General features: G+C 43.4%; 3 protein-coding genes and 1 pseudogene across 3 annotated transcripts; all 4 read left to right on the forward strand.

The window, feature by feature from the left end:
* The first annotated feature begins 14,212 nt into the window (after positions 1–14,212).
* On the forward strand, positions 14,213–19,250 carry LOC116520809 (annotated as a pseudogene).
* Positions 19,251–47,235: 27,985 nt separating this feature from the next.
* On the forward strand, positions 47,236–69,668 carry MAPK7 (mitogen-activated protein kinase 7). Its single transcript, XM_032237221.1, has 7 exons — positions 47,236–47,360; positions 52,837–53,059; positions 57,249–57,414; positions 61,509–62,644; positions 63,897–64,819; positions 66,058–66,185; positions 68,904–69,668. Exons 2-7 carry the CDS (start codon positions 52,840–52,842, stop codon positions 69,055–69,057), a joined length of 2,727 nt encoding a protein of 908 aa, XP_032093112.1. The 5' UTR covers positions 47,236–47,360; positions 52,837–52,839; the 3' UTR covers positions 69,058–69,668.
* A 15,564-nt stretch (positions 69,669–85,232) lies between these two features.
* On the forward strand, positions 85,233–99,497 carry LOC116522344 (zinc-binding protein A33-like). Its single transcript, XM_032237222.1, has 6 exons — positions 85,233–85,673; positions 91,590–91,685; positions 92,946–93,182; positions 95,083–95,105; positions 97,581–97,705; positions 98,947–99,497. Exons 1-6 carry the CDS (start codon positions 85,233–85,235, stop codon positions 99,495–99,497), a joined length of 1,473 nt encoding a protein of 490 aa, XP_032093113.1.
* Positions 99,498–102,175: 2,678 nt separating this feature from the next.
* On the forward strand, positions 102,176–104,159 carry LOC116522346 (olfactory receptor 10AG1-like; the record flags this gene model as incomplete). The annotated part of the gene is made up of 2 exons (XM_032237223.1): positions 102,176–103,091; positions 104,149–104,159. Coding segments are annotated over exons 1-2 (927 nt in total), but the record flags the coding sequence as incomplete, so codon positions are not given.
* Between the last annotated feature and the right edge of the window lie 7,132 nt (positions 104,160–111,291).

A 111,291-nucleotide genomic window follows, 5' to 3' on the forward strand; every position in this document is an offset into this window, starting at 1 on the left:
TGGATGATCTAGTTCAGGGGTCTGCAACCTTAAGCACTCAAAGAGGCATTTGGACTTGTTTCCCACAGAAAAGAAAATGCCGAGAGGCAATAATTTAACAGCTGGTGTGACTAGGTGTACGTGGCCAACTCAGCGTCACTTATTCCCACCCAGTTGCATGATCTGCCCCCTGCCACACCTACCCAGCCGGTCATTAGGACAGAGAACTGGTTGTTAAATTGTTTGTTCTGCCCAGGCCCACCTTATCCCTCCCAGTTTCTCTGTCTCTCTGTGTCTTTGCCTCTCTCTGTGTATCCCTGTCTCTGTCTGTCTCTATCTATGTCTCTCTCTGTCTCGTGTCTCTCTGTGTATGTTTCTCTCTGTGTGTCTGTCTGTATCTGTCTCTGTCTCTGTCTCCCTGTGTCTCTGTTTCTCTCTCTGTGTGTATCTGTCTCTGTGTGATTGTCTCTGTCTCTCTCAGTCTCTCATCTCTGTCTCACTAACTCTATCTCTGTCATTCTCTTTCTCTGTCTTACTCTGTCTCTTCTCTCTCTCTGACTCTGTCTGTCTCTGTGTGTGTCTCTGTCTGTCTGTGTCTCAATCATTCTCTCTCTGTCTCTCTCTCTTTCTGTAGCTCTCTCTCTGTCTCTGCCTCTCTCTTTGTCCTGTCCCTCCTCTTTCTCTCTGATTCTGATTCTCTGGCACCTCATCTCTAGCTGGGTCTTTAGCTGCTTGACAGACTGCAGCAGGAAACAGTGGGTTGCTGCTTCTGACCTTTGTTGGTGCTGGACGTGCCTTGGTTGCACGAGGAGACGTGCAGCCTCCTCTCTGCCCTGAGAGACTGGCCCAACCCGAGCCATAGCTAATCCTGCTGCTGTTGCCCAGGGCTGCATTGTGGCTTCAGTTCATAATGGGCTGCAAGAAGAGAAGGGGACCCATCTCCCCCATTGTGAAACGCACTAAATTTCACTCTTACACTGCAAGAGCAGCGGGCAGGTCATGGAGGTGGCATCAGCAGCGGCTGTGGCAGGGTCGGGCAGTGTCTCAGGGTGGAGAGCAGGTTGCTTGTTTCCCCAAGTGACCGAGGTGCGCCCAGCACCAACAAGGGCCAGAAGAAACGCTCACGAGTCCCAGCAAGGGATGAGGCGCTGGAGAATCGGCCATCGCCATTTCTCTTTGCAGCAGAGGGATGAAAGGAGGGAGCCGCAGCAGAGGGATGAAAGCTAAATGTGGCTCTTGATCTATGGGTTGCTGACCCCTGGTCTAGGTTGACCCACACTGATTTTGATTTGTGGGTTGATGGCAAATTTTTAAAAATTGCTGCTGTGAAAATATTTATCTTTAGACTTGAGAAACCATTGCTTCAGTAGCGGCAGAATGGAAAAAGGAGACAGATAGCTTAAAAATCTAGGTGCCCCCACTTGTAATAATCTGTATATAGTTTCCTAGTCCAAAGATTTATTCAGGTTCATCCTCAGATATTCAAGGAACAGGCAGTGGTCCCAGATCTTGTGATTTTGTTTTTGGTTCATGCTTTGCTTCCATGACCCGACAAAAGGGCGAACGACAAAACCGCGCCGACTAAAATGCATCGCTAAAAATGCGACGTCATCAACGCGCCGACAGCTGCGCGGAGACAACAGTGCGGAGACAGAAGGGCGATTTCAGTCAACAGAGGAGCGATTTAAGTTAAGGGTTAGGGTTAGGGTTAGCGTTACGTTTAGGGTTAGGGTTAGGTTTAGGGTTAGATTTAGGGTTAGGTTTAGGGTTAGGTTTAGGGTTAGGTTTAGGGTTGGGGTTAGGTTTAGTTTTACAGCGCGCTCTGTCGTCGCGCTGTTGTCGCCATGATTCAGCGCTCATTTGTCGGAGCGCTTTAGAACACACGGTTTTGTCACTGCGGTTTAGTCGAGCGCAGTTTTGTCGTTCGCCCTTTTGTCGGTGAACCCTTTGCTTCACGTTTAGATGACAGTGGGAGATCCCTGATTAGACAACCTGTAATACCCAGGTGACTTCCATCACTTGTTTTACTGTTATTTTCTCCCATCAGAATTGGAGGAAGATTGTCATAAGTCACCTCTGGAGCTTGGTTGACAGTCCTATAAAATGGGGAAAAGAATCAAGATCCTTTAGGCCACGGATGTCTTCAGTTAGACTATTCATAACGCCATAGACTTCAGACACCCAGTATTGAATAAATATAGACTAAGCTTTACATGGATGTGAGGTCAACATTTCATAACTGGACTGTAACATCCACATGGCCACTAGGTGGCAGCAAGGGTTTTCTATATCTCCTTGTTGCCCTCTACTGATTGTGTAGGTTTTGGCAGATTGAATAAGTCAGGAGTCCACAACCCTCGGTCTGTGACTCAGTGCTGGGCTGTAGCCCATTTGGTACCGGACTACAGAATGGTGGGCGAGTCCGTGTGTGCATACACGAAGTTGCATTTGTGAAAGTGATGAGCGCAGACACACGAAGCCAGCCCTTTCCACGTTGCTGCTACCTCTCTGGTCCGCCAAGTTGAAAAGCTTGGAGACCGCTGGAATAAATGATATGAACAGGGATAAGTGCCACATAATACTTCCTGTGTCAGGGGTCCTAATACAGAATGCATATTGAGGAAGGCCCTTTTCTTTCCTGTTTGCACAGACTGTATAACCATGCTATTACTGTTACTGTTCTCTCAAAGGTTGGGAAAATTGCAGGGTTTTTAAAAATGTGCATAGAAAAGGTAATGAAAAGTGGTCAATTGTCTATGCAGCGCTACCCTTCCCCAGCCACTTCCTGGTCTTTATGCAAATGAGGAGTTTTTGAGAACTATAAAAAAATACTGGAGGAGTATATTGCAGTAATATTTCTGTATTGCATACTGTTTCTCTCCAGCTTGCTTTCTGTATTAGTGGAGCCAGAGGTCATCAATGAAAAGGCCCCAAGTACTCTCAGACTGGGCTTTATGTACTGTAAATTATATCCAGTTTTAGCCAAATGGAGAAGAATTGACATTTTGTATTTTTGGAATAATGATGTTTCTAGGCTAGTTAATAATATACAAGAAAAATAAAAAAAAACTTTTTGGGTTCACTTCCATGAGTTTTCTGGAAGAAGCAGGAGGGCTAAGGCTGACCTGTAACATAAATGGATGAATTGTGTGACACAATTCACGACGCAGTGTGCAATCGCAGCCTCTAACCAGAAAGCTTATAATAGCAATAGCACTTAGACATATACTGCATTACAGTGCTTCACAGAGCTCTCTAAGCGGTTTAGAGTCACCAATTTGGGTCTTCATTTTACCCATTTTGGGAAAATGGAAAGCTGAATCCAGCTTGAGCGTGGTGAGATTTGTGCTGGCATACAGCAGAAGTAGCCTGCAAGTACTTCACTGCACCACCCTAGTTCTTGCAAAACCTTTGGATTCGGTTATGCCTAATGGCTATGCCATGGTCTTTCATGATAGCTCCATTTCAAAATCTTTGGGGTTGGTTCACCTATTTTGCAACCTCAGACCTGTGCAAGTGAGCATCTGTTTCAGCACCCGGATGGTAGGCATTGTCTATCAGGAGGTTACACTTGGTGCTACATCAGAAAATCCACTAAAGCAGGGTGACATCACAGCCCTCTCCACCAACTCCTATTTGCAATAGCAATAGCAGTAGACTTATATACCGCTTCATAGGGCTTTCAGCCCTCTCTAAGCGGTTTACAGAGAGTCAGCATATTGCCCCCAACAATCTGGGTCCTCATTTTACCCACCTCGGAAGGATGGAAGGCTGAGTCAACCCTGAGCCGGTGAGATTTGAACCGCTGAACTGCTGATCTAGCAGTAGCCTGCAGTGCTGCATTTAACCACTGCACCACCTTGGCTCTTACATGCAATGGCTGTTGGAAGAACGTCAAGCAGAGGTCCATCTAGTGATGATACTCAAGGCGATACAGGAAGTCCTCAACTTACAACCACAACTGAGCCCACATTTATGTTGTTGTTAAGTGAGAAATTTGATAGTGAGTTTGCTCCATTTTATGGCTTTTCTTGCCACATTTGTTAAGCGAATCACTGCATTTAGGAAAATGTTTGGGGTGGAGTCAAACAGGTATTTTCGCAAAACATTGGGGTTTGGAAATCCTTGGCATTGGTGTAAAGCAAACTGCTTATCAAGTAAAAAATATAATTAAATGCTCTTGGAGAGTGCTTATAGATGTGATTGTGTAATTACAATTAGTTTCTACACACACACACACACACACACACACACACACACACAAAGAGCCCTGGGGATACATATTTAAAGTACAGCAGTTTTTAACACTCAAAATGGAAACATGTAAATGATGCTATATCACGTTGATCAACTGATAAAAATAGGTTTTGCCCACGGGTAAACTATAGGAGAGCAGGCTGAAAGGCTAATCCCACCCTTAGGTTCAAATATGGTTTAATTTGATGTGATTATTCCTTCCAACAAACTGCAGTTAAATTATGGCTCAGCTTGGTTCATGAACCCAGTCCAAACAAGGGAGATTCAGCAGATCCTCTCTCCCGGAAAGCATCTCTGCTTCTCCATCTCTGACATATGTGATAATAGCCAGAAATCCAACAGGGGTATCTGTTTCCAGACTGATTCCATTGATCTGCTTCAAAAAGTCTGGTCTATAAATTGCTTCTGGTAGTTAGGCAACTGTAAATAACAAGAATAGTCAGTTGCAAAGAGTACTTTTTCTTGGAACAGCTTAGATCCTGCAATAGCTCATATTATTAAGATCTGCTTATCTTAGAGCATTGAGAAGGACTCGACTGATGGACAAAAATGCCACATCCAGTCAAATATGGCTCTATAACCAACCGTAAGGCCTACACAAGATGCAACCTTATAGTCACAGAGCAGAATTTGATGATATCCAGAAGTCATATTTATTAGTCAATTTATATACCAACAGTTGTGAAAATATGGGCCCAAGATCCTTTATGCTTCTGCTAAATAACAATCACACATCTCAACATAAGTATGATTCTACAAAACAATGACAACACCAACCTTCCAATTTTTTAAAGTTTGGCAACTTTTAAGATGTGTGGACTTCCACTCCCAGAATTCCACCACTCTAAAGTAGAATGGAATAAGGAGTGGGAATGGAATAGAAGGACCCTGGAGCAGGGGTGAAGTTCAGGTTTTTTTGCCACTACTGGTTCTGTGGGCATGGCAGGGAAAGGATACTGCAAAATCTCCATTCCACTCCACCCTAGGGCCTGCCAGAGGTGGTATTTGCCGGTTCTCTGAACTATTCAAATTTCTGCTACCGGTTCTCCAAAACCTGTCAGAACCGGCTGAATTTTACCCCTGCCTTGGAGGTCTTCTAGTCCAACCCCCTGCTCAGTCAGGAAACCCCTATATCATTTCAGACAAGTGGTCTGAATCTCTTCTTAAAACTTCCAGTGTTGGGGCATTCACAACTTCTGGAGGCAAATTGTTCATTGATTAATTGTTCTAACTGTCAGGAATTTTCTCCTTAGTTCTAGGTTGCTTCTCTCCTTCACTAGCTTCCATCCATTGCTTCTTATCCTGCCTTCAGATGCTTTGAAAATAGCTTGGGCGTTTCAGAGAACAGCTCATACGGTACTTCCCAGGATCTCCTGGTGATGTTCCATCCAGATAATAACTTGATCTGACTTTGCTTAGCTTGTGTTGAGAACTGCCAAGGTCAAGTGATATCGTGCCACCTGTGGAAGCATGGAATAGAGACAGGCAGACTTTCCAATTTGGATTTGGATAGGAATGACAAAAAGCGTCGGCACTGAATCTTTGAGATCTCAAAGCCATCCATCCACAAAGCCTCACTCCTGGATCAGTTTCTCTCCGTCGGCATCGCAGTGCCTCTTCCCACGATGCTTTCGCTGCCTTTAAGAGAGTTGGAAGGACCTTGTAGGCCATCTAGTCCAACTCCAAGCAGGAGACCCAACTACACCATTTCTGACAGATGGCAGTCCAGTCTCTTCTTCCAGTGATGAAGCTCCCACAAAGGCAAGCTACTCATTTGATGGATAGTTCTCGCGGCCAGGAAATTTCTTTTATTTCTAGGTTGAATCTTCCCATGATCATTTCCATGCATTATTTATTTATTTTTATTTAGTTAGTTTGTCACTCATGTACAAGATAACAGGAATAAGAATAAACATGAATACGAACAGAGGGAATGGATACAAATAATGGGGACAGTAGGACAGGGACCTTAGGTAAGCTGGTGCTTGTATGCATACCCCCTTACAGATCTCTTGGGAATAGGATGAGGTCAACAGTTGAAGGTTAAGCTGTGAGGGTTTGAGGCTGTAACGAAGGAGTCAGGTAGAGCATTCCAGGCATTAACCACTCTGTTGCTGAAGTCGTATTTCTGCAATCGAGCTGGAGTGGTTTACCTTGAGTTTGAGTTTGCCCGGGTATTATTGTGGTTGAAAGCTGAAAGTAGTAGGACACTGTAGCAGACAATTTTGTGTACTACGCTTAGGTCAGACCGTAGGTATGATGATACACCATTATTCCTTATGAAGCATCCCTTATGATTCGCGATCCGTGCATTCGAGGCACCACCCGAGCGGTGAGTCACGCACAGGCCGCCCCAGGAGCCTGGCGAGCACCCCCCCCCCACACACAATTCGGCTTCGGTGGCGCTCGGAGCGTCGCGTCCTGCAGCCCCGTCCGCTGCCTCTTTAAGGGGAAATGGTTAAACACCATAGAGAAGGGCTCCTTCCCCCTCGCAGTCGGCAGCGGCGGAAGAGGGGAGCTCCGCTGCCAAAAGCACTTCCTTCGCTCCCTCCCCGTCACCCTGAGCCTGCTTGCTGGTGAGCGGAGATCGGTGTCTGCATCGAGCGGTGCTTTGGGGAGGGCTGGTCGGCGGGTAGAGGAAGAAAAGAGGAGAGGGCTAGTTTTGCAGAAATGCGGGGAATATCCTCTGGTTGCATCTCTGCAAAAGCGGTGCAAATCCTTGGGCCACAGCATCCGCGAGGGTCAGATTAGAGCCTTTTGCAAGAGCTGCGAAATGGGTACACGGTTTTTTATTTGCAACGGGGGTTTGGCCTAGAAGGCTGTCTCGTCGGGGCGGCGCTCCCCTTGGTAAATTGCAGAGGAAGCGAAGAAAACAATAGGTTGGTTTCTCGGTTGCGACGTTGTAAGAAAAGTTGGCAGGAAGGAGATTGGAAGCGTTCTCTTAGCAAGGATTAAGGAGCCTTCTTCCCTTCCCCCCGTTGCGTGCCTTGCCGAAGGGATTTATAATCTGTGGTTTTTGCCCTTGACTTCAGTGCCATGGCATAGTTAAGGGACAGGACGGCATGACCCAACAGACGGACAGAGGAAAATTTGGGGGCAGCTTCTGAAGTTGCTGGAATCTGCGAGGTCGCCTAGTGTGAGATGTTTGTTCCTGGTGAACAGGGACCAGTGGGGGTGGGTGGGAGTGAAGACACTTGACCACTCTTTTTGGCACTTTTTTTTTGCAAGATTTCTGACTACTGCTTAAGAAAATTTGTATTTCATAGTAACTGATAGTATGTGTCTAAGGCTATTTTGTTTCTCTCTCCTGTACGGATTCTGAAGTTTTACAAATTTTAGAGGGCTTTTGTTGTTTGTAAAGTATGTTGCTTTAATTTTAACTGAAATGGGGATTGCACACCAACAATTATATAAACCCTTCGGGATTATAAGCATTTGTAAGGATCTGCTTGGCGGATCCCCTAAACATTCTTGCTTCTTCAACCCCCCCCCCCCCTTCTTTCTCTGGGGTTTTTCTTTGCTGTTAAAATTTATACATTTACATGAATATAAAATTTAAAAGAACAACAAATCTTAAGACACTTAAAATGTAGGACAGTGCCTTCAGTGGCACTGCCTTCTTTGCTCAATGATCAGTGAAGTTCTTGCAATTAGTGCAATCCAGCTTTTTTTTTTTGGACATTTACCTTGCTGTCTTGATTGTTTGGAGAGGCTGAAAGAACCCTGTTTTCCTTCCAGAAAGTCCAATTGCAAATATTTTGGATACCAGGGCTTGAGAAATCTTCAGTCTGAGGCCCTGCTTTCCAGAGGGGCTTGTTGTCTTCAAGACTCCTTTCCTTTAAGACCTGCTGCATGGGGTTCAGGGGTCCCATAGCCAAAATTCAGGGAAGGGCTGACTCTTGGTCTGTTTGCCTATATCCCTTCTAATCTTTTTATGATTGCTGTTCTTCCCTGGACAGCTTGATTCATTTTTGTTTCCCTCTGCTTGCAAAGTGGGGCTAGAGCCTAAGAGTGCAAACCCTTCGTGCTTTAAGTTCCACAGAGGCTGTGGGTTGGATAATTTGCATCCCCCATCATAAGAGGAACCCTCTTCATCCACTAAAGATTACAGGCATCCTGTTATTTTTAATCCGCTTAAGGATTTAACTAAACTTTCTGTAACTGCCCTTGTTGTCTCCTCAGACCAGTGTCTCCTTAAGAGGTATGGACTTCAACTCCCAGAATTCCCTAGGAGCAGCCAGACAAAACTGCTTGCATACATAGTGGGGGAATTCTGGAGTTGGATCTGCAGATCTTAAAAGTTCCCAACTTGAAAAATCATTCCAATCTGCTTCTACATTCATTCATGGCACTATTGAGAATCATTTCTGTAACTCTTAAGGAGGGTATTAACTGAATTTGTCAGCAATTACTTCCAGTGTTAAAAATTGGGTATTGGCTCTTCTACAGAGGAAATTTCCAACAGATCTCGCTTGCAGCAATTCCTTTTAAGGAATAACCTCCTACACAGAAGCAGGAAAGAGGACAATCTTGTTAACTGTAATCCTTTGAAGAGTAGCTGACATGACTTTGTGCATCTATTTTGCTGAGACTTTTTTTGCTATTTTGAGTTGCTTAAGCTGAGGCAATTGGATTATTTAAGGAAGATTTATTTATTACTAGTTGATAACCCGGCGTTGCCTGGGTATTTATTTATAGGGGGAAAATGTCCGGACCAAACATAATTTATAATGTTGGATTTTCCCATGAAGCTGTTACCATGGCAACTCTACTGCGCTGTACAGTAGAAGCCATTTTACGGCAGTACAGTAGAAGCCATTTTAAAGCACAACAGGCTTTATCTTAAGAGAACACACACTCCGAGAGCATTAAGGATTCTTATCCCCAGAGTATTTGTTTCCAGAGAGTAAATCATCTGTGTACCAAGTTTGGTTGAAATTGCTTGAGGCATTCCAGAATTATGCTGGAACATACATCCACACAGCCATTACATATATATAGATTTAAGGCCAGTTTGGTCTAGTGGTTAAGGCAGCAGGCTAAAAACTAGGAGACACTGAGTTCTAATCTTGCCTCAGGCATAAAAAAGCAGTTGGGTGACATTGGGCCAATCATTCCTCTCAGTCCAATTCACCTCACAGGGTGGTTTTTGTGGAGAAAATAGGCAGAGGAAGGAGTATAGGTAGCTTTCAACTTACAACCATTTGTTTTAGTGACCGTTCCAAGTTACAACAGCATTGAAAAAACTGACTTATGACCGTTGCAGCGTCCCCCATGGTCACATGATCAAATTCGAATGCTTGGAATTAGCTCATATTTATGATGCTTGCAAGCGTCCCGGGGTCATATCGCCTTTTGCGACCTTCGCACAAGCAAAGTTAAATGGGGAAGCCTGATTCACTTAGCAACCGAATTTCTAACTTAATAAGTGCAGTGATTTCTCTTAACAACTGTGGCACAAAAGGTTGTAAAATGGAGCAAACCCAACAGCTGTCTTGCTTAGCAAAGAAATTTGGGGCTCAAGTATGGTCGCAAGTCAAGGACAACCTATATTAGGTATGTTCGCTACTTTGAGTTATTTATAAAAAAATATGGGATTAAAAAAAGTCTAATAAAAGATGGAATGGAATATGCAAGTATTTCTGGCTTAGACTGAATAGATGGAAAATGCTGTGTATCTTGGCTCATCTTAAAAGCTAAGCAGGCTGGATGGGAGACCACTAGGGGGGAAAACCCCCAATTAGACTGCAGAATTAAACAAATTTCTGGGAAATAGGCAGTTGAAAAGTCACACCCAAAACTGCTGACTAAGATACCTACATGGTATCTTTCTTACTTTACCTTACTTTCGCTAGATACATATATCCTAAAAATAAATGCCTGTTCCCAATGTTGTCATATTTAATACTAGACTTTATTAGTACTTGTATATTACAGGTAGTCCTTGATTTACGGCCACAATTGGGTCCAACATTTCTCTTCCTAAGCGAGACAGTTAAGTGAATTTTGCTCCATTTTAGGACTATTCTTGCCACAGATGTTAAGTGAATCACTGCAGTTGTTAAGTTAGTAACATGGTTGTAAACTGAATCTAGCTTTCCCACTGGGCTTTGTAAAAAGGTTGCAAAAAGTGATCACATGACGCTGGGATACTGCAGCCGTCATAATATGAGTCAGTTGCCAAGGGTCTGAATTTTGATCACATGACCATGGGGTTCTGTAACGGTCAAATGTGAAAAACCAATTATAAGTCATTGCTACACAGCACTGACTTATAATTGTTTTTTACACTTGAACTTTGAATCATCACTAAATGAACTGTTGTAAGTTGAGGACTACCTGTATTATTTTTATGCTTTGAGCTACTCTGAACATAACTTCATGGTGGAAAGCTAGTATCTGAAAATGAAGAAGAAACCTAGGGAGGTTTTTTTAAAACAAAGGATTTCTTTAATGTCACCCTAATTGAAATGACATCCTTTAATTATTTTCTAAGATTTCTTGTGATGGGAAATAAAGTGCTCTGCTGAATTGCACCATGGCAGGGAGATAAAAACTTCCCATGTCACTAGCATTTGGCCTCCCATCTGTCATGTTTTCCTGGGCTTCCTGTGGATTGTGTGCATGTATTCACCTCCAGTAGTTTATTATATTTAAGTACTTACCTTGCAACAAAGGGAGGCCAAGGGGCACAGAGGTCAGCTATGTTGGCTTCTGTCAAAAATGTTTAGAAGAGTTTAGGACAGTTGACAAAACCTTTTTGGTACCATGCCGTAACGGGAGTGCGCATGTGTGCATTTTCCAGAAACTAAAAGAGCACCCGCCCGTTATAACATGTGCGTGCTGGGAAGATGATCTGATTTCTGGTACGTGCATGTGCACCGGCCACTTGGGTTTCCGGTTCTGGCATGCATGCTCATGCGAAGACCACTGGCCAGTATGCATGCACACGTAGGAAATCAGAAGATTATTTTCCCAGTGTGCGCATGCGCATCGGGATGCTAGTTTTCTGGTTTGTGATGCTCCTGCGCATGTGAAGACTAGCTGGCCGGCACACTGGAATCCGGAAGAACAACAGGTGACAGCTCACGTACCCAGAGAGATGGCTCTGCGTGCCACTTCTGGCCCACGTGCCATAGGTTTGCTATCATGGGGTTTAGGATGACCATACCTGCAAAAAATCCATCCAACCACTGGGGGCAGCAAGGACATTGTTTTCTATATCTCATGGATGTTGGTGATTGGATTTTTTTTTTTTTTTGCAAGGCAGATCTGGTAGTTCCAGGATTGTGATCGTAGGGAATTTAAGACTACTGTCCCAAAGGTGCTTTTTCAAAAAGCAACTGGACGTTTCTTTGTTTTTTTCCCTCGAGACATTTCGCTTCTCATCCAAGAAAACAAAGAAAGTCCAATTGCCTTTTGAAAAAGCACCTTTGGACAGCCGTAAGCCGGATGACTGAGAATCTCCATAAAGAATTAAGACCTACTGATCATTCAATCTACAAAATAAAAATGAAAAAAAAAAAAAGACCCATGGGATGATTTCTATTTGTCTTTCAAAAGGTTCTCTATTTATTGGTACGATTTATATCCTGCCCTTTGTAAAGGAATTAAATCAATGTGCGTAGAACTACTTCAGAGGTGGTATCCAGCCTAGTTTGGACTGGTTCAGGCGAACCGGTAGCAGAAATTCGAGTCGTTTGGAGAACCGGCAAATACCACCTCTAGCTGGCCCATCCCACCCCGCCCTATATATTTTGCTTTTGCCACACAGCCCAGCTAATCCCCACGCCTTGCCTCCGTGCCTTGCCCGCTCAGCTCAGCAAAGGTAAGAATGCTGCCTGCTCTCCTTTCCTCTTGGGTCAGGGGCCAGGATGCTCCATTAATCGGCTTGGGTCTTGCTCCAGGCTCCACCTGCACGCCGCCACTCCCCTCTGGCCTCAAACTATGCCCCTCCCCGGGCAGAAGAAATTTATTTGGCCTGCGGCCTGCTGCGCTAGGCTAGGGCCGCGGGGGGTGGGGGTGGGGAAACAGCTGAGGCCTGCCGCAGTTTTTGTGACTCTAAACACAATGAGCAAAATCTTCAGAAATACGAACTGTTGTCTCCTATGACAACCACTCCTCTTTCCTTCTATTTATTCCCCAGCCAGGGAAGGGCCATTCAGCATCCACGTGTGCTTTGCTTCCTGAGTCGATTCTTTTGTTTTCCGTTGCTCACCTCTTCTAACTGCTCTGCTCTGCGCATATGGCCTCTGGAACAGGCCCCAGCTGTTCTTCCTCCTCACATATCAGCCTCCAAAGACAGCTGCCTCTCCGGCCCTGGCTCTGCGTCCGATGCAGAACATTCATCAGAGCCTTCCCCAGAATGGGTCCAAGTTCCTCCCCAACCTCCTCATTGTCCGAGTCTGCCGCTAGCTCCGCTAGCAGCTGGCGGTCCACAACAAAGGGAAAGAGAAGAGAAGTAGATTAAGAAAATGCAGGTAACTAAGTGTCATGACCATAGGGATTCTGCAAGGGTCGTTAGATTGAAAAAGGGTCACGGTCATTTTTTTAGTGAATGCACTCACATTTGCAAACCGGTAGTGAGGTAAGTGAATCCCACCACTGGTTACAACTTTTGCAACATTTCCAAGATCATGGGATCAACATTCAGACGCTTGGCAACTAGTTCATATTATGACTTTTGTTGTGTCCCTGGGACATTATTTGGGATCTTCTGACAATCAAATCAAACCTTTATTGTCAATGCACAACATGTGTACAATGAAAATTGAATAAGCCTCCCTTGGTGCAGCCCCCACCCCCTCCCGAAAACACAAAGTCAATGGGGTAGCGAGGTTCACTTACACACTGGGTTAGTAACTTATCAAGTGGGTTGATTCACTTAACAACCATGGCAAGAGAAGTTATTAAAATGTGGGGGAAACTCACTAATAAATGTCTCACTTAACAAACAGAAAATTTGGGGCTAAATTGTGGTCGTAGGTTCGAGGATTACCTGTATGTACACTGCAAGCTTATGCACCAGAGAGAAGTTGTGTGTCCAATCACACTTGCCAATAAAGAATTTCTATGATTCTATGAAGACCATATCCCATTGATGAATATTAGATGAATGGCTCTCATCTGCACCTTTTTAATTGAGTGATTTTGTATTGTTTGGGTACAGCAATATATTATTTTTTACTAGCTGATTTATCCTAATCTTGTATTAGACAGGAAAAGCCCTGATTTTGTTGAAATGTCTAGACCAAACGTAATTCTAATGTTGACTTTTCCCCCTTTCCAGAAGGAGCCCCCTTATGGAGTACTATGAAACTGTTACCATGACAACTCCATGGCGCTGTACAGTAGAACCCGTTTTATGGCAGTACGGTAGAAGCCATTTTAAGGCCCAGCAGGCTCTATTTTAACAGAATACACATCCCAAGCGATGTTAGGGGTGTCTTACCCCCACAATATTTTTTTTCCCAGAGAGTAAGTCATCTGTGTACCAAGTTTGGTTGAAATTGCTCGAGGCGTTCCAGAGTTATGCTGAAACACACACACACATACAGACAGACAGACAGATAGACAGACAGACAACCATATATATATATGGAGGGAGGGAGAGTGAGTGAGTTTTGGAAAGTGCTTGGAAATTATGTTTTTCAAGGAAGTATTATGGAAATGCATTAAATAATAATAAAACCAAGCCCCTCATCCTTCCTGCACCCGCCCAGATTTCCTTGCAGCTGTATAGTAGGAAGAAAACCCACAAGGGACTTTGTTTCTATTCTTGCTGATGTCTATGGAGATTCTCAGTCATCCTGGTCATTGCCCCAAAGGTCCTTTTTCAAGAGGCAACTGAACTTTCTGGTTTTTCTTTGAAGACATTTCGCTTCTCATCCATCTCCCCACCATCCATCCAGTCAGAGCTGAAGAAGCTTCTTGGATGAGAAGCGAAATGTCTTCAAAGAAAGACCAGAAAGTCCATCTGCCTCCTGAAAAAGCACCTTTGGGATATTCTTGCTGGTCTCTTCTCAGGGCACAATGTAGCCCTGACCAACTGTTAAGAGTATTGGTCAGTCTCCTGGTTAAGCTTCAAGTTTACCATTTTGCTTGTGTATTCCAGTTCCTCTAGAAATTGCTTCTTGCACAGGATCCCAGAAGGTAGACTTGACTGATCCTAGAAGTTTGGAAACAGAGGAATCCCTAAGAATCCCCTATGCAGGTGAGAAAGAAAGAGATGGTGGGGTGGGGAAATAGATAGATAGATAGATAGATAGATAGATAGATAGATAGATAGATAGATAGATAGATAGATAGATAGATAGATAGATAAACACCGTATTTTAGGTACTATAAGATGCACTGGTGTACAAGACGCAACAAGATTTTGAAGAGGTGAGTAGGAATAAAAAGGTTTTGTCCTTCCCGGTCCCCAGGAGCACTCTGCAGGCTTCAGCAGGGCTGGGGGAGAAGGCAAAACTGTTCCCATTTTTGCAGAAAATGGCCCGTTTTTCACAAAAACATGTGCATTTTTGCCTCGCCCCAGCCCTGCTGAAGCCTGCAGAGTGCTTCTGGGGCCTGGGGGAAGGCAAAACCCCCTCTGTTTTTGCAAAAACAAAAAAAAACAAAAACAAAAACCGACTGATTTTTGCAAAAATGGGATGTGGGGGTGGGGCTTCAGGAGGCCAAAAATGGCTGTATTCGTTGTATAAGATGCATCAATATTTCCACATTCTTTTAGGGGGGGGGGAAGGTGTGTCTTACACTCTGAAAAATACGGTAGATAGATATCTCTCCTATCTATATATATAGCTATAGCTATATCTATTTATCTATATCTATCTTAGAATGAAGCTGGAAGAGGTTCCACCAGAAGATGAGTAAGAGCTAAATCTGAGATGAGAGAGCAGCTGCAGCCAATCAGAATGAGACACAATCGCTGAGTTGAGTGTTTATGTGGCCTTGGACGCCTGGTACTTCAAGAACAGTGGATCAAAACACAATTGGGGTTTCAAATGTCTAGTTAGGAGGCATTTTGACACAGGGCTGCCAACCTTGGCAACATTAAAACTTGTGGATTTCAACTCCCAGAATTCTGCAGCCAGCCAGCCATGTTGGCTGAGGAATTCTCGGAGTTGAAGTCCACAAGTCTTATATTGTCAAACTGGCATCTTCTTTAACACAATAACACAATACAGAGGCAACTTTGAGGAGTCAGCATGTTTGGAATTTTAACTGGTGGCTACTGAAAGACAACAGTTGCTGTGGAAGTTTTATTTGTTCATAAAATGGCCGCCATGGTCATCACTGTAAGGTGTAAGATTTCCGTTTACCAAAAGTTGGAGTAATCCTGAATATTTTCCATCCTATAATGGACCATTTCTGTAAATGAATCTGATGGTCGAGCATGGTGATTTATCTGGCAGCATACCAGTTTCATGTTTTGTTTTCTAAAAATTAAAATAGTAAATGCAGGAGAGATGACCAGGAATCTTACGGGTACTAAGGAAGGGTTTGGATACCAACTGTCTCTACCAGTGGTGGGTTTCAAAAATTTTGGAACCTCTTCTGTAGGTGTGGCCTGCTTCCGGGTCCACTAGTGGAACCTCTTCTACTGGGTTCAGTAGATTTGACGAACCGGTTCTACCGAATAGGGTGCGAACTGGTAGGAACCCACCTCTGGTCTCTACCTTTCTCCTACCCTGCCTTATAAGTGTTCAGACCAATGTTTCTCAAATTGGGTGACATGAAGATAATGTGAGGTTCAACTCCCACATCTTGGGAATTCTGGGAGTTGAAGTCCACATCTTTTCAAGGTGCCAAGATTGTGAAACGCTGATTCAGAAGAATCTTAGAGTCTTAGAACCATGAGCCCTCTATGATTTATGGACTTTTATGACTTATGATTTTAATGACATGTGGACTTCAACTCCTAGAATTCCCAGTCGGCCACAGTCTAGAACAGGGGTCCTCAAACTTTTTAAACGGGGGGACAATTCATGGTCCCTCAGACACTTAGCGGGGTTGGACTGACTGGGTGGGCATGGCTAGGTGGCCATGTGACTTGGTGGGCGTGGCCACTGTAGTAGTCCATTAAACAATATACCCAAATTAAACTTTAATTTGTTATGCTCCTGGGGGTGGGAAGCAGGGATGTGGCTGCCTTGGGGTGTGTGTGAGGGACTTAATTAACAGAGTTAATCCCTTGTGGGTTGGATTAACTCTGTTAATCCAGCCCACATAGGACCATGTGGCTGCCTCACCCACATTGCCCCATCTACCCGCCGGCCCCCACCCACCATGTGGAGGCCTCCAGAACCACTCTGCCACCCAAAAGCAGGCCTGTGTTTGGCCCCCTGACACCTCCATGCATCCCATTTTTGGCCTCCTCGGCAGGGGTAGTATACATTTACCTTCTGTATCAGTTCGCAAATGTGAGCGTGGACTCACATGTGCTTTAGGGCAAAATTAAATGGCCTAAATAGGCCGCAGAGCATCTGCGATTTCTGCTACCGGTCCAAACAAGTAGAATACCAATATTCGGTACCAGAAGGTGGGTGGGGGCCAGTGGGTAGATGGGGAGATGTGGGCAGGACAGCCTCGAGGTCCTGTGCGGGCTGAATTAATGGCTTTGGCGGGCTATATTCGGCCTGTTCACCATAGTTTGGGGACCCCTGGTATAGAAAGACCATACCCAATACCTGGGAATCTAGATTACTTGAGCAAATTATGACTGAGTCATGATGTCATCTTGCAAAGGACTATGCAAGATAAGCTATGTACTAGCTTTATCATGACACAGTTTGAAATTCTATGTCCTTTGTGGAATGACACGATGGCACCAGTCGCTGTTCTGCTATCATTATGGCTTTTAGCAGATAGTGCTGAGCCTGACTGTTCAAGGCAACTTCTGCTCCAGAATGTCCTCACCCTAGTGGGAGAGCCGAGTCAGTTTGGTCTTCTGGATGACACACAGTTGGATGTGGAAAACTTAAATTTGCCGAGACTGCTGTTTTTTCTGATTTTTAATCCGGTCTTGTCTTTCATTTCCCCAGGCCGTGGATTATAGCATTGCCCCTGAATGAAGAGGAAGGGGAGATTGTCCTGAGCATTGAGCCCAGCAGCCACATGGAACAGGACGACGTGCCTGCAGTCAATGTAGCCCCTGTGTCCCGAGGGAAGGGAGAGCGCCCTTACCCCTGCAGCGAATGTGGGAAGGCATTCAGCCAGTGGTCCAAGCTAGTGCGCCACCGGCGTATCCACACAGGCGAGCGTCCCAACACCTGCACAGACTGTGGAAAGTCTTTTACTCAGAGCTCCCACCTAGTTCAGCACCGGCGGACGCACACGGGCGAAAAGCCTTACGTCTGCCAGGACTGTGGCAAGGCCTTTTCTTGGAGCTCCAACCTGGCCCAGCATCAGCGCACCCACACTGGGGAGAAGCCGTATGTCTGCCGGGAGTGCGGCAAGGCCTTCTCGCAGAGCACCAACCTCATCAAGCACCAACGTAGCCACACCGGCGAGAAGCCCTACCGTTGTCCCGAGTGTCCCAAAAGCTTCTACCGCTCTTCCGATCTCATTCAACACCAGATCACACACACCGGCGAACGCCCTTTCAAGTGTGAAGAGTGCGGTAAAGGCTTTACACAGAGCGCCACTTGGTCAAACACCGTAAGATCCACGCTGGAGAGAAACCCTTCCGTTGCAATGACTGTGGCAAGACCTTCATCCAGAGCTCGGAGCTCATCCAGCACCAGCGGACTCACTCGGGGGAGAAGCCCTACCAGTGCCAGGAATGCGGCAAACGCTTTGGCCATGGTGCCACCCTGGTCAAGCACCAGCGGCTTCACATGGGGGTGGAGCCCTACCGCTGTGCAGACTGTGGCAAGACTTTTGACTCAGCTCTGCACTAGAGCGCCACCCGGCGGTGCCACAGCGAAAGCCGCCCGTACGCTTGCGGGGAATGTGGTCAGAGTTTCTCCTTAGCCTCCAACCTCACTTTTGCACGCTCGTATCCACCGCGGCGAGAAACCGTACCGATGTGCCGATTGCGGCAAGTGCTTGGCATGAGCTCCACCCTCATCCGCCACCAGCGCATCCACACGGGTGAGAAGCCTTACGCATGTTTGGACTGCGGGAAGGCCTTTGTCCGAAGCTCGCACCTCACCCAGCACCGCCGAACGCAACACTGGTGAACGGCCGTACCATTGCGAGGAATGCGGCCGGCGTTTCTCCCAAAGCTCCAACCTCATCACTCACCAGCGCATCCACATGGAGGAACGGCCCCACGTCTGCCATGGCTGCGGGCAGCGCTTTGCCCTGGAGGAGGAACTGCAGTGCCACCAACAGGAAGAGAATGGGAAGTGCAAGGAGAAAAGAAAGGCCAAAGAACCAGACAGAAGTGTTTCCTCTGTAGAGGACCTATATGGCAGCAGCCCTGAGGATGATGTCCCCATGCAGGAACATTCGGAAAACAGCAGCGTAACATGTGCCATGTGTCGTCTGGACGGCAAAGATGCTGGAGGAGTGGAGCAGCTTCAGAGCCGCCATGCTGTTCACCTTTGTAATATTTGTGAGCAGAGCTTCCAAGATGCTGAACGTTAGCACAGCACGAGGAGAGCCACACTTCTTATATCTGCACGGAGTGTGGGAGGAGCTTCGATGATGCCGGAACCTTGGCTTGCCATCAGGAGGATCATGAATCTTGGATATGTGGCACATGTGGACAGATGTGCAGGGATAGTGTGGCTCTGGTTGAGCATGAAGAAACCCATTCACTGCCCATTAGTAGGCCATGTAGGGTGAAACTGATTGACCGCAAAAGAGAGGGGCAGCATGAGAGAAGCAGGAAGGGCAAGGAAAATATGAAGCATTCGTTGGTCCAAGAACCCCCCAAGGTCCTGCCATGCATCAATTCCAAGGTTGCGGAGAGAGACCTCATGGAGCCAGAGGAAGCCCAGGGAGCTTGGGTTCGTCTTGAATGTGGGAAAAGCTGCAAGGATTCTCAATCCTAGGGAGTCATCAGCAGAGTCACAGGGAGATCTCTTGTCTGCTCTGACAAGGGCAACGGTGAGGTCAATTTCAGGCAAGAGAAATTGTACCAATGTTCTGAATGCGAACAGGATTTTGGAGATGTGTTGGCCCTGACTTGCCACCAGAGGGAACAGAAGTGTGGGAATCTGGATCAGTGTTGGAGTGTGGTCAGCCTGTGGTGGACACCTCAGCCCTTAACGCTCCGCCAGGAGAGGCAGCTGGGGGACAAAGTTCATGAACGTCTTCAACCCAAAGAAGCTTCCAGTCCTGAGTTAGACATTGCTGTACATCAGAAGAATCGGACCCAGGAGCCTTCTGATACAGCTTTCATTGACCCTCAAGAAGTCTTCGCAGAAGAAGAGACTTCCAGTGAAAGTGCTTTCTCTAGCTTCAATCAGGGAAAACCATTGGAAGGTCAGCCGTTCTGTTGCTCCTCAGGTCTTTCTGCCCACCAAGGAACCATCACGGATGACAACACTTCCAACAAGAAACCTCAGAGAATCCCCGTGGGACCCTCTGGTGGGCTTCCACAGAGCCATTCATCTCCTTCCTTACAAGAAGATGAGTCCTGCTTGCACCCACAGGATGGCTGTAGAGTCAAGAGTCCCTTAGATGTTTCTTCTTTCAAGAAGCCTCTGTCCGTGCTCGGATCTCTCCAAAGAGTTGCATCCTAGACAAGTCTTCTCCGGTATCAACAGTAATGACTGCCCTCATCCAACAGTCGAGCACCAAGCCCTACAAGTGTCACGAGTGCGAGCAGAGTTTTGCCGCTGCGTCCGCTTGTCTCATCACCAGATCGGCCACACAAGGAACGTTTGCTGAAGTGCCCTGAATGTGGGCAGGGCTTTCCCGGAAAGGTGGGCTCTGATCCAGCACCAGATGGACCACAGGGTGGAGAAACACAGAGGGGCCCATGACCCATCATCATCCCCAAAAGAGAATTGTAGCAAAGACAGGGGGAGCCCAGAACTTGGGGAGAACTTCACAGGGTTCTCAGCCATCCTTCTGCACAGAGAGAACCATATCTCTGAAAGGAGCATGTTGCTGCGGCCCAAGGACCATGAGCTGATGGAAAGCAGACCTTGGCTGATGCCTTGGAGACCTCAGAGTCCTATTTCAATCTTGACTTGGGTAAATCTCCCTGCTCTGGTGGTCTGTTGACCCAGCACCACATACGACCAGATAAAGGCAGATATTTTGTGCGTTCTGAGCCCAGGAAGATTTCCAGAAACAGTTCACATTTCTGCTGCACCATCTCCAGAACCACACGGTGGAGAAGTCTTGATGCCCTGAAATTGCAGGTCATGTCAGTATGACTTGTAGCAGTGGCCATGTTCATGCTTTCCCCTCCTGGCACACAGGCCTATTGAGCTGTGGGGCCCTTCGATGCAATTGTGGTTTTTGAAGTCTGCCAATCAGAGGACAGTTGTCAGCTAGGAATTATGGGAACCATAGTCCCAGAGAGCACCAGGTTGGGGAAAGTTGCTTCTGATGGAGATAAGACACAGACATTACTCTATGGATGGGATGTAGAGATAAAACAGAACTGAATGTGTTGTTTGGCAGATATGCAAGATGAGAAACCCTTATAATACTTCTCTATCCATAAAATAAAGCAAATTTCCTTTCCTTTCCTTCCTCTTTACCCTTTAGTTTCCCCTTCCTTTCCCTTTCCCCTTCCCTTTTTCTTTCCCTTCCATTTCATTCCCTTCCCCCTTTTATTTTCTCCCTCCCACTCTCCTTCCTTTCTTCCCTTCCTTCCTATCTTCGTTCCCTCCCTCCCTTTCCTTCGTCCCTTCCCTTCCTCCCTTTCCCTCCTTCCTTTCTATCTTCTTCCTTCCTTCCTCCCTCCCTCCCTCGCTCCCTCCAACCTTCCTTGCTTCCTTGCTTGCTTGCTTCCTTCCTTCCTTCCTTCCTTCCTTCCTTCCTTCCTTCCTTCCTTCCTTCCTTCTATCTTTTTCTTCCTATCTTCCTCCCTCCCTCCTTCCCAACAGGCAAAAAACTCAAGATGATGTGAACTCAAATTTCTGTCATCTGTAATGGATGAACGGAAGTGGAAATGACTTGAACTGGGATTCATGATCAGTTTAGAGCAGTGGTTTTTCGAATTTGGCAACTTTAAGATCTGTGGGTTTTAACTCCCAGAATTGAATCCTGGGAATTGAAGTCCATGAAAACCCTGGGTGTGAAAAAAATTGATAGAAAAAGAAAATGATTTTTTTCCCCCAAGAATCCATTTCTTTCTCTGGCATATTTTAGTGCTTCTCAGAAAAACCTACCCCACTGCAAACAGATTTCTTGAAAATCATGAAGAGAGACCTTTTGATCAAATGAAAATTGCCCTTTCTCGCCAAATGATGGCTTCCTGTCATTGGCAATTTTGCATTCTATATTGATCGGGTTTGTTTTATTGTACATTTGATGGCAAGTTGGAGGTTTTGACAAAGATTATGTTGCTACTTCCATGCCACCAGATGGTATCTATAAATCAGAATACTCAGATGCGCGCATCTTCTATCCAGATGGGCAGCATATATACATTTAATAAATAAACACATCTCCCACACCATAGATTTCTGCTCCTTGGAATAAAACCTTATATAGCAAAGAATGTTGATTGTTTGCTGAAAGGGGTAGGTCTAGGCAGCATTTACGATTTATCTCCTTGATAAAGTTCTGAATATTCCAATCTTTCTATATTGCCAGTCTCATATTGTAGAGATGGTAAATAAATGATGGTTGGCTTATTCCAGACAGTTTCAGAGATATAATGGATGTCTCATTTGGATCCAGGTCAGGGGTAAAATCAACTTACCTTTGTTACTGGTTCGGTAGCAATGTGAGCACATGTGCGCACGCTCACATTGCTTGGATGGGGCACCTCCACGCATATGCAGGACCTTCCATGCATATGTGCAGAGTGTCAAAAATGGAAGTGATGACATCCAGGCAGGTGGGCGGAGCCTGCTACCGAGCGTATTTGCAAATGTAAGCGGACAGCAAGGGGGCAGGAAATCCGCTGTGCCACACAATTTAGATTAAGTAGAAATCAGGAAATGCTGCTTTCTAGCTAATATAAATATTATTAGCTGATCGTCAGAAATACCGGTTCGCTGGAACCAGTAACATTTTTTTACTACCAGTTTGGGTAAACCAGTAGCATTTTTACTACCATTTCGGGCGAATCAGTCCAAACTGGTAGCATTTCACCCTTGATCCAAGTGTACAGCAGTCAGAATTTATAATTAAAAGTTGATGAATATAGTGGGTCTTTAAAATAATAATATACTGGAACAGGTCAATCTAATCACAGGAAGCAATGTCAATGTTATGATTTAAATTCCCCCCTCCCCCCCAGAAATGGATGAGTGGTCTTGGACAAAAATTGATTTCGGCCCAAGACAACTTGATAATCTCTATACGATTTCAGGCTGCTACAAAGTCAGCTTGGCTTTTATTTTTTAAAGCAGTATAATCTCACCCTTTATAAGGGACGGGGTGGCTCAGTGGGTAAGATGCTGAGCTTGTTGTTCAGAAAGGTCAGCAGTTCAGTGGTTCGAATCCCTAGTGCCGTATAACATCGTGAGCTCCCATTACTTGTCCCAGCTTCTGCCAACCTAGCAGTTCGAAAGCACGTTAAAATGCAAGTAGAAAAAATAGGGACCACCTTTGGTGGGAAGGTAACAGCGTTTGCCTTCGGCATTTAGTCATGCCAGCCACATGACCATGGAGACGTCTTTGGACAGCGCTGGCTCTTCGGCTTTGAAACAGAGATGAGCACGGCCCCCTAGAGTCGGGAACGACTAGCACATATGTGCGAGGGGAACCTTTAATCTCACCCTTGGTAACTTCAAGATGTGTGGACTTCAACTCCTGGAATTCCCCAGTCACTTTGCTGCCTGGAGGATGGGAGTTGAGTACACCTCTTCAAGCTGCCAAGATTGAAAAACACTTTTAAAGAAGAAATAAATCTAGAATTAAAATAGATGGGCTGAAATTTCAGGATAGATGTCCGTTATGTAGGTTGTTTCCCCCTGTAGCTGAGGAAATGTTTTGCTTATGAGATCGGATGACTAGTTTTTAGTTTTTCAAGTCATATGTTCATATTTCTTTCTCCATCCTCTGGATTCTTGTACTTATTGATTCTTGTTAAATTTATAATATAATTTTATGGTCTACTGAAAACATTTTAGATTAAACAGCTACTGGTTCTTCTTTAATTTACCATCTTAAGTTAGATCATATAATACCTGTTGCCACAGCAGAAGCAGTAGAACACAGAAAGAACTGTAATCAGTCTATTCATAGAGAAAGCATTTGAAACAGAATAATTGTTAACAAGGGCTTAAATTGTTCAATTTAGACTAATACAGAATTTCTAACCTTCCAATTATTATTTTTTCATGATGGTGAATCCTCTTCATAACATCTGATCACACATAATTATTATTTTAAATTAATGATCTCAAATTATGGGACTGCTTCCATTTCATACCTCTTAACTGGTTCAGCTGGTTTGGCTTTGGCTGGTTTGGTAGTTTTGAAAAAACTGCTAAATTGGCTGGTTGCTTCTGTTGGTGACACTCTAACCACAGGATTAATGTTTTAAACCCATACCATAGTATCAGTGCTTCTTTTTTGGCTATAGCAATTTGTTTTTTAAAAAAATGTTATTTATGGTTTTGATATGCCATGTTACCTCTAGGAACTCAAGTGGTCTGAATGTTCCTTTATTTTATCTTCACAAAAATCACCCTATGAAATTGGCTGGAGCAAAAGAATTATTGGATCAAAATTTGGGGCTGGATGTGAAACTGGCTTTTCCTGGTCCTATCCAAGGCTGGGGCATGCCAGAAATCCAGGAACATTCCTTTATCCATCACGGGAACATTAAATCTAATTTGCTTGGTTAAGGGTGGATAAAAATATACAGGTGAACTGAGAAGGTATCTCGGATACCGAAGTGCTTCAAGAAAGTGTCCAAAACTTTGTGGCCTCCATGTGAAACATTGTACGAAGGAGGTCAAGAAAACCAAAGAGCCAGTGTGGTCTAGTGGTTAGGTGTAGGCCTAGAAATATACCGAGTTCTAATCCTGCCTTAGGCACGAAGTCTGGCAGGGTGACTTTAGGCCAATCGGCAGGAGATTTGAGTTCTAGCCCCGCCTTAAGCATGAAAGCTAGCTGACAGATTTTGGGCCAATCGGCAGGAGACTGAGTTCTAGTCCCGCCTTAGGCATGAAAGCTAGCTGAGAGACTTTAGGCCAATCAGCAGGAGACTGTGAGTTCTAATCCTGCTTTAGGCATGAAAATCAACTTGGTGACTGGGCCAGTTATTCTCTCTTAGTCCTACTCACCTCATAGAGTTGTTATGGGGAAAATGGGAGGAGGAAGGAGTACTAAATATGTTTTCCAGTTTAAGTTATTTATAAAGTAATAAAGGCAGGATAAAAATCAATAAACTAAACCTCAGCCATTCTTGTTTCGAACACAACTCCCCTTCCCCCGGGAAGCCAAATAATAGATAATAATAAAAAAGGGAAAACTTCAGTGTTACCTTATCTGACTATCTGGAACATCTATGCAGTTTTATTGAAGCAATGGGGAACTGGTCCATCATGGAAACTTCAAAGGTGCTTTTTGGGTGTATGTCCCTGCTTATATTTCTGGATATCTGGATCTATGTTCCATCTATGTTCTTCCATCTATGTTCCAGATACTTCTGTTCAGCCTAGTTTCTCCTGATGTGCCTGGTGCTGCTGTAATGATGTTCTAATATTCAATTTGAATTTTATCTACCTTTCCATTCCCTTTTCTTCCTCTCTATTGTTTTTTTTCCAGGTCTCTGCTTCACTGAAAACTGGATTTCTGACCTTAAATTTGAAAAAAAAATCTGTATGTTTACTCAGAAGCAAGATTCATTGTAGTCAGCAAGTTTCCTCTTTATAAGCATTGCAAAATGATTATTTTTAGCACTTGTCTTTTGTAACTCAGGGCTAACATATGATTTTCCTCAAATCTCCACTTATCCAATATCTATAAATTAAAAAAACCCCTTTCTTCAGCATCCAAGTGGTAACAGTTGGAGTTTTTTCCGATATAAATATGATTTTAGTTATTGGAGGAGCTATAATATTATTTTTCTTTTCACAATCCTCTGGTTTCTGTTTAATGAATTGATTTCCTATCAAATTTCATTGTAAAACTAAGAATGATCAACCTGGAACTAATACAAACTGAAAACTGATTTATTCAATTGTTTGTGTTATTATTATATAGCCAACAATGTGAAATCATGGCTGTCAGTTCTTTAGCTGGTATTTGCCTTCACACGCATTGAATTCTTCCCCCATTGTCATAATATATGTTCTTATCTAAGCAGTGTTGCATTTTGCAATTTACAGATGTAAATTTTGTCAATGATCAATTTTTCTAAATTTTATCCAAGGTATTTTGGTTTGGCACCCTGGTGTCGATAACCACTGGACTGCCTCAGCTGGTTTATTCCATAATCTTTCAACTTTGATATATTTGGGATATTATTATGGTTGATTGCACAATCGATCAGATGTTTAGATTGTTTTTGGCATTTTTATCCATCTATCCTTCCTTCCCAATTATAATTGTTCCCATGTAAGAAAAAATCTATTGAAATCAATGAAACTTAGGTCACTGGGCATTTCATCATATGTTTTTAAACTGTAGATGGCTGCCAAAGAAATTGATAGATAAAATAATAATGTAGCATTATAAGCAAGAACAATGAGTTTACACTTTAAAAATCATTAATACACGTGAGTCAATCAAATATTTATCCTTAAGGTGTAAGGAATATTCAGGTATATCTCTTACAAATTGAGGATAAGATGGTGCCTATCTTGCATTCCGAACACACAAGTGATTTCTTTGTGGAATTATAAAGCTTGAGGTCATCCAGTCCAACCCTCTATTCAAAAAGGAATCCTAACTAAAGCAACCTGGGCATGACTTTCCAACTTCCACTGGACTCATGCAATAAATAGAAGGCCACCATTTCTCCAGAGGATTGGTTCTATTACTATATTATTGTTTTCTGACATTTAGCTGGAATCTACCTTCCTATAACTTAATCCAATATTCCATATCGTATACTCTGAAAAAATGCACAATAAGCCTTGATTATCTCCAGTATAACATTGTCAGCCATAGAAAATAATTCCTTTAAAAGCACTGCTCAGTGGGTGAAAATTGTTAATTCCTGGATGGTTTCCCCCTCTTGTTGTATGTGTCACAAAGAGGAATACATGCATAGTGGTGGAAAACAACTGCCAGCCAGAAGATTTCGAGACAAAGGGACATACTTAACAAGAGGAAAAGGTAGATTTTATTTGTGACTTGCCAAAGTGAGCTGCCTAGGCCTGGCATTCAGTTCTAAAATTTGCGGGTGAATCTTAGCAGATTTATATATTTATATAAGTTAGGCATTCTAAGACTATGGAATGAGTGCTGCCCAGAGACATTTATTGAAATAGAAGGGCATATAGAAATTGTCTAAAAGAACTCTCTTACAACAGCTATTTACAAAACAGTCATCTAGCTTTTCTCATATAAAAGGACAGGGGTATCCATTCTTGGCAACTTTTAAGACATCTGGACTCCAACTTTCAAAATTTCAAATATGACAGTGTGGGAGAAAATTTTTTAAGTTTTCCTGAAAGGGATAAAGTACTAAATAATCCTTGATTTACAAACAATTTGCTTAGCGACTAGTTGAAGTTAACTCACTGAAAAAAGTGGATTATGACTGGTCAATGGGGGATCTTGAATTTTTTTTTTTAGTTAGACTTATATACCGCTTCATAGGGCTTTCAGCCCTCTCTAAGCGTTTTACAAGTCAGCATATTGCCCCCAACAACAATCTGGGTCCTCATTTTACCCACCTCGGAAGGATGGAAGGCTGAGTCAACCCTGAGCCAGTTAGATTAGAACCGCTGAACTGCAGATAACAGTCAGCTGAAGTGGCCTGCAGTACTGCACCCTAACCACTGCGCCACCTCGGCTCTTTGCTTAATGGCTACCTATTCTCTTAACAATTGCAGTGATTCACTTAACTAGCAAAAAAGTCATAAAACTTGGGTGATTCTTCAACAACTCCTTGCTTAGAAACAGAAATTACAGTCGTGTCAAGGTACTGAGGATTTAATAGCTGCCAGCTAATGAAAGGTTGTAATCGTAATCTGTAGGTGATGCAATGAGGCTGATGCAATAAGGCTACGTTTATAACCCTTTTAAAACTGTGGGAGGTCTACACAATTTATATATAGGTAGTCAGTAGAGGGCATTTCTCTCATCGTATATTCTCATTTTCTCTCCTTGTGTTCATAGCTGGTAGGGATTTATCTCTGCGTGTATATGTCTGTATAATATTTTGTTTATAAACCACTATTAATTGTATTAAGGCGCTGTGTGCTGTGTTTAGTCCTCCGTGAAGTTGATCTCATAATACTAGTCACACTGCCAAACTCTGACAGATTATGGGCCCAGTCCAGAGGGAGGGCCAGAGTGACCTAGAGAGCTTAGAGAGTAACCCCGGGTGAGCTTGGCACCAGAGTAAATGGTTTAAATAGTGATTAGCAGGCAGCATGACCTCCATCGGCATAATGGGAGGAGGTTTCCTGTGTCTCTGTTGACATGAGGCAAATTACCTCTCCTGGAATTGAAGATGGAGATGTACCCGCAGAGGGAGATTGTGGACAATTGTCACTATCCACTAGCAGCCCTGGATGATGGTGGACCAGAGAAGAAATGAAAAAGCATTATCCAGCATTAATTCTTGCTTTAGAAGACAGTTAGCTGGTACATGTGAAAGGGCTCCAGTCTGCGGAAGATTGCTGGGAGGCCTTGCACAGTGTGTATGTGAGAGATTGTTGGCAGTAAAGAGGTTGCGGACTCTATAAGCACAGCTGAAGCCAGGCGAGTATGTCCACATATTTGCAGATATGAGAAGGACATTCCTTGAGTTGGAAGAAAGGAGGATGACATTTACTGAAGCACACAAGGTGTATGTGGTGCTTAGTTCCTTGGAGATTCATGGGATGTTTTTGTGACTAGTCTAGAGTCCATGCAAGAACAGAATTTAACCATGGCAAATTTAACTGGTCAGTTGGAGGAGGAGCAGAAACGGCTGGAGAGAGACCAAAAGGAGGAGAGAGCGTTCAGCACAGACCAGCATCTGCAACAGTCCAGTATGCCAGCAGAGCAACTGAAAGAGTAATTTTGGGAAGAGATGCTACACGTGTGGTTCTACTGAGCATCTCCAGAAGACATGTCCTGAGAGGAGAACAGAGGAGCAGCGAGACAAGGGTGCGGATCTAAGCAGCAAATATGGAGTGGTTCTCCAATGTCGTTTTCCCCCCGGCAGCGTCAACAACCGAATGCAACATGAATATGTGGTTGGTGGACAGTGGGGCGAGCCAGCATATTGTTAATGATTCACACGTGTTTTCAGGTTTGAAACCATCTAGGCAAACATGGGTTAGTCTGGGTGATGAACAGAGAGCTGCTGTAAAGGGGAAGGTAATGTGTATGTGCCAGAAATAGATGCTGCATTGTACAACATGTTATATGTACCTGCTTTAGAGCACAATTGTTAAGTATATCTATGTTAGACAGGCAGGGTTATGAAATTGTGTTTGCTGAGGGACTGTATACCATTAAGAAAAGTGGACAGGTATTTGCACAAGGGGTTAAAAAGGATGGTCCGTATGTTCTAGGAAGGCATGATAATTGTGCACGAACTATACAAATGCTCACACACTTAGCAACTGTGTACATCTGTTGCATGGGGGAGGGTGGACCATGTGAGGGTCATAGGGTTGCCAGACCCAGCTAGATGGCATAAGCCACAGCAAGCAGTGTAAGAGGTATTTAGAGTACGCTGTTTGTAAGGAGGCACAATACAGGGTGTATCCTGTGAGTAGGAAAAACGCAAGGCAAGCAACTCTGTTACACCTAGGAGGTCTGAATGGTGCCTGAAAGTTGTACTTCCTGAGCGGTTCACTGCAAGTGGGGTTAAAGTAGGTGGTATTCATAATGATCCCCCTACTCGCCAAGAGTTATGGTCATTGCCTAAGGAGCAACGAGATAAATGGAGGAAGCCGGGGTTAAAGAGAAGACAGGCAGGCAGATAAACCAAACCGAGGAGATTGAGCTAGTAAAAAGAGAAGATAAGATATCCAGCCAAGGGGTGGTAAACAGGATATAATGGAGATTAATGAGACAGAGTATACAGAGTCGGTAGATAATGAACGTAGAAGAGCAATAGTAGTAATGCTACCAGTGGTGCTTGTAGCAGTGAGAGTAGTAATCGAAGCAGGAGGCGAGGACACAATAGAAATAGAAACATACAGTGTTAGGTATGAAACCCAACGGTACCAGGACATATTAGTAATACCCAAGATATGTAAATGTGAAAGATGTAAATGTTAATGTAATGTAAACATGTAGACATACTGTAAGGCGAGAGAAGCTGTCAGGAGAAACTTATATGAAATACGTACAAAACTGTGGGTAAGAAAAGTATAAAGTATATGTGAAAGCATTTGGTTTACCAGCTGTACAGCTTAAATGGGAGGAGTGTCAGGGTACTGAGGATTTAATAGCTGCCAGCTGATGAAAGGTTGTAAAATGTAATCTGTAATATGATGCAAAGTGGCTGATGCAATGAGGCAGATTCATGGCAGCACTAGTATAACCCTTTTAAACTGATGGGAGGCCCACACAAGTCTATATAGATAGGTGGTCATTAGAGGATTTTTCTCTCTCATCGTGTATCTCTTTCTCTCCTTGTGTTCATAGCTGTTAAGGGATTTATCTCTGCATGTATATGTCTGGATATTTTTGTATATAAACTACTACTAATTGTAGTAAGGCTTTGTGTGCTATGTGCTGTGTTATGCTCCTGGGGTTTATCTCATAATACTAGTCACATTGCCAAAATTCTGACAAGTCGTAAGTCGAGGACTATCTGAAATTGAATTAGGTTCCAGTGAACTCTTTCCGCCCCCACTTTACATTTTCTAACAGTGGTAAATTTGGTTTCATTATGCCTTTTGATCTCTGCAAAAAAAAACCAAATTTTAATGCCATTAAATCATTTTGGACATGTTCTATAGGGGAAGGAATTTAAAAGACAAAATGTTTCATTCACATTGTTTTAGGAATCCTCCTGTAGCATGATTGGATTTATCGTCATCTTGATCCTCCAAAGAATATTTCATCTTCCCTAATATGGCTCATTAGGACTGAACCCTGCTCAGATGGAATTGGATCACCACTGATACAGGTTCACGGAATTGCCCTAAAGATTAGTGGAGGGATGATTTGACTTTGATTATTGCTAATTCTAGCTCAACTATCTTAAAATGGCACATGATTCTATCACCTCTTCCACATATACCTGTATTTTTTGGAGTATAAGATGGAACTTTTCCCCTTAAAAAAGGCTGAAAATCTGGGTGCAACTGTCAAGCCGACCTCCCTCAGCAACCAAGAAAGAAACCACTTAACTCCATTTTGCAGAATTAAGAGTACTTTTACTGGTTATGAAAAGATAGCAGCTAAGCAAAGCAAGATCTGAGGCAAAAACGCGCGAAATCATACATATCAATATGTGACCAAACCCCCTCTCCCTGGTAACCTTCATCCTACTGTCCAATCTGCAAATCACTTAGGTGTCTTGTGAGTTCCATCTTCAAGAGCATCATCATGTTGGTATGCAAGACGGTTGGCCTTGACTGACACCAAGCACTAATCTTCAGCATGCACAATAGATGGTGAGACAAAAACTCCCTTTTTACAATCTCTCTTGTACTGAAACTTCCCCTCCCAAATATTAGCCCCCCTCCCCATTTCAATGGCTGTCGAAAGCAAATAGCGAAACAGAGGCTGACATCTGGCCCTCCTTCAGGAAAAGAAGTAATCTCTGCAAGAAAATAAAACAATAGAAAAGACAACATAAGATTGTATATTTCAAATATGATCAAGGCTTATTGGGGTACTTAGCGTAGAATTTCTGTAATAGTCTAGGAGCTCTAACATGAGATATATCAACCCACTCAGCCTGGGAGGGGGGGGAAATGTTTCCAGGATACTAGATATTGAATTCGATTCCTATGTTTCCTGGAGTCCAAGATTTCCTTAACCTCAAAATGTTGTTCTCTCTCAATAAGAAGAGGGGTAGGGGTGCAGATAGGGGCGCACGGAAAGAATAAGTTGATCTGGCTTCAACAGGCTTACATGAAACACAGGATAAATATGCTTGACTCTTCAAAGATTTTATTTCTTTTAAAACACAAATATTTGATCATTCGTCAATCATTAAAACATCGAAATACAATTTTTTTGCCTCCTTCCCTCCACCCCCTACCCCTCCTACCCCCCCGACTTCCCAGAACCCGTACACGGTATGGATTTTTAACAAATACAGTCTAAAATCTATTGAAAAAAAAAAAGAAATAAAGAGATTAATGACATTCTGCATTGAGCTTAGCTTCTTCTAGCTGAACTAACTTTAAACAATTTAAATCATTTCTGATCTTAAGCGTAGGCTAACTGGAATTTCTTGGTCCCGTATTTATTTTGTATATAGTCAATCCATTTTTTCCAGTCTCGTTTATATCTCTCATTTGAGTGATCTTTAAGATATGCCGATATTTTAGCCATCTCGGCTAAGTTTGTGACTTTCAATATCCATTCTTGGATTGTAGGCAAGTCTTCCTTCTTCCAGTATTGCGCCACCAACAGTCTTGCTGCCGTTATTAGGTGCAGAATCAAGTTAGTCTCCACCACTGTAAATTCAGTACATATACCTAGTAAAAATAACTGAGGAATAAACTTTATCCTTCTTTTAAAGATATTTTGCATAACCCACCATATTTTTATCCAGAATGCCTTAACCTTTTGGCAGGTCCACCATATATGATAATATGTAGCATCGAGAGAACCACACCTCCAACATTTAGAGGATAAATATGCTTAAGATGCTTTGATAACTCCAATCGTACAGAAACAGGATTAATGATTTTCACAATAGGGAAAGACCGACATACTTTGGCCCCAGATTCTTTGATTTCTGTTAATCGGATCCACTGTGAGACCACTATCCCGGGAGCCCCTGGACCCTATGGTCATAGGGGGGCAAAACCATTATGAAGTTTAACGAATCCTCGATTCAAGGTGGCACAGGAGACAACTCCAGTACTTAATCAAGTGGAAGGGCTACCCATTATCGGAAGCATCTTGGGTGAAAAGTAGAAATATCCAGGCTGATTACCTCACAGCAAAATTCAATGAGATTATGTGAGAGACCCTTCAAGCAACAAGTGCGGAGAGAAGTCTATAAAAACCTCATAAAGGAGATAAAAAGAAGACTGACACCACAATTGGCAAGAGAGATAAAACTGAAGTTCCCAGAAGGCGACCTAATTAATTTACAAGCCTTCAGACAAAGTTCAAAAGAAATCCAATCATTTATTAGGATCGACATTCTGGCGTAGACTTCTGTGGGGCCAAAACTGCTTTCACTTAATTGGGTTTGAACTTTACCCCCTGTATCTCCTCCCTTCTGTCCTGCTTCATAATTCATATTCTCCAACTAGGCTGTAGACATGAGATCTGACTCCGACCGAAGGCATGCATGGAATTTTCCTTTCCATGCCAGCCTGATAATAGTTATGGCAATGCTTTAGAAGTTGACAACTGTTTTGTTACTAGAAAGATACAGGTTGACAATGAAAGTTGATAATAAAAAATTAGTTGATTTTGGTGATTAATAAGTAGGAATTTTGTAACTCTTAGATTGTTTTAGATTGTTATCAAATGTTTATTTGCTAACAATTAACTATAATAACAATAAGGAAATGATAATGGATACAGCTTAATTATATATATATATATATATATATATATATATATATATATATATATATATATATATATATATATATATATATATATATATATATATATATATATATATATATAGTAATCTAGTAAATTGTGACTTGGGAAAAAGACCTATAAAATTTTATTAACAAATTTTTATTTAGATCTTGTTATAAAGCTGTAAGTTTTTCCTTTTTTGGGGGGGTGTCTCAATGAGAGGAGATGGGAGATAAATAGTAAACGATTTTAGCCAATCATATTAATAACAAGGAAATGTTAATGGCCATTTTTAACAATATATACTGTATTTTCACGACCATAAGGCGCACCGGATTATAAGGCGCAGTATCAGTTAACGGTAAATTTTCAACCTTTTTTCATAAATAAGGCGCACCGGATTATAAGGCGGACGTTTTTTTTGCAACATTCATCCGCGCGGGTTTACTGGCAGGTGCTCAATTTGCAAACATTTTTCACGGATCGGCGTAGCCTTTAAACGCAGCCTAAAAAGAATTAAAACACTAAAAAAATACAGAGAAAAATCAGTCACTTTTATTAAACTTTTAAAGAGTTTTATTTTATAGTCGGCTCTATTCATCTTCCATGAAATCTTCGAACTCTTCGTCCTCCGTATCGGAGATCGGAAACATCCTCCGTATCGGAAACATCTTTCGCTGAATGGTGGCCGAGGGGCATGCTAAAGTGCCGGCATGACTTTGAAGGGCTGGCTTGCCGCTTGCCTTCCACGTCGGCCCGCGTGGAAGGCAATCCAGTCCTTTCAAAGTCATGCCGGCAGTTTAGAACTCACCCGCCATTCAGCGAAAAGAGAAAAAAAAAAAGTAAAAAAAAACCAACAACCGTATATAAGTGCATTCTTGTTCTTATTGAGACTATGTTAACACCCACCCACCCACCCCCCATAAATCCCCATCCCTAATCCTCCCGACTTCCCAGGCCCACACCTGGCACTGCCTTCTATCTAAAGTATATTGTGTTCGTATGGATTAAAAATAAAAGTAATATATTAAAGGAAAGAAAAACAGAAATAAGAAAGAAAAGAAAAAGAAAAAGAAAAAAGAAAAAGGAAAAAAAAGAAAAAGAACTCTTTGTGTTAAGCTCAGCCCCCATCTTATCTATGCTTAATAGTGTAAGTCATTCTATGTTCTGCTCCGGGCAATGAGGTTCTGCTCGGGCAGCCAGTTAACTCCACGCTTGGGAATCTCTTTCAGATCACGTTTATTATCAGGCATCCTTAATAGCAAAACTTACAGTTCAGTGTTAAGATTCTTCTGACTTTCCATGATCTGTCCCATCACGTAGTGTAAAAAGACATTAATTCCTCTAAACCCATGCTGCTGGTGCAAAGCTGCTTCTGGTCGTGCCGATGGCGATTCAGTGAGTGCCCAGTAATAAATCAATTTCCCGGGCAGAGTACCCCACTGTCCAATCAGGGAGCACAGATGTGGTCACATGTTATGGGACTACATTTCCCATGAGGTAGTAACATTTCCCATGAGGTAGTTTCTTAAAGGAGACAGCTCTTAATTCCTAAATTAGCTATATACTGTTGGGACAGCACACTGGGACAGCACACTCCCCACCTGGAATTATAAATTCCACTATCAACTAGCCTTTAACTAAAGATAAACAAAAAAATGGCATAAAATGCAAACTGACTGCCTACCTAACTGAGTTACACAAAGACATAGCATGACTATCTAATCAACTAAGATAAACAAAGGCTTAACATCAAACATGTAATTAACTGACTAATTAACTGAGCATGCAACTCTACCTAACTGATTAACTGGGTTACATAAGTCATAGCATCAAACAGTGCAAACAATCATGTAAACACAAAGCATGCAAAGCTTGAGGTTCAATCTTCTAGTTCAGTCTTTCGTGGCAACTGTTCTGGGTCGCTGATTGATCTGGTGTAGAGTTTCTTGGTGGAAATCCTTTTCGCGACATGAGCCTCCATCTGACGAACTAGTTCATCATTACTGGGTGGGGCTTGGTGCACAAGTCCCATAGGCCATGAGTTCCAGTGGACACAAGTCCCTTAGGCCACAAGTTCCAATACATGTCTTTGGGAATGAAGTTCCCTGCTGGTTCTGGCCAGTCACCTGTCTTCTGGGTCAGTAAGGTGGCTGGAGTAAGGGCAGTTGGTATTTCAGGATCCAAAAACTCTGGAACCAAGGCTTGAGAGTTGATGATGGCTGCACCTTCTACCACGAGGGTGGTGAAGATGATTACTGCTAAGCCCAACATGAGAGGCTTCCGTCTGGAGAGTTGTTTGAAGCGAGGTGGTTCTTGGGACTGGTTGACAGGTAGTTGTGGTGCTAGTTTCACCTTTCCCAAGATGAGACTGATGTGGACGTTGTTCTCCCCACCGTAGACGATGTGAACGTTGTTCTCCCCACCGTAGATCTTGAAGTATCCTACAGCTGTTACCGCCTTCATTGTGGCGATAGGCAAGGTGGGAACGTACTTGCGCTGGACAGGAATGCCTTGGAGACAACTCAGGGATTCTCACCATATTGGCCGGTCTTGCTTCTGTTGGTTGTGCTGTTCGTTGCTGGACCACATGAAACATAGATAACTTTGATGGTTTTCTCTGACGAGGAATAAGTAGAACATCTGCTGGATGTTGTCCATGATGGCTATGGCTTCCTTTCTGGGCTGAATGAGCATGCTGAGTAGACTGTTTGTGAGGTCGGGACTTTGAAGAACACTTTTATTCAGAGAGGGACCTTGGGATTGCACGCTGGTATCAAAAAGTGCTCGAATCTGGTCTGGCTCTTGTGGCTGGCACTTTCTAAAGGATGGTGGGTGCCAACATTCTTCACCAATTCTCAGAGGTGGAGTAAGTTCTGCGTGTCTGTTCTGGACTGTCTTGTTCTCTACTAAATTAGCTATCATTTCGGGCTTCTTGTTCATGATTTGTCTCAGATTGAAGAGGTGAGAGAGGGGTTGCTCATAGTTTTTTGGCAACTGTTGCCTTGGTATGCAAAGGGGTATTGGGGCCATCCAATTCTTTGTGGCCTCCTGTTGGAATTCCTTGACCATGAGCCTAAGAAATTCTTTGTTCTCTATTGACAAGGTCAAATCATTCTCTTCTTTGCTGGTCTGGAACACTGTAGCTCCTAAAACTGGTTTGAGTGTCGAGGTCATGAAGTGTTCTTGGCATGGTTTCAAGTGGGATGTTCTTCCATTACTGAGAGTGGAAGTTGTGAAGACATTTGTCTGGGTTGGGACCTGAGGTCGATCGACATACACCATCCCAAAGATGCCCCTTCCAAGTTCTGTCTCGAGGGCGGATGGGGAGTCCTTTGGACCTTTGACCACTTGTTGAGGGGTGAAAGCTTTGGAGGAGTCTGTTCCAGGCAAGAGCAGGATTTCGGCTTTGGGATCCAGAACAGGAGAGTGATTACTCATGTGCTTCAGGTGAGGTGGGATGCTTGCTACCTCTGGTGTCGTAATCTCACTGCGATCATCTGGTGGGTTGTCCCATTCTAGTAACGGTGGCAGTGGGAGCTGAGCACTCCCATCTAACTCTTCTCTGCAGAATCCATTGACTTCCCTCCCCACCATGCACTGGGACCCGGTGCATGTTGATGGCATGACGTGCGTTTCTTCATTTTGGACATTGATGAGACTGTCGAGAATTGAGTCTCGTGATCCAGATCGAGATTTTCCACCTTGTTCCTGTTGTGGTGGGCTTGGGTCTTCCATGTAGGCCTTAACATGCTTGTGCTGGTTATCTTTTTCCAGCTTCCTAGGACTGTGGCTGAGGGAGGAACAGTTAGCCTTCATCTGTAGAACTTTGGCCCGTATTAGTCTTTCTTTTGCTTCCCGCTTGCGCTGGAGGTATTCCAATTGAGCCTGAGCTTTGGCTTCTGCAGCTGCCTTGTCTGCCTGAGCTTTGGCTACTGCAGCTGCCTCGTCTGCCTGAGCTTTGGCTACTGCAGCTGCCAACTCTTCCTTCAGCAGCTGCTCTTCTCTTGCTGTCTCTAGGTCTACCTCTGCCATCCCAGCTTCCATTAGTACCTCTCCAGCTGTAGCTCTTCGTGAGCTGTGGCTGTAATGGGAAAATTGCTGTGAGACGCTGCTACCTGCCCTTGATTGGAAAGATGAGGCCTTTCTGGAGGTGTGGGAGGAAGCTGCGTGTGACTGTTGAGATGTCGTATGTGAACGATGAGACCTCACTGATGCGGCCTTCTCTCCTTGTGTAACTTTTGGACTGGATGCGGATGTCCTCTTAGAAACGTGAGAGGGGGCTGCATGTGACCCCTGAGATGGTGCTCGCGAACGATGAGACACTTCAGAACTGGCGTTTGTTTCTGATGTGTCTTTAGGGTGGGATGAGGACACTTTACTGGAAGCATGAGAGTGAGCTATGTATGACTGTAGAGATGCTTCAGACTCAGCCTTCTTGTCCTTGGGATTGGATGAGGACGCTTTTCTGGAAGCATGAGAGTGAGCTATATATGACTGTAGAGATGCTTCAGACTCAGCCTTCTCATCTGGGGCTGTCTCCCTCTCCAAGTTGGATTGTATACGGTCTTTGCTGCGTCGGATCTGCTTTTTACGTTCTTTGTATAACATCTGAATGCGCAACGTTTTCCCCTGGAGTTCTTCATCACCATTTAGTAGTAACTGGATAGCAGTGAGGCGGTCTCCGTAAGATCTCCATGGCTTGTAGATTTTGTCCATATCTTTACTTAAAGAACGGAGGCGTTCTGGGGGTAAATCGTCTTCAAGTTTGTTGCAGAGATGCTGCAACTGCTTCCAGGCACTTTCCTGCTTTCGATAAACCCGGTCCCATTCCTCCAAGAGGTTTGACCGCATAGTCTGCGTAGGCTTTCTATGCTGTCTTAGGTCATAGGCTGTTTGACATGTTTCCGCCTTTTCTGATAGTTGGACATCCAATTCTGAGCTTTGGGTGACCAATTCTGAGTCTATGATGGGTTCAGGCATGTCTGACCCTTCTGCCATGTTTAGAAAGGTTCTATAACGAGGATTAATTCAGAAAATGTCTAGAACCCGTTATCAATTTTTGAGTCCAACTCCCTTTTTTGGCCACTAGGTTGCGTTGCAAGACTTGAAGATGTAGCTGCAGTTCACTTGTCGGCCACTAAGGTGCGTTGAGAAACTTTGGAGATGCGGGCGCAGTTCACCTGCCAGCCACTAGGGTGCGTAGAGAAGCTTTGGAGTTGCAGGAACAGTTCACCTGCCAGCCACTAGAGTGCTTTGAGAAGCTTTGAAGATGCAGGCGCAGTTCACCTGCCAGCCACTAGGGTGCGTTGCGAAGCTTTGGAGATGCAAGCACTGTTCACCTGCCAGCCTCTCGAGTGCGTTGAGAAGCTTTGGAGTTGCAGGTGCAGTTCACCTGCCAGCCACTAGAGAGCGTTGCGAAGCTTTGGAGATGCAAGCACTGTTCACCTGCCAGCCTCTCGAGTGCGTTGAGAAGCTTTGGAGTTGCAGGTGCAGTTCACCTGCCAGCCACTAGAGAGCGTTGAGAAACTTTGAAGATGCAGGCGCAGTTCACCTGCCAGCCGCTAGAGTGCGTTGCGAAGCTTTGAAGATGCAGGTGCAGTTCACCTGTCAGCCACTAGAGTGCGTTGAGAAGCTTGGAGATGCAGGCGCAGTTCACCTGCCAGCCACTAGAGTGCGTAGAGAAGCTTTGGAGTTGCAGGTGCAGTTCACCTGCCAGCCTCTCGAGTGCGTTGAGAAGCTTTGGAGTTGCAGGCGCCGTTCACCTGTCAGCCACTAGGGTGCGTTGAGAAGCTTTTGGAGATGCAGGCGCAGTTCACCTGCCAGCCTCTCGAGTGCGTTGAGAAGCTTTGGAGTTGCAGGCGCCGTTCACCTGTCAGCCACTAGGGTGCGTTGAGAAGTTTTGGAGATGCAGGCGCAGTTCACCTGCCAGCCTCTCGAGTGCGTTGCTAGTGTTGGCTTAAGGAACTGGACTGCAGTTCTAGAGTGGTCACTAGATGGCGCTGCTTGTGTCTATCGTTTGGAGTGACGGGGCAATGGTTGCTTCCTGTCGAGATTCTTGCTCAGCTGCCTCTCCAATCTTGGGATTCCTAAGGGACTGGACCCGAACTCGGAACCCCTCTTGGACCTGGCTGGCTTGATACCTCCTAAGGGCTTGCACCTTTTCCCACTTCACAAACAATAACAAATCAGCAAGAACATAACATGCTCTCTCTTTTAATTCATTCAGCTGGCCTGCCTCTGCCTTATGTCCCTTTTAGCTGTCTGCAGGCTTGCATCGGTTGGCCTCTTTATTGCCTCTCGTTGCCAAGACAACTCATCAATAAAGTTCAAAGGAGTTGGGAGGTCTGCACTGGGCTGATGACCTCTTCCTTACTCAAATTTCGTTTGCATGGAGATTTTTCCATGAGGCATCTACTACACAAAGAACTTCTCTTCTTGTTAGTTTTGGGAACGAAAGGGGGGTTGCTTTATCATGCAAATCCTGATTTCCTTTTAACACACTTTCTTAATCACAACAACCTCCTTCATCTCAGGAGAGATAATCAGCCTTTCTCGCTGAAATAGGATGTTTCTCTTTGCTCCAAAAAAGCGGGAGGGGGGGGATCCTGGCAGCTTTTCTCAGTTAAAATGCAAACAAAGTTTGGGATTCCACCTCAACGTCTTATTTACTCAGGAGCTTCTGGATGGGGGCAAATCATTCATCATCTTTTTCTTGAGGGGAATAAACTTCAAAGCCTTTTTACTCTGAGGAGGTAAAGGAATTTCTACTGTCTTCTGCTTCGGAGCTCAGAGAGGAAAACAAAGGAAGCTAAAGGGATGTCTTTTTACTCTGGAGCTCAGAGAAGGTTAAAGGTGCTTTAATGTCTTTTTACTGTTCTGCTCCGGGCAATGAGGTTCTGCTCGGGCAGCCAGTTAACTCCACGCTTGGGAATCTCTTTCAGATCACGTTTATTATCAGGCATCCTTAATAGCAAAACTTACAGTTCAGTGTTAAGATTCTTCTGACTTTCCATGATCTGTCCCATCACGTAGTGTAAAAAGACATTAATTCCTCTAACCCATGCTGCTGGTGCAAAGCTGCTTCTGGTCGTGCCGATGGCGATTCAGTGAGTGCCCAGTAATAAATCAATTTCCCGGGCAGAGTACCCCACTGTCCAATCAGGGAGCACAGATGTGGTCACATGTTATGGGACTACATTTCCCATGAGGTAGTAACATTTCCCATGAGGTAGTTTCTTAAAGGAGACAGCTCTTAATTCCTAAATTAGCTATATACTGTTGGGACAGCACACTGGGACAGCACATTCTATCTATATTTTATTCTCGTCTCTTGCTTCTTTGTTATTTACCCCAACCTCCTGTAGACTCTCCCGTTCCTCTTCCTTAACCTTGTATTCAGATAAACATTTATACAAATTTGTATAGGCATCAATATACAGTCTAGCTCAAAAGTAATCCCTACCAGTAAAATTTAAGCAGCGTGGATCATTCCACATATTCAAATATTACTTTACAGAAGAATAATCAAACTTTCCCTTCTAATAGGATTTAAACAGCGTAAATAATCTTTCTTAACCTTATTTTCAAACAGTAATTCAAAATAATCTAACCAAACCTTCCCTTCTTAGTAAAATTTAAGCAGCGTGGATCAAGTATTACTTTACACAAAAATCAGTTTACATTCTATCTTAAGATGATCCCGACCGGCTTTCCCTTCTAATAGGATTTAAACAACGTAAATCATTCCGCATGCATTTTACCCTCATCCCTTGCTTGTCTGATATTTACCACTATCAAATTTATGCAGACATTAGTTTAAGATCTAGCTCAAATAATTTCACCAAACTTTCCCTTCTAATAAGAATTAAATAGCATGGATCATTCCACATATTCAAATAATACTTTCAACAGAATCAGTTAACCTTCTGTTTAAAAAATAATCTCGTCCAGCTTTCCCTTCTAACAGAATTTAAACAACATAAATCATTTTGCATCCTTTTACATATATACATTCAATATCACCCCACCAATATACGTAAATCATTCCGCATGCATTTTACCCTCATCCCTTGCTTCTCTGATATTTACCACTATCAAATTTATGCAGACATTAATTTAAAATCTAACTCAAAATAATTTCACCAAGCTTTCCCTTCTAATAAAAATTAAGTAGCATGGATCATTCCACATATTCAAATAATACTTTCAACAAGAATCAGTTTACCTTCTGTTTTAAAGTAATCCCTTCTAACAGAATTTAAACAACATAAATCATTCCGCATTCATTTTACATATATACAATCAGTATCACCCCACCAATAAGTTCCGCTTTTTCTACCGGAGAGAGGTCGCAAACCCCCATTCAGTCCACAACTTTGGCAAATATTTTAAAATGTCTAAATCCTCGATCTCCGCTTTTCTGCTTCTCCGAGGGAGGAAAGGCTACCCCCTCCATCTTGCAGCCATGTGGTCTGTTGCTTGCCTTCTCCTTCAGCTTGTCTCTCCTCTTTTCCAAGTGAATCAGGAAGTCCCGCCTTCAAAGTCTTGTAATAGAAATCTCGAGCCTCCGAAACAGAGTTAAGACGAAGTCTTTGATTCTCAAATGTGACCGTAATGCCGGCTGGGGCCTCCCATCTAGATTGAATCTGTTGATTTCTAAGCTCTTTTGTTAAAAATGCATAGTCTCTTCTTGCTCTCAACATCTGGAAAGGTATTTCTTTGAAGACAATCAAGTCCTGGTCATCAACTCGCAGAGTGTTATTATGAAACTTTTGCATAATCGCGTTTCTGGATTCTTTTGTGGAAAAATATATAATTATGTCCCTCGGGAGCTGTCGCTGTTCCGTTACCAACGAGTTCTGGCGATAGATTTTCCGAATCTGCCAATCAAAGTTAAGTCCCGGGCTTCCCACCGCATGGCTGAAGGCTTCAACAAAGGTCTGTTTCAGATTCTCTCGCTCCTTTTCGCGGAATCCTCTGACTCTTATTGCGAATGCCTTCTTATTAAAATTTATCATCACGAGCTGTTCTTGAGTGTCTCTAATTTTTTGTTGTAATATTTGAATATTAGTAGTCAAATTAAAATTAGCCTCCTCCAAGCTTTCCAATTATTCTCTATTTCAGCAGAATAATCTGACAAGGCAGACACGGCTGCAAACGTATTCGCCTTCATTTGGTCAATTTTAGACTTTAAATCATCATATAACTCCAATACAAATTCCTTAATTTCTTGTTAAAATCATTAAGCATTTGAAAAAAAAATTCCTGTGTTAAAAAATTCTCCAGTAGAGGGCGTAGGACAAGGGCTGCGATTCCAGTATAGATTCTTTAGATTCTTTAGGCAGATTTGTAGAGAGACGCTTCGATTTTGACCTGGGTGCCATTATAAATAAACAAATAAACAGCGCTTTCGCTCCCCTCTGTTTCCAAAAAAAAAAAAAATTATTTTGTTAAGGAGCGGTCTGCAGGAAGGTAAAACCGGCTAAGTACATCCCCTATCAGTCACCAACGGAGAGAAATCGCCATTTTGAAGTCCGTTTAAACAAGGAAGCCTCTAAGACAAATGGTGCTGGTATTTAAGATAGTAATAAAAGCATAAATCTCACAGGAGTGGGACCCGCCCGTATTAATCCTAGCTTCAAACAACTTTGCTTTGTCCTGGGGGGGGGGGGCTTGCCTGTCTGGGGCTGCAAAAAAGGCAGCTGAGAAGAACTGGCTGGAGATAAAAGCTCCGCTCACGCTGGGTCTAATCTCTGTCCACAGCCAAAAAAAAAAGAGAAAGGCTGTGGATTACGAATAGACCCTAGCACACAGAGCTACTCCCTGCCCCTTTCTTAGCCAAAAAGGGGTGATATCTATGATCTTATTTAGATATACAGACCAGATCTCTGAGAGGAGCTCGGTTGAGCCCTCCTCGGCAACAGGCTCCGCCCCCCCGGCCCCCGCGGGCAACTTCTGAGACACCGTCGTCCTTGTACGGATAGAGAGCTGCCGTCGTTTCATGAAATGGAAGCACCAAGAAGGCCCTCCTTTAAAGTCATTGATATCCATTTCATTTGCCATCGCTTTGGCTTTTATCCGAATGGCGACAGTTGAGATGCTTCTGCCACCTGCTCTTTGTTCTGAAATCCATAGGTGAAGTCTGTCTTCTAGTTGCGGCCATCTTGCTTTATTGCCGCGGAAACTTTTCTTCGTCTTCTTTGCAAGACGTAGGTCATCTTCTTGCTTTCTCCACTTGCGCACCATGGACTCATTAATGTTGAATTCTCTAGCTGCAGATCTATTTCCATGTTCTTTTGCATGGTTGATTGCTTTCAATTTAAAACCTGCCTCATAAGCAAGTCTCCTTTGTGGAGCCATTTCGAAGTCACTTTGGATTTACAGGATTTCTGATTTCACAGCATATACTAATACCGCGTAAAGTCGGGGTCGAGGTCAACAAGCGCGTAGAATGAAGGAAATGTGTCTGTCTCCCCGTTAACACCCCCCTCAATAACGCCTTCATCCCCGGGTAGGCAAGAGCTTTTCTCTGATTGGTTTATCGTAGTCAAAAACAATAATTGTTGAAGTGAATCCTAAAGGATGAAGAGATAATGAAGAATTGGCTATCAGAAGTTACGTTCGGAGACCGGATGGATTTTTTTGTGCGTCGCCGGCATTGTTGGTGTACGACTTGGTGTATGCCGAGGGGCACGCTAAAGTGCCGGCATGACTTTGAAGGGCTGGCTTGCCGCTTGCCTTCCACGTCGGCCCGCGCGGAAGGCAATCCAGTCCTTTCAAAGTCATGCCGGCAGTTTAGAACTCACCTGCCATTCAGCGAAACATGATTGTTGAAGTGCTGGCTTGCCACGTTTCCCCGGAGCGTTTCCTGGAGCGCTTGGGCTCCTTCTCTGGGCAGAGTTGGAGCCTTTCCTCCTCCTCCTCCCAATGGAGGGGCGCCCTAAAAAAAAAGAAGAAAGGAGCCAAGCCGTTCCAGAGATGTGAAGGGAAGCTCTGGGCGAGAAAGCGGCTTTCAAAGCTCCGTCGAGCCCCGCGTGTGGATTTGTTTATTATTTGCTCGGGGATCCGGATCCGGGCCACCTGTTCCTCCGGGGGCAGCCCAAGCCTTTGAGCGGGGAGCGGAGCTTTCTCCCGAAATGGCGCTTCTGCTCCCCTTTGGCACTTTGCTCTGGGAGAAAAATGGAGCGTGACGGACTTTCCAGCACGTATCAGAAGCTGATCCGGGAGAGCTGGCAGAAAGTGAGCAACAGCCCCCTGGAGCACAGCGTCGTCCTGTTCACCAGGTAGGGCAAGATAGGTTGCCAGACCAGAGGGCGCAGGTGAGAACTCTTGAACGAGAGAGAGGGGTGGGGTGGGGGTAGTGGTCGCCTGGTCAAGTTTGAGGCTGGGCGTTTTAAACATCGGAAGTAGCCCACCATCCTCAGCGAACTTAATTCAAAGCTCCCTCTGCCAGGAATGTACCCTCGTGGATTGACCAGCCGCTGACTTGGGGCTAAAGCCTTGGTTTCCTTCCCATTTCCCTTCTTTAACCTAAACCCTCCCTCCCCCGCCTCTAAATGCCTTTTCAGGGCATCTGCTCCCTGCTCAGTGCCCTCCAGATGTGCTGGATTACAGGCGCAGTATCAGTTAACGGTAAATTTTCAAACTTTTTTCATATATAAGGCACACCGGATTATAAGGCGCACTGCCGGTTTTTGATCAAATTTTAGGATTTTCAGTGCGCCTTATGGTCGTGAAAATACGGTACATGATATGGTATTGGCAAAAGTAACTTGGATATAAATTTTAATCAGTGAGTTGGGGAAAAGGGGGGGGGAGGCTTAGAAACTTTATTAATTAACTTTTACTTAAAAGATGCTATAAAGGTGCAATGTTATTGGAGGATTTTTTGAAATAGCTAATGAATGCCATTATGTGGTTGTGTCTTTAAGTATGAAGGATTTGAGGTAAAAGCATGTTCAAATAATTGTAGTCAAATGAGAATTGTGGTACATTAATAGTAAGCAGTGATGTGTGGTGAGGTTTATGGCTGGTGAGGCAAGCGGGCAAAAGCTGCCCTATGTTGGACACAGCGGCAGGGCTTTCGGACGCCTGGCGCTGTGTCCGCCATAGAGGCGTCCCGCCTCTATGTCGGACACAGCGGCAGGGCAGCTTTTGCTTCTAGCGTTGGGGCGGCAGGGCGGCTTCTGCAAGTACACCTCATACCCAGCTTTCAAATTGCAGTGATTTTGTTCCTGCAGCCAACTAAACAAGATCCCAACAGAACCATGTTATGCTGCAAGATAATGTCTAAAGCCAGCTAGCCATTATGTCCTTTGGATAGCTCAAAAGTGTATTTTGGATACACGGGGAGACTGACACATATTTACTTTCAAGCCAAATATCCAACAATTGGGTGTCCTTTTAATGTATTCAAAGTCCAATAATATCTGGTATCCTATAATATTGATGAGGGTGACGCATCGTGTGGGAAGAAAAATCCATCTGATTCCGGTTCCAAGCCGGGAGAAAGACACTGGAAACATGGAGGCTGGTGGGAAAGGGGATTTATTCATGAAGCATAACAACATAGGTTTGTGGTTCTGGGCAGCTGCCCAAATGGAGTTGAGAATGGAAGGTTTTTATACCTTCTTTGGGCTTTGCACTTGAGCTTCCTGTTCCAGTACAAGGACATGTATCCTATTGGCTGTTGTCAGATTCCTATGTGAATATGTAGGAGTTATAGCTGGCTCTAAAGGCAAAAGAGGAAATGCAAATCCTAGGTGTTTGTGTGAGCTAATTTGGTCAGCCTCTGGCTTATTGTTTATCTGAGCTCCCAGGTGAAGTTTGGATTGCTCTAGGGTAATGCAATGAAGGGGCTTGTGTTCTGAAAGGATGTTGGGCAATTCCTATTAAGGGGCTGCTTCTAATCTTATCCTTCTACCTTTGGACTTTCCTACAGGGTGTTTCAAAATATCCTGTCTTGAATGGATTTCTGCCTGGAGTGTTTGATTTGCTTATGAATAGAGCTATCTCAATACTTGGCTTCTTTCAATAAGCTCTTTGTCTCTTAAGTACTGACATCGACTGTGGGCTATTAAGAAAAGTGCGGGTTGCTTTTTGCCTCTGAAGAAACATGTTCTCAATTTCTCTCTTTGGAGAAATATAATATTCTGCCTTTTTAATATTTCCCAAAATTTTTCTTTCTTCTGAGGGATGGGTGCTAACTTTCTACAATCAGAAAATTGAAAAATAGTGTATGAGCTTTCCTGTCCACGCAGGACATGAGACTTAGCTAAATTGTATGTGAAGTATATGTAATTATACGGGCAGCCATTGATTATATGTAGATTATGTTAGGCACACACATAATTTAAATAAAAATTGACTTTATTTTGCTAAAACAATTGAAACAAAAAAAAAGAACAGCAAAAATTTAAGGATTTTTCCGACGAGCTTTTGTTAAAGAGTTTTAATAAAGCGTATTTCATTGTAAACATCTATCTTTAAGCAACTCATTCATGAATCACTGCATCTATAAAGACAAATTCCTTGTGTGTTCAATCACACTTGGCCAATAAATAAATCTATTCTACTCCATTTTTCTATTCTAGTGTATTCTATTCCATATTTCGCATTCTATTCTATTTATCTGGTCTGTTTTCCATCTGCTGAATAATTGAGGCTATATATTTTTCTTTCCAATTTGGAAAGAGTGGGGTGGTGAATGGTGCCTCCGATATTCGTTTCGCGAGGCGTTCGCTTCGCAGCAACCCACAACAATAGCGGGCTGAAGGGCAACAGGTGAAGCTCCCGCCCTCCACATAAAGCTACAGAACAGCTCCACTCGTATATGTTAATATCATTCCATTCCCTCTCCCATTGGTTCCCTTGCTTTTTTTCCCTCCGCGCTCTCCGATTGGCTCTCCGAAGCGGGCGAGGTGGGGCGTTCCGTTTTGTTCAAGAAAAGGTACCGACGCCGAAGCAATCTCGGGGCGCTTTCGCCCTCGTAGCCACGCCCGCCTGCGTTTTGATTGGCCGAGGAGCAGTCGGAGCCGTAACATCCGGGCACTCTTGTCCAGCCGGGCGAGCCATCATCATCACCACCACCACCAGCGCTAGGGAGTAGCGGACCAGAGTGGGAACCGCCCCTGTTTGTCCACCTCCTGAGACCTTCGGCGCCTCTTCTCGCATCTTGGCAGGTGGGGAACCTTCTTTCTCCCGCGCCTTCCTTCCTATCCTTATTAGGGAGAGACGGTTCCAGCGGGAAGGAGGTTGGGCAGCGGTAGAATTTCCTCTTTGCCTTGCAGCCTCTCCCGCTCATCCTCCAGCCCTCTTCTCCCCCCCCCCTCGCATCCATCGGCAGCCCTTTCCCTTCCTCCTTATTCTCTTCCCCATCCAAGCTTTGCCCCATTGGCCCCATTCAGCTTGGCCGCTCTACCCAGCCCCTCCCCATAAGACACCCCCCCCCCCAATTACTGTCATTGTCTGTCAGAGATCAACGTGGGTGGGGGGGGTCTCCCTTCACTCTTTGTCCTGTTGGGTGGGGGGAGGGAATGTGGCTGATTCGAAGTTGCTCGGGAGAGTTTTTAGAGTGGATTTGAACTTGGGATTCCCCAGTCTTGAGCAAGTGCCTTATCATACCAAACTTGACTCTCTTCCTGTAAAGACATGCTTTTCCTTTTCTTGCTCTATAAAATTGGCTAGTGTCACTTTCTGTTTTTTTCCTCCAAATCCAGCCCCAGCTTGCTTCTTACTTTTTCTTTTTTATACTTTATTGAAAAGAGCGTGCCATGTCAGGGTAACACTTACAAATAAAGCAAAGCCAAAGAAAAATCAATAGCAAATCTTATCATACTTAACAAGCTAATAACTGTAACAGTGATATATTTACAGTCATTATAATAATACAACCAAAGGGGAAAAAAGAAAATGAGCTTTAACTAAATTTCTACTGACATTACCCCATTTTCAATGTTTCCATATTATATCCATAATTCTATAGATCTTTATTTTCCGTGCTGTTATTCGTCAATTTCCCTCTCATTTCTTCCTCTTGTCCCTATCCATTCGTAAAATTTATTCCATGTCCTATAATATTTTGAGTCTTATTTATCTTTAATTTTTAAGGTTAATCTATCCAGTTTGCTTCTTAAGCTCACTCTGTCCTGAGAACTGATTGGGGTGGTGGTGGGGGGAAACTATTTCTTCTCTTCTCTAAGATCTCTGTGATAACTATGTTTTGATTGATAGGAGGACAACTTTTCTATGCTTCCCTCCCCTGCATTCCATCTCATAATAGATTCTTCTTAATTTCAGACTGTCATTCTTCCCTATTTTATTTTCCTAGTCAGAGGGACGTAAGCTGAAGACTACTCTCTGATGAGTTCTTTACTCTGTTGTTAGTTGCAATCTGATCCATCACGACCCCATGGACAATGTTCCTCCAGGCCTTCCTGTCCTCTACCATCCTCTGGAGTCAATAGCAATAGCAATAGCAGTTAGACTTATATACCGCTTCATAGAGCTTTCAGCCCTCTCTAAGCGGTTTACAGAGTCAGCATATTGCCCCCAACAACAATCTGGGTTCTCATTTTACCCACCTCAGAAGGATGGAAGGCTGAGTCAACCCTGAGCCAGTGAGATTTGAACTGCAGAACTGCAGTCAGCTGAAGTAGCCTGCAGTGCAGCATTTAACCACTGTGCCACCTCGGCACCTACTGCTTCAATGACTCCATCCAGCCACCTCATTCTCTGTCGTTCCATTCTTCTTTTGCCCTCAGTATTTCCCAGTATTAGGCTCTTCTCCAGTGAGTCCTTCCTTCTCATTAGGTGGCAAAAGTACTTGAGTTTCATCTTCGGGATCTGGCCTTCTAAAGAGCAGTCAGGGTTGATCTCCTCTAGGACTGACCGCCTAGGTTGGATTGCCTTGCAGTCCAAGTTTACTCTACTGTTCCTAAATTAAAAAGGAACTTTTCTTTCACCTTCTCTCAAGCTTTGTATCCATCTTTCCTTCTACAGTACTTTATACAGTGCAGTACTTCATTACAAGATGCTCAGTGGGTTGAATTATCTTGCAAGTAACTTGAGTTTGCCACAAATAATTTGCACACCCGCTTTTGTGCAAGATTGTTGATGATCTGCTCTTAATTGTATGTTCTCCTTTTGTTCTTTTTTAAAAAAAATTGTAGCTCACCCATTACAATCTGCATAGCTAGCTAATTGAGGTCAATCACAGAGGGGCAGGGGAAAAACAATTGATGGACTACATTCAATTATATGTTTCATCTATTGATATAACACACTCATATTTTGCCTGTCATTCTGCCCATCATTCCAAATTTTGCAACTCTAAAGCCTATAAAATAATATAGTCAGTGAGTATTTCAGGACAAATTAGTTTGAGATTTGAAATGCTGTACTGAATACCAGCACTTTCAGCTTGTGCTTAAATTGTAACAAGGTTGGCACATATTTGACAGCTGGCATGTCTCGAAGCCCATCTACAATCACTGAGGATTCAGAGATGGAGAATAGCATTTTTGGGGTAAAAATGTTTAGTCTCAGATTTTGAAACCACAAGCAAATTAAAATAACAAGTAGAAAGACTTTATCCAAAGAATAGATAAGATTTTTTTTGTATGTGGGCCTTCAAGTCAATCTTGACTTCTGCTGACCCCTGCCTGAGCTAGTTCCTTCAATTTTTTTGGCAAGATCTTTGGAAATGATTTTCCCTTGCCTTCTGCCTGGGACTGAGAGAGAGTGACTGACCTCATTCACTAGCTTTGGGTCTAAGATGGTGCTAGAATTAAAAACTCTTCTGGTTTCTTGTCTTTTGCCTTAACCAGCTTAACTAAAGATGCTTTTTTCAGGAGGCAACTGAACTTTCTTGTTTTTTTTTTTTTTGAAGATGTTTCACTTCTCATCCAAGAAGCTTCTTCAGCTCTGACTGGATGGTGGGGAATGGAAGGATTTATACACCTTGCAGAGAGCTGGTCATTTGCACCCTTTTAGAGAGTCATTGAGGTCATTTGGAAGTTTGTTTGTGTCCTTAGGGTCACTTGACCAGCTGTTTGCAAGGAGTATAAATCCTTCCAATTCCTACCATCCAGTCAGAATCGAAGAAGCTTCTTGAATGAGAAGCGAAAGTCTTCAAAAGAAGAAACAAGAAAGTCCAGTTGCCTCCTGAAAAAAGCATCTTTGGGAAAACCATGATGTGAATTGAATGACTGAGAATCTCCATACAGCTTAATTAAACTGGTTCTCTGGTAAGGCATACATATCTGTAAAAGGTAAAGGTTCCCCTCGCACATATGTGCTACTCATGCCTGATTCTAGGGGGCGGCGCTCATCTCCGTTTCAAAGCCGAAGAGCCAGCACTGCCAGAAGACGTCTCCGTGATCATATGGCTGGCATGACTAAATGCCAAAGGCGCACAGAACGCTGTTACCTTCCCACCAAAGATGGTCCCTATTTTTGTACTTGCATTTTTTACGTGTTTTCGAACTGCTAGGTTGGCAGAAGCTGGGGCAAGCAACAGGAGCTCACCCCGTTATGTGGCACTATGTATTCGAACCGCTGAACTGCCGACCTTTCAATCGACAAGCTCAGTGTCTTAGCCACTGAGCCACTGCGTCTCAATTTCAATTTCCAATTTAATAAAATTTGTATGCCGTCCACTCCCTAGGGACTCTGGGCGGCTTACAGACAGATAAAAAACATTTAAAAATTTAAAAATAAAGGTACATAATTAAAATTGCACATCATCCATTTAGTGTAGGTGGGGCTGGACATTGATCAACAGCCCCAGGCCTGCCGGAACAGCCAGGTCTTGGTGGCTTTACGGAAGGCTGGGAGAGTGGTAAGGGTCCAGATCTCTACGGGTAGATCGTTACACAGGGCCGGCGCAGCTACAGAGAAGGGTCTCCCCCGGGGAGTCGCCAGCCGGCATTGTCCGGTCGATGGCACCCAGAGGAGGCCCAACCTGTGAGATCTAGTTGGTCGTTGGGAGATATGTGGCAGGAGCCGGTCTCTCAGGTAGCCAGCTCCTAAACCATGTAGGGCTTTAAAAGTAACGATTAGCACCTTGAAGCGCGTTCGGAGACCAATAGGGAGCCAGTGCAGCTCGCAGAGGATGGGTGTAACATGGGTGTATCTAGGTACACTTAATATCACTTGCGCGGCTGCATTCTGGACCAACTGCAGTCTTCGAACATTCTTCAGGGGCAGCCCCATGTAGAGCGCGTTACAGTAATCCAGTCTTGAGGTGACGAGGGTGTGAGTGACCATTCGAAGTGCCTCCCGGCCCAGATAGGTCCGCAACTGGTGCATCAGGCGAACCTGGGCAAAAGCCCCCCTGGTCACAGCTGACAGATGGTGTTCTAATGTCAGCTGTGGGTCCAGGAGGACACCCAAATTGCGGGCCCTCTCTGAGGGGTGTATAATTTCACCCCCCAGACTAAGAGGTGGAATGTCTGGACTGTCCTTGGGAGGCAGCATCAATAGTCACTCGGTCTTGTCTGGGTTGAATGCAAGTTTGTTCGCTCCCATCCAGACCCTGACAGCCTCCAAGCACTGGCACATCACTTCCACTGCTTCGCTGTTGGCACGGGGCGGACAGATACAATTGAGTATCGTCCGCATATTGATGATATTTGATCCCGTGCTGGCGTATGATCTCACCAGCGGCTTCATGTAAATATTAAATAGGAGGGGGGACAGAACTGAACCCTGCGGCACCCCATATTTGAGGGGCCTAGGGTTCGATCTCTGTCCTCCAACCAACACCGACTGCGACCTGTCCGAGAGGTAAGAGGAGAACCACTGTAAAACGGTTCCTCCCACTCCCACTTCCCGTAACCGACGCAGAAGGATACCATGGTCGATGGTATCGAAGGCCGCTGAGAGGTCAAGAAGTACTAGGATAGAGGAATGTCCTCTATCCCTGGCCCGCCAGAGATCATCGATCAGCTCGACCAAAGCAGTTTCAGTGCCGTAAACAGGTCTGAACCCCGACTAAAAGGATCCAGATAATCGGTTTCATCCAAGGTCCGCCGGAGTTGAAAGGCCACCACTTTCTCAACAACCTTCCCTACAAACGGGAGGTTGGAGACTGGACGGTAGTTGTTTAAGATGGCTGGATCCAGGGAAGGTTTCTTAAGGAGGGGTCTCACCACCGCATCCTTTAGGGGGCGCGGGAAGGATCCCTCCCGGAGAGAGGTGTTAACAATCCTCTGGATCCAACCACGTGTCACCATCCTGCTGGTCGAGACCACCAGGAGGGACACGGGTCCAGTAAACAAGTGGAGGCACTTACTGCTCCCATGGCCTTGTCCACTTCCTCAGGGGCGACAAGTTGAAACTCACTCCATAAAATCGGGATATGTCCCTATTGTACATATCTTTAGTTGGCCCTAAATCCATTCATTGTTCATCATCTTCTAAATTCTATTGCTACCTTGGGTTACCTTGAACATCTTGGGTGCCACCCAGTGTTTTAAAGGATTGTCTTTTGTGTCCACCTGCTACATTTCCTGTAACAAAGCTGAGAATAGGAAGCTGGGCATTGGACCAGTAACCTCCTGGAACATTTGGGCTGGGCAGAAGGATTTCATAATTCACATTTGTATCTCTGTGTGTCTGTGTGTGTATGTGTATGTGTGTCTGTGTATGTGACAGACCATGGCTGAACCACCAGTGGAAGACGAGGGCGAGGAAGCAGCTCAAAGTCAACCCAAGCAGGAGTCCACCCATCAGGCCACAGTGGCAGCGAAGAATTTAGCCATTTTGAAGGCCCGGTCATTTGACGTCACTTTTGAAGTGGGAGATGAGTATGAAGTCATTGAAACAATTGGCACCGGAGCTTACGGTGTGGTGAGCTCAGCACGGCGCAAAGACACAGGTGTGTAAGTCGGAGTGCTGCTTCACACTGCTCTCTGCTGTTAAGTGGCTGTTAAGAACTTGTGTGGTTTCCCTCCTGCATAGAGACGGGGCGTAGAGGAATTCTCCTTGACTAGCAGTGTGCATCAATAATATATTTCCTGCTGTTCTCTATGTGGTGTTTTCCGCAGCCTGGGTTTAGTACCCTGAAAAATTAATGCATAGGCGTAGTCCTCATTTTAGCCACTGCCTCGTACAGCCACTATTTGCATTGATGATTGTAATGAAAAAGTAACAATGCAGCCAAGCTTCGCACTTACGATCTTAGCAGGCTTGTAAAACTGAAGGGAAACTGAAGTAAAATCGTATCATAACCGCAGTCACGATTTCACTTAGCTGCTTTGTTTATTGATGAATAGTTGATTCCGGGGGCTATCACAATTCTCCGCAGCCAACTTGCCATGGTCAACTTAACCCAGGGCAACTCACTGTGGGATCATTCAACAATTCAATTATTTAAAATAATTTTAAAAAATAATTTAATTTTTATCATTCACATTTCATTTTGTCCCTCCTTTGGCATCCTTTCTTTAATGATTCTGTTCCACCATTTTTTCGATATTAATGTAATTCTTGTCCTGCTTTGAGTTGGCTGTAATGCATTGCCCCATCCCTCTGATTCCAATTATGGCTATTTAGCTAGGTCTACCTATAATTTACTCACAGCAGATATTTTATGTGTTAATATTGAAACACGTAACAAACTATACAGATTAATGAGCTACTATTATTGGACTTTTGTCCCTCTTTTTAAAAACATATATTCTGTATATATATTGGAACAACTCAAGACAGTCAACATACCTAATAATCCTGCTTCCTGTTTTCCCCACCACAACAAACACATGAGGTGGATTTATTCACTTAATGACAGTTGCATTCACATTTTGGCAGTGGCATTCACTTTACTACTGTGCACAAGTGTCTGCACCTGTTGTGACCCACCAGTGGCCAGTGGAGCTGGCAGCAGATTTGGACAGTGAGCGGGTTAGGAAGGAACAAGGGCCAGTCCTGGAGTCTGGGGAAGACTCTGATGTGGGCTCTGTGTCGGAGGCAGAGAGGGGGCCAGAGCCATATGCCAGATATCAGCTGCCTTCAGAGTCAGACATCAGTGACACAGATGAGCAGCTGGAGCCTGTTCCCAGTGTGCGCATGCGCAGAGTTTCCAGACAAAGGGAACAGCTAAAGAACAGGGGTTGTCTTGGGAGTAAGGCCACAGGTGGACAATGAATGGCCCCTCCCAGAGGAAATAAAAGAGGAGCGAAAGGGGAGTGGAGTTTGCAGGAGACAATTAGTTCGTTTAATTAGTTCGTGACTTTCTTAGATTCCTTGCCAGGTTTTGCAGATATCGCCCTGTCAGCTCTCCAAGCCAGATAAGGTCTGTGATTGTAAATCCTACCTTGAAAGTCTTTGCTGGGTGTGAATGAGCAGAATTCACAGAAAATTAATAAAAGGGTTTTTTTTGCCCAGGCCATGCATTTTCTGTTAAGACAAAATCCTTCAGAATGCTTTTCACTGTGCCACGTTCAAACTTGATGCCTGGATCCAGGCCAACCTTCGTGCTGGGTTGGAATTTTAGGAAATATAATTCCAAAGGAACTGATCGATGCCAGCCAGGGAAGGCTTGCCAGAGTCTGGAAAATAAGGAGACTTTGTTTTATATATTACACTGAGATGCAGAGTAGGCCCTTGGCATAAGGGCCCACAGAAATGCCAAGGTCCAAAAAGAAAGGAAGAGAGGAGTAGAGGAGAACAGAGAAAAGGAGAGGGAAGGAAGAAAGAGGAAAGGAGAGGAAGGCGGGAAGGGATAGAAAGAGGATAGAGGGTAGGAAGGGGAAGAGGAAAAGAAGAGTAGGGGTGAGGTAAGGGAAGAAGGAAAGGAGAGGAGGAAGGAAGAAAGTAGGGAAGGGAGGGAGAAAAGAGAGGGAAAGTAGGATGGTGATAATACAAAATAGGTGTATGGGATGGTAAACAGAGCAATCCCGAATGCATATTTTAATTTTTTATATGGAAAAATAAATGTGTAAAAGTGATAAATATAAATAAGTGTTCTGACCCCCCTCCATCCGACACAGGCTTACTGTTAGCCATGCTTTATTCACAGTAATTACTCACAGACAAGACGTTGGCAGCAACCCAGACTCCCACAGATAAGAGATACAATACACACAAGAGCTTCTCCAGCTTGGTATGAACGGTTGTGTCCTACAAAAGGTCTCCTCCCAAAGTCTCATCTTATATACTCTTTTGGGAGGAGCCAAGCCACAACCACCTGGGCTTGATTATCTCTTATGAGTCTGTCTCCGTAACTGCTGCCTCCGTTTCTCCGCCCTCCTTGGCCTGGAGTCAGGGACAAACTCCCTTTGATCTTCACCACTGCTCCATGCCTCAGGTGCCTCCTGGTCCCTGCTTGGAGTCTGAACCCTGCCCAGAGTCCTCCACATTTTTCATAGCAGACTCATAGGGTCCCTCGCTATCGGAGTCCATCGGCAGCTCCAACGGCTCCTGCTGGGCCACAACAAATAAGAATAATAATTAAGTGAATGTGTACCTGAAATTGTATGTAAGAGACTAAAAAAATAAAAAACTTTTTTCGACATTTTTTTTTTTTGCCAATGTCCCAAATCACATAAAATGTTTGTTAGATTCAGAAACTGTCTAAATAAAGGAATAATGTAGTTGTTTACTTTGGTTCATCTTCTTGTACAGCTAGTCCTTGACTCATGACGATAACAGAGGTTGGAATTTCCATTGTAAGCCATGACCATCATAAGTCAAGGCATCCACATGATTGGATCTGATTTCATGGGGTTTTGTGGGCGGGGCGGTGGGGGTGGGGCAGTTAAGCAAATGCCACTGCCGTTATGTGGATGCAACAGGCCATTCAGTTAATCAGTATATTCCTATGAGTGATAAGTCACATGACTATAACTTGTGGTCATGTGACTATGATAGACTGCAGGTGAGCTAGTTGCCAAGTGCCTGATATGCATGTGTGTGTGTGTGTACGCGCATGCACCTGTTGGGACTCCGGAAGCAGGTGCTATACTTTTTGGTTGTCCGTTGTAATTTTGAATGATTGCTAAAGGACCAGGCATAACCTGAGGACTACCTGTATGAATTTGAACCCATGCATGTATGGTTCATATCTAAACAGTGGTTAAGGAAAGGTGTGAGTTAACTGGTTGGATCTGTGAAATAACTTAGTTTGCAAAGTGAATTACCTGTTTTCGGGGTTCATGCAGTACAGTGGAATATGCATTGACTGACTAGACTGAGTTCCCACAAGACAGTGTTACGATGACGTAAATATATTAGAAACAAAAGATGTATCTAACTCTCCTGACAGTCAGAACAATGAATCAGTGGAACTGCTTGCCTCCAGAAGTTGTGAATACTCCCAACACTGGAAGTTTTTAAGAAGAGATTAGACAACCATTTGTCTGAAGTGGTATAGGGGAGGGGTATCAAACTGGTGGCCTGTAGGTTGGATGTGTCACATGCAGGCCATGCCCTTCCAGCTCTGCGAAGGGAAAAAACATTGCAATATGTCATGTGACACAAATGTGACGCTGCGAGTTTGACACTCGTGGTATAGGGTTTCCTGCCTGAGCAAGGGGTTGGACTAGAAGACCTCCAAGGTCCCTTCCAACTCTGTCATTCCATTCTATTCCATTCTATTCCATTCTATTCAATTCCATTCAATTCCATTCCATTCTTGCACTTTAATAATATTCACATTAGATCAATATTTTATTTTTTATTTTTTCTATTGTATTTTTAAATTTTTGCTTCTAAAACACACTGTATTTTCAATGCATTTCCCCCCTCATTCGGGAATGTCTCCATTGTAATTATTTTGGCCTTTTGTTCCTTTTTCTTTTGTTAGTACTTTAAAAGGAAAATAAATAAATATAATTTGCACTAAGGAAACACTCCTCAAGTCCTCTCTCTAATAAAAGCCATTAGATTGAACAGCGTGTAACTAATTAAAAACAAAACCAGCTTTGCTGGCTGATGAATTCTGGGAGTTGAAGTCCACAGGTCGTAAACTTGTCAAGATTGGAGACCCCTGCTTTAGAGTGACGTTCCTGTGAATAGGAACCACATTTCACACACACCTCGTCTTCTTCCTGTTTTCCACTTACCAGGCCAGCAGGTGGCGATCAAGAAGATCCCAAATGCCTTCGACGTTGTGATGAATGCCAAGCGTACCCTCCGGGAACTTAAAATCTTGAAGCATTTCAAGCATGACAACATTATTGCCATCAAGGATATCCTGAAACCTTCCGTGCCTTATGCTGAATTCAAGTCTGTGTAAGTGTCTTGCCTTAATTTTTTTTGTCAGGTTTATATGCCTATGCTCTCAGTGTACATAAAAGAAAAGATACATTCGTTACGAATCATAAGGTACAATACCTAATGACAGTCATAAGGTACAAATCAGCAATCAAGTTATACTAGGGAACAATCAATATAAATCATAAGGATGCAAACAACAAAGTTACAGTCCTGCAGTCATAAGTGGGAGGAGATGGATGATAGGAACGATGGGAAGATTAATAGTAATGCAGACTTAGTAAATAGTTTGACAGTGTTGAGGGAATTATTAATGATTATAATATCAATGATGATGTTTGTAATGTTAACACCTTGGATACCTAGAACACACTGTTCAACGTAGAGATGGAATGTGTGATATAAAGCAATAAAAATATTTAACAAAAAAAGATAGGTAAGTATCTTCCACGTGGTAACAGCAAGCATATTTTTGTGTGTCTTTTGCAGATATGTTTATATATTTAAACCAGACATACGTGGGATTTAAGAAAGTTTGCATCTCATTTGGCAGCCCCATCTAACTTGGAATGTTACTAACAAAATCTTCAAAGGATGCTCACAGCAAGAGGGAATAGCCAGGGGACAAATAGATCCATTTCTGTAGCAAAGAACAATAAAAGTGCAACGATATCTTAAAAAAAAAAAGTTTGCCAGCGTTGAGAAATACTAGCTGGTCCTAGCCATGCCTTCTAGCCCTGTCTGAAATTCCGGTAGCCTTTATGAATTAAAACAGTTTATCTCTTCTTGTAGAAAGCTGATTAAATCAGTGTGAGCTCAGAAGGTTACATGAAGAGTCCCGAGGCCACAAGTTACCCATCTCTACTTTTGAAAGATTAGTTGACATCTTAATTTAATTGTTCGTTCTATGTAGCTGCCCACCTTCAAGTGTATGACTTCGGTAAATGTCTATGGATATTTTCAGTCATCCAGGTCGTGGTTGTCCCAAAGGTGCTTTTTTCAAGAGGCAACTGGACTTCCTTGTTTTTTCTTCGAAGACCTTTTGCTTCTCATCCAAGAAACTGAAGAAGCTTCTCAGATGAGGAGCGAAATGTCTTCAAAGAAAAAAAAGCAGAAAGTCCAGTTGCCTCTTGAAAAAAAGCACCTTTGGGATATATGATTTTGGCTTTCTCACCTTAAATATTAAAAAGAACCCAATTGTTTGTTTTATATAACTGCCCATCTTCAAGTATAGACTGGGTGTCTTACGTATATAATAAATAATGAATATTAAAAACAATTAAAACACCAGTATTAACCTAAAACAAAAATAATAACCTTGCTTTGGCTAATTGACATGAAGGATTCTTGAAATACTGAGTGCTTGGGGAATTGGCTGCTTCTGATGGAGGTGATTCCCCCCGCTCCCCAATCCCCCCGCATCAGGTTCCCAGATCCTTTTGGGACCATGAGTGTTTCCAGTGAAAGATCTGTCCTATTTCTCGAATAAGATGAGATAATGTTAGTGGTTGTCAGGAAATCCAGATTCAAATAATGATAGTTTTGTTGGTTGTCCTTGTGTGAGTTGGTCTTGTCCTTATTTTCCAGTCTTATTGTGGATATTTTATTGACTTGGAAACAGCATGTATGACTTCTAAATTCAAGGAAGTAGAATCAAAATGTACGAAGGGCACTTTTTATTCTTTTATTTAAGAAAATATAGATGGCCATCCGACTCACTCTCTGCGGCTTTGATGGTTTATAAGGATAAAAGCTTAATGCAAGAACAAGTAGATAATCTGATAATATTACTAATCTTGAGTGTAATTTGAACAATGTTGGGAATTCTAAAATATTAGGAAAGGGGAATTCATGAGATTATTTTTTTTTTGAGAAGAAGAGATAAGGTAAACATATGTGAAAATTGTTTTTAAAAAGATGAAATATAGGACATATAGTGATGTTAACTATATTAAAAAATTAAATGAGAAAAGATAAAGAAATATGTAAAGAGAACAATATGATTGAAGTTGGCATAGCAAAACTATGGTTAAAAGTGATTTATTTGTAAAGATTAAGTGCTTAGCAATGATATGTAAGCTTAAATGAATTAATGAGAAAAAAAAGAAAAGATTATATAAAAGAGATTAATATTAATGGAAGTGGGGAAATTAGAATATACTGAAATTATGATTATAAATGAGATGTATAAAATGTGACCCAGTCAACACTCTGTCCATAAAGTATGTATGATGAGGTGGGGAAAAAAGAACAAATGGGGACCAATCTTAGCTCCAGATGGATTATGTTTCTCAGGAGGGAGAAAATAACAGAGAAGGCCTTTCATCTTGGTCCTGCTGGGTGGAGATCCTTAGGAGAGGGAACCCTAACGCTAGCGGAGCTGGTGGCAGATTCAAATAGTGAGGAGGTTGGGGAGGAATGTGGGCCAGTCCTGGAGTCTGGAAAAGGCTGTGATGAGGGCTCTGTGTCGGAGGCAGAGATGGGGCCAGGGCTGTCAGTTATCAGCTGCCTTTGCAGTTGGAGATCAATGGGGCAGAAGAACAGCTGGAGCCTGTTCCCGGTGTGCGCATGCTCAGAGTTGCCAGGAGAAGGGAACAGCTAAGGAACGAGGGTCGACTCGGGAGTAAAGCCACAGGTGAACGGTGAATGGCCCCTCCCATAGGGAATAAAAGAGGAGCGGAAGGGGAGGGGATTTTGCAGGAGACAATTAGTTCATTTAGTTAGTGTGAATATTTGTTCGTGACCCTCAGAGACTCTTTGCCAAGTATTTTCTTGTACAGAGTGGCCTTTGGAAGATATCAGCCTGGCAGCTCTCCAAGCCTGATAAGGTCTGTGATTGTAAATTCACCCTTGAAAGACTGTTTGGCGGGGCTCTACATGGGGCTGCCCTTGAAGAGCATCCGGCGACTTCAGCTAGTCCAGAATGCGGCCGCGAGAGTGATTGTGGGTGCACCTCGGTTCACCCACATAACACCTATCCTCCGCGAGCTGCGCTGGCTACCTGTTGATCTCCGTGTGCGCTTCAAGGTGCTTCTTACCACCTATAAAGCCCTTCATGGTAGTGGATCTGGGTACTTGGGAGACCGCCTCCTGCCGATTACCTCCTCGAGACCGATTAGATCTCATAGATTAGGCCTCCTCCGAGTGCCATCTGCCAGCCAGTGCCGGCTGGCTACTACGCGGAGGAGAGCCTTTTCAGTGGCAGCTCCGACCCTCTGGAACGATCTCCCCGTGGAGATTCGTACCCTCACCACCCTTCAGACCTTCCGCGCAGCCCTCAAGAACTGGCTATCCCGCCAGGCCTGGGGGTAAAGATTTGATCCGCCCCCACCCGAATGTTGAATGAATGTTGTTTACTTTTTAATTATGTGTTATGTTATATGTTACTGTTTGTATCTCCCTCCCTATAAGTTGTGAGCCGCCCTGAGTCCCCTCAGGGAAAAGGGCGGCCTATAAATAAACTTATTCCTATTCCTATTCCTATTCCTTTGCTACAGGAATTCACATTATGGTTTATGGTTTTATGGTTTATGGTTTTATTATTTATAGGCCGCCCTTTTCCCTGAGGGGACTCAGGGCGGCTTACAATATATAGGGAGGGGAGTACAAGACAGTAAGACATAAAACAATACATAGTAAAAATAGTACACAACATTCATCATTCGGGTGGGGACAGATTACGATCTTTATCCCCAGGCCTGACGGGATAGCCAGGTCTTGAGGGCTGTGCGGAAGGTCTGGACGGTGGTGAGGGTACGAATCTCCACGGGGAGATCGTTCCAAAGGGTCGGAGCTACTACTGAAAAGGCTCTCCTCCGTGTAGTTGCCAGTCGACACTGACATTAGCTTAATAAAAAGGGGTTTTGTTGGGATAAGGAATCTACTTCGTATATTTTGTAAAGGCGAGGTCAGAACAATACATGCAGTGCTATCATTTGGCTCTTGAATAGCCCACAGGGTTATTTTTACAACAACCCCCAAAAAGGAAGGTTGCATGCCTGCATACAGGGAGAGAAGAGTCCAAGATTATTCAGTATTGTATGTGACCAGATTCACTCTCTCATTGTTTTATGCCCTTTCTCTCTCTTTCTCTCCCCACCCCGCATTGACAGCTATGTGGTGCTAGACTTAATGGAGAGTGACCTTCACCAGATTATCCATTCATCACAGCCTCTCACCTTGGAGCATGTGCGCTACTTCCTCTACCAGCTCCTCCGAGGCCTTAAGTACATCCACTCGGCAAATGTCATCCACCGAGACCTCAAGCCCAGCAACCTGCTGATCAATGAGAACTGTGAGCTGAAGATCGGTGACTTTGGGATGGCCCGAGGCCTCTGCACCAAGCCGGTTGAATACAAGTATTTCATGACGGAGTACGTGGCTACTCGCTGGTACAGAGCCCCAGAACTGATGTTGTCTCTGCATGAATACACACAGGCTATAGATTTGTGGTCAGTGGGGTGCATTTTTGCAGAGATGCTCGGGCGGAAGCAGCTTTTCCCCGGGAAAAACTATATCCATCAACTGCAGCTGATTATCACTGTCCTGGGCACTCCTCCCGCCAAAGTGGTCCATTCCATTGGTGCTGACCGGGTGCGTGCCTACATCCAGAGCTTGCCGTCGCGCCAGCCAGTGCCGTGGGACAGCCTCTACCAGAATGCCGACCGGAAGGCCTTGTCTTTGCTCTCCAAGATGCTCCGCTTCGACCCACGTGAGCGCATCTCCGTAGTGGAGGCCTTGAACCACCCGTTCCTGTCTAAGTATCACGATCCAGACGACGAGCCGGATTGCGTCCCGGCTTTCGATTTTGACTTCGACAAACAGGTGCTTACCAAGGAACAAATCAAGGAGACCATTGTGGCGGAAATCAAGGACTTCCACGAACGCCGGGAAGGCATCCGGCGGCAGATCAGCTTCAAGCCCGCTCTTAGACCAGCTATGTTGGATGGCGGGGTGGATGATGCCGCTAGCCAGGCGTTGCTACTGCGCTGCAACGATATTGACATGCCCAGTGCTGGTTCTCCACGGGCCGATGATGATTATGCGATGGCCTCTCCCATGCCTTACCCAACGGAGACCATTGACTTCACCTCTCCTCTGGTGGCTTCATCTGTCACGCCGCCAGAAGTAAAGGCTGAGGTGGAGGCCCCAGTGGCGCCACCAAAGCGGGAAGGCGCCATCTCAGATGACACCAAAGCTGCTCTCAAAGCCCTCATCTTGCAATCTGCACTCCGGAATAAAAACAAAGGTGAGGTTTCTCCTGGTTTTGCCCTGGGAAGTGATATGACATGCCTCAAGGTTGGAGGTAACCCAACTCATGGGTCTCCAGCAACTGGCTCGTGAAAATGGCTGACGAGCCCGTGCGCACGCACAGGCCGCCTCACTTGTTTAAGCAGTGGGAGAACATGCGCTCACGCTCTGTTAAAATGAGTGTCAGGCATGTGTGTACGCTGCTTGTGTAAAGGGAGCTGTGTGTACGGGCCTGCTTTCCAGTCATTTGCACAGAACCCTCCCCTTTCCTCCCACCCGCAAATCCAGAAACGTTGAAGAATTCTATATCATTTAATTGCCTCTCTGATATAAAGGTAGTCCTTGATTTATGATCACCATTGCACAGCAATTGTTAGTTTTCCAGGGTTCAGTATCCTGGATATTGTAAGATCATGATAATCTGTTAAAACCTGGTTAGAACCCAGGAAAATGCTTAGAAAGCTTAGGATAATCGCAGTGAAAGTATTTACTGATTAAGTACGGTAATCCTTGACTTACAACCACATTTGAGTCCCAGATTTCTATTGCTAAGCGAGACAGTTATTAAGTGAGTTTTGCCACAATCATAAGGCAAATCACTGCAGTTGTTTAGTTAGCAACGAGGTTGGTATTTGAATCTGGCTTCACTGTCGACTTTGCTTATTGGGAGGTCGCCAAAGGTGATCACATGACTCTGGGACACTGTGACCATCATAAATATGAACCAGTCCATCCAAATTTTGATTATGTGACTATTTGGTTGCTCCAACGGTCATAAGCGTGAAAAACGGCCGTACATCATTTTTTTCAGTGCTGTTGTAACTTTTTACAGTCACTAAATAAATGGTTGTAACTCGAGAACTACCTTTAGTGATGTCCGTGGAGATTCTCAGTCACCCAGATCCTGGCTGTCCCAAAGGTGCTTTTTTCAAGAGGTACCTGGACTTTCCGATTTTTCTTTGAAGATGTTTCACTTCTCATCCAAGAAGCTATTATAAATCTGTTCCTCATCATCCAGTCAAAGCTGAAGAAGCTTCTTGGATGAGAAGCGAAACATCTTCAAAGAAAAACCAGAAAGTCCAGTTGACTCCTGAAAAAGCACCTTTGGGATTACCTGCAGTGATAATAATCTGTGATGCATGTGTGTGTTTTTTTTAAAAAAGTGTGGCCTTGATAATATGCTTGCAGCTGCCATCTTTACTTTTTGGATTCCTTCTTCATGAATACCGCTGGCTCCTTCTGTCCTGCAGATATACCTTCCTCTGTCTCAGAAACTCCCGATATCCGGCGACCGGTAACGGCGAAGGAACGGCAGCGTGAGAGGGAGGAGAAACGGAAGCGGCGCCAGGAGCGGGCCAAGGAGCGAGAGAAGCAGAAGAAGGAGAAGGAACGGGAACACAAGGACATGCTGACCGAGAACGACCGGAACCTTCTGGAAAGGTGGACCAAGATGGTGGACCGCACCCAGAACAAGCCAATCCAAAATGGGTCCACGGTCCCACCTCAGAAAAACACGGCCAGTCATGCCCTGCCTTCGGTTCCCGCTGCCAAGACTTTGCCCCCACAGGCCCACGCATCGACCTGTGTCACTCCCGCCCCTTCTCGTAACACGCCTGCCCCTTCCGAATTCCTTGCTTTCTCCGACAAAGCAGCAACAGGTCTTGCCCCTAAGCTCACCCTTGTCCCGGTGGGGACCGAGCTAGCCTCGGTCCAGGCTTCCAACACTAACGTTATCCGCTTTTTCCCAGCGCAGGCTGCCCCCTTCGTGGTGGCTGCCCCGGCTTGCCCCAAAGCCATCCCTGCCAAGTCCGAGTGCCTCTTGAACGTCAAATATGCCCCGAGCCAGATCTTCCAAGGCCCGTATGGAGTGGCGGCTCTCAACGCTTGGCGTAGCGTCTCTCCTCCTGAGAACTGGGCTGTGTCTGGGCAACTGCCTGTTGGTCAGCCTGAGGTAACACCAGCCGGGCCTTTGTCAGAACCGGTTGTCAATTTTGTGGCAAGAGCTGAGGGGGATCAGCCTCTGTTCCAGTCTGAGACAGGCAAGTCTGAAATTCCGCCCCAGGGACTGTCCACAGAAGAAACTAGAGGGTCAGTTCAGTCCCAGGTGGCATCTGGACTACCTTCGGAGTCTCCTGATATCAACGTGGTAACCCAGCAGCTGTCAAAATCTCAGGTAAAAGCCCTTGAGGACCTAACCCTAAAATCCTTCACTGTAATCCACAGGAGTTGGGAGCCCTTGGCATCTCTTGAAGATGCTCGCGGCAAACTTAAATGCCGTTTCTGTAGGATGTGTACTAGTTGAATTCCTGCAACGTTTTGTGCAGGCTGCAGTGTTTCTCCTACGGAGCACCTAAAGATGAGCAAGGGTCTTTCCGCAGCCTGAGAAAGAAGCACAAAGAAGTCCTCTTTGTTGTGGGCGTCGGTAACACAACGCCTTGACTCTGTTTATTTTGGATCAGATCTGGAGGGCATTAATTTTCTTCCACTCCCACTGAAAGGAATTTAGCAAGTTTACACTTGTTTACTTCTCTCACTTCTGATCGTTGTTCAGTGCAGCTGATTTCTTTGAATCTATCCTTCCCCTCCTTTTATTTGCTAAGTGTTTCCCTTTGGCTGCTGTGCTCCAGATATGCTTTAACACCCGTAATTTTCAAATGGTATATACAAAAAGGACGCTGACTGAGGGGATTTCTCTTTAGGGTATCAGGTTGAGGTGATGGGTTTGCTCAAGGGACAGCTGAGTAACTAGGCCAGAGATGGCTAACCTTTTTGTCATTGCATGCCCAAAGTGTGCGTGCTACAGCACCCATAATGCAATGCGCACGTGGCACCCCCTGCCCCCTGCACATGTGCACACTTTTCCTGTGCATCTGCTTGTGATGCCCTGTGCCTTGTTTTAGGTCTAGTAGGCCTTCCTGCAGCCTCCTGGGAGCAAATACGGGCCGCAGGGCGGGGGGAACACATGCTGCACCTCCCCCTTTTGGGTTTAGTAGGTTTCCCTGCAGCCTCCTGGGAACAAAAACTGGCTGCGGGGGGTGGCGCGCATCCCCCGCATCCCCCTTCCCCCCACGGATGGCGCATAACTCCCCGCTCCACGCATGCATGTGTGACCTCATCCCCATGTATGTGTGCACGTCTCAACCATGCACCCTGCCCCGTGCATGCATGGCAGAGACCCAAAAATCAGCTGGCCGGCGGGAGGCGCATGCACATGCGCAGTGAAGCTGAGCCGGGGTGACAGCTCGCGTGCCTGCAGAGAGAGCTTTGTGTGCCACCTGTAGCACGTGTTCCATGGGTTCGCCATCATGGAAGTAGGCTATTCGTGCAGGAATAAGATTGCACGGAGAGTCCCTTCGTTTTCAAATTGTTGGCAGTCCTTCATTAATCTCCATTGGTTCTTCTTCATTCCAGGTGGAAGATCTTTTGCCTCCTGTTTTCTCTGGAACACCCAAAGGCAGCGGTGCAGGTTACGGGGTTGGATTTGATCTGGAAGAATTCCTGAATCAGTCTTTCGACATGGTGGGAGAGAACAGGGAGAGGTGAGCAGTGTTTCATGTATCCTATTTGTTGGGACTTCGTGGGGAGACCTTTGTGCGTGGAATCGGTGGAGAAAAACCTGCATTCTGGAACAGATGTTTACTTTTTTTGGAACTGCCCTCTTTCCCCGAAAATAAGACCTCACTTGGGCTTTAGCGTGCATGTGCTAAAATAAGCCCTTCCCTCCAAAATAAGCCCTCCCTTAACATATTATAGAGTTGCCGGTCCAGATAATTAAGACTTCTATAGGATTGTCTATTGCTTTGTCTTCATCCCATCTCCTGGTCTCTTTTTCTTTTTTAAGAGTTTTATTATTTTTTAATTACAGAAATAAACACTCCATCTTTTCCTATGCAATGTGTCATCTTGGGGTACAAACATCTCTGTGCAACATTGTTCCTCTTTTGCCACATCTTTCACATTCATATTAACATTATTTCCCTAAGTGCACAGGTACAGTATAGGTGGTACCTTGCTCAACAGTAGTAACTGTGAGAGGGTTCTTGGAGTCCTAGTGGACAACCATTTAAATATGAGCCAGGAGTGTGCAGCAGCTGCCAAAAAAGCCAACACAGTTCTAGGCTACATAAACAGAGGGATAGAATCAAGATCACGTGAAGTGTTAATACCACTTTATAATGCCTTGGTAAGGCCACACTTGGAATACTGCATTCAGTTTTGGTCGCCACAATGTAGAAAAGATGTGGAGACTCTAGAAAGAGTGCAGAGAAGAGCAACAAAGATGATTAGGGGACTGGAGACTAAAACATATGAGGAACGGTTGCAGGAATTGGGTATGTCTAGTTTAATGAAAAGAAGGACTAGGGGAGACACGATAGGAGTGTTCCAATATCTCAGGGGCTGCCACAAAGAAGATGGAGTCAAATTATTCTCCAAGGCACCTGAGTGTAGAACAAGAAGCAATGGGTGGAAACTAATTAAGGAGAGAAGCAACTTAGAATTGAGGAGAAATTTCCTGACAGTTAGAACAATTAATCAGTGGAATAGCTTGCCTCCAGAAGTTGTGAATGCCCCAACATTAGAAGTCTTTAAGAAGATGTTGGGTAGCCATTTGTCTGAAATGGTATAGGGTTTCCTGCCTAGGCAGGGGGTTGGACTAGAAGACCTTCAAGGTCCCTTCCAACTCTGCTATTGTATTGTATTGTATTGTAAATTTAGTATTATAATATATTAGGCATTTTTTATTTTATTTTTTATTAACAAACATGTAAAACACACACACACACACACACACAATACGAACAGGAGCTTCCTGTTCTTTCTAATAGCAATTATCAATTGATATCGCTCACCTTATATTATTTCCCCTTCTATTATATTTCATTTGGATTTCACTATTCTTAACCCTCTTATTTTACTCATAACTATTTTTTTTTAGTTTTGTTGTATTCCTTCATTGATTCTTGTTTCTTTCTTCCATCCACCTATACTGTTTATCCCATATCTGTTAGAATTCTGATTTTCTTTTCCCTGGATTCTTTAGTTAGTTTGTCCATTTCAGCACAATCCATATAACCTTTCTTATTATTTCATCTTCTCTTGGAATTAATTTGTTTTTCCATTTCTGGGCAAAGGCAATCCTTGCCGCCGTAATTATATGTAGTATTAAATACTGGATTTCTTTTTTGTATTTTGCAGACATTATTCCTAATAAAAAAACTTCAGGTTTCCATTCTATTTTAACCCCTGTTATTGGCCTCCAGCCAATATTTGACCCTTTTCCAAAAATTTGTAGCCTCCTCACAGGTCCACCATAAATGGTAATTAATATGTTCCGTGTATTGATTCGCATTTCCAACATTTTGGGGAGGTATTTGTTAAGATTTTAGCTAACCTTGTTGGTGCCAGGTGCCACCTGTAAAATATTTTGTACTGGTTTTCCTTGTATGCAACTGATGGTGTCATTTTTAAGTTTGTTCCCCCAAATTTTTTCCATTTGTCTAATTCAATATTATAGCCAAAGTTCTGTGGCCATTTTATCATTTGTTCTTTCACAATTTCCTCTTCCATTTTATACTTCAGGAGGAATTTATATATTCTCTCTATCATCTTTCTATCTGAGCTTTGAATAATTTTATCCAATTTGTGTGGTTCTGTTTCGATGTCATATAATTTAGTATCATTATTGTATTTAGTTTTGATTTGGAGGTAAGTTAGCCAGTCAACTTTCATGTTCTGATCTGCCAATTCTTCAATTGTTTTTAAATTTCCCTGTCTATCAATTAAGTCTCTGTATCTTAGCATTTTGTTCAAATCTATAAAATTTGGGTGAGTCATCCTTTCTGTCAGCATTTAAACATTATAAAACTCTCCATTGTTTTTCTTACTATCTTCTAGTAATAATATATCAACATTAAACATCATTATCATACACAAACTAACCATTTTATATCTTTATCTAAGTGTATTGTCTCCTTATTTGTAGCCACTTCCAAACTCCTTTTTTATTCTCCAACCATTGGTAAAATACTTCCCAAATCATATAATAATTCAGTTTGCTCTTTCTCCTTAATGGCTAATGTTAGTTCATTGCTGCACATTCTAATATTTTCCTGATTACCTTCTCATCAGTAGGAATCTCTACACTTTTCCAATGTTCTGCAAATACAATTCTAGCTGCGGTTAATACATGAATAATGTATTATTCATGTATTAACCAATACATGGTCTCTTTTTTTTCTTGTACTTCACTTTATTAGCCAAGGTGACTCCGCCCCACTCTCGGCCTCGCTTCTCGCTGATTGGTTGGAAGTCCATCGCATGAACCCTGCTGACATGGAGTCTCTCCAGCAAGAATTGCAATTGGGCTCTCCCATGATCCTCTCTGACATTCCAGACCTGCAAGATGCATGAGAAGCGGAGATCCCGTTGGCCAACGTCTTCCTCTTTGGTCTTTCTTTTTCTTAAAAACAAAAACAAAAACAAAAAAAACCAAAGCTCATTAGAGCGGATGAGTGAAAGATCAAGGCGATTAGCCTTTTCTCAATGACTTGGGTTGGAAATGTCACCACAGTGCCTGTGCATTTCTGTTGTTTTGCTTTACAGCAAAGGTGAATTGGGCTGATGTTTTAGACTGGGTGTCTTTTGCAATAAGAGTTGAAGTGGACTTGGTTCTACGCTGCCTTCTGTGGGCATGTTGAAAGACACACACACACACACACACACACACACACACACACCACTCACTCACTCACTCACTCACTCACTCACTCACTCACTCACTCACTCACTCACTCACCAGGAAAGGACTCTGGCAAAAACACTAAAGGATGCACCATTGCTTTCCTTGGAAATAGTCAATTTCTTGTTTGACCCCACACTGTGCCTCCTTACCTCATGGCCGATAAACACGGATAACATTTTCTGTTTAGAATATTGAAAGCCCTTCGGAAGGGCAGAATTCATGTAAAACATGTTCTCCAGGTTCTTTCAATAAATAAAGATGCACATAAGCATCAAATCCAGCCTTTCTCCCTAGGCAACTGTTTTCAAATTGGTGCCCTCTGTATGTATCGGATTTCAGCTTCCCCAGTCTTCCCTTCAGTCCTCTCTTAGATATAGGTAATCCTCGATTTATGACTAGAGTTCCGTTGCTAAATGAAACATTTGCTAAATGAATTTTGCCCCCCCTTTTTTACAACCTTTCTTGCCACCAGTTGTTAAGTGAGCTGTTGCAGTTGTTCAGTTAGTAACACGGTTGTTAAGTGAATCTGGCTTCCCCATTGATTTTACTTGTAGAAAGATCACACAAGATGACCCCGGGAAGCTGCATTTTTCATAAATATGACTCAGTTGCCAAGCATCCAAATTTTGATCCTATGATGGGTCGGCAATGGTCATAAGCGTGGAAAAACGGCCACGGGTTCTCTTTTTTCACTGCCATTGTAACTTTGAACGGTCGCTAAGTGAACTGTTGTAAATCAAGGATTACCTGTATCCTAAACTTCATGAGATATGAAATCCAATAAATTTCATATTGCTGAGTGACTTGAGGACAGCCGCTCTCTCTCACTCCCGGCCCACATGCTGGGAAAACAGGCAGGAGGCTGATGGATATCACTTTGAGTTGTATAAAATAAAGGCGGATATAAATCTAATAATTAAATGAATAGACCTCTGACTTCCTAGGGATGATGCAGGCTGACGTTCGTGTACATTTGGAAGGCACAGGTGGGGAAACGCCTTTTCCATAGCATGCTTTGCCCCTGCACTGGGAAACAGCTGGATTACAAACTTGTGGAAATCAAAGAACTGCCTTTGCGTTGAATTAGGCCAGTGGGCCGTCCAATCTCACATGCTGTATTCTGACCAGCTATACCTCTTCTTCAAAAATCTCGAATAGAGGATTTTCCTGCATTTCTGAAACTGGAAATACCAAGAGTGGAAGCTTCAGCCTTACATGCTGTTCAGGTTTTTGCTTTTTCTGTTTATTGGTTATTACTGTGGTTTCCCAAAGTAACGTTCTGGAGAACTTGGCGACGGCTACCTTCAGTAATGCAGTGAGGATGGGACAGAAAGCCCCACAGATTCCAATGGAAAAGAGACAATGTGTGTCAAGGGCTCCCTTGGCCTCGCCTCAAAAGTGCCATATTGTCATGCAGAAGAAGCCTTGAAATTATGAGGGAGGGAAGTCCGTTAAATGTAGGTTTTTCCTCTCTTGATGGCGTTACAGTGACTAAGTCAACCTTCTGTTTTTTAAGTGAAGATATGCAATGTTGATGGTGCCTACGCTCAAGGTTTTTGAAGACTAGAGATTGTACAACTTTTGTCTTCTGCTTTGGGTGGGATGTGACTGTCCTACCAATACATATAGTACTGTCTCCTTGAGGAAGGGAGCCCTTCTCCCTCTTAGATAGTTTCTACCCCACGTCTTCTGTACCAGGGGCCTTTTAATGGGCCTTCTCTGCGTCCAAGGTAGCTGGACAAGGCTTGTTTCCAGCATCCTGATTGCCACTTGTCATATCAATGTGCCTCCGGACAGTGGCCATGTAACTGTCTCCGTAAGGCTGGCGTTGCCATATCTTGTCTGCAGAAACCTGGGCGACCCTTAGGGGGCAGCAGGCGGGCAGAGAGTTTTGGTTCCTGTTTACTGCCACCTAGATTTTTGCAGCCCAACTATAATATTCCTGATAAGGCCAGCGTGGTCTGTCTTTGTGGACACCCTGCATGTTCAGCCTGGTGACTCACATGGCCTGCCACTTTAATGTGTGTGTATGTATTTTGTGTATGTATATGTGCCTGTACCTTTTATTTATAGAGCCATGATGGTGCAGTGGTTAGAATGTAATACTGCAGGCTACTTCTGCTGACTGCCGGCTTGTCGGCAACTCGATTCTCACTGGCTCAAGGTTGACTCAGCCTTCCATCTTTCCGAGGTTGGTAATATGAAGAGCCAGATTGTTGGGGGCGAGAGGCTGACTCTGTAAACTGCTTAGAGAGGGCTGTAAAGCATTGTGAAGCAGTATATAAGTCTATGTGCTACTGCTATTGCTATCATATCAAATTGGGTAATCATGTTTCTGTTTTGATATGTCTGGTAGATTAAGGGTTAGCAAACCCTTAATCTCTCTTAAGATGCCATCTTAACCCCTACCAGCACAGTGGTTTCTCTGTGCAAGACTTCATGTGCCAGTATTCTGTGGGGCATCCTGAATTTTCCTACACCTCCAGTGTGAAGTTGGGCTTGCGGTGGCTCAGTGGCTAAGATGCTGAGTTAATCAGAAAAGTCAGCTGTTCGGCAGTTCGAATCCCTAGCACTGCGTAAGCTCCCGATATTTGTCCCAGCTTCTGCCAACCTAGCAGTTCGAAAGTGCGTAAAAATGCAAGTAGAAAAATAGGGACCACCTCTAGTGAGACGGTAACAGCGTTCCGTGCGCCTTTGGCATTTAAGTCATGCCGGCCACATGACCACGGAGATGTCTTCGGACAGCGCTGGCTCTTCAGCTTTGAAATGGAGATGAGCACTGCCCCCTAGAGCCAGGAATGACTATCAGGTATGTGCGAGGGGAACCTTTACCTTTTAGTATAATTAAGCCAACCTGTGGTGTGGTTGACTCTGGTGGCGGGGACATGTTGCAGCTTATATACATACCACGGCTTAGCACGTTGAGCCAACTCATTGAATTGTATGTGAGGATGTATTTCCCCCTCCCCAATGAATCATGGTTAAGCATGTTTCATCAAGGTGTCTGAAGGAGAATCTGACTTGAGTGTAAGTCTCTTTGGAGTTGATGGCACCTGAGTTTGAGTAGATGTATTTGTTATTGCTGAAAAACAGCAGTGATGGCACCCCCTGGAAATGCTTTTGCAAGATTTGTTCCTTTGGAGATGGCTGTCCCAACATTTAAGTTACCTACCATAAAACTTAGAAGGCTTTTACTTACAAGCTCATGCCCCCAAATATCTAGTCCAAAATTTTGGGCAGAGAAGCTTTTGTGTTTCTGTAAAGCAGGGGTTTCCAAACTTGGCAACTTTAAGACTTGCTGGCTGGGGAATTCTGGGAGCTGAAGTCCACAAATCTTAAAGTTGCCAAGTTTGGAGACCCTTTCTCTAAAGCAATGTTTCTTAAAGGAGTGTGATCTTAGGATTTCTGGAGGCCTTCCAAGGCCCTTTCAGGAGTCCTCCAAATCAAAATTATTTGCTAGCCTGTGTTGAAAAATAATGTAATACTAAACAACTTGTGACTGATTGGGTCATTCTTTTTCACATGTCTGGCACCATTTTCCCTCCCCTCATAAGCCTCAGCAGGGTCCCTCCTCTTGGTTGACCTGTGGAACAGCCTGCCATTTTGCTGGGAGGAGAGGGACCAATGGGAACCGTAGATCATGAGAAAACCTCCCATTCTGGCCTGTCCCCAAGGCCCCCCTTCCCTCCAGGGAGGGAGAGGACAGAGATCTCCAGCCAGCTCTATCTCAGCATCCATGTTGCTCCCTTGTCCTTCCCTTCACTGACCACTGCCATTAAGATATTTTAGATTTTGGCTTCAATTCCAGAGTAGCCAATAGCAACTCGCCAATTGACCCTTGCCGCCAGCTGATTAGGCACAGGAACCAGAAAGGGGTGGGAAGAAAGGCAGGGATATAGCCAGAGGTGGGTTCCTACTGGTTCGGCCCAGTTTGGCTGAGTAGTCTGCCACGCCCCCGAACCGGTTCTATTGTCGACGCTGCCATCTTGATTTTCGGTTCTGCGCATGCGCAGAACAATCTTCATTGCAAAGATTTTTCCCCCTTTCTAATGTTGTGCACATGCGTAGACCTTTTTAGGTGCAAATGCGCACACGTATGGAACATTTTTTGAGCGCAGAACCGGCAGTAGGGAGAACCGGCAGCAGGGAGAACCCACCTCTGGATATGCACATGAAGATCACATGATCACGATGGCCTGAAGCGCCCACAACTTTATCAAATCCCATGGGTGTAATAATTTGGGGGGGGGGGTCCTGGATTTGGAGTGCATTTTTTTAAAGATAGCCCACCTGAATTATGCCGATTAAAAAATTATTGCTCTATAATGTACCACTTTGCCCAATGAAAGCCTACAAATAAACAAACATGGGAGTTTTATTTTATGTTGAATAAAATTCCCTCAAACAATTGTGAGAAGTAAAGGCAATGAATACATCACTTTTAATTTGTTATAGGGTAAATATGGATAAATACAATTCATACGAAGAGGGTGGGTTTTTTTTTTTTGATCCACCATAATTTTTAAAAGTAGGAAGAGTTCTTGGGAGAAGAAGTTTTAAGAAACATTGCTCTATGGAAATAATCATAATATGTTGTCTAGTAGAAAAGCTCCTTTTCCAATTCATAGAGCAGGGGTATCAAACTCCTGACCCAGATCTGGCCCTTAGGGCTGCCCCACTGGCCCGTGGGGCAGCCCTGGAAACAGCAAAGAATTGGCCCGTGGTACTTCTGCCAGTGAAAACAAAAAAACCCCTCTGTTTTCGCTGGCAGAGGGTTGCAGGAGGTTGTCGCGGCCGAAAACAGCTAACGGGGGCGGCCCTCTGAAGCTCAATTCTTGCTGGCAGAGGATGCAGGAGGCCATCGCGGCTGAAAATGGAGTTCGGTGCCCGTTTTCACTGGCAAAACGCTCAGGCTGCCACAGGCGCCCCTGACACGAGTGGCGTTGAGCTGGCCATGCCCACTCCTGGCCACCCCCTCCCAGTCCCGCAAGGACAAACACAATCCTGATGTGGCCCTCAATGAGATCGAGTTTGACACCCCTGTCATAGAGTATGGCTAGTAAAATTATTTGCTGCCCAATTAACTTGGATTTAATTGGGATCAGTTAGTCAGATTTTCCCATTAATTCCAAAGTAACCAAACAGTGGCTTCACCCCTAAAATATTTACAAGGCCAAATTGTTATACTATTCCATCTTCAGCCACAGTTGCCTTTTACTGTGTTGGGTGGGAGTGTGTGGATTTGAGAGTTAATACAGGTAGTCCTCAATCACAACCACAAAATTTCTGTCATTATGCAAGGCAGTTGAGATGTACCTTATTTTACAATCTTTTGTCACAGTTGTTAAGCGAATCACTGCAGCCGTTAAGTGAACCATGCAGTCGTTAAGTGAGTCTGGTTTTCTCCATTGTCTTTGCTTGTTGGAAGCCGGCCGAGAAAGTTAACAAAATGGTGAAAACATGACCCTGGCACTGTGCAAATTGGGATGAATATATTTCAGTTGCCAAGCACCTGAATTTTGATCGTATGACCAAGGAGATGCTGCAGCGGTTGTTAAGTGTGAAAACTGGTTCATAAGTCACTTTTGTTCCAGTGCTGTTAAAACTTAAAAATAGCCACTAAATGAATGGTTGTAACTCGAGGACTACCTGTACATGGAAATTGTATGTACTTTTCTGACCCATACATATTTCACCTCTGAAGATCCAAGGGACCACATTTTGGGACCACGTTTTGGGGTGCAGCTTGAATTAGTACGTGAAACTTGTTTGGAGAGCTTTGAGTATTGTGTGTCAAGTATTTGTAGTCCCTTGGTGTGGTGTACTCCCTCCCCCTCTCCTCCTGTTGATGTCTAGGAAAAAAGAAAGAAATTGGTTCATTAAACTTTCTATAAAATTGTAATTTGTAAATGCCACAACAGTGTTGTTGTATATATGGGTAAGTTTGAATCATCAACCAGACATCTGGTCTTTCTTTCTTTCTTTCCTTTCCTTTCTTCTTTCTTTCTTTCCTTTCTTTCTTTCTTTTCTTCTTCTATTCAAGTTTTTTTATTATATATTTATACATATCACTGCGTGAATGATGTGATACCTGGGTATCATACATTTCAATATAAATAAGCACAATATTATTACAGGTATTAAATTTCATTTTCATTGTTTCATGTTGTTTACACATACCTTTTAGTATCGCCATTCAGCTCTAAACCTTTTTGTTCCTTCATACATCTTAATATTTATACACACACACACACACACATACACACTCCTCTTTTTTAACTCTTCACATCCATTTATGTTAAAGTTTCATCCTTCATTCTTACATTATTCAATATCTCAATATACATTTGGTTTCCAAGACTTTCCAGAACAGATACTCTAGTTCTTTCTTTGAAAAATAAAAAAAGAATATAATATACACTGTATATATTTAAATATATATAACCCCCCCCCCCCAAAAAAAAGAAAACATCTGGGTCTCAGTTAACAGTCCTCAGAAGAGATAGAGGATTAAACTGGCAGGAATAGCCAACACCCTTGAATACAAGCTCGGGATCCAAAAAGATCTAGACCAGGGGTAATCAACTTTTTTATACCTACCGCCCACTTTTGTATCTCTATTAGTAGTATAATTTTCTAACCGCCCACTGGTTCCATAGTAATGGTGATTTTAGGAAAACCTAATGAAAATTTTTAAATAATGTTATGAATTTTTTTAAAAAAAAGTCAATTAAATTTTAAAAAAAGGGAAAGTGCTTCAGTATCGGACAAAACCCCTACCACCCACCATGAAAGCTGGAACGCCCACTAGTGGGCGGTAGGGACCAGGTTGATTACCACTGATCTAGACAAACTTTATTTATTTATTTATTTATTTATTTATTTATTTATTTATTTATTTATTTATTAATTAATTAAATCGATTTATAGGCCGCCCAATCCCGGAGGACTCCGGGCGGCTTACATCGAAGAAAGAAAAATAATTAAAAAATGACAATAAAAACAGGTTAAAAACAATGCATATATATTCGTTACAATTGGGGCTGGACCTCAACAATGAGGTTGAGCAATGGGCGGGCCCTACCCAAACAAAATGAATTTTAATGTGGAGAAAAGTTTTACATTTAGGCAGGAAAAATCAAAGGTATAAGTACAGATTAAGCCAGACCTGGCTCAAAAAACAGTAACTGTGAGAGGCACCTTGGAGTCCTAAGTGGACGATCACTTTTATATGAGCCAGAAGCGTGCAACAGCAGACAAAAAAGCTATTATAATCCTTGGTTGTATAAACAGGCATAGAATCAAAATCACATGATTTTGCTTTATAAAACCCTAGTAAGGTACTGCTTTATAAAACCCTAGTAAGGGCACACCTGGAATACTGCAAGATGTTGAGGTTCGGAGAAGACCAACTAGGATGATGAAAGGCCTGGGGGACTAAAACATACGAAGAATGACTGGAAGATTTGGATTTGGCTAATCTAAAGAAAAGAAGAATTAGGATTGGCATGATAGCAGTGTTCCAGTATTTGTGGGGCTTTCATAAAGAAGGGGTGGTGGTGTCAAATTATTTTCCAAAGCATCAGAGGGCAGGACAAGAAGCAATGGGTGGAAACTAATCCAAAGAGAAAAGCAACCTGGAATTAAGGAATAACTTCCTAACAGTGAGGGCAATTAATCAGTAGAACAGCTTGCCTCCAGAAATTCTGGGTGCTCCATCACTGGATGTTTTAAAGAAGAGATTACTAAACAATTATCTGAAATGCTTTAGGTTCTCCTGCTTGAGCAGGAGCTGGACTAGAAGACCTCCAAGGTCCCTTCCAGCTCTATTCTCTAAAATGTCATAAAAGTTTTGCCTGCAATTGTTTTAGATGGGTAACCCAATCCTAGCCTGATGAGTCTCCCTCTAAAGCATTATTTTTTCATACTTGGCAACTTTTAAGATATTAACAAGAGACTACTAGACAATCAATTATCTGAAATGGTATAGTTTCTCCTGCTTGAGCAGGGGCTGGACTAGAAGACCTCCAGGGTCCCTTCCAGCTCTATTCTATTCTCTCAATGACTTCAGCTCCCAGAGTTCCCAAACCATACTTTAGTTCTCGGTAGCAAATCAGAATATAAATCGAAAAAAAAAAAATTCTTCCAATTCCTCAACAAGTTATGGACAGAAAACAAATAAGCTTGCTCAGGGCTCCCAATTCAGGGATGAAATCCATCCGGTTCTGACAGGTTCTGGAGAACCGGTAGTAGAAATTTTGAGTAGTTTGGAGAACCGGCAAGGGTGGGAATGGAGATTTTGCAGTATCCTTCCCCTGGAGTTGGGAGGGAATGGAGATCTTGGATACTTCCCCTGGAGTGAGGAAGAAACGGAGATTTTGCAGTATCCTTCCCCCGGAGTGGGGTGGGAGTGGAGATTTTGTAGTATCCTTCCCCTAGAGTGGGGGGGGTGGGTGGGTATCCATCTCCTGGAGTGGGGAGGGAATGGAGATTTTGCAGTATCCATCCCCTGGAGTGGGGTGGGAATGGAGATTTTGTAGTATCCTTCCCCCCGGAGTGGGGTGGGAGTGGAGATTTTTCAGTATCCATTCCCCGGAGTGGGGTGGGAATGGAGATTTTGTAGTATCCTTCCCCTAGAGTGGGTGGGTGGGTATCCATCTCCTGGAGTGGGGGAGGGAGTGGAGATTTTTCAGGATCCGTCCCCTGGAGTGGGGTGGGAATGGAGATTTTGCAGTATCCATCCCCGGAGTGGGTGGGAATGGAGATTTTGTAGTATCCTTCCCCCGGAGTGGGGTGGAGTGGAGATTTTTTCAGTATCCATCCCCTGGAGTGGGGTGGGAATGGAGATTTTGTAGTATCCTTCCCCTAGAGTGGGTGGGTGGGTGGGTATCCATCTCCTGGAGTGGGGAGGGAGTGGAGATTTTTTCAGGATCCGTCCCCTGGAGTGGGGTGGGAATGGAGGATTTGTAGTATCCTTCCCCCGGAGTGGGGTGGGAGTGGAGATTTTGCAGTATCCGTCCCCCGGAGTGGGGTGGGAATGGAGATTTTGCAGCATCCTTCCCTGCTATGCCCACCAAGCCAATACTACACCCACCAAGCCATGCCCACAGAACTGGTAGTAAAAAATTTGAATTTCACCAATGTCCCCATTTCCTTGCTTTGGGCCATTTTCTGCACCTTGAATATGTCTAATAAAAAACTGAAGCTTTTCATTTCAGAGCAATATGCATATTTCCCAACCAAAGCTTTGAATGCCAATAAGATCGCAGTTGGATGTGTTTCGTTATTTGAAGCATTACAACATTTGAGGTGGAGCCCTTTTATCGGTGTTGACAAAACAGCAGGATAAAGACTTGAATAAAGCTCGAAAAGCTTCAAGTAACTTGGTGCAAAATTCTCAGGAATGCAATGCTTTGATTTTTGCTCAAAAGCACCGCAGGGACGGACGGACGGACACACACACACACACACACACACACACACACACACACATACACACACACACACAGGTTAAAGCTCTGTGCTGGAAAAAATAGGGTTTATTATGTGTGGTCAAATTTAGCGTGCAAAGCTTCACTGATTTCCATTTTTGGCCATCTTAGCTCAAGTACATTGCAAGAGAGTTCAGGTCACAGAATCAAGTGGTCGATTGTGAGATGGATGGATAGATGAAAGAATGAGGGAGGGAAGGAAAAAGGAAAGTGGGAAGGAAGGAAATTGGAAAAAAAATGCCAATAGCAGTGTTCTAATATCTCAGGGGCTGCCAAAAAGAGGATGGATCAACCTATTCTCCAAAAGAACCTGAGGGCAGGACAAGAAGCAATGAGTGGAAACTAATCAAGGAGAGAAGCAACTTAGAATTTAGGAGAAATTTCCTGACACAACACTTAATCAGTGGAATAACTTGCCTCCAGCAGTTGTGGATGCTCCAACACTGGAAGTTTTAAGAAGATGTTTGGGTAACCATTTATCTGAAGTGGTATAGGGTTTCCTGCCTAAGCAGGGGGTTGGACTAGAAGACCTCCAAGGTGCCTTCCAACTCTGTTACTCTACTCTACTCTATTCAATTCTACTCTACGTACTCTATTCTATTCTAATAGTATGGCCACCCGAGGGTGATGGGAGGTGATTAAAAAGTCATAAAAACACCAGTGTAGGAAAACATGTATTTCCAAGCATCTCAACTCATGGTGCTTGCTAGATACTTGTCACCATTTCTCATTTTGGAGAAAGCAGACAAAAAAACAACAACAATCCCAGACATTTTAAAACAAACGAGGGAAACTTGAGATAAGTACGTTTTCTAAAAATATTGCGAGGATAACCTATGACAGTGCTTTAGGATAACATTTTGATTTCATTACTTCTCTGAATGTCTATCCTTGATCCCCAAGAGTTACAACTCTCAGAAAGGTGTAGTTCTTATATATGTATAGTTAGAATTTATGAAACAGTCATGAATAGAGATAATCTTTTGGGAGTACTTTGTGCCTCGCCTTTCTTCCGGTTTTTGTTCTCCCAATCTTTTCAAAAGAAGCTTAAAAAGAAACAATGGGTTCTGCCCAAAAGCAATACAGTAAAATTTTTGGCACCAGATGATAGAATTTCCTGCCTTTTCATTAGTGACTCATTGAACCCCAATGGCAGGAGAATCAGTTTGGCCTAGTGGTTTAAGGCACCAGGCTAGAAAGCAAGAGACTCTGAGTTCAAGTCCTGCCTCAGCCATGAAAGCCAGCTGGGTGACTTAGACCAATCACTAGGAGACTGAGAGTTCTAGTTCCACCTTAACTATGAAAAGGTGACCCTGGTGTGTGTGTGTGTGTAAAAATATGGGGGGGATAGCGGCAGGGGTGAAATTCAGGAGGTTCTGACAGGTTCTGGAGAATTGGTAATGGAAATTTTGAGTAGTTTGGAGAACCGGCAAATGCCACCTCTGGCTGGCCCGAGTGGGGGTGGGAATGGAGATTTTGCAATATCCTTCCCCTGCCACACCCACCAAGCCACACCCGTAGAACCAGTAGTAAAAAAAGGATTTCACCACTAGATAGTGGGCTGGATATGTTTGTTGTGTTGAGTTACATAATATCCCGTCTTTATTATTTTAACAAATAACGCAGCAAACATATCCAACTCAGCTTCCCCCTCCTATTTCCCCCCACATTTTAGATCTATACAATGGCAGCCCAGGGGGGTGGGTTATTAGCCTATTGCAGTGCTCCAGTGAAACGGGAAAGACAATACTGCAATGGTGAACATTCGAATATAAAACCTGCATTCTGGAACTAGAGATAAACAGATACCAATAAAGGAGAATATTTGTAGTTCCGTGGTTGAGATGAGGAGTTCTTAGTACTCTCTGAGTTTAGTTGTTTTCACATCATCAGTGCTAGTAAAAAATAGGGTTTGCTCTCAGTTTATATTTTGGTAGCTTGCCCGATCATGTCAATCAAATGAATTCGAATAACACCAGGCCCAACAATTAAAAAGTAAACAATATTCCAATTGATTGCCAAACAAGCTAACCATTAACCAGCCTTCCAAGGCCACTCCCACCAGAGCAAAACCATCCCATTCCTTACTAGCACTGGATGATATTACCTAGATTGGGTAATGAAACGTCTGCAAGGAAAACAACAAGATCTTGTTTGGTGGAGGACAAGAAAATGTTATCGAAGATCTACCATTTTTGACCTGCCAAGATACTAATGAAGAGATGGACAAAAGCCCTTCTAATAGTATGGGAGAGAAACTTTGGCTATGAAATTGAAATGGGCAAATGGTGGGATCTATGGAGTAAGACCATTAAACTTACAACATCTACTGCATTCAAAGAAAACATATACAAGATGGTTTATAGGTGGCACTTCCCCCCAACAAGGTTAGCTAAGATGTTCCCTGGGTTATCTCCATTGTGTTGGAAATGTGGAAGAAAGGATGGCACATTCTACCATATTTGGTGGTCCTGTACTGAGGCCACGAAATATTGGAAAAGGATTAAAAAATGGTTAAAAGAGGTTACCGGGGCAAACATTGAATGGAGACCTGAGAACCTGTTACTAAGCATCAAACCAGATAACATAAGCAGTTCAATATGGCATTTGAGCCTGCATATAATTGTGGCCGCAAGAATAACCTATGCACAATTTGGAAATCCACCACTATACCGCCGGAAGATGCTGTAATTAAACAAGAATCTACGAATGTGCAGAAATGGACAGAATGCTGGGTTGGCTGAGGGACAAGGAGAAACAGAACATTATCTTAGCTGGAACCTATGGTATATGTGGGCGACTAGGAGATACAGCAGGGACTTAAAATGGGGAAAGTTAACATAGGTACCGTAATAGATCCCTGAATCTTGCAATGAGAAGATGTGGCTTAGAGATCTAATAATGAGGAAAGAAAGAAAAACTGGGCTGTGAATGACTGTCACCGTGGGGGGGGAAGGGGGGGGTTGTATGTTTAAAACGGCATTTGTATCTGTATGTTTTACTTTATATTGTTATGTATGATTTGTCTTGCTTATGCGTTGTATTTATGTCGCTGTATTTTTCTCTCCTATTTTTTAAGGTAATAATGTTTAATAAAATTATATTAAAAAAAAAGAAAACACCAAGATCACAGAGCACCAAGCGCCCCCCCCCCGCCCGGTCATAAATACCGTATTTTTCAGAATATAAGACGCACCAAAGTATAAGACATACCAAGATTTTGAAGAGGCAAATTATAAAAAAAGTTTTTGCACTCTGCAGACCTCCCAAAAATTGCTCTTTTTTTTTTTTGAAAAAACAGGCACGTTTTCTTTTTTTTAAAAAGAGAATGCATAGCCTCAGGAAGCTTATAGAGTGCTCCTGGTGCTAGGAAGGGGGGGGCAAAATTTAGCAAAAAATGGCCTGTTTTTCGCTCATTTCTGCCCTCCCCAAACCCCAGAAGCACACTGGAAGCCTCCAAACGGCTATGCACGGCCGGTTTTTGCAAAGGGGGTGGGGTTTCGGGTGGCCAAAAGAGATGCCTGAATTCTGTGTATCAAACGCACCCAGATTTTCAGCTGCTTTTTGAGGAAAAAGGTAGCGTCTTATACTCCGGAAATATGGTTGTTTTTATATATATATATATAAATGTTATATTTACATATATATATGTTATATTTGTGCTGATAAATAACTAAAGGGAGACTAGTATAGATCTATTTCAAGCTATTTAGGTTCTGTCTGGATGGTCTCTTGTGACGAGCCGAAGGACAGAGAATGGAAGTAGTGATCTTCCTCCCATATTTGGGCATACCGGGGGTTGTAATATATATATATATATATATATATATATATATATATATATATATGTATGTATGTATGTATGTATGTAGTATGTATGTATGTATGTATATATGTATATATGTATATATGTGGTATATATGTATGTATGTATGTATGTATATATGTATATATGTATATATGTATATATATATATATGTATATCATATATCTATATGTATATTATATCTATATATATATATATATATGTATATATCTATGTATATATATATATGTATATATATATATGTGTGTCTCTGTGTGTGTGTTTGTATGTGTCTGTGTTTGTGTGTGTTTGTGTGTGTGTGTATATGTGCATATGTACATATGTACACATGTACCATGCATACATGTACATATATATGTATAAGTATGTATGTATGTATATACATATATATACATACACACACACACACCACACACACACCACACACATACACAGACACGTATAATAATAACCATCCAGAAGGAGAAGCAGGCTTGAAGTGGGAGATCTTCCCCTCAATCTACAGTTTTGAATCTTTCTCTCCTCCTGCCCAAAAGGCCAAGGGGAGAAATAGTACTGAATGAAGAAGTTGTACAATAATCTCTTTCTCCACATCATCTCTGGAAACAACAAGTTTTATGCCTAGAAGGGTCAACGGATCAGAAGCCTTTTAAAACTATTCCCAGGCAGAATACCAACAATGGGTTTACTCACATGAGAGAGATGAAGCACAGGGTATTGATTGAGTAAGAAATTTCCTGCCTTGGGTGAGGCCTGATTACTCATTCTTTACTTTTCCCAACTGTGCTTTCTTCCTCGTTCAGAATTGAGATGACAAATCAAAGAGAGAGAGAATCTCCTTTTTATGCTCGAAATCAGCATTTCTGGGAGTCAGCCTTGAAATTGCTAAGGCAGAAAAGCACTGCTCCAAGTTACCAGTAATCCTTGATTTACAACCACAATCGAGACTGGAATTTTGGTCATAAGTTCAGGCAGCAGGTGACTGGGATTCAATTTTACAATTGTTTTATGACAGTTATTACGTGAGTAACCATAATCGTTATGTGGAGCATATGGTCTTGAGTGAATCACTGTGGTCATAAGACAAACCCATTTTATCCAATGGGAGATTGGAAAATGGTAAAAAAAAGTCTCAAATTGCATTTATATGACCATGCCTACTTCTGGTTTCTGGTGAAAGATACCCATTGCAGGCAATGCGTTTACTTAACAACCATGGCATTCACTTAATGACCAATTAATGACCACAACATCCACTTTAAGATTGCCACATTTTGTTGATTGTTCACAGGGATGCTTGTTTGCGACCATCATGACATACAACAGAAATTCTGGGCTCCATTATCACCATAAGTTGAGGACAATATATATCCATGATAGCGAAACCGATGGCCCGTTCTGTGGGCATGCGAGCTGTTTGCTCCAACTCACTTCCACCATGCAGGCACACATGCCTCCACCGGCCAGCTGGTTTCGGGTCTGTGCCATGCATGTGCGGGGGGAGGGGCACATCCGGGAGATGTGCGTGCATGCTTGGGGAGAGTGGGCGCACATGCAGGGTTTGCACATGAACACACAGGGATGTGGGGCATGTGAAGTTCATGTCATCATGTGTGGGGGATTAGCACGTGCATGCATGGGGGTGGGGCACATGTGGGGGTGAGTCACGTGTACATGAGTAGGGCTGGGGACTGCGGGGGGAGCGCATGCATGCATGGGGCAGGGCACATGGGTCACACACACATTGCATTATGTGTGTGTGTGTGTGCGCGCGCTTTCAGCATGCAGTGACAAAAAGGTTGGCCATCACTGATCTTTATATTTAAAAGCCTTGCATTCCTGGCCAATAATGGTGATCCATCTATTTCTATCTATCTATCATCCCTCCCTCCCACCCTCTCCATCCACCTATTTACCCATCTATCCAGCCAGCCATCGGTTTGTGTAAAGAGGCTCATAGATGGGGTGGTGCAAAGCGTCATCAAAAGAGGAAGAGATTTCAGACACATGATCAGATTCAGGTGTGGTTTCAGTGGAAGCCCTTTAAAAACAATAGCGAATTCTTCGGAAGGTGTGCTAAGGCTTGTCTGGGCAGGGTTGACTGGATGAGAAGAATCCATTAAGAGAATCCTATTTTGAAAAAGAAGGCAGCCAAGAGCTTTGCAAAGGAGACTGGGCTCTGCAGTTCATTTTGCTTACATTTGTTCAAAATCGGTTCTATTACCCCTGGAGCACGTTTTTAAAAAGCGCCAAGAAGGGAAAGAAAATGAGGAAGTAAGGACGAAGGACCGAAAGCTCAGAAACACCGTCAAATGTTGCATTTGTAACGGAGAGTAACCCAGGGGGAGTGGTCAATTCAATAACTGAGAAGACAAAAGTTCAAGATCTGAAGAGGTAACAAACCAGAGAAGAAACTTGAGAGGTAAAATACAACTGGGAAGAGCAAGGAAGCTTTCTGAGGAGACAGGAAGGAGCTATCAAGTAAATCTTATCCTTTTCTGATTTGGGAAAGATTGTTCTTTTTTCCATGGCTGCCCCAACAGGCATAGAACGCTTTGCTGAGGATCTTCGCTGTTCTATTTGCCTGGAGCTCTTTTCAGACCCCGTCATACTGGAATGCGGGCACAACTATTGCCAGGCCTGTATCACTCGGTTCTGGGCTGAGATCCCTAACAACCACGAGGAGGACATGCCACCAACACTTCCTACTTGCCCAGAATGTCGGCGTGAAATCCCCGGTGGCAAATATACACCTAATCGGGTGCTGGGACAGCTGGCTTGCAAAGCCCAAGAATCTCTTTTGGTCCAGGCTGGTGATGAGGACACCAACGGGGATAAAGATGATGATGAGGAGATGCAGGGGGAAAAGCTGTTTTGTACTGAAGATGGGTGCCTGGCGAGAGCTTTACAACCAGATCACTGGGGCCACCAGTGTCTCCCTCTGGTTGAAGCTGTGGAGCACTTCAAGGTCAGTAGAAGGGGCTTGTGGAATCGGTTGACTAGGAAGAGGGGTCCAGAACATATGTTCTTGGGGTTGCTGATGGAAAATGAGAAGATATAGGCTATCTGAAAGGAAGCAAGGCAAAGCAACTGAGTGTTAAGGAAGTGAGGGCAAGCTTAGTTATTGAAATGGAAGTACAACTTATTACTTTACAACCATTTGTTTGAAGTGGTATAGGACTTCATGCCTAAGCAGGGGGTTGGACTAGAAGACCTCCAAGGTCCCTTTCAACTCTGCTATTCTGTTCTAAAACAATGGTATTCATAAAAAAAATGGTCCTCACATCTATGAACTTCGCAGCATCTCCATGGTCAAAGGCTTATGATCAACTGTTGATCAATTGTGATCACCAAGATTGTCATTTGGAACAGTCCCAGCCAGCTTCTCATATGCAAAGCCAATGTTGAAACCGGCAAGGGGCTTGCAAATCAGAGTTGCATGGTATTTCACCTAAACTTTCCTCATCCAAGATTGTGGAACTTCCCTCATGAATAGGCAAGATCTCATGAAGTTTCCCTTAACGATCGCTTCATTTAGCAACAGAGTGGCTGGTCCCAATTATGATTGGGGACTCCCTGTGGACAAGGGAGGCGGTGGGCTCAGTGGCTAAGAAGCTGAGCTTGTCGATCAGAAAGGGTTGGCAGTTTGGTGGTTTGAATCCCTAGCGCCATGTAATGGAGAGAGCTCCCATTACTTGTCCCAGCTTCTGCCAACCTAGCAGTTCAAAGCATGTTAGAAAATGCAAGTAGAAAATAGGACCACCTTTGGTGGGAAGGTAGCAGCGTTCCGGGCGCCTTCGGCGTTTAGTCATGCCGGCCACAATGACCACAGAGATGTCTTCAGACCAGCGCTGACTCTTCGGCTTTGAAACAGAGATGAGCATTGCCCCCTAGAGTCAGTAATGACTAGCACGTATGCGCGAGGGGAATCTTTATCTTTACTTGTGGACATATTGAAGAAGATAATAAGGCTATTCACTGACTATTAGTTATGCTAACAAAGATTAGACGGTTTATTTATCTATTTATTGGGCATCATACATTCAAAGAAAGATAAAATATTTAAATTAATATAATAGTCTAAATTTTTAAAAAACAGCAATAACTATATAACACATATAAAAATTAAAACATGGAAGGATTCAAAACACTTATATTTGAGGCCCAGAAAGTAGTGATCTGAGTAGCTGCATTATGGGTCAGGAACCAATTATCTGTTGCACATGGTCCACCAAGATTATGGGAAAACGGATTCAGGATATGTAGAAACAATGTGCCACCAATTACAGTGTCTGGGGGTGTTTTTCTGGTGGGTTTCCCAGAAACATCTGGCTATCCGCAGCATCTGGATCGCAGAGCATTACACTGTACATTATGTTTTGAACTGGGCCTTGTCCAACCTTTGGAGCTGCTAAGTGTGTTAAACATTTTGTGGGCCTCTGGTAGGCATTTGCAAATGTATATGTGCGTGGGTGTGATTGCTGATTCCCAAACCAGCTGCCAGGATTGTGCGATCAGTTGCATAACCCCGTTTTTCAAAAGGGGAAACTTTTGAAAACTCTTCCTCCTCTCTTTAAGCCCTCCAGACTTCTATCGGTTGTTTTTTATTTTCTGGGGAATGGTAGACAGAATGGCACTAAACACCAAGCAACTGTCACCCCTCATTTCTATAGTTTTGCGAAAATCTTTATGGTTTTCAGAGCTCTGACATTCTTCTCAAGCAGGAGACTGGCAATAGGCTTTGCTGCAGGCAATCTATTGCATTATTTACTACACAGGGGATCAGAAAGAATCTAAAACTAAAATGCTGTATTATCTAGCCATGTTTAAGTCTTATCAGATTATTGTCTTCTTCAATAGGGTGGTGTAGTCGTGCTTACTTTTGAAAACAATGGTATATTTTGCAGCAAAAACTTACACCCCTCTGTGTTTCGGGAGGCCACCTTCTCTTCATCCTCAATAGTGTTTAGCGTTGCAAAGTCTGAGCATTTTTGGGATGCTTGTTTTAAAATTCCATCAACCGCCTTCCTCAGTATGGTGCCAGGCCGATTTTGACATGTATACTGCATGCGGATTACACTTCTTGGGAAATGGGGCTGCAAACACATCTGGAGGGCCCCAGAGTGAGGGAAATTGTTCTAGGATTTCTCAAAGACAAAGTTTGCTGTGTCCATACCGAAGGATTCTGTTTTGTGGTGCTTATTGTGCCGTTGTGTAGCTCAGAAAAAGTTATTGAAAATTGGCTTAGCTAGTCTGCCCTTGTGATAAGTGCCCTTCCTTCCTTCCTTCTTCCTTCCTTCCTTCCTTCCTCCCTCCCTCCCTCCCTCCCTCCCCTCCCTCCTTCCCCTTTCTTCTTCTCTATCTCTTTCTCCTCTTCCAATGAAAAGTAGGGATGGTTAGAAGGAAATAGAAAAGGGGGCTCTGGAATTTTCTTGTTTTATACATGTGCATTCAGAACATTATAGTTAGTCCTGATAGAAACTGTGCCATTGCCAGCTATAGATACCTATCACATTTCCTCGAAAATAAGACAGCATCTTATTTTCTTTTAACCCCCCAAAATAAGCGCATGGCCTTATTTTCGGAGAGGTCTTATTATTTTTGAGGTGCAGAAGGCCCCTTAAACCGCTGCCTGTGGATCAGCTAATCCAGAGAGGGCTGGAAGTTTGTCTCTGTTTCTGGCACACTCTTTGCCAGCCTAGTGTCGCTGGGCCTGCCTCTCTTTTTGCGGCCGCCACTAAGAGAAGGAGCGTGGTAACTGGGGTTTGCAGGAATGGAATTCCATGTGGATAACAGGTGCATGTGGGGCACATGGGTCATGTTCCCCTTTCTGCCCCCAGGAAATGGCGGGCACTGGCTACGCATGCGGTTAAATATTTTAGAGGAGGTCTTATTTTCGGGGGAGGGCTTATTTTAGCGCGTGCGCTCAAAAGCCTGATTGGGCTTATTATCCCGGGAGGTCTTATTTTCGGGGAAACAGGGTATTTAAGCTTTTCCTACCCTCTTTTGTATACAACTGTTAACTCACAATGCAGGCATAATGAGAAGAAGGAAGTTCTTCCACACTACCTTTCTATATGTCAGGGATTTTTTTTTTTTACATACTAATCAGTTGTGGCACAACTGAGAATTACTTAACAGCAATCTGAAACACTGCAATTCAGTCTAATGAACAGTTTATTAATATGTTTCTCACACGTCTCTGCCAACTGATTGCCATATTTTTCCTTCGGTTTAAAAAAAACAATTATTCACATGGTTTGAGCTCTTGTTTCGCAACTCCGGACAAACAGTCCTTATTAGATGGATTTTGTTTCAGTCTCTTGTTGTGTTCTTCACCATGTAAGCTAACCTTTGGCTACCACACCCAGCACTGACTGTGGTTTGCTCAACTGTGGGAGATCCATATTTGCCTTATTCACCTCTTCTCCTTAGCTGCATGTTGAACATTAAGTGAGAATTACTACATGTTGGGAGATTAAAAAAATAACCACAAGAGAAACAATTCCAAACCCAGAGAAGAAGCCAGAATGAGCCAGGTGCCACATCACTGGTTAGATGGTTTGGAGATTTGTTTTTTTTAAAAGTTGAATTCTAAGTGCCCATCCAGATGCCACCTATATTATCTCTAACAGTTGGCATAGTTGAAGAATGAGCAAAACATTTTTCCCAGAACAGCTTCAGGTTGACCTCATCCTTCCTTCCTTCTGAGTCGGTAAAATGAGGATCCAGATTGTTGGAGTCAGTAATAAACACCTAGAGAGGCTGTTAAAGCATGATAGCAGTATTCCAGTATTTGAGAGGCTACCACAAAGAGGAGGGGGTCAATTTATTTTCCAAAGCACCAGAAGGCAGGAGACGAAATGATGGAAACTAATCAGAGAGAGAATCAACTTGAATTAAGGAGAAACTTCCTACTGTAACAGCGAGGACAATTAACCAGTGGAAAAGATTGTCTTCAGACATTGTGGGTGTTTCATCAGTGGAGGTTAAAAAGAGACTGGGCAGTCACTTGTCTGAAATGGTATAGAATCTCCTGCTTGAACAGCGGGCTGGACTAAAAGACCCCCAAGATATAGAATTCTAAGTGCTATTTCTATTGTCTTGGGGTAAACTGTGCAAATGCAAGCATGTGTGTTTCCAATTTTGTGAACTGTATGCAGAATGAATGGAATTATTTTGTCCTGTGTGTGAATACATGAATGCAAGAGGGTTATTTTTTTTGTCAATATACAGGTATTCCCTGACTTACAGATATTTGTTTAATGCGGGTTAAGGTTACAACAGCACTAAAAATAAGGTGACTTATGATCAGGGGTGGATTGAAAAATTTCAGCAACAGGTTCTCTGGCCAATTGCTGGGTGGGCGTGGTCATGGTGGGCGTGGCCTAGTCAGCTTCCTGCACCATGACGGCTGGGGGGGGGGGAGGGTGTTTTAATGTATGTATGACGAAAAGAAGCCCTCCGGAGGCTGGAAACGGATCTGATTCCAGACTTCCGGTACTTCTGGTAGGCTGGTTTTTCACCCTCTCAGAGGCGCTGTGCGGGCCCTGCACTTACCTGACGTGATGAACGGGCTGCATGGAGACTCCTGGGAGGGGCGGTGTGGTGCGGTGTGGGCAGGGTCAGCCAGTCCTTGTAACTACTAGTTTGGTGAACCAGATTAAAATCAACATCCAGTATCCAATATTCGACCTCAGCGATACACAGGTACCCGCCCTGGGAATTTACCATATGTTCTGCAAGCCCTGACCACTGCTCCATTCGAATCTATGAGAACTGCTAGTATTCGGTCCTTGACTTTTAAAACTGCCTTCTTAGTATCAATTACTTCTGCTAGGAGGGTATCAGAGATTGCGGCGTTCTCTGTCAGGGAGGACCTGTATATCGTCCATCATGATCGGGTCATCCTGCATCTCGACCCTTCTTTCATACCAAAAGTGATTCTCACTTTCACAGATCTAAGGAGGTGATCCTCCTGAACTTTTGCCCAGGCCTAAACACCCCAAGGAACGCGTCTGGCACAAGCTGGACGTTCGACGAGCCGTCCGCATATATATGAACAGGACTAAGGGCTTCAGACATTCAGAGTCATTCTTTGTGTCGTTTCAGCCTGGGTCGTAAGGTCTCATCTTCAACCATTGGGCGTTGGCTGTGGGCCTGCATCAAAATGGTTTATGAAACATCAGGGCAGGACTGTGCCAGGTCGTGTGACGGCACACTCCACAAGGAGTGCTGCCACTACAGCAGCCTGGGCAACCCAAGCGTCCATCATTGACATTTGCAGAGCTGCTACATGGGTGTCCCCCACAGCTTTAAATCAGAAAATTATAAAATTGACCCCTTTGCCTCAGCCGAAGCCTCCTTTGGAAGACATGTTTTGCAGCAAGTTGCCCTCGGCTCCGGACAATCTGGACACGACTTCGACACTCCCTGGGACAAAATAGCTTGGGCATGTCCATGCTAGGACTCTCCAAGCAGTGCACAGGAGAAGACCATTGGCTTACCTGAACGGTCATTCTCTGGGCACTGTGGGAGAGTCCAAGTCCTTCCTAATCGTAATGCTGAACCTTGGACCTTGCCGGGTTTATTGCAAGGTCCAGGTTCAGCATTACGATTAGGATACTTGAAGGGCATCCTACAGCAGACAAAAACTTCATTTTTAAACTGACCTCAATGAGGCAAAGGAGGCGTGACCAAAGAAAAATCTACTCAGTCCTAGGGCAGATAGGCTGTGTTAACCCATGCTTGGACTCTCCCGCAGCACCCAGAGAACAACCGTTCAGGTAAGCCAACATCATTTTCATTGATCTCACATGAACAATAACTGTGAATGAGTTGCTGTAATCTGGTTCTATCTTGTGGGGTCTCTGCTTCCCTCCAGGGGATCTTAACAACATCTCAAGCACAGCTGGAATCCAAAATTCAAGCAGAAAGATCTGTTGAAGAGCAGAGGGCCCAGAAACCTCCAGAAATCACAGTAAGTCAAATCTTCCATGTTGCTGAACCTATTGAGGATATTTTTGACATGCTCAGCCAACAGTGGTTCTTTAGAAGGCAAGTGAAAGTAACAGTAGCGATACTGTGTGGTGCCAAATTAAACTTTTAGTGTTATGCAGATATAGTGTTGAGTGGCATGGTGGCCAAGTGGTGAAGATGCTCACTTCCCACTTGGAAGACTGAGAGTTTGATTCTAGGTAGCGGCAGACGTTTCTGTCCAAGGCCGCAAAGAGAAAAGCGTCAGGGAGGGAATCTGGCCAGTAAATGCTCAGTTCCATCTAGCTGCCCTGACGCTACCCTGAATTAAGGGATTATAGGTTATAAAAAGGGAATATATATATAGAGAGAGATTGTACATTCAAACCAATGTAGGTTGGGGAATTCTGGGAGTTGTAGTCTACAAATCTTAAAATTGTCGAGTTTGGGAAATACAAATCTAAATTATGAATAAAATCAGTTCATAAATGAGATGGAGGTTGAATGGATAGGTAGGTAGGAAGGTAGGAAGAAAGGTAGGTAGGTAGATAGGTAGGTAGATAGATGATGGATGGATGGATGGATATATAGATGTATGTATGTATGTATGTATGTATGTATGTATGTATGTATAGATAGTGTTGATAGATGATAGATAGATAGATAGATAGATAGATAGATAGATAGATAGATAGATAGATAGATAGATAGATATAGATAGATAGATAGCTGGATGGATGGATGGATAGAGATAGATAGCTAGCTGGATGGATGGATGGATAGATACATAGATAGATAGATAGGTAGCTGGATGGATGGATAGATAGATAGATAGGTAGGTAGGTAGGTAGGTAGGTAGGTAGGTAGGTAGGTAGATAGATAGATAGATAGATAGATAGATAGATAGATAGATAGATAGATAGATAGATAGCTGAATGCACGAATGGAGAGATCATAGATATATAAACATTTGTATGGTTGGGGCTGGTTAGTATCTGATGGGAGACCACCAAAAATGTCAAATTAGACAGAAAAGTTAAAAAAAAAAACCTAACAGCAGGTTAAAATAAAGTCCGTATTATTCAAAGAAATGTCACAAATGAGCCCATATGATTGGAAGCTTGATTTAGTTGGAGACTTGACTTTATTTTCCACTAAACTACGCCACTGGGCAACTCGAAGGGGCCTCCTTGATGTACAGTACTTTCTAAAAGCAGAGGTGGTGGTGGGGATCTCATGCATTCCTCCTCCTTCTCCTCCCGAGGCCCAACGGCTGCGTCTGGAGCAGAATGTCTCTGCCCAATTCATGGAGCTCCATCAGTGGCTTCAGGAGAAGGAGGCTGCGCTGATCAGAGAGATCCAGAGAGAGGAAAAACTGCTTCTGAGTGAACTGGACAGGAACCAGAGGAACAGCCAAGAGCAAATCCGCACAGCCAATGAGCAAATAGCTAAGATCCAGGCTCGGCTTGCGATGGAACCGGACTCCGAAAGCTTCCTTAAGGTCAGTGCATTTCTCAGGCCATAGCAACTTAGACTTGTATACCGCTTCACAGCCTCTCTAAGCGGTTTATAGAATCAGCATATTGTCCCCACAATCTGGATCCTCATTTTACCCACCTTGGAAAGGGTGAAAGGCTGAGTCAACCTTGAACCGGTGAGATTTGAACTGCCAAATTGCAGTCAGCGGCAGTCAGCAGAAGTAGCCTGCAGTACTGCACTCTAATCACTGCGCCACCGCGGCTCATAGCGACTGTTCAAAGTTACAGTGATGCTAAAAAAAAGTAACTTACAGCTTGGTCCTCGCAGTTACAATGGTTGCAGCAATCCTGCAGTAACAGCAATGCTACCCGGTCCCTTGGCTACCAGTTTTATCATGGTTGCAGTATCCCACTGACATGTGATAGCCAGTTGCCATCTTCCCCAGCAGCATCTCTGACAAGCAAAATCAACGGGGAATTAGTTGAAACTTGTGGCCATATGATGTTGCACTTAATGACCAGGAGGGGGAAAAAAAGTTGTGCGATTGGGTGTGGCCACATGATGCCTGGCTAGGGTTCACACCGCTTAACAATGGATTTTACAGTCCTAATTGTGCCGTGGTGGTGCAGAGGTTAGAGTGCAGTCTGCAGGCTACTTCTGCTGACTGCCAGCTGCCAGCAGTTCAGCAGTTCGATTCTCACCGGCCCAAGGTTGTCTCAGCTTTCTATCCTTCCGAGGTTGGTAAAATGAGGACCCAGATTGTTGGGGGCAATACGTTGACTCTGTAAACTGCTTAGAGAGGCTGTAAAAGCACTGTGCAATGGTATATAACTCTGAGTGCTATTGCTATAAGTCAAGGACTTACCTATGTATCTTCAGTATTCAAGATCACATGCAGTTTTCCTTTCACCTAACTTAAGATTTTTCGCATTGCATTATCAGTAGGGTCGATTTTTGAGCAACTCAGTATTTCCTTTCCAAAGAATCTTCCTAAGCCTTAATAAGTTGCCATCTAACCAAGTCTCCCTCTGTGGTGTGATCTTCCTGCCAAAAAAGATATTTATTCTCCACTAATTTGTCTTTGAACACTTGAAAGTCTATCACAGAGAAGAGGGTATAGATTCATTATCCCCAGCCGCCAAGGTAGGAGACGAACCAATGGGTGGAAGCTTTACAGTATATGGAGACAACCAAGCTCAAAATAAGGAGGATGTTTCCTCACCATAAAAGCAATTAAACAGTGGAACAGGTTGTCCTTTGGAGGTGTGGACTTCCATCATTGCAGGTTTGCAAGCAATGGTTGGACAAGTAATTGTCCAACTCTTTGTCCAATTCCTACTCTGCCTAGAAATTCCTACTGTCAGAAACCCGTGGCTCTGGAGCCGCATGTGGCTCTTTCATCCCTCTGCGGCACCCTGTCGCCAGTCAGTGCCACAATTTTGAGAGGAGCCTCTGGTTTGTGTGTGTGTGTGTGGGACAATGTGCCAGGAGAAGACTCTATGGCAAGGAGTGGGTTTTCCAGTCAGCTCCAAAATTGATAAGGCTTTCAGTTAGGACAGGTAGAGGAAAAAGGATGCTGCACTAGGAGGAGACTCTATGGTGTCTTCCGGTCAGCTCCAGAATTGAATGTGGGGCTTCTGATTAGAACCTTTATGGGTCCCGGTGCTTTCTTTTGTGTGGGAAATGGGTCCAAATGGCTCTTTGAGTGTTTAAGGTTGCTGACCCCTGGGCTAGAGGATTGGACTAGAAGATCTTCAAGAGCCCAATGATTCCACAATTCAACGGGAAAGATGGTGGCATTCCTCTTTCTTCCATTAGATGAATTTTGGTGAGCCCAGTTTAAAGGAATGGGATAAAGAAGACAGGAAACTATTCTTAACAGCTGGCCTTTCTCTGATCATTCTTACTATTTCTTTCCACAGGATATCAAAGGCTTCGTAGAAAGGTGAGTATTTCTTCTTGGTGAACCAGTGTCCTGATGTTCTGTTGGTCTTTTATAAGTGGAGGCCTTCCATTGAGTTATTTTACTTTGGTTTATTAATAATACCTACAATACAGTAATTATCTCCTGTTCTTTGTTTGGCTTGGAGCTTTCCCTCACTCCTGAGCTGAAATCCTCTGCACTCTTCCTTGAATCAGTGGAAGACTATGTCAGCACGACATTGCCTATTTTCATTTCTGATCCCTACTGCCTCTGATTCCAGATTCAACGATCTGCCCAAAAATATTAACCGTGAATAAATCTCAGAGCAACCTTGCAAGTTGTTGTGAGGTTAAAATGAGAGCTGATTGCTCAACAAAGCCAGCCTGATGTAGAAGTTAAGACACCAGATTAGAAAACTGGAGACTGTGAAGATAGGTGGCAAATAAGTTTAGCAAATAAATAAATTCTAGTCCTATTTAGCAGTGGTGGTATTCAATTTTTTTTTTTTTTACCAGCGGTTCTGTGGGCATGGCTTGGTGGGCTTGGCAGGGGAAGGATACGGTAAAGTCTCCATTCCCATCCCACTCCAAGGGAAGGTTACTGCAAAATACCCATTTTCTCCCCAGTCCAGGGGAAGGATACTGTAAAATCTCAATTCTCTCCCCATTCCAGGGAAAGAATGCTGTAAAATCTCCATTCCCACCCCACTCTAGGGGAAGGATACTGTAAAATCTCAATTCTCTCCCCCCCTCCAGGGGAAGGATACTGTAAAATCTCCATTCCCTCCCCATTCCAGGAGATGGATACCCACCCACCCACCCACCCCACTCTAGGGGAAGGATACTACAAAATCTCAATTCTCTCCCCATTCCAGGGAAAGAATGCTGTAAAATCTCCATTCCCACCCCACTCTAGGGGAAGGATACTGTAAAATCTCAATTCTCTCCTCCCTCCAGGGGAAGGATACGGTAAAATCTCAATTCTCTCCCCCCTCCAGGGGAAGGATACTGTAAAATCTCCATTTCCACCCCACTCCAGGGGAAGATACTGTAAAATTCCCATTTCCTCCGAATCAGCTGGGACTCGGGAGGCAGAGGATAGATGGGGGTGGGGCCAGTCAGAGGTGGCATTTACTGGTTCTTCAAACTACTTAAATTTCTGCTACCAGTTTTCCAGAACTGGTCAGAACCTGCTGAATATCACCTCTGCTGTGTAGACACAAACCAGCTCGGTGACCATGGCCAGTCACTCTCTCTCAGCCCTAGGAAAGAGGCAATGGCGAACCACTTCTGAAATCTTGCCAGGAGTCAATGCTGACTTGAAAACAGAAAATAATACTAATACCAATACTACCAATACTACCAATACTACCATACTACTAATACTACTAATAACAAAAAAATTGCTGCAGACTGTGAAAATGGAGAACATTATTAAAACAACAAAAACTAAACAGAATATAAGGAAGAACAGCTGGATGACAGATTAAATAGATGGAAAACCAAAGCTTTACATGTAAAGCACTTGAAAAATATTGAAGGAAAATGTGATAACAACTTGACATGGGGATGGGTTAAGATGGGAACCATCAAGAAAGAAACAGACGGTTTAATACTTGCTGTTCAAGACCAAACACTACAAACAAGCTACAAAAATCTACTGACAATCCAAACTGCCCACTTTGCAATGACCAAGTTGAAACTGTTTCACATTTAATACGTGAGTGCAGCAAAATTGTGCAAATTGATGGCAAAGCCAGACATGACCAAGTTGCTAAATTAATTCACTGGTCATATGTAAAAATATGACTTACCTGTGTCCGGAAAAGCATGGGAACATAAAGTGGAAAAAGTTGTTGAAAATAAGAAAGTGAAGATCTTGTGGGACTTTTTAATACAGAAGGATCGTCATTTGGAACACAACACACCATATATCACAGATGTTGAAAACCAAAGCATACAATGATATCTATGTACCACGAGTTGCCAGAGTCGAAGAAAAAGAACTGGAAAAAATCATGAAATATCGCAACCTGGCCAAACTACATGATTATGGATGAAATATGTGACAGTGATATTCATTGTCATCGGGCCACTTGGCACCATGTCCAAGAATTTTACAAAGTACATAAAGAAATTGCAGCTTCATGCAATAACACCAGCAGAACTGCAAAACACTGCGCTACTTGCAAAAACATACATTTTAAGAAGATACTTGGCCCATACCTAGGATGCTGGCAGCAACCCATATCAACTATCAGAGCCAGTCAATAATATTTATGATACATTTTAAAATGTTCAGTTGACTGAGTTTCATGTTTAAGGAATAAAAGATAATACCAATACTAACAGTAATAAAATTTCCTCGGTACATCATTTTAAGCTGAAGGAAAGGTAGTATTGAGAGCGTTAGAAATTCCCAGATAAGGCCACCAGATGGCGATCAAGATCAAGCCATGGCATTGCACAGTTCTTGCTGATTTTTCTCTCTTTGCAGATACTGCCCTGGTGAGGACAAGACAAGCCCATTTCCTGTGATTTCTCGCGATTTCAATTTAGGTCAGTTTAAAGGGCCTATTCAGTACATGGTCTGGAGAGAGATGTTGCTGGCCTTAAGACCTTGTGAGTATCAAGGGTGAACAGCATTAAAATTACAACAAAGCTGAGTGAATTACAGGGTGATTTCATCGTGCATAACTCATTTCAGTTCTGGATCACAGCAAGGGTGGCATCGTGGTTAGAGTATTAAGCTAAGCTGCAGCCTTGCCTGAAATGGGACTCTCCCTATATTGTGGATTACAACTCCCATCAACTGCAGATAACCGGTTGGTTCCCAGGCTGATAAAAAAGAGTCAGGAGGCTGTTATAGACAGACAAATCTTTCCATTGTCAGTGAAAAGTCACACCTCTTTCCCAGATCATAGGAAAGCTGTCAGAAAAGAAATAATAATAATAAAAGTTTCACCCTTAATGTACACGTTGGATCTAAACAGTTCAGCAGCTGAAATTGTTCTAAAGCCCATTCTTTTCAATTCAAAACATGCTGCTCAAATGAATTCTGAAAACATTGTGGCTGGAAAGAATCATGATAAGCAGCTGCCAAGGAGCATAACAGTTTGCTTAATGTTTATGGATGATGGGAATACTAGTGCTCAGCTCCTGGATGAAACCAGGTTAAGGTTAAGGACACTAAGCTCCCAAACCACCATTCAGTCTGGTGCCATCTTTTAACTTAACGTATTTTTCGGAGTATAAGAGGCACTTTCCCCACCCCTAAAAGAGAGCGAAAATTTGGTTGCGTCTTATACACCGAATGTAGCGCAGCCCACCTGTTGGCCTCCACCCTTTGGCCTCTGCCTCCCAGCAATTTGCCTCCTTGCAGCAAACAACAAACAGCCTGTTTCAGTTTCAGCTTCAGCACAGCCTGATTAGCACAAGCAGCTGATTGTTGGTTGGATCGGCCTCCCGATGATCAGCTGTTTAAGGCTGCAGGGATCGCCATAGCCTATTGCTGCCTCCACACACCTCATTTTCGGCATCCACATCTTATTTTTGACCTCCATGTGATCCATTTTCCACCCATTCCGATCCCCGCCACCTGGAATGATGGAAAATGGGGCGTGCAGAGGCCAAAAATGTGGTGTTCAGAGGCTGAAAGCAACAGTCCCAAATTCACTAAAATTTGTCTAGTTTTTAGCAGGAGAATAACAGGATTTTTTGGTTGACATTGCTGAAAACTGATGTGAATTTGAATTGTCTACTTGGCATAAACCTGGGTTTTTTTTTTTTTTTACAACTTCTTAGATGGACATTTCCAAAGTTGTCAAATAAGGGTAACTCTCTCATTGTTCTCCTTCCAACAGTCCCTTCATATATTACCTTGGATCCTGCCACCAATCATCCCAACCTCATGCTCTCCAAGGATCTTGACACAGTACGCTTGGAAGATAACCCCGAAGAAGTGGTCCCAGATGGTCCAGAAAGATTTAGCAAGACTGTATGCGTGCTGGGTGCCCAGGGATTTACTTGTCAGTGCCATTATTGGGAGGTAGAAGTTGGAAACAAAACCAGCTGGGATATTGGAGTGGCCAAGGAGTCGGTGAACAGGAAGGAGGCTAAAGTCACCGTCAAGCCCAGCAATGGTTTTTGGGCCATTTGGCTACGGAACGGCAATGAGTACAAGGCCCTTGACTCTCCTTCCAAACAGCTGCTCCTCAAGGTCAAGCCTCAGAGAGTAGGGGTCTATTTGGACTATGAAGGAGGACAAGTCTCTTTTTATGATGCTGACACCATGACCCACATCTACACCTTTCTGGATGACTTCTACGAGTGCCTGTACCCCATGTTCAGCCCCGGGGTCAACAAAGATGGCCTCAACGGTGAACCCCTCTGCCTCCTGCACCCACGGATCTAGCAAGGACTATGTAAGAGCTATTGGGATCTGTGTTGACATTTATTTCAGTTGTGAATAGTCTGAAAATGGTCTAACACAGTGATGGCGAACTTTTTAGGCACCGAGTTGCCCAAACCGGAACATGCGTGAATGTATGCACACCGCAGTGCCGGAAACCCAAAGACCAGCTGGCCGGCATTCACATGCCTGTTTTTTTGGCTGTTTTTCAGGCTGTTTTGTGGGTCATTTTCAGGCCGTTTTTAGAGCTGCTTTTGGCCTGAAAATGACCCCCAAAACAGCTAGAAAAATGGTCTGGGTTTTGGCTGCTTTGGGGGCTGTTTTGAGGCCATTTTCCAGCACTCTGGCATCTGTAAAGACCAGCTGTGCATGTGGACAGTGGAAACCCAAAGACCAGCTGGATGGCATGCACATGCCTGTTTTTTGGCTCTTTTTTTGGCTGTTTTCAGGACGTTTTGGGGGGTCATTTTTGACCCAAAGAAACAGCCAGGAAAACAGTCTGTTGTTTGGCTGTTTTTGGACCCGTTTTCAGGCTGTTTTCCTGTGCTCTGGCACGCCCAAAGACCAGCTGTGTATGCGCACACCGGAAACCAGAAGAGCAGCTGGCGATGGCGCACATGCTCAGAGAGGGCTCTATACATCTATAGATCTATACCTCTTCATTTAGAAGACATTTTGAGAAATGAGAAGTTTCACATAGGCAGCAGATGCTTCTGTGGCTCATTCTCCTTAAGTGGATTTTACAAATCAAACAATAACAACATTCTGGTTGCTAAAAAAAATTAATAAGTTTGTGTTTTGAAAAGTATCTAAGGGGCCCAAATGCTTTGGGGCACTTGTCATTACTCCTGGGAGAGAAAGTACACCTGTTCACTGGGGAAGCCTCATGGGGAATGCAGCAATATAGAAGACATGGGTTGAGCCAACCAGAGATTTTCTTCTCTGAATTTTCTTCTCGGATCAGATTTTCAAAGGTAAGGGCAAAGGTAAGCGTTTGTGAGCAGGGGTACACTGTCTTAATTTTTTAATATAATTTCAGGATAAAATCAATCCTTTAAAAAAGAATTGTAGGTTCTAAAAGGCCCTTTGTTGTTGTTGTTAGTTGGGAAGTCGTGTCCGACCCATTGCGACCCCATGGACAATATTCCTCCAGGCCTTTCTGTCCTCTACCATCCTCTGGAGTCCATTTAAGTTCAGGCCTATTGCTTCAGTGATTCTATCCAGCCACTTCATTTTCTATATTGTCCCCTTCTTCTTTTGCCCTCAATGTTTCCCAGCATGAGGCTCTTCTCCAGTCAGTCCTTCCTTCTCATTAGGTGGCCAAAGTATTTGAGTTTCATCTACAGGATTTTCTAAAGGGCATTCAGGGTTGATCTTCTCTAGGACTGACTGGTTTGATCACCTTGCAGTCCAAGGGACTCTCAGGAGTCTTCTCCAGCACCAGAATTCAAAGGCCTCAATTCTTTGTCACTCAGCCTTCCATATGGTCCAACTTTCACAGCTATACATTGCAACTGGGAAAACCATAGCCTTGACTGTAGGAAAAGGCCCTAGTTATGCTGTTTGCAATTGTTCATGAAGGCCCATTTGAGAGTCGCTTGTTTGATAGAATCTCACATAAAACAATAGTTTCCTTTTCATTCCAAGTTGCTGGAATAATTTTCTGCACTTCATGGCTTGTGATGGCAAATGCTCCAACCTGAAATGCATCTGTTGAACTTGATAGTGATTCACTGGGAATTTATAGGCGATCATGATTTGCTATATGGAATAAGTCAATATTAAAATTTTATGCATCCAATCACATACAATAATCTTAAGTTTTTAATTTTTTATTCACTACTACCATTTCAGCCCTGTTTAAACTATACATGATTCTGCTTAATGGTCTAGTGGTTTTAATCTAGAGATTCTTTCACTCTGGGTTAAAGTTCGACTAGCCAAGTCCTTCCTTCGAAAATCTTTGGGAGAAGCCTATGGTGGGATCTGTAAGTTGGCACTTTTAGCTTTATCATATATGGTAAGTTGTCCTCCAATATTTAGTAGAATTAAGTTAATTTGCAGATGCCTTTTTTCTCTTTTTATAAATAACAAGACACTCCCCTCCCACCAAACTGGTACTGTGGTTTAAAAGGAACTGGGAGATTTAGAAAACCCAGATTTATTTAGGATCAGATATAGTTAGAAACATATATTGCACCATCATGGTTTGTTTTAAACAAGAAAATAAAGTACAACTAGGTTCTCTGTCTCTGTGTCTGTCTGTCTTTCTCTCTCTCTCTGTCTGTCTGTCTGTCTCTCTGTTCCTCTCTCTCTCTCTGTCTCTCTGCCTCTGTCTGCCTGTCTGCCTCTCTGTCTCTGTCTTTCTCTCTCTCTGCCTCTGTCCTTCTCAGTCTCTTTCTGTCTCTGTCTGTCTTTCTCTCTCTCTCCCTCTGTCTGTCTGCCTCTCTCTCTCGTCTCTCTCTCTCTCCGCATGCTGCAGGTAGCAATCTTGTTTTCTCCTTCTTACTTTTGTGTAATTACTGTATAGCTAGGATGAGAAATGAGAGGGTGTCATCATCACCAAGGAAATAAATCCATCTTTCTATTAAACAGCAGCAGCAAACAAAGTAACAGATATTTTTTTTTCATTCTTTGTTTCCTCTGATGTCTTGCAGATGAGTCATCATGTGATGTGAATTATGTCCAATCGTTCTTTGCTGGTGACCGAGTTCATCTTTGCTGGGTTTTCTGAACGGCCACAATTGCGTGTGCTCCTCTTCGTCCTGGTTTTCTCCATGTATGTCATGTCCCTTGCTGGAAATACTATCATCACCACCGTGATCAGGCTCAACCCAGTCCTTCATACACCCATGTACTTTTTCTTGACTAACCTCTCCCTCCTAGAAATATGCTACACCACCTCCATTGTTCCTAAGATGCTAGCGAGCTTGATGTCAGAGCATGGCAAGAAGATCCCTCTCTGGGGTTGTGCAACCCAGATGTATTTCTTCACCTTGTTTGGAATCACAGAATGCTGTCTCCTTGCTGCCATGGCCTATGACCGCTATGTGGCTATCTGCAACCCCTTGCGTTATAGCGTCATCATGAACCCAGCGGTCTGCGTCCAGTTCTCAGTGGCCTCCTGGTCCGTAGGATTGGTGGTGGGGCTGGGTCAGACCAACTATGTCTTCAGCTTGACCTTCTGTGGCCCCAATAGGATCAACCACTTCTTCTGTGACATCCCCCCACTCTTGATGCTGGCTTGTGGCGACACCTCCAGAAACGTAATTGCTGTATATATGGTGGCTGTCCTTTTTATCACCACGCCTTTCCTGCTGATCCTGACCTCTTATGTCTACATTGTTATCTCAGTTTTGAAGATCCCATCAGCTGAGGGCCGTCGGAAAGCTTTCTCCACCTGTTCCTCTCATCTCATTGTGGTCTCGCTCTTTTATGGGTCAGGCATCATCACGTACCTTCGGCCCAAATCCAGCTATTCAGCGGAGAGTGACAAACTGTTGGCCCTGTTCTATACAGTGGTGACATCTATGTTGAACCCCATAATCTACAGTTTGAGGAACAAAGAGGTTAAAGTGGCTTTGAGAAGAATGATGGGTAATAAACTATGCTCTGGAGAAGATCCAAACTGATTGTTATTGGAATGGTAACATATCCTGTAATCCTACTGTGAATATTTTTTTCTGACCAAAACTACCATGTTTCCCCGAAAATAAGACAGGATCTTATTTTCTTTTCACCCCCAAAATAAGCTCTTGACTTTATTTTCAGGGAGGTCTTATTATTTTTGAGATGCAGGAGGCGAAGAGTGTGATCACCTCATGGCTGCTGCTGTATTGCAATATTTTCGGGGAGGGCTTATTTTCAGGGGAGAGCTTATTTTAGTGCATGCACTCAAAAGCCCGGTTGGGCTTATTATCCGGGGAGGTCTTATTTTCAGGGAAACAGGGTAGTTATCACCTACATTGTTATATTTTTGTATCTCTGCTGAGACAAGTATGTAAATATTGGTTGGTTGTTTACTCCTTGACCAGAAAAATAATCTGAATAATTGCAATCTAGAAACTCTGGAGTAGGGTATCCTCAGCAGGTGGCCCTGTCTAGTTAGGTCTCAGAGGATCAGTTTGGTTAGTTTTTGGATGGCGATGCATTGGAAGTTCCAAGACTACAGACTAAAGTGGAAAACTGAAAAATAAAATCTTGAAAGAAAGCAAGGATAAACCACTTCTATTTCACAGCCAAGAAAACACCATCTGTTTATTTTAATGCTAGTTATAATCTGGATTGAATTAATGTGACTTCCAAAAGTGCTTTTTCAAGAGGCAACTGGACTTTCTGGTTTTTCTTTGAATATGTTTCACTTCTCATCCAAGAAGCTTCTTCAGCTCTGGCTGGATGGTAGAGAATGGAAGGATTTATACTCCTAGACAGAAGGTCATTTGCTTTCTTTTAGCGAGTCATTGAGGCCACTTGGAGGTTTATCTCTGTCCTCAGGGTCACCTGCGGGGTGCAAATGGGTGTGGAGCCTTCTTGAAAGGTGACCCTGAGGACACAGATAAACCTCTAGGTGACCTTAAAGACTCACTAAAACAATGCAAATGACCAGCTGTCTACAAGGAGTATAAATCCTCCCATTCCCGCAACATCCAGTCAGAGCTGAAGAAGCTTCTTGGATGAGAAGCGAAATGTCTTCAAAGAAAAATGAGATGCATCTTGAAGGAAAAAAAGCACCTTTGGGACAACCATGACCCGGATGACTGAGAATCTCCATAGACATCCTCAAGTAAAATTTTGCAGGTCAAATCAAAACAGTTCTTGACTGCAAAGCATTTTTTTTTTCTGGAAAAAAAATAATATGCTAACTCAGCTATAGGATATCTGTTTAAGTTTCTAAATTACACTCCACCCCTCACAAATAAAATTTCTTAAGGAAATTCAACACTCAACTCAACCATGGTTCAAAAATCCAAGAAATGGTGATTGGCTGGGAAAAGATGATGGGAGGCGCAGAGTACATATTAGGGAACAAGAATATTCTACGATACAGTAACCCATTTCAGGTAGTCCCCTAGTTATAGCTGTAGTGGAACCTGTCCATTAAAGCCGTAAGTCATAATTATGATTGTTTCACAAGTCAGTCGCATGATGGACCCAATTTTACAATCTTTTTATGGTGGTTGCAAAGCAAACATGTTATTAAGCAAACCAATTATTTAGTGGTAGTGCTGCTTTTTGGCAAAACTCATAAAACACGGCCACATGACCATGGGACGCTCCAAATAATAATAAATTCACGTATGTTACCAAGCACTTATATGCAGTCACCTGACCATGGAAAGGTGGGTCTGACTGATGGAACTTTGGATCTGGGTGAAGACTCCCTTGGTTCAGGTTGATTATAACTCCGATCAGTCATTAAGTTACTGGTTGTAAATTGAGGGATATCTGCATTAATAAACACAGTTCATGAAATATGCCTTTATGTTCTTTCAACCTCTCCTCCATCTCGTCTTTATAATCCTATCCCATACTTTCATAACTCCCTCATTGACTTCACTAGATTGATTCATGATGTGCAGAAATCCCATCAGATACTTTGCTGTTGTATACATCATGTCAACTCATAAAGTTGCATACATGTCAACTCATAAAGTTGTATACATCATGTCAACTCATAAAATTGTATACATCATGTCAACTCATAAAGTTGTATACATCATGTCAACTCATAAAGTTGTATACATCATGTCAACTCATAAAGTTGTATACATCATGTCAACTCATAAAGAAGGACAAGGGGAGACATGATAGCAGTGTTCCAATATCTCAGAGGTTGCCACAAAGAAGAGGGAGTCAAACTATTCTCCAAGGCACCTGAGGGTAGAACAAGAGGCAATGGGTGGGAACTAATCAAGGAGAGAAGCAACTTAGAACTGAGGAGAAATTTCCTGACAGTTAGAACAATTAATCAGTGGAACAGCTTGCCTCCAGAAGTTGTGAATGCCCCAACACTGGAAGTCTTTAAGAAGATGTTGGATAGCCATTTGTCTGAAACGGCATAGGGTTTCCTGCCTAGGCAGGAGGTTGGACTAGAAGACCTCCAAGCTCCCTTCCAACTCTGCTATTGTATTTGTATATAAGTTGCCAGGGTGAGGGAAGGTAGGGGGAACGCGTTCCACACATACCTTCGGCTACAGCCGGATCACAGATTACTACAACAGTCATGTGAAGGGTGCACTTTGTTGGAGAATATGATTTATGACGCAGACTGTGGGGTGGGGAGGAACGGGGGTAAAGTTCAGTCATAATTAAAATGAGGTTTAGATCTGACTCAATGTGGTATTGCTGAAATGGCGTGCCTAATAAATGACTGGTTTTCTTTTGAAACTTGGCTTGAGGCTCATGAATCAATTAGAGCATCTTTCGGAAACCTGATACATCACCCTCTTTTCCAAAAGTCCGGAAAGAGGGATTGCATCCCATACTCTCTTAGTCTTTGACCCCAATAAACCAATTTGTGGCTCTGTATCATTGTGTCCTTGTCTCTGATTTAAAAGCTGTGCCTGGGAAAACTCTTCTATAATCCTTCATTTTATAGATATTGTCTCATTACCCATCACTTCGCATTTCCTAAAAAAATATTCATTATTAGTCTTCTATTTTTTTTTCTTGAATGAGATCACCCTTTGCATAGCTCAAGATTTGTGGCTTACTCCCTGTTGTTTTGCATGGAGATAAAAAACTTGGGTAACAATTCAGTGTAATCCAAATTACAAATGGCCAGCTGGAGAAATGGTCTAAAACAGTAGATGTTCCTGATATAAATACACCACATTTTGGTAATTAACACACAGTTAATGCAACCACATCTTACGTATTAAATAATTTCTCTTTTCTGTCACATAAAAGTACTACAATTTAGGTCAACCTTTGGGTGGGCTTTGTAGTCTCGAATCAAAATTTGAGGGCATGAATGAAAGAAAGAATGAATGAATCTTCTGTGATTAATGTGATTAATTGGGTACATCTCTATGTATATCCGGTAAGCCATGATGATGACACCCACTCCATGGAGTGTGTAGAGGGGTGTGCATAAGTGCACTAACATGCCTATCGTCCTTGACAGGGTACTTTTAGTTACTTATTCTTGTTCTCATTTTTATTTGACAAATTTAAATAAATAAATAAATAAATAAATAAATAAATAAATAAAAAGATCATCACATCAATGATATTATAATGCATGTCCCTTCCCTTCCCATAATGCTATTCTGATATGTTTTTTAATGCAACTTTCCCCTGAAAATTGGTGGAAAATTGCAATGATTTCTTAATGTTTTCCTGCCAAAATGTGACAGTATGATCTCCAAGGGATGCATCCAAAGATCTTGGTTGCCCATCCCCATAACTCAGGCCAGTCCGCATTCAACGAACAGTCCCATCCTCACAATGTGGGTAATAATTAAATAGAGATGGAATTATAAAGTGTAAGGAAAACTCACTTTTCTCTAATTGAACCCAGGAGAAAATCTATGAACCTTCAGATACCATTTCTCACCTAGCCGTACTTCTTGAGGCTCCATTGAGGAAATACTGCATTGTCAGAGGAAATGAATTTCTTGCTGTTAAATCCATTAATCTTAATAATGCCTGCTGGGATTTGTTTATCAAGTTAAACAAAACTTGCATCACTTATTTTTCTTTTGTTCTCCTCCTTGAGCTGTTGAATTTCATCAGCTGTAAAACATTTATATGTCAACACATTGGTTGAGTTGCACTAAACCCTGATTTGTTAAATTGTGATTGGTTAATGCAACATAATTATTCACATTAAGTTGTAAACCGTGTTTGCAAATTATTACAAATGGAGTCATACACTAAGCCAGTGCTTCCCAATTTCAACAATTTGAGGATAAGTGGATTTCAATTCCAAGAATCCCCCAGTCAGCATTACCAAGGTCGACAAACTCTGCACTAAGCCAATTCAAAACCAAATAACTTACATCGTGTCTTAATAAAGATTTTCCAATTTTGGGGGCTAACAGGAATGTGTAGAAACTGGTGGATGCTATGTCAGGTGCAAGAAGTTAGGGTAATGCGCAAAAGTACTACAAGTTTATTTCATGCTATCTATATACAATAATTTGAACTCAAGGCAAATTGGTGCCAAGTTAGAGCCAATGGATTTCAAAAGGGGGCTGAACTAAGTCTCTTTTGATGGCATAGAGCAGGGGTCCCCAACCCCAGGCTGTGGCCAATTACTGGGCTATGTCCTATTTGCAACTGAGTTGTGCGAGCGCTGGCCCAGCCCATATGCTTGCACGCAACTCAACTTGCACACCTGCACATATGCACAGTTCAACTTGCACAAGTCAAGCTGCACATCCATGCATGTAGATGCCAGCCCACCCCTCTGTGGCCCGGTTCCCCTCTTCCTCCCCACTGGGCTGCCCAGCTGCAAAGCTTGGGAACCACTATTGTAGAGACTCTAAACTAATGATACATTTGACCTCACCCTCGGGCTCTGCCTAGTCATCTCCTACATCCTGTTACAAAACGCTCAAGATTTATGTCAGGCTCCAGAAACTAAGAAGGACACATTCTAAGACAGATTTCTTTATTGTTCTTCACCTATAGAGAGTATCTTGTCAAACTAAAGCAGACTACTCGCACCATAAAAGATACGCTCTGGGAACTATTGGGAAGGAGTTCTCTTAACTCTCTTTCTCTCACACAAATTCTCTAAACTTGTGTCGTCTCTTGCTTTTCTGGAATGCACTCCCTTCCTCTTGGGAATCCAGACAACATTCCATCACATAGCTGAGCTGCAGTCATCCAGATGACTTCACGATAACAACAGGTTTGTCATTGAGAGGCCTTCTGGAATTTTGCATTCTAGATCTAATAACTCTTCTTTAGCAACTCTGTTAACCCCAAAACTAGACTTAGCCATATCAGGAGGAAGAGAAAAGAAAACCAAACTGCAAAAATGAAGCAAAGTGAAGAAGAGCAAGCTATAAACTGGGTTCAGACCAGAGGTGGGTTCCTATTGGTTCAGCACGGTTCAGCCGAGTAGGTAGTAACTTGGCCTGCCATGCCCCCAAACTGGCTCTATTGGTGGCACCATAGGTGCCGACATCTTGTTTTTTGTTTTTTTTTACTTCTGTGCATGCATGCAAAGTGCATGCACGCCTGGAACGTGTCCCTGAGTGAACTGGCAGTAGCAGAAGTTGGAACCCACCTCTGGTTTAGACTAGTGGTGGGATTCAAATATTTTTACTACGGGTTCTGTGGGCGTGGCTTGGTGGGTGTGGCAGGGGAAGGATACTGAAAAATCCCCATTCCTTCCCGATCAGCTGAGACTCAGGAGGCAGAGCATAGATAGGGGCGGGGCCAGTCAGAGTTGGTATTTATCCATTCTCTGAACTACTCAAAATTTCCGCTAACGGTTCTCCAGAACTGGTCAGAACCTGCTGAATACCACCTCTGGTTCATGCATCCCATTGACCTGTAATGTGTATTCGATCTGGCATTTTCAGTTGAATTTAAAATTTCTGTTGCTAAGCAAAACATTTGTTAAGTGAGTTTTGTCCCATTTTACGACCCCTCCACATTTGTTAAATGAGTCACTGAAATTATGATACAGTGCTAAGTGAATTTGGCTTCCCCTATAGACTTTTCTTGTCAGATGTTTGCAGAAGGTGATCACATGACCCTGGGACATGGCAACCGTCATAAATATGAACCAGTTATCAAGCATCCAGATTTTGATCACGGGAAGCTCCAAGAATTGTTAAGTGTGAAAAACAGTTCTAAGTCAATTTTTCAGTACTGTTGTAACTTTGAACAGTCACTAAATGAACTTTTGTAAGTCAAGCACTATCTGTACAGCTTTATCTTTCTCCTACTCATGCATCCAATCTAGAAGCTTGCCTATATATATATTTAATCTGGAGAATTTTCAGGAGGAAAAATATATATAATGATTTCCTGGCAATTGCTCATTGTTGTTAGTTGTGAAGCTGTGTCTGACCCATCGTGATCCTATGGACAATGTTTCTCCAGGCCTTCCTGTCCTTTACCATCCTCTGGAGTCTATTTAGGCTCACACCAACTGCTTCAGTGACCCCATCCAACCACCTCGTTCTCTGTCGTCCCCTTCTTCTTTTGCCCTCAATCTTTCCCAGCATTAAGCTCTTCTCCAGTCAGTCCTTCCTTCTCGTTAGGTGGCCAAAGTATTTGAGTTTCCTCTTCAGGATCTGGCCTTTCAAACAGCAGTCAGGGTTGATCTCCTCTAGGACTGACTGGTTTGATCGCCTTGCAGTCCAAGGGACTCACAGGAGTCTTCTCCAGCACCACACTTCAAAGGTCTCAGTTCTTTGGCACTCAGCTTTCCTTATGGTCCAACTTTCACAGCCACCCATTGCAACTGGGAAAACCATAGCTTTGACTATATACAATTTTGTTGGCATGGTGATGTATCTGCTTTTTAGTAGGCTGTCTAGATTTGCCATAGCTTTCCTCCCCAGGTTTTTCTCAGAAGGCAATTGCTCAGAAGACGGTAAATCCCTTGTGTTCCTGATGCTGTGATTTAAAAAGGTGGCAAAATATTCCTCATCACCTCAATTCAGGCAAAGGAATACGAGTCAGTTGCAAGTAAGTATTGGAGATTAACTTTAAGGAATTGTGGAAGGCAAACATATCATGTGTGGAATGGTTAGGTTTACAAATTTGGGCACTGCCACAATAGCAAGACTCATAATTAATGTGATTGGTGGAGATGTTCTCATTGTCTAAAAAAAGATGTTGAGACTCTAGAAAGAGTGCAGAGAAGAGCAACAAAGATGATTGGGGACTGAAGGTTAAAACATGTGAAGAACGGTTTTAGGAACTGGGTATGTCTGGTTTAATAGAAAGAAGTACTTGGGGAGACATGATAGCAGTGCTCCAATATCTCAGGGGCTGCCACAAAGAAGAGGGAGTCAAGCTATTCTCCAAGGCACCTGAGGGTAGAACAAGAAGCAATGGGTGAAAACTAATCAAGGAGAGAAGCAACTTAGAACTAAGGAGAAATTTCCTGACAGAACAATTAATCAATGGAACAACTTGCCTCCAGAAGTTGTGAATGCCCCAACACTGGAAGTCGTTAAGATGATGTTGGATAGCCATTTGCCTGAAATGGTATAGGGTTTCCTGCCTAGGCAGGGGGTTGGACTAGAAGACCTCCAAGGTCCCTTCCAACTCTGTCTATTCTATACTATTCTATACTATTCTATACTATTCTATACTATTCTATACTATTCTATACTATTCTATACTATTCTATACTATTCTATACTATTCTATACTATTCTATACTATTCTCCAACCTACAAAAGATGAAAAGAGAGGTAAATATTTGATCTTCCCCTAATTATCTTCTGAATGTGAGAAGAATACCTTTTACCACAAGAAAGTTCTTGCTGTTGGCTACAATTGTTAGAAAATTTCTCCATTGTATAATACTTCCAATTCATTTTCTTTCAATCCCTATAATCTCTGGCTGAGATGCACAAAGGCTGCTGGTTATAGGGACTAGAGATATAGAAATGGGAGTGAAATTCAACATCTGGTGATAACATAAGGTGTGGAGAACTGTCACAGAGGGGTGATTTATTAACGTTTCAAAATCAAGAACATCCTTATCATCAAATACCAAAACAACAGAATAGGAGATAGCTTTGCTTAGATATGGGACATTCTTCCTCTCTATATATAATTTTTTCGGAGGCTTCACATTGTAGGTTTTGGCGTGAGA

The sequence above is a fragment of the Thamnophis elegans genome, chromosome Z (genome assembly GCF_009769535.1).
Source record: "Thamnophis elegans isolate rThaEle1 chromosome Z, rThaEle1.pri, whole genome shotgun sequence".
NCBI classification, from domain to species: Eukaryota; Metazoa; Chordata; class Lepidosauria; order Squamata; family Colubridae; genus Thamnophis; species Thamnophis elegans.

What these genes read in the sequence shown, in the direction of transcription:
- MAPK7 (XM_032237221.1), top strand. Translation starts at nt 52,840, where the DNA reads ATGGCTGAACCACCAGTGGAAGACGAGGGCGAGGAAGCAGCTCAAAGT. An exon ending in ACTCCGGAATAAAAACAAAG is followed by an intron (nt 62,645 to 63,896) that starts GTGAGGTTTCTC and finishes TCTGTCCTGCAG; the next exon opens with ATATACCTTCCTCTGTCTCA. An exon ending in AGCAGCTGTCAAAATCTCAG is followed by an intron (nt 64,820 to 66,057) that starts GTAAAAGCCCTT and finishes TCTTCATTCCAG; the next exon opens with GTGGAAGATCTTTTGCCTCC.
- LOC116522344 (XM_032237222.1), top strand. Translation starts at nt 85,233, where the DNA reads ATGGCTGCCCCAACAGGCATAGAACGCTTTGCTGAGGATCTTCGCTGT. An exon ending in AGAAACCTCCAGAAATCACA is followed by an intron (nt 91,686 to 92,945) that starts GTAAGTCAAATC and finishes TCTCCTCCCGAG; the next exon opens with GCCCAACGGCTGCGTCTGGA. An exon ending in ACTCCGAAAGCTTCCTTAAG is followed by an intron (nt 93,183 to 95,082) that starts GTCAGTGCATTT and finishes TTCTTTCCACAG; the next exon opens with GATATCAAAGGCTTCGTAGA.